The 144,179-nt window shown below is 42.4% G+C and overlaps 4 protein-coding genes and 1 pseudogene across 9 annotated transcripts in view; all 5 read right to left on the bottom strand.

Moving 5' to 3' along the window:
• Positions 1-7,397, bottom strand: part of LOC115148920 (Down syndrome cell adhesion molecule homolog) — a 135,303-nt gene extending 127,906 nt beyond the window's left edge. For all 4 annotated transcript variants that reach the window (XM_029691232.1, XM_029691234.1, XM_029691233.1 and 1 more), the window contains exon 1: positions 6,478-7,397. In XM_029691232.1, the coding sequence (XP_029547092.1) occupies positions 6,478-6,520 (43 nt within the window). In that variant the 5' untranslated portion in view covers positions 6,521-7,397. The remainder of the gene's footprint in view (positions 1-6,477) is intronic.
• A 35,047-nt stretch (positions 7,398-42,444) lies between these two features.
• On the bottom strand, positions 42,445-81,389 carry LOC115148918 (transmembrane protease serine 2). 3 transcript variants are annotated; one of them, XM_029691229.1, is made up of 15 exons: positions 81,133-81,389; positions 65,128-65,293; positions 64,933-64,988; positions 59,646-59,838; positions 57,079-57,171; positions 56,662-56,778; positions 54,849-54,978; positions 54,183-54,296; positions 53,941-53,981; positions 49,301-49,469; positions 43,864-44,036; positions 43,521-43,616; positions 43,262-43,404; positions 42,872-43,024; positions 42,445-42,658 (listed from the first exon to the last, which is right to left on the bottom strand). In XM_029691229.1, exons 3-15 carry the CDS (start codon positions 64,945-64,947, stop codon positions 42,650-42,652), a joined length of 1,446 nt encoding a protein of 481 aa, XP_029547089.1. In that variant the 5' UTR covers positions 64,948-64,988; positions 65,128-65,293; positions 81,133-81,389; the 3' UTR covers positions 42,445-42,649. The 3 variants fall into 3 exon arrangements, with proteins under 3 accessions (XP_029547089.1, XP_029547091.1, XP_029547090.1); XM_029691231.1 differs by having other exon boundaries at positions 65,150-65,293; XM_029691230.1 differs by lacking the exon at positions 81,133-81,389 and adding an exon at positions 67,487-67,591.
• A 12,262-nt stretch (positions 81,390-93,651) lies between these two features.
• mmp30 (matrix metallopeptidase 30) lies at positions 93,652-103,067 on the bottom strand. Its single transcript, XM_029691228.1, has 10 exons — positions 102,798-103,067; positions 102,268-102,527; positions 96,617-96,765; positions 96,380-96,505; positions 96,097-96,258; positions 95,596-95,791; positions 95,003-95,133; positions 94,571-94,730; positions 94,338-94,441; positions 93,652-94,246 (listed from the first exon to the last, which is right to left on the bottom strand). The coding sequence occupies exons 1-10, from the start codon at positions 102,909-102,911 to the stop codon at positions 94,143-94,145; spliced, it is 1,506 nt and encodes a 501-aa protein (XP_029547088.1). The 5' UTR covers positions 102,912-103,067; the 3' UTR covers positions 93,652-94,142.
• A 21,294-nt stretch (positions 103,068-124,361) lies between these two features.
• On the bottom strand, positions 124,362-132,620 carry LOC115148916 (collagenase 3-like). Its single transcript, XM_029691227.1, has 10 exons — positions 132,355-132,620; positions 131,923-132,170; positions 131,397-131,545; positions 126,614-126,742; positions 126,140-126,301; positions 125,829-125,964; positions 125,534-125,667; positions 125,179-125,338; positions 124,957-125,060; positions 124,362-124,743 (listed from the first exon to the last, which is right to left on the bottom strand). The coding sequence occupies exons 1-10, from the start codon at positions 132,454-132,456 to the stop codon at positions 124,643-124,645; spliced, it is 1,425 nt and encodes a 474-aa protein (XP_029547087.1). The 5' UTR covers positions 132,457-132,620; the 3' UTR covers positions 124,362-124,642.
• Positions 132,621-137,387: 4,767 nt separating this feature from the next.
• Positions 137,388-144,179, bottom strand: part of LOC115148236 (protein BTG3-like) — a 6,815-nt pseudogene continuing 23 nt past the window's right edge.

The raw sequence follows: 144,179 nt of genomic DNA, 5'->3' as shown, positions 1-144,179 counted from the left end.
AAAACTTGATTTGATATAGCTCTTTCATTAGAAGCATTTCTGTGGACTGAAGACAATGGAAATATCTGACAAAAATCATTCAAACTGGCTACACATCTTTTTTGCTTTTTCCATAATATTGGTGCAATACGATAACAATGTATAGCATTGTCTTTAATGGGCTGCATTGTATTGCAAAATATTGTATTCAAGGTTATCAACTCTAATGTTATTTACCTACAGAAAAAGAAGAGTGTGATCTGTGTAGATGCATAAGCCCCCTCACCTGCCTCCCACGTCAACTCAGGAGATCAATCACTTTTGCATAGCGGGATACCTGTCCCATGTGTTATAAATGAGCTTGACCTGGTGTGAGCGTGCTTGTGTGTAGAAAACCACAAAGCCTGAGTCTTTCTGTAGAGGTCATTTGGTACTCATTCCATTACCCCTGTGACAGACTTTAAAAATGGTCTCCCAAAAATAGCTCTGCAGTGTGTGTGTATGCACCACATTACATATAGAAACCCACCAGGCAGGACCCCCTCACCTGGCAACCCCTGTCTCCAGATCTGGCTACCTGGACACAGCCCTTATCTCAGGAAGGACTGTTGGCACTGTTGTTCTAATGCTTGTTCAAAATAGCAGATAAGTCTATAGTACAGTACCATGGTGATGTCCCAGAGGGCAAGAGTGAGCATGTGAGAAGAAATCAAGACTTTAGCCGGAAACTTTATATGTCAACTGATGCTCACGCTGCTCAAGTTGGATTATGGATATATGGATTAAATGTCCATGGCCAAGTCTACAGTATACTGTAGGCTATGTGTGTGTTGGCTTCAGCACCAGTCCCTTTTTGACCTGACATGGTATATGACATACCCTCAAAGTCAAAACAACTCATCCTGTATACTCAACTCATCCTAAAATATGTACCTTTCAGGCCTCAATCTATAATGATATTGTAGCTGAAGGTGTATGCTGTATCTCAAAGGAAAAAGAAGGCCTATGAACAAGGAAAGCATTCCCTTTCGCTAGATAAAATCTCATACAACATTGACAAACTGGTAGTTCTGAGAAATACATGCTGCACAGTACAACAATCAAATGTAAGAAAAAAAGTCCAAGCAGGACACTTGTCTTGTGAATATACAGTAGGGCCCACAGTATCCCCACTTGTAGGCTAGCTGTGCCACATTAAGATCAGCTCCTGCCTTCCTGAAGGGTCAGGGCATTAGCCTACTGCCTCACTTTAACATGGAAACACTAGCATGCCAGCTAAGTGGAAAACAAATTACATAGGCTATCTACTAACTACTGTTGTTTTATTCATTCACAGATATAAAACACCACCTACCAGGAAGAACCTGTGAGTGTGCATGTGCGTGCATGTGGGAACCTTGTGTAATAGTTTACTTCCTTACAGTGTGTCAAATACCAGTGTGTAACACATGCTGACTCATTCTCTCTCTCTTTATCTCTCTCTTTGCTTAGTTGCACTCCATCATCTCCTTAAGCATTCTGGCCTGGGTTAAAAGAAACAGTTAACATTTCAATGTGCACACATTACCATATGGTTCAGTCTGTTCTGGATATAACAGCCAACTCCAAGCTCAGGGATATGTTAGGAGATGTCATGACATCCATCTTGCACAATGTTTTAGATATTGCAAATACTTGCCATATGCTGATTTTTATGGGAAGGATGTATTTTGTAAGGCTTTATTTTATAGTGCTGTTGGTATTTATCTATTAGGTCATTTTTAGAGCAAATGTTTTGCTGTTGGAGGAGTATTATCAAATTTCACTTTATTCTTGTGCGTGTGTGTTTGTTGCTGTGGCTCTGTCATGCAGGCGTGGTTCTACGTGAACTGACAGATATATACCAAAGGACACCACCAGCCAGTTTCCCACTGGCCTGAACATGACCTCCAAACAATGTTGTCTTCTGTTTTTACTAGTTAAATAATAATGATAATGCAATAATAACTGTTTATTTACAAACTGTTCAATGTCTTTCATAAGGTGACATTTAGAAAAGAAAAAAGAACCCAAATCAAATCTATGAGTTGCACAGATGGCGTTTGGAGTGCAGGTTTGTTGATCTTTGATATTTGAAACAATGACTGGAAAGTAATACAGTATCTTGAAAAATATTGTATCTGTATCTAGTACAGTAGGATTCAAGACAATGGGGATCTGTGTGGGGATATGTGTGTAGATATTCCTGCATTTTCTGATAAATGACATCCATCATTGGCATGTACACTGAATGTACAAAACATTAAGAACACCTTCCTAATATTGAGCCCCCCCCCAAACTCATTTTTGCCCTCAGAACAGCCTCAATTTGTCGAGGCATGGACTCTACAAGGTGTCGAAAGCGTTCCACAGGGATGCTGGCCCATGCTGACGCCAATGCTTCCCACAGTTGTGTCAAGTTGGCTGGATGTCCTTTGGGTGGTGGACCATTCTTGATACACACGGGAAACTGTTGAGCGTGAAAAAACTCATCAGCGTTGCAGTTCTTGACACAAGCCGGTGTGCCTGGCACCTACTACCATACCCCATTTAAAGGCACTTAAATCTTTTGTCTTGCCAATTCACCCTCTGAATAGCACAAATACACAATCCATGTCTCAATTGTCTCAAGGCAACTGAGACAATCCTTCTTTAACCTGTCTTTTCCCCTTCATCTACACTGATTGAAGTGCATTTAACAAGTGACATCAAAAAGGCATCATAGCTTTCACCTGGATTCACCTGGTCAGTCTAAGTCTATGTCATGGAAAGAGCAGGTGTTCTTAATGTTTTGTATAATTACAGGTACATTTACACTCAAAATATAATTGCCCTTTACTTCCACTCACCTGCCCCCATATACAATGACAAAAACACAGCACCCAATTACTAAGTCAACATGTCTGTTATGATAACACCAAACCTGGGTCTCTCTCTGTGGAGATCTCCCAGATGGGTTGATTAAAATCTCTGTGGTCATGACAGCTTTATCAAGGTTAATCCTGTAGCCTGGTTCCCTAGGCTATTCCTGTTCGAAACGAGCAGTCTAACTGATAGTGACAGCTATTCAGATGCCAGGCCTAGGATAGCTTTAATCTTCTAAATAGGAATCCTCTTGTAGGCCAGCATAGATTAAGGCATTTTCCACATTGGAAGTCTTACTACTGAATGTGTGTTTGAATAAGATGAAAGACACAATTTGGTTATGTTCTGATGGCAAAACACTACTGTCTGCCTGAAAGGTGGTAGGGTGAATCCACACTGAGATGGTTCATGTCTGAATTAGCCGAGGTAGGGGGCAAATCTCACACACACACACACACACACACACACACACACACACACACACACACACACACACACACACACACACACACACACACACACACACACAGTGATACTGAGTGCCAATTGAGGAGCATTGTTGTATATTTGCACTGCTTATTAGTGTCCAATTGAGCATGTGTCATATTTGCCCCCTGGCATTGCTGAGCAAAAACAACATTATGCCATTTCCCCAGTCTGTCTCTCCATGGATAGATCTGTTGTTCCCAGTACATTTAATACTGATGCAACAGCACTGGAAAAGTGTCATTGACATCAACACTACAATGCTTTTTACTCGTTGCAACTGTGAATTGTTTATGATTGCAAATTGTATCCAAAGACAAGATGAGTTTGCACCTCAGTCTTAAAAACGGAAAGCAGCAAATATATGCAACAGAAAGAGCCCTGCAGATTCTGCAGATTTACATTGTCAAATGTCAGGCTGTAGTTAAAAAAAAGAAAACATGATCTAACAACTTGTTAATAAATTGCTCCATACCTTTGCATAACTCAAATACTATAAATACACAATCTAATACAACATCTAAACCAAACAAATAGACCTGAACCAAACTATTACTGATTGCGGTAGTCAGTCCTGGAAAAACAGCAGAAATCTGGGAATAAAGTATCAGAACGACAGACAGCTTACCACCAGAATAACATCTTTAAAACATGCAAAAATAACCTTCACACATCCTTTCTCTGTCTACAAAAATATCATAGAGCTGCAGGAGTGACTGGTCTAATCTGTGGGGAAGCACTTCCGGGGTCACCTGCACAGAGTGCGGCCTTGCTCAGACCCAGCCCACACTGCGCCAACACTCATTATCCACGTTTCCATAGAGACCACCTCAGGAGCATGTGCTGCTAGACCAGAACCCTAAAAGCCGTTATGTCTGGAATCCAATCTCGATCACTCTCCGTCTCTCTCTCTCTCTGCCCAGAAGAGCTAGGCTACACATTGGACTATTCTTATATAGGATAGTGCTGGTGATGTGGACGCTGGTTGGACATTCAAAAAAATACAAATCAGGAAGAAATAGAGCAATATGCAAAGTAGCCTGATATCATAAGAAACACTGCAGTATAAGACCTTTTCAATCTATGACCTATCAGCCATATCTATGATTTATTGATTTAAACACATAATTTTGAAAGAAAAAAGCATGTAAAATGAAATAATATTGTATTGTATATTATTGTGTGCCATTCCTGCCCACAAAACAATAATTTCAATAACCTCAAAGATTGACAACGTGACTCTTTCATAAACTTAATCTGTTAACAAAACACAGATCATCAACATCAGCCATAGACTCTGGATGTATCATATCCACAGTCGTGTTTTCATTCAAAGTTTCCATGCTGAATGCTTCAGGAGCAGCCATTTTACAACGCCGAAGCCTGCATGGTCAAAACACACCATGTGAAGCTGTTCAAAAGCTAAGAGAGAGATAGTGCTCTCAGCTCACACAAGGGTTTATTGTAGCACATAATGGATTGATATTTGAAATGGACATCATACTATGGAACAGGGGCTCTCTCTAGAACCAGTCAGTCCCGCCTCAGTTGTGTTAAAATGCATTTGTACATGTCCCTCACTGCATCACTGTATTTTCTGTGGCAAACCACTACCTCATTCAGCCCTTCAGCATTGCCACAAAATGGTTTTTCTGTCATCTTTGGTTGACGCATCTCTCTCCCCTCAGTTTACATGCATCTGTCCACTTTAATTTTAGCCCCCACTCCATCCATCAATCTTTAAAAAGATCCTCTAAATGTCCAATTTGTCTCAGGATTATTCCCCCCCCCACAAACACCCCCAACCCCTTGTCCTCCTCAACCTCCTTCTCCCCCCACCCCCCTCTCTCTCACACACACCCTTCTTGTATTCGCTAAGCGTTCAGGCAGCCCCAACCCAAAAGCACATTTGCCTCTTATCAAATCCACATTTTTAAGGAATTACAGGCCAATCACCTTTGCATTGTGTAACACAAAAGGATTGTGTTCAACTGTTTCAGGGGGAACACAGGGAAATGGGCGACAAGGGGCTTGCCTCAACTGTTTTTTTAGATCCTGATGCCTCCATGTTTGTACTTCTAATATGGTGGGTGTAGCTCCATAAAAAAAAGACAGCATAAACTGAGTTGTTTCCTTTTTTTCAGTATTATCTCACAGGATACCTTCTGATTTTATGGAAATAAAGAGATTATCTTATGCACATATTAATTCAGTTAATCAATGGAATATTTTAGTAAATTGTATTCTCATATAAAACATTAATTGGCCTATTAAATTTCCCATAGCAAATAAGCATGTTTTTTCCCTTATGAAAACCCTTTTAAAATATCAATATACCCTATGTGCCTAGGGGAAATCATTGCATTTTATTGTCACAATTAAGTGGCACACTATTTAAGTGTAATTCACATGTGATTATGCTGTTATGAATTAATATATATAATTCCTAATTGTATTGATGTTAATATGCAAATGAGCAACGATAATTACTAATTGGAAATAATAAAAATAAAACAACATCTGATATTACTTTAAACATGAAGTTACCCTTCCCCAAAAAGTGTTTAATCAAATTCATTAGATACAAATATGGGGATAAAGTACAATTAGACCAAATTGAAATAAGGTTACTTATTATTGAAGTGTAACCTGCGAAATGTATCAAAACGATACCAGCATTTAGTTCATATTTTCCTATCAAGCCATCGCCATATACTGTAGCCTATGCACTATTACACTATTCTAGAAATGTCTTACTATAAAATATTATGTTAATCGCCCTAAAGAACAAAGTAGAGTCTAGTTTTTATTCAGTGTTTTTAAATCAGTGTTTTCACATAGTTGTATCCAACTATAGGTATTAGGTAGCCAAATTAACCGGGATGTGACTGGCAGGCTCAGCTCAGCCAGCACTGCTTCTGCTGCCCAATCCAACCGCTCTCCAACTGGGCTCTCAGGACATACCAACAACTATTTACTATATCATTTTACCACAAAATAAATCATATTATTCCGCAAATAATTAAGATGGGCTATATCTGGTAAGTTTTGCTCAGAGGAAAATTAACATTAAATTAACATTTCCAGAGCATGTCTTAAATGAAGTTCATTTTAAATAGCACAACTTACCATTCAAGATGCACTGGAAAAAGATGACAGCCAATATCCACATGCCCCGCACCGTTCAATATCCAAGCTATGCTTTTTCTTTTTTTCACTCCACACACTTTCTTCCTTAAGTTTTCTTTATATTTCTTCAATATGCCAATTGCAATGGACGATGGTCTGTACAAATCAGTATCTCTCTCTCTCTTTCTCTCTCTTCGCGTTGGGAAGAGGAGGTATGAGCTTCTGGTGATGGTCTTATGATAAGAGCTTAGATCCAACTGTACGTCTCTCTTGAAGTGGCCACGCCGTGCCTTAGTGCAGCCTTCCCCGCTTCTGGGCGCGATGCTCTGCGGGGTACATGTGGGTCTCGCCTCCTTGAGCTCTGGTCCAGGTGAGTGCGGCTGAGTCAGAGCGGAGACTGGAGGCTGAAGACGCATACGACACGAGGAGGGACAAGCGCAATATGCACAGGTGGAATTCCCAAATTAAATTCTAAGAAAATAAAGAATTAAGTTAAAACAATTCGAATTAGTCTACAAAATAAAGAAAACACTATGAATAAATAATGAGACCAAAAAGTTTCCAGTGAAAAAAAATGCATACATTTGGATTGGATAAAAAAATTACGTATGAATTTGTAAGCAGGAAGCAATAGTTGTTAGCTGTACTGAAAACTCATTCCCTTTTCGCCGCCTCTCTCCATCCAGCAAGCAACAAGCACACGCATCTTCCCGCAGCCGTACAAATCACACTGGTCCCTGCGCTAACCTTCCCTGGCTCAGAGCATTATGGAATAACTCTCGCCTCCTCCTCCGCGGCCGCTTTTCTTCTTCATTGCCTTAAAGGTGCAGCAGTTCGCCACTCCATCCCTTGTGCTGAGCGCTAGATTGCAAACAGGGCTTGCCTCCACTCTTTATGAGAGAGAGGATACCAAGGTGTCCATCATGGGTATATAAGGACATTATTATTGCCTACATTAAAATACTCAAGTTATAATTAGGCCAATGATTGTTGTAGATGCTATGGCTAGGATATGGGGTGATGAGAAAGGCGTGATACACACCTGGCTAGACTGACATTTATTTTAGAAAAAAAATAACGAAATTATCTTAATTGGAGGACATCAAATCATGTCCTTTAATGTGTTAATGTGTTTTTTAATGTGCCCCGCGGGAGTGTTGGGATTCAGCCAGCCTTTGACTGCATTCATCAATTGACCTTGACGAATATGAGCAGAGGCCTCCCTTGCAGTAGGGGCATCGACAGCGGCCATGTCAGGAACCACGTGCATCTAACCGACTAGGGAGACCAAACATAAGATTGGAAATGTATCCTTTTGCCGATAGCTATGATACTACACACTCAAAATGGTCACTGAATAGATGGATAAGAATAGCCTCTACTGCAGCTTGTTAATGTGGAAGTAGGCTATCATAGCCTACTCCCCTCAACCTCTCTCTTACCAGCAAAAAAAAAACGTTTTCTTCTGTCATGTGCTGCACACCTTCTCATGGTTTCCCTCATGTCACGTGAAAATGAGGGTCGTGAATATGTCCTTTCAAGGCTGTGAGGTAACCTATTGAACAAAATGCATTGGTGTTGAAAGAAAAATAGCCACGTGAATGTAATTTCCTATAACTGAAGGGCATCTTTTGATTTGTCAAGAAAATCAAACAGAAATTAAAATAGATATAGCGTAACATACAGTGCCTTCGGAAAGTATTCAGACCCATTGACTTTTCCCACATTTTGTTACCTTACAGCCTTATTCTAAAATGTATAAAACATTGTTTTATCTTCAGCAATCTATAAACAATATCCCATAATGACAAAGCCAAAAACAGGTTGGTGAAAAATAGAAATACCTTATTTACATACTGTACAGTACCAGTCAAAATAATTAGACACACCTACTCATTCAAGGGTTTTTCTTTATTTTTACAATTTTCTACATTGTAGAATAACAGTGAAGACATCAAAACTATGAAATAACACATATGGAATCATGTAGTAACAAAAAAAGTGTTAAACAAATTCAAATATATTTTAGATTCTTCAAAATAGCCACCCTTTGCCTTGATGACAGCTTTGCACACTCTTGGCATTCTCTCAACCAGCTTCACCTAGAGTGTGTTTCCAACAGTCTCGAAGGAGTTCCCACATATGCTGAGCACTTGTTGGGTGCTTTTCCTTTACTCTGCGGTCTAACTCTTCCCAAACCATCTCAATTGGGTTGAGGTCGGGTGATTGTGGAGGCCAGGTTATCTGATGCAGAACTCCATCACTCTCCTTCTGGGTCAAATAGCCCTTACACAGCCTGGAGGTGTCCCACTAAGCGCAAACCAGATGGGATGGCATATCTCTGCAGACTGCTGTGGTAGCCATGCTGGTTAAGTGTGCCTTGAATTCTAAATAAATCACTGACAGTGTCACCAGCAAAGCACCCCCACACCATCGCACCTCCTCCTCCATGCTTCACTGTGGGAACCACACATGCTGAGATCATCCATTCACCTACTCTGCGTCTCACAAAGACACGGCGGTTGGAACCAAAAATCTCAAATTTGGACTCATCAGACAAAAGGACAGATTTCCACCGGTCTAATGTCCATTGCTTATGTTTCTTGGCCCACGCAAGTCTTCTTATTATTGGTGTCCTTTAGTAGTGATTTTTTTGCAGCAATTCGACCATGAAGGCCTGATTCACACAGTCTCCTCTGAACAGTTGATGGTGAGTTGTGTCTGTTACATGAACTCTGTGAAGCATTTATTTGAGCTGCAATTTCTGATGCTGAACTTATCCGCTACAGCAGAGGTAACTCTGGGTCTTCCTTTCCTGTTGCAGTCCTCATGAGAGCTAGTTTCATCATAGGACTTGATGGTTTTTGCAACTGCACTTGAAGAAACTTTCAAAGTTTTTGAAATGTTCCGCATTGACTGACTTTCATGTCTTAAAGTAATGATGGACTGTCATTTCTCTTTGCTTATTTGAGCTGTTCTTGCCATAATATGGACTTGGTCTTTTACCAAGTAGGGCTATCTTCTGTATACCCCCCCCACCTTGTCACAACACAACTGATTGGCTCAAACGCATTAAGAAGGAAAGAAATTCCACAAATTAACTTTTAATTGAAATGTATTCCAGGTGACTACCTCATGAAGCTGTTTGAGAGAATGTCACGAGTGTGTAAAGGTGTCATCAAGGCAAAGTGTGGCTATTTGAAGAATCTCAAATGTAAAATATATTTGATTTAACACTTTTTTGGTTACTACATGATTCCATATATGTTATTTCATTGTTTTGATGTCTTCACTATTATTGTACAATGTAGAAAATAGTAAAAATAAAGAAAAACCCTTGAATGACCCTCTCTCCCTAGGAGAGAGGGTGACCTCGACAATTTATTTTTAAAACGAGAGGCTGCCTGGATCTTTAATTTATAGACCATTGCTCCCTTCGGTCTCAACGTAGACTTTGATCTGAAGCCATTCTTGTGATTATTGTGATTTTGCTATTCATTGTAAATGTTTGTAGGCCTATGTAGCCAAATTGTATCTATTATCGTATGCTATCCATTCATGTTTTTGTATGTTCTTTGACACTTTATAAACTAGTAACCCGCAGTGTTTGTCATTATACCCTGATGAAGACAGCTTGTCTGTCGAAACATTGGTTATTAGGTTATTCAATTATTGCATCTGAGCTCCTAGAGTGTGCGGCTCTCCTTTTCTTTTTCAAGAGCAAAAACCAAACCATGAGGTCGAAGAAATTGTTCGTGGAGCTCCGAGACCAGATTTGTGTCGAGGCATAGATCTGGGGAAGGGCACCAAAACATTTCGGCAGCATTGAAGGTCCCCAAGAACACAGTGGCCTCCATCATTCTTAAATGGAAGATGTTTGGAACCTCCAAGACTCTTCCTAGAGCTGGCCGCCCGGCAAAACTGAGCAGTCAGGGGAGAAGGCCCTTGGTCAGGGCGGTGACCAAGAACCCGAGAGAGTCACTCTTACAGAGCTCTAGCATTCCTCTGTGGAGATGGGAGAACCTTCCAGAAGGACAACCATCTCTGCTGCACTACAACTATCAGGCCTTTATGGTAGACCGGCCAGATGGAAGCCACTCCTCAGTAAAAGGCACATGACAGCCTTGGAGTTTGCCAAAAGGCATCTAAAGACTCTCAGACAATGAGAAACAAGATTCTCTGGTCTGATGAAACCAATATTGAACTCTTTGGCCTGAATGCCAAGCAGCACGTCTGGAGGAAACCTGGCACTATCCCTACGGTGACCATGTTGGTGGCAGCATCATGCTGGGGGATGTTTTTCAGCAGCAGGAACTGGGAGATTAGTCAGGATCGAGGCAAAGATGAACAGAGTAAAGTACATAGAGATCCTTGATAAAAACCTGCTCCAGAGGACTCAGGACCTCAGACTGGGGCGAAGGTTCACCTTCCAACTGGACAACGAACCTAAACACACAGCCAAGACAATGCAGGAGAGGCTTCGGCCAAGTCTTTGAATGTCCTTGAGTGGCCCAGCCAGAGCCCGGACTTGAACCCGATCGAACATCTCTGGAGTGACCTGAAAATAGCTGTTCAGCGACACTCCAGATCCAACCTGACAGGGCTTGAAAGAATCTGTAGAGAAGAATGGGAGAAACTCCCCAAATACAGTTGTGCCAAGCTTGTAGCATCGTACCGAAGAAGACTCGAGGCTGTAATCGCTGCCAATGGTGCTTCAACAAAGTACTGAGTAAAGGGTCTGACTACTTATGTAAATGTGATATTTCAGTTTTTATTTATTTGTAAATTAGCAAAAAATGCCCCCCAAAAATGTTTTTGTCTTAACGGAGTATTGTGTGTAGACTGAACACCTGCTCTTTCCATGACATAGACTGACCAGGTGAATCCAGGTGAAACCTATGATCCCTTATTGATGTCAACTGTTAAATCCACTCCAATCAGTGTAGATGAAGGGGAGGAGACAGGTTAAATAAGGATTTTAAAACCTTGAGACAATTGAGACATGGATTGTGTATGTGTGCAATTCAGAGGGTGAGTCGGCAAGACAAAAAATGTAAGTGCTTTTGAACGGGGTATTGTAGTAGGTGCCGGGTGCACCGGTTTATGTCAATAACTGCAATGCTGCTGGGGTTTTCACGCTCAACTGTTTCCCGTGTGTTTCCAGGGTGGTCAACCACCCAAAGGACACCCGGCCAACTTGACACAACTGTGGAAGCATTGGAGTCAACATGGGACGCTTTCAAAACCTTGTAGAGTCCATGTCCTGACGAATTGAGGCTGTTCTGAGGCCAAGGTTAGGAAGGTGTTCCTAATGTTTGGTATACTTAGTGTACATGCATTATTCTATAATGTGCACCAACATGGATAGATGGCCTCTGTAGTGCCTGGCAAAAGTATTCATCCCCTTGGTGTTTTTCCGATTTTGTTGCATTACAACCTGTAATTTAAATTGATTTTCATTTGGATTTCATGTAATGGACATACACAAAATTGTCCAAATTGGTGAAGTGAAATGAAAAAAATAAGTGGTACTTAAATATTTGTTTCTTTTACTAGGCAAGTCAGTTAAGAACAAATTAATTTTTCAATGATGGCCTTAGGAACAGTGGGTTAACTGCCTTGTTCAGGGGCAGAACTGCAGATTTATACCTTGTCAGCTTGTGGATTTGATCTTACAACCTTTCAGTTACTAGTCGAACTCTCCTACCACTACGGTACCTGCCACCCCCTTTGTATTCACCCACTTTGCTATGAAGCCCCTAAATAAGATCTGGTGCAAGCAACTACCCTCAGAAGTCACATAATTAGTTAAATAAAGTCCACCTATGTGCAATCTAAGTGTCACATGATCTGTCACATGATCTCAGTATATATACACCTGTTATGAAAGGCCCCAGAGTCTGCAACACCACTAAGCAAAGGGCACCACCAAGCAAGCGACACTATGAAGACCAAGGTGCTCTCCAAACAGGTCAGGGACAAAGTTGTGGAGAAGTACAGATGAGGGTTGGGTTATAAAATTACCCAAAACTTTAAACATCCCACGGACCACCATTAAATCCATTATTAAAAAAATGGAAAGAATATGGCACAACAAGAAACCTGCCAAGAGAGGGCCGTCAACCAAAACTCACAGACCAGGCAAGGAGAACATTAATCAGAGAGGCAATAAATAGACCAAAGATAACCCTGAAGAAGCTGCAAAGCTCCACAGCGGAGATGGGAGTATCTGTCCATAGGACCACTTTAAACCGTACACGCCACACAGCTGGGCTTTACGGAAGAGCGGCCAGAAAAGCCATTGCTTAAAGAAAAAAATAAGCAAACACGTTTGGTGTTCGCCAAAAGGCATGTGGGAGACTCCCCAAACATATGGAAGAAGGTACTCTGGTCAGATGAGACAAACATTTTGCTTTTTGGCCATCAAGGAAAACGCTATGTCTGGCGCAAACCCAACACCTCTCATCACCCCGAGAACCCTATCCCCACAGTGAAGCATGGTGGTGGCAGCATCATGCTGTGGGGATGTTTTTCATCGGCAGGGACTGGGAAACTGGTCAGAATTGAAGAAATTATGGATGGTGCTAAATACAGGGAAATTCTTGAGGGAAACCTGTTTCAGTCTTCCAGAGATTTGAGATGAGGACAGAGGTTCAACTTCCAGCAGGACAATGACCCTAAGCATAATGCTAAAGCAACACTCGACTGGTTTAAGGGGAAACATTGAAATGTCTTGGAATGGCCTAGTCAAGCCCAGACCTCAATCCAATTGAGAATCTGTGGTATGACTTAAAGATTGCTGTACACCAGCGGAACCCATCCAACTTGAAGGAGCTGGTGCAGTTTTGCCTTGAAGAATGGGCAAAAATCCCAGTGGCTAGATGTGCCAAGCTTTTGAGACATACCCCAAGAGACATGCAGCTGTAATTGCTGCAAAAGGTGGCCCTACAAAGTATTGACTTTAGGGGGGTGAATAGTTCAAGCTCAAGTTTTCAGTTTTTTTTGTCTTATTTCTTGCTTGTTTCACAATAAAACATATTTTGCATCTTCAAAGTGGTAGTCATGTTGTGTACATCAAATGATACAAACCCTCAAAAAATCGATTTTAATTCCAGGTTGTAAGGCAACAATATAGGAAAAATGCCAAGGCGGGTGAATGCTTTCGCAAGCCACTGTATAGCGATCATAGAACTGTGATCTGGAAAAAGAGGCCTGCATTCTTTGTAATGTAAAAAAAACTTGAAATGCATGGATTTTTGTGTATTTGGGAGGCACAGACAACCACTCAATCTTCACAACAGATCAGCACCCTGAACAATACTTTATAATTGAACCTCTGGGATTGCTTCAAAAAATGATGATACGAAAGGCCAGTACAGAGAGAGTAGACATTCTCACAATCAAGATTACACTCCTTTCCATTACATTAATATTCCTTTGATGTGAAGACTTATTTTACTCTAAACATATCAAAATAAAACAATGTAGTTGAGGCAGTTGGAATTGTTCATCACATGGATATTTGTTATACTCTATTACTCTTTTCCATAATCAAGTGCGATATAGTAAGATAAGGATGACAAGGAGGATGATGATGGTGATGTTGATAACATTAACAGAAGTTTCAAGTTTTAATGTCACATGTACTAGTACAGTGACATTCCTTTCTTGCGAACTCAAAACCAAGCAATGCAGTAATCAATAACAATGTAATTCTAGAAAAAAAGCACGCAAAATAAGAAACTATAAGAGCTATATAATACACTGTTCTATTTAATTATATGTAAACAGTATCAATAGACAACCCTAGAGCAGGGAAACTGTTATTTATTGTCTGTTCAGATTCATCCTGGCCTGCCAGTGTCTTTGTTCATTTTAGTAGGCCAGTTAAACTGCAGCACACTCCACCTCTGTCTCATAGGCTTAGCATCCACATCAGACCGGTACATGCACTGCACCAGGAATTCAAGGCCTGCCTGTCACTGGCCTTGCAGTGTGTGCTGTGCCTGTGGCCACCCAGACCAAAATAAAACATATCATTAACATTAAGCCTGACTTCAATCATCCCAACCAAAATGGCATACAAGGTCTTCAAATCGTCACTCATGCCTACTAGATTGTAATTCTTCTCCTATTTGTGAGCAGTGTTGGTTTTGGTTATTGTTCTCTCTCTCTCTCTCTCTCTCTCTCTCTCCCTCCCTCTCTCTCTCTATATATATCTCTCTCTATATCTCTCTCTCTCTCTCTCTGCAGTGAGGGGTGGGTGTGTGTTGTTCATCCAGTCATGGCATTGTTCTTGGTAATCTGCACAGCTCCAGTCCTTTCTGCCTTTTCCTGGCTGCCGCTCTACAGACACCGGTCTCTCTGCAGCCTGCCGCCTGCCTGCCGTCCATTTTCAACGCCCCAATAGCCTTTCAGATGGATTATTATTAGAAACAGTTTATTGAATGCTGTAGCTCTCAACAGCTCAGCTCACCAAATATGGCAGCTTTCTTCTCAGGCTGTTAGCAATATTAAGCAATTTCTCAGACAATTTAATTAAAGAACTTGACCGCTTAGCATTTATCTTTGTTTATCAGTCTTATTGTTACATTTATAAAGTTTTTGTCTTATTAATTAATAGGCTTTTTATCGTTAAGGTATGTATTTTTTCTCAAATAGTTGTGAATGGTATTACAATTTATTTCTTGTTCTGTTGTAATGATAATGTGAATGAGCAAAAGATTTGACGTGATGACCCACTTGTCTCATAAATATGATGCATATGTTTCATGATGACTAATCATGTATTCATCAAAAGCCATTTGTAACAGTTATGGTTGTTTTACTCATTGGCTTTAATCCCAGTGGTCTGTTTGGGTATAAACTTTATAAATCCCATGGTCAATAATCCTTTGTTTTGCCCCATGATTTTCTATGAAGAGGTTATGATGAAATCAAAGGTATTATGGTTGTATAGCTTATATGGCAATGATCTTGTCAATACAAAATCCCTACTGACAATCAGCATCTGGCTAATTTCAGCACAGAAGATGAAAATATAAAAGCTTGAAAATATGTTAACAGATTAAGGTATCTTTTTACAAATTGTTTGAAACAAGGACACGGTTTTCACTACATACCATTTCATATCATGTCATTCAATCGCACATGGCTTTTGACAGATTTTATTTTAATTCCTGTGATACCAAATCTCCAAGCTTCTCCCAAATCATAAATGTTACAGTATGTGCATTTGTATTGTGTTCCCAATATTCCATGATGTTCTCACAGAACATTTAAAAAAAGACATCTTGTTGTTGGCGTTGCTGTATGTCAGGTGACCATATCCCATACTGCCCTGCAGGGGCGGCTTGTTCTCCTTGAGCCTCCACAGCACCCTGTTCCGAAAGAGAATGGCAGAATCTCTGTTTCACCATCCCTTTGTTGACCAAAATAATGGCTCTGAGAGATACAGATAGATAAAAGAGGATGGTGAAAGAGAGAGAGAGATTTGGGAGGGATGAGGGAGGGAGATAGCTGATTTGAGGCTGGTTGCAATAACCAGTATTATGTCAAATGAAATGTGAGTGCAACAGCAAGCCTGTTCACATAACTCAATATGTAGACACATAAAGGGACTATAAATATCCCAAAGAGCCTACATTGTGACATGCACTCGTCAAGACGCGAGTACCCAGGCTTGACCAAAACACTGGGTAGATGTTTGATCATTTCTGGGCGATGAGGAGAGCCCAAAAGCATGTGAGAAGCGTGAAGGCGATGGAACACTACTCAGTGTAGGCCTCAGTAAACTCACCATCAAAACATACTCTACTGTACAAATTGATCATTTGAGAAAACAACAATTTGGTATTCGTATCCCTCCCTCATAGTAATAGAGAGCTTGCCCCTGGAGTGAAAACTCAAAGGTCACAGAGTATTTTGATAATATTAAAACATCCATTAAACACTAACCTATCTTGCAGGCAGTGATGGAGAATTCATTTAATGGGCTAAATTTGAAGAGTGCTTGGTTGGGTCCCTGGGTCTGGATGTTGAATAATTCAAGCTATATTATGTGGGCGATAGGTAGAAACAGTAGGCTAATGTACATCCAGAGATCCTGATTTTATTGGAACCTCTTAGAATCTCTCTCTGCCCATTATGATTTCTGTGAGAAACGTGAGACAAAGTCCCAGTTAATCTTTAATGAGTGGACATGTCTCGAGAATAAAGAAATGGAGAAACCGTGTTCTCGTTGACAGTAATTCTCCACCATTAAGACAGAAATGAGAAAAAAAACATAATGTCTCAGATTGGAAATAGCTATAGCCTACAGTACAGTGACTTCTCCCACTGGGGTTCATACAAGGAGCATTGGCTTGGCGAAAGCAGAACAACAGAGAGAATGGGACAAATTATGCATATTTTCCTATGAACTATTCCTGTTGCCCATATAAAGTTGACTAAGACTTGTATCCTTTCGTTTGCTGCAAGGTCAGACAACTCTAAATAGATATTTAAAAGACAAATTTAAGTAAATCAATCAATCAAATGTATTTATAAAGCCCTTTTTACATCAGCAGAAGTGTTATACAGAAACCTAGCCTAAAACCCCAAACAGCAAGCAATGCAGATGTAGAAGCACGGTGGCAGAGCACGCTGACACGGTTGCAAGGTGTACAGTGTTTCCTCCAACACATTGGTGCGGCTGGCTTCCGGGTTAAGTGGGCGTTGTGTCAAGAAGCAGTGCGGCTTGGTTGGGTTGTGTTTCGGAGGACGCACTGCTCTCGACCTTCGCCTCTCCCGAGTCCATACGGGAGTTGCAGCGATGAGACAAGACTGTAACTACTAATTGGATACCACGAAATATGGGGAGAAAACAGGGTAAATTATTTTAATAATAATCACCCTTTTCTCAAAAGGTAGTGGGCAATTGACTGGACATAGTCAGAGGTTCTTGATGGCCCTACCTTAGTGGATCCATACATTGATTATATTAATTGACTGCCTCCATCTCACGGCTCAATGCATTTCTGTCTAGTCCTGATTAAGTAGTGGAGATCTCTATAGTCAACCTGTTTCTCCTTTGTACTAAACCTGTTCATTAGTTGACAGTCTGCTAAGGTACAGTCTATCTATTCACTGATTCTGTACTACTTTTAGCATTCCCTGATTCCTTCATAAGTTTTTATGATGGGAGGTGTTGTTCAAACTTTCTAAAAGTCACACACTAAACGCCATAAACTTCCTATCTTTACTAGCATCACAACACTGGTTATATGCCGTGTAAGCACGATTAATGGATTGAGATATTTTCTGGCTCTGTGGCTGATGGTCAACCTGATGATCAATGCCGTGGAACGAGCTGTTGGCATGGTGATCTCTATTGACAAAGCATACATCTGAGTGTGTTGGCATGACCGATAAAGACCTCCATGTTATTGCATGTTATACCAGAGACATGCACAGAGGCTGTCTGATAGCCTGTCATACTCCCAGCTGAAATAAACACATTTGAGTTTGACTTCTCCGATTCGCAACTGTCCAACACGGGGTGGCAGCAGCGTTGCTTAGTAACCACGGCACATGGCTGACCTTATCGGCGTGGTCATAAAAATTTATGAAGTCCTTTTATTCATTTTCCCTTTTTCCTTTTCTGCCTTCAAATCTCTCTTTCTCTCTCAAGAAACCTGGCCAGAGCAGAGGTTACGTTCATTCATTTGAGGCAGTGAGTGTGCGGGCGTGTGTGAGAGGCAGAGGTGGTAATGAAGGGCTACCTGACAAAAGTCACAGACTGTAACAAGTGGCCAGCAGGGTGGGGAACAACATTCAGGGACAGACAGCCATGACAGGCCACACACACACAAGATGCACAGGGAGCATCGGAGCTAGGACCATTTTCATTCTGAATACACTGGAGGATTTTCAGCCGGTTTGGACATCAAGCTTTGGATGGAACTGATTTGTGAAAATAATTATGCTATAGCGTTTCAGAAAACCACTTGCTGTGGGATTGAGAGAGAAGATGACATTTAGATTGGTCACTTATTCCCTGACGTGGAGTGTGATGTTATGTGCTTGTCATGTTAATGACATATGTGGCCCTAAATGTCATCATATTTGTTGTTGGTACAGTCTGGCACCCTTAATAAAGATGATCAAAAAACACTGTATAAAATAAATAATTCAAATACTGAGCTATATTGTATGTTTCGAATGATTCGCACCCCTAATTAGATGCCAGCTCCATGCCAATAGGCTCTTTGGAAGAGTTGCCAGAAAAAAATATTTATTGAGAGCAACCTACAAATGTAAACGTCTTTAGTTTGCTAACCTACATTGGCACTTCGATTGGAACCAGTGCTAAACTCAGATGACACAAAATTAGAGCTCTTTGGCTACGCACACCAGTGGTGGGTTTGGCGTCGAAAGAGGGATGCATATGCAAAAAAGAAGCTACTCTGAAATGTGGCGATGGATCTTTGATGTCAACAGCATCATGAGCTCTACCAAGTACCAGAACATTTTAGCCAACAATCTGGTTGCCTCTGCCAGGAAGCTGAACTTGGCCGCAAGTGGATCTTCCAGCAAGACAATAAACCTAAGCACACACGATAACCCACAAAGAAATGGTTGATTGACCACAAAATCAAGACTTGAACCCCATTGAAAACCTATGGTTTGAATTGAAGATGTCAGTCCATAAGTGCAGACTGAAGTATATTACAGATCTGGAAAGATTCTGTATAAGATCCCTCCCAATGTGTTCTCCAATCTCATAAAACATTTTAGAAAAAGGCTCAGTGCCATTATCCTAGCAAGGGGAGGGTGCTGGAGTATTGAAAACAGGGGTGCCAATAAAAAAAGCTTGTTACTTGTTAACCTGTTTAGGATAGGGGGCAGTATTTTCACGGCCGGATAAAAAATGTACCCGATTTCATCTGGTTATTACTCCTGCCCAGAAACTAGACTATGCATATAATTAGTAGATGTGGATAGAAAACACCCTAAAGTTTCTAAAACTGTTTGAATGGTGTCTGTGAGTATAACAGAACTCATATGGTAGGCCAAAACTGAGAAGATTCCATACAGGAAGTGCCCTCTCTGACCATTTCTTGTCCTTCTATAGCCTCTTTATGGAAAATAGAGGATCTCTGCTGTAACGTGACATTTTCTAAGGCTCCCATAGGCTCTCAGAAGGTGCCAGAATGGGGAATGATGACTCTGCAGTCCCTGGGTGAAAAACAGTAGGGGTTTTGGAAAGTGGTCACTCTGAGAACAATGACATGTGCATGTGAAGACACCATTTTCTATTTTCAGTGTTTGAACGAAAACAAGGTCTCCCGGTCGGAATATTATCGCTATTTTACGAGAAAAATTGCCTAAAAATTGATTTTAAACAGCATTTGACATGCTTCGAAGTACGGTAATGGAATATTTTGGATTTTTTTGTCACGATACGCACCGGCGCGTCACCCTTCGGATAGTGTCTTGAACGCAAGAACAAAACTGAGCTATTTGGATATAACTATGGATTGTTTGGAACCAAAACAACATTGGGTGTTGAAGTAGAAGTCCTGGGAATGCATTCTGATGAAGAACAGCAAAGGTAATCCAATTTTCCTTATAGTAAATCTGAGTTTGGTGAGTGCCAAACTTGGTGGGTGTCAAAATAGCTAGTCATGATGGCCGGGCTATCTACTCAGAATATTGCAAAATGTGCTTTCACCGAAAAGCTATTTTAAAATCGGACACCGCGATTGCATAAAGGAGTTCTGTATCTATAATTCTTAAAATAATTGTTATGTTTTTTGTGAACGTTTATCGTGAGTAATTTAGTAAATTCACCGGAAGTGTTCGGTGGGTATGCTAGTTCTGAACGTCACATGCTAATGTAAAAAGCTGGTTTTTGATATAAATATGAACTTGATTGAACAAAACATGCATGTATTGTATAACATAATGTCCTAGGAGTGTCATCTGATGAAGATCATCAAAGGTTAGTGCTGCATTTAGCTGTGGTTTTGGTTTTTGTGACATTATATGCTAGCTTGAAAAATGGGTGTGTGATTATTTCTGGCTGGGTACTCTCCTGACATAATCTAATGTTTTGCTTTGGTTGTAAAGCCTTTTTGAAATCGGACAATGTGGTTAGATAAAGGAGAGTCTTGTCTTTAAAATGGTGTAAAATAGTCATATGTTTGAAAAATTGAAGTTTTGGGATTTTTGAGGAGTTTGTAATTTGCGCCACTCTCTACCATTGGATATTGGCGAGGCGTTCCGCTAGCGGAACATCTAGATGTAAGAGGTACAAAATCTCTTTCTCTGAGCAATTGTATTAGTATAAAATAATATACTTAAAAAAATTTTTTGTATACAATATAACTCAGTATTTTTATTATTTATTTTGTACTGTCTTTTTTGCTCATCTTTATTAAAGGTGCCAATCATTTTGGACCTGACTGTATATCTTAACTGTGGATCTGACCGTTATGTCTCAGAGAATCAGACCTAGGTCCAAATACTATTTTCTCTCTTTCAAATACTTAGAGCATTCAGTTGAGCTTACCTAGAGTGCCAGCAGGGTTTACGCTTGGGACTATTCCATTTGGTCCTTTATTGTGCCAGGTAAGCTCAATTAAGCACAACTAAAGTATTTGAAAGAAAGCAAATACTATTTGAACCCAGGTCGCAGAGCAGAGAGCAGCACCCTGAACAATTTGTTGTGCTAAGTACTATTCCACCCTGTCTGTCAGTGTCTCAGATTGCGCATTCTTACTGGGGCTCAGGGTATCACACCACCAGGCTGGCTTTTCTGCAAAGTGCTGCTCCGTCGTTCCCACGGGGAACACAGATGTTGGAATGGCTGTCTCTCCCTCACTCCCCCTCAGTTCCTCAATCTGCCTGCTCTGCTGCCCTGTCGCCGGGACAACATCTGCACAGCTGGGTCTGCCGTCACCGCTGCCATATGCAACCGGGCCCTCCCTCTTCTCAGGCTGACAGTCAGTGCCTGGGATGGGCAGGCTAGTGGGCACAGATGGCGCAGGCAAGTGTGACGGGCACCAGGGGACAGGGAAGAAAGTGAAGGCAGACAGGCAGGTACAGTAGGGGCTGGCTGGTGATCCCATCTGGCCCTGGCACTGGCACACTGCCCGTGGGCATCTCTTGTCTTTACCCAGCAGAGAACCTGTCAGAGAGAAAGTCACCTCCTCATACTGTAAAACGCTGTATCCTCTGGGTTATTTCAGTAGAGATGCGCCAGAGGAGAGCAAAGCGGGAAGATCATAGGAGAGTACAGTTAGAGGGATGTGGTTGATTGTAATGTATAGCTGAATAGGCAAGATTGCAGTAGAACAGTGTGAACTTGACCCATACGTGAGCATGAAAAGGATAGTGAATGCTCTACGCTTATTTAGTTCACTAGTTCAAAAACTAAGCATCTACTCATAATACTGGCAGAAACAAGTTGTCAAGGTGACAATCTCCATCAGAATGACTCCCAGAGAGGCTTTCTAGTGGTTTGTTTTTCCACAAAAGCACCAATAGAAATGTCATATAGAAATAGTAATGTGTCAAACATATCAATGACTGGAATCTAAATATCCAGATGAAGATAAGTCTAAGATTATTATCGGAACATTAACTGTAATGTTACCAAAAACAGACTAGATTAACTTTTCCCATATTGGCTGCTAAACATAATTTTAAATCAACAATAACCAGATTCCTTATAAAGCCCATGAATAACTGATGTGGAAATTCATACTGTCATTTCTTCAAACAATCATCTTTATTTAATATCGATTCATTATTGCAATAATGAAACTAGTCAATCCAACACTTTTGACTGTTGGGCCGAGCTGCCTGACATTCAACAAATACAAAGATATTTTATAGCAACGATGCACCCTCTTAGTCTCCATGAAAAAACAGCAGATGTGTGCAATGGGTCACAAGGTGAGACTTGATATATGGGAAAGGAGTGTACCCCAGCTAGATAGCATTTGCTATGAAAACTGTGCTTATTGTAGAGCCCAGAATTTAGCCCCTAAGACAAGGTTCTTCTTATCATTATCCATACCCGAGCCATCTCTCCCTGGTACCTTACATTACACAAACAGCAGCTCATTCTATGAAATGCATGCTGCATGCTGTTATCACCAACTCATTAAATCAATTGTCAGCTCCAGATACTCCTATCTCGAGTAAAACCCATGTCCTTGACCACACACCTGACCAGCTGCAGGGAACTAGAGTATGCACCCTGACAAAACACAGCATTAGTAGAACAGAAATGTCTTACTATTTGTTAAGTATATATAATTGTTAACTATTAATATTAAACAAAGCAGGTGAACATGTTCATTTTTCTCTCACATCCCCCCCATTTTGAGATTTTTCTCAACTTAAAAGAAAATTACAATGTTTAAAAATACATGAATACACATAAAACCACCACTTCTAACTAAAACATATAGGGGAAAAAAACTTCCTTGCATGAGTATACTACTATTGTAAATGACCATCCGTTGGTTCATTGAGCCTTTAACCTTAACATAAAATTATCCTTCCTTGGAAATTATATAAACATTAAAATATTGTTATGAAATTATCAGCAATCTAAATCGGAAAACATTTTTCATTAGTACGAAACACAATCATCATGTTGATACGGATCTCACTCCCATTGGTCAGCATACTGGAAATAACTCAACTCAGCAAAAAAAGAAACGTCCTCTCACTGTCAACTGTGTTTATTTTCAGCAAACTTAACATGTGTAAATATTTGTATGAACATAACAAGATTCAACAACTGAGACATAAACTGAACAAGTTCCACAGACACGTAACTAACTGAAATGGAATAATGTGTACCTGAACAAAGTGGGGGTCAAAATCAAAAGTAACAGTCAGTATCTGGTGTGGCCACCAGCTGAATTAAGTACTGCAGTGCATCTCCTCCTCATGGACTGCACCAGATTTGCCAGTTCTTGCTGTGAGATGTTACCCCACTCTTCCAGCAAGGCACCTGCAAGTTCCCGGACATTTCTGGGGGAATGGCCCTAGCCCTCACCCTCTGATCCAACAGGTCCCAGACGTGCTCAATGGGATTGAGATCCGGGCTCTTCGCTGGCCATGTCGGAAACACTGACATGGCCAGCGGAAGAATGCAGGAAATCACGCACAGAACAAGCAGTATGGCAGCTTTGAGATTGCCTGCAATGACAACAACCTCAGTCCGATGATGCTGTGACACACCGCCCCAGACCATGATGGACCCTCCACCTCCAAATTGATCCCGTTCCAGAGTACAGGCCTCGGTGTAATGCTCATTCCTTTGACGAGAAATGCGAATCCGACCATCACCCCTGGTGAGACAAAACCGTGACTCGTCAGTGAAGAGCACTTTTTGCCAGTCCTGTCAAACCCACCAGCGACGGTGGGTTTGTGCCCATAGGCGACGTTGTTACCGGTAATGTCTGGTAGGCCTGCCTTACAACAGGCCTACAAGCCCTCAGTCCAGCCTCTCTCAGCCTATTGCGGACAGTGTGAGCACTGATGGAAGGATTGTGCGTTCCTGGTGTAACTCGGGCAGTTGTTGTTGCCGTCCTGTTCCTGTCCCGCAGGTGTGATGTCCGGATGTACCGATCCTGTGCAGGTGTTGTTACACGTGGTCTGCCACTGCGAGGAGGATCAGCTGTCCGTCCTGTCTCCCTGTAGCTTTGTCTTAGGCATCTCACAGTACGGACATTGCAATTTATTGCCCTAGCCACATCTGCAGTCCTCATGCCTCCTTGCAGCATGCCTAAGGCACGTTCACGCATATGAGCAGGGACCCTGGACATCTTTCTTTTGGTGTTTTTCAGAGTCAGTAGAAATGCCTCTTTAGTGTCCTAATTCTTCATAACTATGACCTTAATTGCCTACCGTCTGTAAGCTGTTCGTGTCTTAACGACCGTTCCACAGGTGCATGTTCATTAATTGTTTATGATTCATTGAAAAAGCATAGGAAACAGTGTTTAAACCCTTTACAATGAAGATCTGGGAAGTTATTTGGATTTTTACAAATTATCTTTAAAAGACAGGGTCCTGAAAAAGGGCCGTTTCTTTTTTTGCTGAGCTTATAATTGTTAACTATTAATATTAAACAAAGCAGGTAAACATGTTAATTTTCCTCTCACACTGATTTGGAACAATATTTTAGTGTAATCAGAGAAATGTGTCCCTCTCTTCTCTATTCTGTGGCCATCTTTACTCCTCTCTTTCCAAATTTGACACAGAACCTGGAACAGACACAGATATACAACATTTTGATTTGTCATGTCAAAGGGCAATAAAAAAAGCTGAATGTGATCCAAATGTAATTTCTGCCAAACAAAGGAATTGCATAACCATAAAGTGAAATGTGTGTGTCCCATTTACCTAAGATACCCTTTTCTCTCTCAGCAGGAGGTGGAGGCCACCCAAGACGAGGCCGTAAATATAAAGATATGTGAGGTGATTTAGGACAGTCAGAGCAGGGGGGAGACCCAGAGGGAGAGAGAAAACAAAGAGGCGAGACTGTGGTGATGATGACTGCAGGTAGATTGCACCAAAGAGGTTGGAGGATCACCATCAAGGGGGGTCTGACCTGGAATGGCCGTCCGGAGTCCAGCAGAGCAAAGGGCCAGAGGCAATAAATAAGATTTACGGCAGGAGGAGCATGTGGTCAGGTCATCCTTCTCCCCCCTTCCCCTCTCTTCTCCTCCTTAATCCCATCCTGTCCCTCTCCTCCTCCTCTTCCCCTAGCCTGTAATTACTCTGTATCTAATAACACGTGGAAATGCCAACAGATGCCCACTGTCTAAGACAGGCATTATGTGCTTAGTGGATGTCCTGTTAATGCTGGTTTCTACCAGGCCGCTGATTATGACCACATTGTATTGGGGTGTTATGGGGGACAACAGGTTGACAACGTTATGGCTCCATGCTCCCCACGGTTAAAACAAAACATAACAAGGCGGTGGCTACAGCCTGACTTGAACATCTGTGTATTTGTGGGGCCAGAGGAACTGATTGATTAATGCATGTGGAAGAAATATTCAAAAGTCATTTGAGGAAAACATATTTCTCTTCACAGCCAAATTCCTCGTATCCATTCTGTGGTTGAAGGCTGCTGAAACTCTTCTATTGATGGGATATTGAGGGATTTTTTAAAATCATGCTGAGTAGCAACAATGGTCTCCTTTTGTGACATGTATTTTGTGACATGTTACTCATCAAGAATTCAAAACCTGAGAAGCCCAGGACTTCATTTGCCATCAGAGAATATGTCAATCACTGTGACTCTGGGAGAAAGTGGTTTGTCAGGGCCTGAGGGGTCCACACTGACCTAAATACAAAACTGTCGACAGCAACACATTGACCATCTAAAAAAGGGCACATGGGAAATAAAAAGTCAAGAACTAACCAAGTCTCCAAATCAAAATCACCTTTTCAGATACAGTTAATTTATTTAAATCCAATTTGTATAATTCACTATTCTTTTATCTCAATAAAATATCTGAAGTTGTGTGATAAAGGGGAAAGATCTTGATGTGTTTATTTGCTTGGGAAGAGGATAGCCATTAATTAGCTGTCTTACTTCGTGTTTAATTCCTCTGTTGTTGGATATCTTCTTATTGTTTCTGTGGAAATTATGACAGTTGTCTTTGTTGATATTGTTCTTAGAAGGAGTAAACGAGTCATCTAATGCAGTATTGAGGTCATTAAGATTGACTCACTGGCCAAGTAAAGAGAATCTGGAACCACAGAAAATTCTGTCAGCAAAGTCCAAATCAGGACAGTGTGTGTGTGTGTGCTTTCTAATGTAGTCCAGGTTTTCCCAAATTCAAATAATCAAAGCTTGATGATGAGTTGGTTATTTGAATCAGCTGTGTAGAGATAGGGCAAAAAACAAAATGTGGACCCAGAGGGGCCACCAGGACCACATTTGGGAAACCTTGATGTAGATGTCAATACAGAAAAGTGCCCTCCCCTGGTCAGGAGTGGGAGCGCAAAAGAAAATGACATTGTCACTGATTGGAATCCAATGATGGAATCCTTGCTTTATAATTGTTTCTCAAAATGTCTTACAGTGAATACGTTTAAGACTGTAAAAAAAATGTTTTTTCGAACAGCCACTTTAGATACAAAAAAGTCACTGAAAGCAAACATTTGAGACCATAAAAATAATGCAAAATACGACATTTATAAAATACAAAAATGATAAAATGGGAATCTGTTTAAATCGATACCCAGGGGATTCTTGCATGACTACCTTGACCAATACACATGAATAGTGTGACCTTTGATCTATGTACATTGTCTAAAGCCACTGCATACAAGGCTGTGTGGCAGAAGCTGAGCTGCATCCGTAGCTCAATACTGGTTGACCTACAAAATCAGTGAGATTGCTGATGCTCATCACAACCGCAGGACTCTGGTGTGTCGTAAAGACTCATGCTGCTTCAAGACTCTATGAGGCTTGAGGCTTGACATCGACCTCACAAAAGAACAGGATAAAAAATAAACCCATAACTCCCCAGTAACAAGCGCTGTCTCTCCATTGGCTGCGGAGGAATATATGTTGGTTTGATCATACCCATTGGACTTAATGACACACTCAGTTTAATACACACACACACACACACACACACACACACACACACACACACACACACACACACACACACACACACACACACACACACACAGGGCCGGTTCCAGGCATAAGCGAAATAAGCGGTCACTTAGGGCCCCGTCCCAAAATCAATAAACATTATATTTTGTATTTTTAAAAACTATGGACCAAAGTCGGATCAATTATTTGAATTCCATTTCCATTCTGCGAGCTCAATGCCCACATTGCACAGTTTTTCTAGAAATAAATCAGATCAAGCCCGAACTGTGTGATGTAGTAGTTTCCAACAGGCCAATATTCCACATAGTTCAGCGCAGAACATTTGGTAATTAACTACAATGACCATAATCCATTGCACGCCTACTTGTCCGGTCTGTGGTTCTTTCAGTCTGTGGTTATTTTCTTTCACCTAAAAGAGACAGAAAAATGTGCAATCGAGAGTAGTAACTTCGTGTGGTATGTCTACCTGAAAATACATGATCTAAGTGATTGATAGTTGGTATTCAGCATTCATAAAAGTATGCCTTATTTACTTTGAAGAACTACTAAAATAGTGATTTGTCCGACAGCGTAGGCAGCATGCAGCTCTATAGAGAAGAGATGACTTGGAATGAAATAATAAAGTCATCAAATAAAATGTAATATACACAACAACAGAAATATTTTATAGAGTAAAATAATGTGAATAAATGATGGTTAATAAGTGATAATCAGTGATGGGTAGTCACTACCATCATGGGACTTGTATTAATTGTTAAATTCTGTGTTGTTACATTATTCAAAACACATAATGCATAATAAAACCGAAACGACCTCAAAAAGTACCAATCGCTCAGCACTATATGTCAGTCACTGACCGTCACTCAATTAGGCATATCAGCTAACCATTTTTTGATTGGTAGTTAGTCTTGCCAGCCATCTAAACTTCTAGTAATCATGTCTGAATACCGACCGGACACACAGGGCACGTGCCCAGGCCATGACCTCCAGGGCCTCCCCAGATTGATTTTGTTAGTCATTCGTACTCAGATATCATATTAACATGGCATAAGTCTTATTTTTCTGTTGCAGGGAATTGGGTTTGAAACGGCAAACATTTCTCTCCACCCAATGGCAAAATGGGTAGAATTGCAGGAAATTCTGTAAAACTGCAAATGTTTTCTCTCTACCCCATGCCAAAATGTATAGAATTGCAGAAGACTTGCTTTAAAACGGCAACAATTTCTCTCAGCCCCATGCCAAAGTGTGTAGAATTGCGGAATATTTGCTTTAAAACTGCAACATTTTCTCTACCCCCATGGAAAAATGTGTAGAATTGCAGGAAATGAACTTTAAAACAGTCATGAGGGGGCCACTCAAATATTTAGTTGTGAGATGTGAGATCTAGCTTAGGGCCCCCAAAAGGCAATAGCCGGCCCTGCACACACACACTCTCACACACATGCACACTGGTGAAAACTGGGGCAGAATCACGCCGGTGAACATCTTTTTACTTAAATCTCCTCTGAGAATTTAGTGTTTTTCCTCACCCAAGATTAGCACATAGCCCCTGGATAGAAGTGTTGTCATTTTGTTATTACAGATCTTACCCAGGGTGTTTCATACTTAATGTTAACATCAGACTCTTCCTATTGGCGGACTTTCAAAATAGGCTACCATTAACCTCTTTAACTCTATTTATATAACTTTTTGTTATAAAGTGTAGAAAATGAAAATGTGCAACATTGTTGATTTTCTATCGTCACAAAATGTAGTCCGTTTTAGATGATTGTTTGAGAATTGTAATTTAGTGCATAATTAAACATGGTTCATGTAATGAATAATAATATTTAAGTAATACATTTTAATGATAAGAGACATTTAACTGAAACTTTTATTGGCTTAATTTTCATATAATTTTTGGTTTATTCTTAAAATTCATGCACTTTCATTGAAATGTACCTTTACTTTTTCAATGGACACTGTCTGCACCTCCAGCAGGTTAATGAAGATGTTATGTAGTGTGTATTGACTCTGCAGAAGTGTTATCGTCTTCCTACAGATATAGAAGAACATGCACACCATGCTCTACCAACTGAGCCACAGGGAAGACCACCCTGGTCACCCTACACTCTTAGAAAAAGGGTGCTAAGTAGACCCATGTAGGGTTCTTCGGTTTGTCCGGTAGGGGAACCCTTTTTGGTGCTAGGTAGAACCCTTCATAGAAGGTTCTACCTAAAACCCTCAATGTAGTGTGTTACAGGCTTTGGCTTTTCTCTCCATTTTAGCATTTGTAACCTAGCACGTTAGCATGTTGTGGTGCGCACAGATTGGAGTCACCTCCTTAGTCAGGATGGGTTTCACCTGTGCTGGCCCAGTGAGTCATCTCATTAGTCATGATGTGTTTCACCTGTGCAGGTCCAGCTGGTAATTCAGTTGGAGAGATGTTGGCAGAACTCATAGAGCAAGGGTACTCAACTCTTACCCTAAGTGGTACAGGCCCTGTGTGTAGCTAACTGACCCTCTCTGCCCATTCATCGCCATTTACCCGTTGAGGTTGTCTTAGCTGTTTACCCGTTGTTGTCTTACCTGTTGTTGTCTTAGCTATCCCAATCAACACCTGTGATTGCTTTATGCCTCTCTCTAATGTCAATATGCCTTGTATACTGTTGTTTAGGGTAGCTCTCATTGTTTTATTTTACTGCGGAGCCCCTAGTCCCGCTCAACATGCCTTAGACAGCTCCTTTGTCCCACCCCACACACATGCAGAGACCTCACCTAGCTTAACTGGCGCCTCCAGAGATGCAACCTCTCTCATCGTCACTCAATGCCTAGGTTTACCTCCACTGTACTCGCACCCTACCATACCCTTGTCTGTACATTATTCCCTGAATCTATCCTACCACGCCCAGAAATCTGCTCCTTTTATTCTGTTCCCAACAAACTAGATGACCAGTTCTTATAGCCTTTAGCCGTACCCTCATCCTACTCCTCCTCTATTCCTCTGGTGATGTAGAGGTTAACCCAGGCCCTGTGTGTCCCCAGGTGCTCTCATCTGTTGACTTATGTAACCATAAAAGCCTTGGGTTCATGCCTGTTAATCTTACATCTAGACGTTCCGCTAGCGGAACACCACTCCAATATCCAATGATAAGGCGTGGCACGAAATACAAACTCCTCGAAAATCCGAAAACTTCAATTTTTCAAACATATGACTATTTTACACCATTTTAAAGACAAGACTCTCCTTTATCTAACCACACTGTCCGATTTCAAAAAGGCTTTACAACGAAAGCAAAACATTAGATTATGTCAGCAGAGTACCCAGCCAGAAATAATCAGACACCCATTTTTCAAGCTAGCATATAATGTCACAAAAAACAAAACCACAGCTAAATGCAGCACTAACCTTTGATGATCTTCATCAGATGACACTCCTAGGACATTATGTTATACAAATACATGCATGTTTTGTTCAATCAAGTACATATTTATATCAAAAAACAGCTTTTTACATTAGCATGTGACGTTCAGAACTAGCATTCCCACCGAACACTTCCGGTGAATTTATTAAATTACTCACGATAAACGTTCACAAAAAACATAACAATTATTTTAAGAATTATAGATACAGAACTCCTTTATGCAATCGCGGTGTCCTATTTTAAAATAGCTTTTCGGTGAAAGCACATTTTGCAATATTCTGAGTAGATAGCTCGCCATCACGGGCTAGCTATTTTGACACCCACCAAGTTTGGTACTCACCAAACTCAGATTTACTATAAGAAAAATTGGATTACCTTTGCTGTTCTTTGTCAGAATGCACTCCCAGGACTTCTACTTCAACAACAAATGTTGGTTTGGTTCCAAATAATTCATAGTTATATCCAAATAGCGGCGTTTTGTTCGTGCATTCAAGACACTATCCGAAGGGTAACGAAGGGTGACGCGCGGACGCGTATCATGACAAAAAAATTCTAAATATTCCATTACCGTACTTCGAAGCATGACAAACGCTGTTTAAAATCAATTTTTATGCGATTTTTCTCGTAAAATAGCGATAATATTCCGACCGGGAGTCGTTGTTTTCGTTCAAAGACTGAAAAAGTAAAATGGACTCTTCACGTGCATGCGCGCACCCGTCTCATTGTTCTCAGATCGTCCACTTACCAAATGTGCTACTGTTTTTCAGCCAGTAACTGCAGAGTCATCATTCAACGTTCTGGCACCTTCTGAGAGCCTATGGGAGCCTTAGAAAGTGTCACGTTACAGCAGAGATCCTTTGTTTTGGATAGAGATGACAAAGAAGGCCAAGAAATGGTCAGACAGGGTACTTCCTGTACAGAATCTTCTCAGGTTTTGGCCTGCTATTTGAGTTCTGTTATACTCACAGACACCATTCAAACAGTTTTAGAAACTTTGGAGTGTTTTCTATCCAAAGCTACTAATTATATGCATATTCTGGTTTCTGGGCAGGAGTAATAACCAGATTAAATCGGGTACGTTTTTATCCGGCCGTGAAAATACTGTCCCCTATCCATAACAAGTTAAGCTTTAGCCCCATCCATCTCTTTAAGGGTTGATCCGAATGTTCTGTACTAACAGCAGTCAAGCACCAAAGCTAACTTGCTAGCTACTTCCAGACACAATGAGAGAACAGCTCACTGAACATTACTCGCCCTAGCAGAGCTGGTCAGGCTGTTATGTTATCGAGAGCATTGGTGACTGCAACTGTGCTGTCAGATTGTCCGTTCGTAAATTCGGAGCATGGAATTTCGTAAACTTGGAGCATTCAGAGCGCACACTGGACGCTCTGGCCGTTGAGTAGGGTTGATCAGAACATTCTGATCTCACAACGGCAGTCAAGCACCCAAGCTAACTGGCTAACATTGGCTAGCTTGCTAGCTACTTCCAGTCACAAATGAGAGAGCACCCCACTCTGAGCATTTTACTCACCCTAGCAGAGCTGGTTAGGCTGTTTTCATGTTATCCAGATCGTTTGTGACTCTAACTGTACTGCTGGCAACAATTTAATTATTATTTTTTGCCAATGTTTACTGACTCCGGCCATATTCAACGGGTGATGAGCATTCGTAAATGCATGTCATTCTCATTGAAAGCAAGTATAACTCCTCTTTAAATCTGGGTATTCCTCCAGGGCTCCATTGTCCTGAGTCTGCACAACTCTGCCAGGACCTAGGATCAAGGGAGATACTAAAGTGTTTTAGTACTATATCTCTTGACATAATGATGAAAATAATCATGACCTCCAAACCCTCAAGCTGCATACTGGACCCTATTCCAACTAAACTACTGAAAGAGCTGCTTCCTGTGCTTGGCCCTCCTATGTTGAACATAATAAACGGCTCTCTATCCACCGGATGTGTACCAAGCTCACTAAAAGTGGCAGTAATAAAGCCTCTCTTGAAAAAGCCGAATCTTGACCCAGAAATTATAAAAAACTATCGGCCTATATCGAATCTTCCATTCCTCTCAAAAATTTTAGAAAAAGTTGTTGCGCAGCAACTCACTGCCTTCCTGAAGACAAACAATGTATACGAAACGCTTCAGTCTGGTTTTAGACCCCATCATAGCACTGAGACTGCACTTGTGAAGGTGGTAAATGACCTTTTAATGACGTCAGACCGAGGCTCTGCATCTGTCCTCATGCTCCTAGATCTTAGTGCCGCTTTTGATACCATCGATCACCACATTCTTTTGGAGAGATTGGAAACCCAAATTGGTCTACATGGACAAGTTCTGGCCTGGTTTAGATCTTATCTGTCGGAAAGATATCAGTTTGTCTCTGTGAATGGTTCGTCCTCTGACAAATCAATTGTAAATTTCGGTGTTCCTCAAGGTTCCGTTCTAGGACCACTATTGTTTTCACTATATATTTTACCTCTTGGGGATGTCATTCGAAAACATAATGTTAAATTTCACTGCTATGCAGACGACACACAGCTGTACATTTCAATGAAACACGGTGAAGCCCCAAAATTGCCCTCGCTAGAAGCCTGTGTTTCAGACATAAGGAAGTGGATGGCTGCAAATTTTCTACTTTTAAACTCGGACAAAACAGAGATGCTTGTCCTTGTTCCCAAGAAACAAAGAGATCTTCTGTTGAATCTGACAATTAATCTGGATGGTTGTACAGTCGTCTCAAATAAAACTGTGAAGGACCTCGGCGTTACTCTGGACCCTGATCTCTCTTTTGAAGAACATATCAAGACTGCTTCAAGGACAGCTTTTTTCCATCTACGTAACATTGCAAAAATCAGAAACTTTCTGTCCAAAAATGACGCAGAAAAATTAATCCATGCTTTTGTTACTTCTAGGCTGGACTACTGCAATGCTCTACTTTCCGGCTACCCGGATAAAGCACTAAACAAACTTCAGTTAGTGCTAAATATGGCTGCTAGAATCCTGACTAGAACCAAAAAATTTGATCATATTACTCCAGTGCTAGCCTCCCTACACTGGCTTCCTGTTAAGGCAAGGGCTGATTTCAAGGTTTTACTGCTAACCTACAAAGCATTACATGGGCTTGCTCCTACCTATCTTTCCGATTTGGTCCTGCCGTACATACCTACACGTACGCTACGGTCACAAGACGCAGGCCTCCTAATTGTCCCTAGAATTTCTAAGCAAACGGCTGGAGGTAGGGCTTTCTCCTATAGAGCTCCATTTTTATGGAATGGTCTGCCTACCCATGTGAGAGACGCAGACTCAGTCTCAACCTTTAAGTCTTTACTGAAGACTTATCTCTTCAGTAGGTCCTATGATTAAGTGTAGTCTGGCCCAGGAGTGTGAAGGTGAACGGAAAGGCTGGAGCAACGAACCGCCCTTGCTGTCTCTGCCTTGCCGGTTCCCCTCTTCCCACTGGGATTCTCTGCCTCTAACCCTTTTACAGGGGCTGAGTCACTGACTTACTGGTGTTCTTCCATGCCGTCCATGGGAGGGGTGCGTCACTTGAGTAGGTTGAGCCACTGACGTGGTCTTCCTGTCTGGGTTGGCGCCCCCCCCTTGGGTTGTGCCGTGGCGGAGATCTTTGTGGGCTATACTCGGCCTTGTCTTCGGACGGTAAGTTGGTGGTTGTAGATATCCCTCTAGTGGTGTGGGGGCTGTGCTTTGGCAAAGTGGGTGGGGTTATATCCTGCCTGTTTGGCCCTGTCTGGGGGTATCATCGGAAGGGGCCACAGTGTCTTCTGATCCCTCCTGTCCCAGCCTCCAGTATTTATGCTGCAGTAGTTTATGTGTCGGGGGGCTAGGGTCAGTCTGTTACATCTGGAGTATTCTCTTGTCTTATCCGGTGTCCTGTGTGAATGTAAATATGCTCTCTCTAATTCTCTATTTCTCTCTTTCTTTCTTTCTCTCGGAGGACCTGAGCCCTAGGACCATGCCTCAGGACTACCTGGCATGATGACTCCTTGCTGTCCCCAGTCCACCTGGCCATGCTGCTGCTCCAGTTTCAACTGTTCTGCCTGCGGCTACGGAACCCTGACCTGTTCACCGGACGTGCTTGTTGCACCCTCGACAACTACTATGATTATTATTATTTGACCATGCTGGTCATTTACGAACATTTTAACATCTTGACCATGTTCTGTTATAATATCCACCCGGCACAGCCAGAAGAGGACTGGCCACCCCTCATAGCCTGGTTCCTCTCTAGGTTTCTTCCTAGGTTTTTGGCCTTTCTCAGGAGTTTTTCCTAGGGAGTTTTTCCCAGCCACCGTGCTTCTTTCACATGCATTGCTTGCTGTTTGGGGTTTTAGGCTGGGTTTCTGTACAGCACTTTGAGATTTCAGCTGATGTACGAAGGGCTATATAAATAAATTTGATTTGATTTGATTTGATTTGATAAGAAGCAGTAGGTCTGTTCTATGTGCGTTATTTCTATGCTTCCCGTTCTTAAGTTTTGTTTTTGCGTCTTTTACTTTCGGTTTTGTACACCAGCTTCAAACAACTGAAAATACAATATTTTTGGTTATGCAAAATATATTTTACAGCAGTTTAAATGGTACAATGATTCCATGATTCTTTACAGAATGACTGCTAGTTTTGTCACAAACTGAAATTAGGCAAACTATTCGAATTTTAGCAACCAGAAAATGTTGGAGCATTTTCTGCATATTGCACCTTTAAGGGCAAGGTGTGCTGTTCTGTTTTGAGCCAGCTGCAGCTTTGCTAGGTCTTTCTATGCTGCACTTGACCATATTACTGGACAGTAATCAAGATGGTACAAGACCAGAGCTTCAACAACTAGTACATTTGATTTGTGTCAAAAATGCAGAACATCTTTTTATAACAGACATACCCCTCCACATCTTCACAACAACTTTGTCAGTATGACTTGACCATGATAATTGACCATCCAATATTATACCTAGGAGTTTAGCTTCCTCAACTTGCTCAATGGTCACACACCGTTTATACACAACTCCAGCTGAGGTTTAGGTTTTTATTGAATGTTAAGAACCAAATAAAATGTTTTTCGTTTTAGATGTAGGTCATTATTAATCACCCATTGTGATACTGACTGTAACAACAGCAACAAAAATCTGACATGTAGAGTGTGGAATCATCCGCATACATAGTCATTCTAGCTTCGTGTAAGACCAGTGGCAAATCATTTGTAAAAATAGAGAAGAGTAATGGGTCAAGGCAACTGTCCTGAGGGACACCGCATGGTACATCTCTGATGTTAGAGAAGCTTCCATTGAAGAACACTCTGTGGGTTCTATTGGATAAATAACTCTCCAACCATGTGATGGCAGGTGATGTGAGTTTCTTCAATAACAATTTATGACCAATAACATCAAAGGCTGCACTGAAATCTAATACAGCTACAACTATCATCTTATTATCCATTTATTTTGACCAATCATCTGTCATCAGAGTCAGTGCTGTACATGTTGAGTGCCTTTCTTTATATGCATGCTGAAAGTCAGTACTTAACTTGTTCTCAGAAAAATGCCATTGTATTTGGTCAAACAATTCTCTCCATCAGTTTACTAAAAACAGACAGAACACTGATTGGGCGGCTGTTAGAGCCAGCAAAGGGTGCTTTATTACTTTAAGTCAGTGAAATGACTTTAGCTTCCTTCAAATCAAATCACCTGTAGGGACACACTCCTTTAGGATTTAGTTAAAGATATAGGAAATAGGGGTAGCAATACACTATTACAATTCTGAAGAGTTTCTCATCACGATTGTCTATACATGGTAGTTTATCATTTTTGATGAATAACAGTAGTTATTCCACCTCTCCCACACAAACTTAACGGTAATTCAAAACAGCAATCGTTCAATTCTTAGATCTTTTATACAAAAATATTATGGTTCACTGTTAAATGTTGTAATTTCACTTATTTCAGTTTTTCCACTTTACTAGTGAAAAAGTAATTCAAATGATTGGAAATATCGAAATGTTGACGATGGAGGTGAATAGTTTTTTTTCATGACATCATACTCCATAGCCCTCTTCTCATTGTATCTGTTCGGTTGAGGCTTGTCATGGTACAAGGGGGAGGGGTGGTGGAGTTCTTCTTTTGTCTTTCTCGGCTTGATTAAAACAAACTTTATTTAATTTCAAAAAGTGTTTTTAAATTTAATTGAGGGGGAGGGGTTGGGAAGAGGGAATGAACCCGGTTTAGGGTAAGGGGTTTGGGTTGGGGGTAAATAACTTGATAAAAAATAGAAAGTGGGGGGATGGAAAAACGAAGGTTACGTATGTAACCACGGTTATGTGAGCTATATGGATCACTCCAATATATTGGTATCACTCTGCAGCAGAGGGATACATCTGAGGTGAGGATTTATAGATTTACTCCCGTGTACCTGTGTCACGGCTGGGGTCCGCCTCTATATATAGACCCCGTGGCCGCGACACGTTCTCGACATAATTTTTGAGGCGCCTCTAGCACCGTAGAGGATTGCAGTGATCCATATAGCTCACGTAACCGTGGTTACATACGTAACCTTCGTTATGTTTCACTATATTGGATCACTCCAATATATTGGTATACACGTACCAGATTAGTGGGTGCTAGAGGGACCTGGCCAGCCAGCAGCGAAGTCCCAGCGTGAGACCGAGATGCAGGGATGTCAATGTGGAAGGGGGTCCCGGCCCAGTCCCTGGAAGGGGAGGCGACGCCCAGGACCGCTGAACCAACTGCAGAGGGAGGTGCCACATTTACCCGATAGTACCTAGCAAAGGTGCAAGAGGAAGCCCAGCTGGCCGCAGCACAGATCTCACAGATGGTCTCTACTCCTCTCAGTAGAGACCAGGACGTAGCCACACACCTCGTGTTGAACGTGCCACCACAGATCCCAGCACTGGAATGCCAGCCAGGTGGTATGCTGTCGTAATCGTGTCCACGATCCAGTGAGAGCCTCTGCTTTGATAGCCCAGCTCCCAGGACTCTCACCATAGTAGACAAAGAGCTGGTCTGTTGTTTTCACTGACCGTGTCCGCTCCACATAGGCAGCCAGTGCCCTCACAGGGCACAGCATGCCAGAGGGAGGCCCAGACTCCCCCGCCACTGCCAGGGGATTGTAAGCAGGATAGACTTTGTTAGGGGTTAAAAAGAGGTATGCCCATTTCCATTTAAAATGTCTTAAAAACAGCCTTAAGCATAGGAAAGTAAAAATGGTTTAAAAGGGTCACCTCCAGTGCAGTGCACCACACACTATAACATATACAAATAACAGGTGCATTAAAATGTTAGGTGATCTTAAAGTTATTTGGGGGTTATAACCATGTGCTATATAGATTAATTGATGAGACTACCTAACTCACTTAACTGGAACAACCATTTCAGTAAGGGGTGCAACAAGTCCATCTACTAACATATTGGATTAGTTTAGAAAAATGTATATTATGTATCTTTGTGTAGCAAAAGATTAATCAACCAATCAATGTACATGCAAAATACAGCTATTAAAACAAACAATTCTCTGTAGCTCCGTTGGTAGAGCATGGTGTTTGCAACGCCAGGGTTGTGGGTTCGATTCCCACGGGGGGACAGCACAGAAAAATGTAAAACATATGAAATGTATGCATTTGCTACTGTAAGTCGCTCTGGATAAGAGTGTCTGCTAAATGACTAAAATGTAAAGTCAACATGCAATAGAGCATGCTGGGAAATATGATAATGATGGGCATGGTTTTGTGTGTTTTAGCCTACACAGAGTAAAAATGACACAGTCACAATCAACTCTGGTTATTAACACCAGAACTGGGGTTATTTTACACAACTAAGTGTTAAGTTAATTTAATCAACACTAGAAATGTTACACTGAAAAATCAACACTAGGTAAAACTGGCCAATTTGCTGTGTACCTAACAATATACTGCTGGTTCACTCATACTCCCTTCTATTCTCCTACTCTCTGCTCAATCAAATCACAGAAAATACTAATTTCAAAGACAGAAATCATGACAACTATGTCAGTACTGTATATGTGAAATGATTAAGGGAATACCAGGTGCATGCACAAATATTCCCATATACTGTAGATATAGTTTAAAACATTCTCACACCTATATTTTTAAATGTATCAGATTTCTCAAACTCCTGATGTTGAAGTAAAAAAAAATACTGCTCAAGCACTATTTAAAAGAAAGACCGACTACAATAAAAAACCTTATTCAGATTGAGAAGGGTTCTGAATCCCTTCTTGCCTTCCAAATCAGAATCACCTTTATTCGCTACACATTTGCATGTACAGGCATTTGACATGGTGAAATCGTGCTACCACAATAAGTATACAGACAACTGGTAAACTGGATATATAGTAGTGATGAGACATTCAGCTCTTTTTACTGACACTGATCAAGGAGAGGGCACATTTAGCTCATTGCTGAGCGTTTTTTGTTATTGTTGTACATTTTAACCCCTTTCTCCCCAATTTCATGATGTCCAATTGGTAGTTAGTCTTGTGCCATCGCTGCAACTCCCTGTCACGTCCTGACCAGTAAGGGGTTACTTGTTATTGTAGTTTGGTCAGGGCGTGGCAGGGGTGTTTGTTTTGTGTGTTTTGGGGTTTTTGATTTCTGTTCAATATTTTCTATTTCTATGTTTATTCTAGTTTTCTATTTCTATGTTGTGTTTTTCAATGACCACAAATTAGAGGCAGCTGGTTGTCGTTGTCTCTAATTGGAGGCCATATTAATTGTGTTTGTTTTTCACTTGTGTTTGTGGGTGGTTGTTTCCGGTATAGTCTGTGCACCTTACTGGACTGTTTTTGTCGTTTGTTTTGTTTAAGTGTTTTATGTTTAATAAAATAAAGAAGATGATCAATATACCCGCTGCATTTTGGTCCACTCCTTACGACGCCTGTGACACTCCCGTACGGATTCGGGAGAGGCGAAGGTCGAGAGCCACGCGTCCTCCAAAGCACAACCCAGCCAAGCCGCACTGCTTGCTTAACCCAGAAGCCAGACGCACCAATATGTTGGAAGAAACACCATACAACTGGCGACCCAAGTCAGCGTGCATGCACCGGGCCCACCACAAGGAGTCTCTAGAGCACGATGGGGCAAGGACATCCCAGCCCAGCCAAACCCTCCCCTAACCCGGACGACGCTGGGCCAATTGTGCGCCACCTCATGTGTCTCCCGGTCGTGGCCGGCTGTTACACAGCCTGGGATCAAACCAGGGTCTGTAGTGACACCTCTAGCACTGCAGTGCCTTAGACTGCTGCGCCACTCGAGATGCGCCAGGGTTTCCCTTCCCACGGCTCGAGAGAGAGAGAGAGAGAGAGAGAGAGAGAGAGAGAGAGAGAGAGAGAGAGAGAGAGAGAGAGAGAGAGATAATACAGCGCCAATGAGGGCCCTCATGCTAAACGGGCGGCCATTCAAATTAGTGTCTAATTGCAGCATCTGTTAACCCATTGAAGAGGTGTCAGTGCTGTGTCATGGGCCTGTTAATTGGTACAAACAGGTAGCAGATGCAGCCTCTGTGACTGAGCATCTTCCAATTATCAAGCCAGCCTCAATGAGCTGTGATTAGGCAGCCATGCTGATGAGGGAGAGAGGGGAGGAGAGAAAGTAGAGAGGGGAGGAGAGAAAGGAGAGGGATAAAGAAAAGTGGAAGGGAGGAGAGAGTGGAGAGAGAGAGAAAGGGGAGGGGGAGAGAAGAGAAAGACACAGGGAAAAGGGGGAAATATTTAAGTCAACAGAATACATATAGGGCTCGGGGGTTGACTTGGTGGTATGCACTTCAAAATCAAATGTTGTTTCCTGGTGTTGATGTTGGAGCACCACCCTGAGGTGAGATCAGAAAATGTAGGACTATATCTATTGCTATTTTATCCAAAACCCCAGGGCCGTAATTCAGCATAGTTGCTGATCTAGGATCAGTTTTGCCTAATTATAATGAATAAGATTACATGGACAGGGGGGATCTGATCATAGCACTCTCCGTACTGTCCAGTCCCTGGTGTGTGTACTTTATCTTAATTATAAACATACAGTTGAAGTCGGAAGTACATACACCTCCGTTTCCATTCCTGCCATCCTAGTAAAAATTCTCTGTCGTAGGTCAGTTAGGATCACCACTTTATTTTAAGAATGTGAAATGTCAGAATAATAGTAGAGAGAATGCTTTATTTCAGATTTTATTTCTTTCATCACATTCCCAGTCAGAAGTTTACATACACTCAATTAGTATTTGGTAGCATTGCCTTGAAATTGTTTAACTTGGGTCAAACGTTTCGGGCCTTCCACAAGCTTCCCACAATAAGTTGGGTAAATTTTGGCCCATTCCTCCTGACAGAGCTGGTGTAACTGAGTCAGGTTTGTAGGCCTCCTTGCTCGGACACGCTTTTTCAGTTCTGCCCACAAATTTTCTATGGGATTGAGGTCAGGGCTTTGTGATGGCCACTCCAATACCTTGACTTTGTTGTCCTTAAGCCATTTTGCCACAACTTTGGAAGTATGCTTGGGGTCATTGTCAATTTGGAAGTCCCATTTGCAACCAAGCTTTAACTTCCTGACTGATGTCTTGAGATGTTGCTTCAATATATCCACATAATTTTCCTGCCTCGTGATACTATCTATTTTGTAAAGTGCACCAGTCCCTCCTGCAGCAAAGCACCCCCACAACATGATGCTGCCACCCCCGTGCTTCACGGTTGGGATGGTGTTCTTCAGCTTGCAAGAATCCCCCTTTTTCCTCCAAACATAACAATGGTCATTATGGCCAAACAATTCTATTTTTGTTTCATCAGACCAGAGGACATTTCTCCAAAAAGTACGATCTTTGTCCCCAAACCGCAGTCTTGCTTTTTTATGGTGGTTTTGGAGCAGTGGCTTCTTCCTTGCTGAGCGGCCTTTCAGGTTATATTGATATAGGACTCGTTTGACTGTGGATATAGATACTTTTGTACCGGTTTCCTCCAGCATCTTCAGAAGGTCTTTTGCTGTTGTTCTGGGATTGATTTGCACTTTTCGCACCAAAGTACGTTCATCTCTAGGAGACAGGTCTCCTTCCTGAGCGGTATGACGGCTGCATGGTCCCATGCTGTTTAAACTTGCGTACTATTGTTTGTACAGATGAACGTGGTACCTTCAGGCATTTGAGAATTGCTCCCAAGGACGAACCAGACTTGTGGAGGTCTACACATTTATTTCTGAGGTCATGGCTGATTTCGTTTGATTTTCCCATGATGTCAAGCAAAGAGGCACTGAGTTTGAAGGTAGGCCTTGAAATACATCCCCAGGTACGTCTCCAATTGACTCAAATTATGTCAATTAGCCTATCAGAAGCATCTAAGGCCATGACATCATTTTCTGGAATTTTCCAAGCTGTTTAAAGGCACAGTCAACTTAGTGTATGTAAACTTCTGACCCACTGGAATTGTGATACTGTGTATTATAAGTTAAATAATCTGTCTGTAAACAATTTTTGGAAAAATTACTAGTTAGAGGCTGGCTACAGCTATATGTTCACTTTAAGTTTTTCCACGGAAACACATTCAGGACTTTTACCCTTCAGTAGGTGAAAAGAAAACACTTCCAAAACAATAGTCTGAGAGGGAGGTATCACAAACCTAAGCTTAGTCACTCACAGTCCACATCTTGGCACATGAGCACATACGGAAGCAGTCATGTCTTTGTGTCCCATACAGAAACAGCTCCAGGAAATGAATTCACAGAAAACAGCCACTCCCTTATTAATCACAGATATAAACAGTTGCTAGCATTTTTTGTGTATCATATGTACAGTACCAGTCAAAAGTTTGAACACAAATACTCATTCAAGGGTTTTTCTTTATTTTTACTATTTTCTACATTGTACAATAATAGTGAAGACATCAAAACTATGAAATAACACACATAGAATCATGTAGTAACCAAAAAAGTGTTAAACAAATCTAAATATATTTTAGATTCTTCAATGTAGCCACCCTTTGCCAATAAGTCAACAGGCACCAAAAATCATCCCTGAAAGCAGTGTACGTGTCATTTATTCAGAAGCCACATTTCAGACAGGTGAATTTGATTAGCAAAAGAGGCCATCATCATTGGTATCGCCATCAATTTTTCTGCAAGGAAATTCAAAGTGGATAAAACATGTTAAAAGGTAATAATGCTTTACTGGATCCACATAATTTGTATTGCCCCTTGCCCTCTATATTTATGTATGTTTTATGTCCTGTATGGAGTTACGCAAAACAGATGTATGTGAAAAGAGACAATAAAATTCTATATTTTCTTATCTTACAATAAATCAACTGTTAGGTACTGTTAGTACCTACCTGCATTTGTTCATATATCCAGGGGAGGAAGTGGGAGACATTGCCGTAGATTCCTGGCTTGTTCTTCAGAGCACAACCTATACCCCAGCTAGTGTCCCCTACCAGCCACCATAATGAACCCTCCTTGGCCACCATTGGTCCTCCACTATCCCCCTGCAAGACACAAAAGTTACCCCCCAAGTTAGCATTACGTCATGGGATCATAACTTTATACCTTCCAGAGTATGTTAATTTCTTCATTATACCACCATCCGCTCTATCATAACACAATAAGAAAACAGCAAATCAAAAGATGATATCAAATAAGAAAGAATACATGTAACATCAAGTAGGAAGTAAAAAAACTTCCCATGAATATCTATTACAAAATATTTTAAGAGTGAATCTGACCTGACATGAGTCCACTCCTCCTGCCAGTGTCCCAGCACAGATCATAGAGGCGGTGACACGTCCATTGTACACCAACTGTGCGTTACATGTGTGTCTGCTGTACATGGTGATCTGGGCCTGACGCAGGTAATCTGACACCAACCCTGGAGTCATCGCAATGATTGTCAAGCAGAAAGATTTAATACAACAAATAGATTTTATTCTGATGACCTGTGTTTAATAATGACAGTCATTGGTCCTGTAATAAAAGTTGCCTTACCACCACTCCTAATGGACCCCCATCCAGAGATCCAGGCTTCTCGCTGGGGAGTCAGATTCACTCCGAAGTTGGGCAGACACACTGGTCTCACCTTATCTACAACACAAAACATTTAAGACTGGCTTGGAGTGTTGTACTCCAATATGACTTCCGAAACAGTGACACATAAAAAAAATATATAATATTAACCGTGTTAGGGCTCCTTCACAAAATTGAAAAGGTTGAATGCAACTTTACTAAGCATTTGTGACAATTCACATCATAGTGTCGTTTTTCCAAACCCCCAATGTAATTTGCCATTGGAACATATGTTTCAAATGTTTGAAATTGACCAGTGACTTACCTGACATAGTGAGTATTGTGTTGAGTTTCATAAGAGCGATGTCATTATCCTTAGTCTGCTTGTCGTACTTTTCGTGAGAGATGATGCGTCCCACTGAATTGCCGGTGGCACTAGCCATCTGTATCTGGGTTAAATAGCCAGCATACACTGTCCACTGCCTGGGCTGTGATAGCCTACCATGCAAAATGACAGAGGGGTTGATCCATATGATTTCAATCATTTTCTGACTGCACCCCTTTTAATTTGAACGAAACCTTTACCAATGGTAGAAATGGTCAGAAAGTAACTTTTTGGACCTGAACGTCAAATTTTTCAGGAAATAGAAGTGCTCAAAGTTGACCCATTTTGCATACCCCACCCTACCATGAGACATCCATGTGTTCATCAGTGAAAAAAATGTATTGGGTATGATAACATTTGAAAGCTTACAAATAGGGTTGTCAAACTATTTAATGATTTGAATTATTATTATTATTATTTATTTTTTACCTTTTAACCTTACTAGGGTAGGGGGCAGTATTTTCACCTCCAGATGAAAAGCGTGCCCAAAGTAAACTGCCTGCTACTCAGGCCCAGAAGCTAGGATAGACATGCATGTAAAACTGTTAAAATAATGTCTGTGAGTATAACAGAACTGAAATGGCAGGCGAAAACCTGTGGAAAATCAATCCAGGAAGTGGCTGTTTTTCCAATGAAAGCCTATCCACCATTTAAAGGGATAGGACCCAGATTCCGTTCCCTATAGCTTCCACTAGTTGTGAACAGTCTTTAGACATTGTTTCAGGCTTTTATTCTGAAAAATGAGGGAGAATGACAACTTTGAGTGAGTGGATAGTGGGATGTCCCCAGAGCTCTTTACTGCGTGCGACCGAGAGCACGCCTTTCTTGTTTTTCTTTTATATTGACGGCGCTATTGTCCAGTTGAAATATTATAAATTATTTAGGCTAAAACAACCTGAGGATTGATTATAAACATCGTTTGACATGTTTCTACAAACTTTACGGATACTATTTGGAATTTTCGTCTGCCTCTTGTGACCGCATTTGAGTCATTGGATTACTGACCAAAACGCGCCAACAAAATGGAGGTTTTTGGATATAAAGAGGAACTTTATTGAACAAAACAAACATTTATTGTGTAACTGGGAGTCTTGTGAGTGCAACCATACAAAGATCATCAAAGGTAAGTGATTAACCTCTCTTGGGTAGGGGGCAGTATTTTCACGGCCGGATGAAAAACATACCCAAATTAAACGGCCTACTACTCAGGCCCAGGAACTAGAATATGCATATATTAGTAGATTTCGATAGGAACTGTTTGAATGATGTCTGTGAGTATAACAGAACTCATACGGCAGGCAAAAACCTGAGAAAAATCTAACCAGGAAGTGGGAAATCTGGAGCTTGTAGTCTTTTCAAGTCATTGCCTATCCAACACACAGTGACTTAGGGTTCATTTTGCACTTCCTAAGGCTTCCACTAGATGTCAACAGTCTTTAGAACCTAGTTTCAGGCTTTTGCAGTGAACAAAGAGCGAACAAGAAGGCCGGGGAGTTGGTGACTCAGGGAAGGACATGAGTTCATTGGCACGCACTCACGTGATGAGGTACAGTAGCTGTGTTCCAAAACATGTTTCAAGAAATTGGAATCGTCCGGTTGGAATATTATTGAAGTTCTAAGTTAAAAAGGCCCTAAAGATTGATGCTATACAACGTTTGACATGTTTCAACGAACGCAAATATAACTTTTTTTAAACTTTTTGTCGTGAAATTGTGGGCGCGCTTCCTACATTTGGAGTAGCTTACTGAACGCGCAAACAACAAGGAGGTATTTGGACATAAATTATGGACTTTATCGAACAAAACAACATTTATTGTGGACCTGGGATCCCTGGAAGTGCCTTCTGATGAAGATCATCAAAGGTAAGGGAATATTTCGAATGCTATTTATGATTTTAGATGACTCCAAAATGGCGGGTATCTGTATTGCCTAGTGTATGTTTCTGAGGGCCGTACTCAGATTATTGCAAAGTATGCTTTCCCCGTGAGGCTTTTTTGAAATCTGTCACAGCGGTTGCATTAAGGAGATGGTTATCTAAAATTCTTTGAATAACAGTTGAATATTTTATCAACGTTTATGATGAGTATTTTTGTAAATTGTTGTGTTGATTCACCGGCAGTATTGGAGGCAAAGTATTTTCTGAACATCACGCGCCAATGTAAAATGCTGTTTTTAAATATAAATATGAACTTTATCGAACAAAACATACATGTATTGTCTAACATTGAGTCCTAGGAGTGTCATCTGATGAAGATCGTCAAAGGTTAGTGCTTAATTTTAGCTGAATTTCTTGTATTTGTGACCCCTCTCCTGCTTGGAAAATGGCTGTGTGGTTTTTCTTGTGTTGTACCTGTCCTAACATAATCTAATTTTATGCTTTCGCCGTAAAGCCTTTTTGAAATCGGACAATGTGGTTACATTAAGGAGAAGTGAACCTTTAAAATGATTTAAATAGTCGTATATTTGAGAACTTTGAATTATGACATTTTGTTGATTTGAATTTGAATTTGGCGCTCTGATTTTTCACTGGCTGTTGAATAGTGTGAACCTAGCGTCCCACCTGCCCAAGAGAGGTTAATTATATTGCTATTTCTGACTTTCGTGACTAATCTACTTGGCTGGTAACTAACTGTATGTAATGTTTTGTGTGCTGAGCGCTGTCCTCAAATAATCGCATGGTTTGCTTTCGCCCTAAAGCCTTTTTGAAGTCTGACACGGCGGCTGTATTAACAAGTTAAGCTTTATTTTTATGTATTACACTTGTGATTTCATGAAAGTTAAATATTTATAGTAATTTAATTTGAATTTGGCGCTCTGCAATTTCACCGGATGTTGGCCAGATGGGACGCTACCGTCCCACACCCCCTAGAGAGGTTTTAATATTATCTAAAAACTCGTAAACTCCCACCCTGTATTCAAGAGTATGCTATGTCTCAACCGATGATGGGCACAACACGAACAACTCAGTTTATGTAAAATAGGGTCTAAGCTACAGCATTTGTGAAAATGTGTATTTAACTTAGACGTATTTAAATAATTGACGTTAAAGGCTAGACATTTATATTTGACTTTTTTCAAGAAATCAGAATAGTTGGACAACCCTGTTTGTAAGTTAAATTCTATATATTTTTTCTTCACATTTTCAAACAATACATTTATATTGTCAAACGGGGCTATACATTTGGGTGAGTTTTTTTCCACTCGCCTGAATAGCCTCGTTTCACTGCCAAAAATAAAATGAAACCATCTGGTGTTCAGCGAAATAACAACACAATGTCAAATATAGGTAGCCTTGTCAAATAATTAACATCCAATCACATTAACCGTTACTCTCTGGTGGGAAACCTTCACTCTTGCTCAGACATTTAGAAACGAAACATGACAATTTAAAAAATAAGCCACAGGAGTTTTTTGAGTGAGAATAAAGACGACTTCCAAGTAGTAAGACGTGTAAAAGCAACAGATACCATTTAATAAGAAGGGGCTAGACGGTCTTATTTTGTGAGCTACCGAGTGGCTAGGACAGGCAAGCCCCATACTATTGTGGAGGACTTAATTATTCCTGCTGCCTTGGATATGGCTGGGAGAATGCTGGAGAAAAAGGCCCAAAAAAGTATTCAGACAATGCCTTTATCAAACAACACTGTTTCAGGACGCATCAGTGATATGGCAGGAGATGTTTTGAAAAAATTCCTGCGTCGCATACAAGCCAGTAAATTATATGCATTACAGCTGGATGAGTCAACAGACGTGGCAGGCCTGGCACAGCTCCTGGTATATGTGCGTTACGTTTATGGGGGGTCAATTAAGGAAGACATCCTCTTCTGCAAACCACTGGAAACCAGGACAACATGAAGATATTTTTGAAGTACTGGACGGCTTTGTGACAACAAATGGACTTTGGTGGTCAAGATGTGTTGGTATCTGTACAGATGGCGCAAAAGCCATGACAGGGAGACATAGTGGAGTGCTAACGCGCCTGCAAGCAGTTGCTCCCGACGCCACTTGGATACACTGCAGCATCCACCGAGAGGCTCTTGCTGCCAAGGGAATGCCTGACAGCTTGAAAGACATTTTGGACACTACAGTGAAAATGGTTAACTTTGTTAAAGCAAGGTCCTGAACTCTCGTGTATTTTCTGCATTATGTAATGATATGGGCAGCGACCATGTAACGCTTTTACAACATCCAGAAGTGGACTGGTTATCAAGTGGCAAAGCAACTGAGTGAGCTGGGTGCGCAATTACGCAGGTACTTTCCTGAAACGGACGACACAAACAACTGGATTCTTTATCCCTATATTGCCTCCCGTCCACTTACTGATATCTGAACGAGAGCCTCATCGAAATTGCAACAAGCGGTTCTGTGAAAATTGAATTTAATCAGAAGTCACTGCCAGGTTAGGGCTGCGCTCAGAGTTTTTTACTTTAGCAAATCACGCTGTTAAGATATTGATGCCCTTTGCAACCACGTACCTATGTGAGAGTGGATTCTCAGCCCTCACTAGCATGAAAACTAAATACAAGCACAGACTGTGTGTGGAAAATGATTTAAGAGTGAGACTCTCTCTCCAATACAACCTAACATTGCAGAGTTTTGTGCATCCTTTCAAGCACACCCTTCTCATTAATCTGTGGTAAGTTATTCACAATTTTTGATGAGCAAATAAGGTTTTATGTAAGATGGCTAAATAAAGAGCAAAACTATTGATTATTAGTATTTGTGCCTTGGTCCTATAAGAGCTCTTTGTCACTTCCCACGAGCCGGGTTGTGACAAACACACTCATTCTTATGTTAAATAAATGTATCGTATAGTGTGTGTGTGTGGCAGGCTTACAATGCTGGCAAAAAACAACATTTGAGAGTACGCTGACCCTGGTGCTAGAGAGGATACACAGCTGGAGGTTGAATGTTTGAAGGGGTACAGGACTATTAAAACGTTTGGGAACCACTGTTTTAGGCAATACGGTCCAAAAAATAGCTTTCTGACCACTTCTACCATAGGCAAACATGCATGGATAGTTTTGTTTAAATGAAATGTGTTCAGTCCGAAAATAATTGAATTCATATAGAAGGACCCAGAGGAAACAGACAATAGTAAGTCCTGAGGCGATCTCTCTGCTGGTTTCATTGTTGTAGTGCTCCCACCACAAAATCATGCTGTAGTTTAATTTACAAGGATTTTTTAAAATAGTTTTTATTTTGTATGTTTTTTCATAAAAATGTTGAGGAGTATAATATTCCTCTTCCTCCCTTGAGGAATCTCCTCTGAGAGGAACAAATGATTGAGTCTAGTCTCGTCCACCACCCGGCTCTCTGTCTTTAGTAGTAAGTATTAAATTAGCTTTGGTACGAGGTCAGATTGAGTCACACTCACGTTTCTACACAGTGGGCTGCTGTGATGATCCACTCAGGGCTGATGATGGAGCCTCCACACTGGTGCTGGTAGTTGGAGTGCAGACTGACTTGCCAGGGCCAAGCCCCGCTCACCGCTTTGTCGCCTCCTACAATACGGCTCCTAGATGGCGCGAAACTCACACCACAGTCTGGAAGCCAGACAACAACACACAGAGAAACATTACAGAATCTAACCCAATTTTCTAATTTCCAAGATTAACTGTAAAGTAATCTGGGCACCCAGAACCAAATCTCAGCTAGTCTTTCAGGCTGTCACAAGCTATTGTAGGGCAAAGAGGGGTAGCCAGTCTGGTTCAAACTGAACAAAACAGGGATCACTTCTCTGGTGGATAAGAGGGTTTTAACCCTAAAAGCGACAACATATTTATAATCCTAAATCGACAACGGCAGTCATTTTTTAAATTAGTAAAGATTGCAAAGAGACTGTCTGTCAAGCAGTAACACAAAAAATTGTTATGTTTTGAAGTTATTTTGATCAATTTTATCCATAGCAATTTATCATGAAAATGTTTCTGTTATTCTTTCAAGGTGTTGTGTTTCTGTGATACTTAGAGGTTGAGAAGTTGGCGATTTAAGCTATGACAAACCTTTAGGACCTAAGATGGCCACCGATATGGGTGACATGGGCTATATGGGCGCCGGTGCCATCACACATTTTGCTCGAACTTTGGAATACTTTAGGCTATCAACTCAGTTCCAATTGCTTTTTTTTGTTATTGTTGCTGCAATCCTATAAGTTTGTTGTCACATCAAAATGAGGGGCATTGCACAAAACCAATCAGCGTTTAGATCGTCTCTAACCAATTAGAGTATCAAAGCCAATGATGGCTCTGGCCCCAGCTCTGGTCCAACCCATCTGTATCTGGGACCAATCAGAATGGTCAGAATTTGTTTGCATTCAATAAGATGTCAGGGAGGAAAGCAAACCCAGTGTCATCGTGAAGAAGAAACGCTAGTGGGCGTGTTCGGCCGGAGCGATGTGGATGGGTAGACAGGCTACAAGTCTGTGCAAAATTTTGTGCTTTTATCACAAAATGCATGATTGAGTCAACATTTTCAGTTTAGCCTCCCCACTAGAATTCAAAAGAGTATTTTTCTTTTCTACATATTGACACAGAAATCGAACATGTTTTATTTTGTCTTTAACTAGTTGTTTGACAGAGTCCTACAATTTCAGAATGATCAAAAAGAGGGTTTCGAGGGGGTCAACATTTCCACCAGGTGGCACTTTTAGGCTTAGTGTTTTTAATTCAGTTTTGTTGTCTACTTAAGAGAAACCATATCATCTTCATGTTTCCATAGCCAACCCAAAGTACCTGGTCAAGATATAGACCAGAGTAGTAAACCAGCTACATGTAACAATGATAATCTAAATGTCAAGGTTGTCAATCTCCTGTCAATAATGAGGATGCGACCCACCCAAATCATTTGGGTTCCTGGATCCTTTCACAGCATTATAAGGCTGTATTGAGACAACGACTTATCAATGACCCAAGCCCAGCTCATTTAATCCCTACCATTGTGTCGCTGAGTTGTCATAATGTTTCAGCAAATGTACATTTTTCCGGGGGCGTTGGAAGACACAATGTAAGTAACTTATTTCTGTTCCTCACTGCCCTGGATGCCTCTGCTGATCCTACAGCTATTGTATGCAGTAATCATATGCCTATGTACCAGAGTTTAACTGTTAGCACTGAGGTGGTGTGCCCAAGCAGGAATCTCCACTGTGTGGAGTTCACCCTGCACTAACATACTGTAAATAACCCAAGCATGTCTACCTCTGCTATGCTTCCAGTAAAGCAAGAAAAACATTAAAGCGTCCCAGAAAAGTGTTAAAAATAGCCCACATTAACAGCTTAAAAACAAGGTTCATGAAATCAATAATTTGCTAGTAACAGATGACATTCATATTCTGACAATTTCTAAAACTCAGATAATACATTTGATGATGCAGTGATAGCAATACATGATTAGAAGATCTACAGAAAATACAGAAATGCCAAAAGTGGAGGTGTGGCTGTTTTATATTCAGAACCACATTCCTGTAAGGCTTAGAGAAGATCTCATGTTAAATACTGTTGAAGTAATATGGCTACAGGTTCATCTGCCTCACCTAAAGCCCATTCTTATGGGAAGCTGCCAAGTGCTAACAGTCAGTATCTGGATGACGTGTGAAATGCATGTGATATCAATTGAGCGGTATATTTTCTGGGTGATTTAAATATTGACTGGCTTTCATCAGACTGCCCACTCAAGAGAAAGCTTCAAACTGTAACTTGCGCCTGCAACCTGGTTCAGGTTATCAATCAACCTACCGGTGTAGTTACAAACAGCACAGGAATGTTGTGGCTGTTGGACTTACTGAGCCAGAGATCACAGCGGGTCAAAGTAGGCCAACACAGGCTCTCCTCGGGGATGTGTTTTGTCCCCACTCCTCTACATCTTGTACACTAATAGTTGTACTAGTTCCCATCCTGACAGACACCTCGTTAAGGTTGCGGATGAAATTGCCTTGATCAGCCTGTTGCATGGTGATGAGGAACACCATGGCCCGGTCCTAAATTACTTTGTAAAGTGGTGTGACGAATCACACTTGGTCCTCAATACCAACAAGACCAAAGAGATGTGCATAGACTTCAGGAAGTGTACAGCACCTACCTCTGCAACATCTATCAGTGGTCAGAACATAGAGATTGTAGAGGAAAACAAATATCTGGGTATCCTCTTGGACAATACGTTTCAGTGGAGTAACTGTACACACCTGATCTACAAAAAGAGTCAACAGAAACTGTACTTTCTCATAATGCTGGGCTGATAAAAATATTTTGATTGTACTGTACGGACTCTGATTTACAAATCTTTCATTGAGAGTGTTTTAACTTTTTGTATTTGTTGGTTTGGCAATGCCACCATCAGCCAGAGAAATATGCTGAGAAGGATTATCACCACAGCAAGCAAGGTACTTGGAGTCAAACAGACAGGCCTGGATGAGATCTTTAAGGTCAGGGCCCTCCACAAGGCTCCAAAAATAATTTTAGACCCAAGCCACCCCCTGTACCCAGACTTTGAACTACTCCCCTCTGGGCGCAGGTGTAGGGCACCCCTCAGCAGGAAAAACAGAACTAGACAATAATTTGTGCAAGGTGAGATATCACTCTAAATAGCTCAAGCTAATGTTCCTACCGACCCAGTAAGGCCAGCAGGCTTGTCTCTTTTTATTGGTATGTAACTTGTGAAAGTTGTATTGTCAATTTGTTTTGTATTTAAACGCCTCTTTAAACGTGTACATGGCACTGCAACACAATTTCCTCATGGGGACAATAAAGTCAGTAAAGTAACAAAATCCAGGTAGAATCAGGAATTCCCAAGGGCAGCTGTATAGGCCCCTTACTTTTTTCAATCTTTACTAACGACATGCCACTGGCTTTGAGTAAAGCGTCTATGTATGCAGATGACTCAACACTATACATGTCAGCTACCACATCGACTGAAATGACGGCAACACTTAACAAAAGCTGCAGTCAGTTTCATAATGGGTGGCAAGGAATAAGTTAGTCTTAAATATTAAAAAAACTAAAAGCATTGTATTTGCTAAAAATCATTCACTAAACCTCAACTAAATGTTTTTATGAATAATGTGGTAATTGATCAAGTTGAAGCCACTAAACTGCTTGGAGTAACCCTGGATTGCAAACTGTCATGGTCAAAACATATTGATACAACAGTAACTAAGATGGGGAGAAGTCTGTCCATAATAAAGCGTTGCTCTGCATTCTTAACAGCACTATCAACAAGGCAGGTCCTATGGGCCCTAGTTTTGGACTACTGTTCAGTCCTGTGGTCAGGTGCCACAAAGAGGGACTTAGGAAAATTGCAATTGGCTCAGAACAGGGCAGCACAGCTGGCCCTTGGATGGACACGGAGAGCTAACATTAATAATATGCATGTCAATCTCTCCTGGCTCAAAGTGGAGGAGAGATTGACTTCATCACTACTTGTATTTGTGAGAGGTATTGACATGTTGAATGCATGGAGCTGTCTGTTTGAACTACTGGCACACAGCTCGGACACCCATGCATGCCCCACAAGACATGCCACCAGAGGTCTCTTCACAGTCCCCAAGTCCAGAACAGACTATGGGAGGCGCACAGTACTACATAGAGCCATGACTACATGGAACTCTATTCCACATCAAGTAACTCATGCAAGCAGTAAAATTATATTAGAAAAACATAAAAATACACCTTGTGGAACAGCGGGGACTGTGAAGCAACACCAACAGGCACAGACGCATGCATACAAACACACAATAACATACGCTCTATACACACACGTACACATGGATTTTGTGTTGTAGATATGTGGTAGTAGGGGCCTGAGGGCAAACGCTTAATATGTTGTGAAATCTGTTGTAAATGTATTGTAATGTTTTACAAAATGTAAAATTGCCTTAATTTTGCTGAACCCCTGGAAGAGTAGCTGCTGCCTATAATACAAATAACTCCTTCTGTTGAGTTCCCCTTCCTGACTGAGTTTCTACAAGCTTTGTCTTAACCTGAAGGTCAGCTGTGTCTGTGCAGAGAATCAGTAATGACTTACCAATACACTGCAGGGAGACTGCTTGTAATGAGCAGTAGGGACTGCAGGAGGAAATTACATCATGAGAGTCATATAAAGGTTTACAGAAGCAATACTGTATAAAAAAAAGAAAATTCAATACATGAAGACTATTTTTATTTATTCCCCACCACTCAAAAAAGGTATTTTGTATTTTTAAATGTTGGTATATTTACTCCGTAAAAAAGGTTGGATTGAATGAGATGTATTCATGTTCTCGTCACCTGCTGGTTAGCTGCCCCTGTAGAAGGGAATGAGGGTCAAAGCCTGACAGCTTCATATAGCCATCAAAGGCCAAGGAGCTTGGGTTTCTTTGTGAGAACCGAACATAGGACCCACTTGGAAACAGAGATAGGTATGGTCAGCCCCGCAAATATTATTTATGTTATGTACAAAATGTTCAACACAGAATATAATATACTCTTCTGTACAAGTGATCAGACTGCTAAACAGCAATCACTAACACAGAGAGGCTGCTGTCCACATGGAGACAAAATCACTGGCCACTTTAAACACTGCCACTTTAAATAATGTCACTTTAATAATGTTTACATATATTACATTATTCATATCATATGCATATACGGTATTTTATACCATCTATTGCACCTTGCCTATGCCGCTCGGCCATTGCTCATCCATATATTTATGTACATATTCTCATTCACCCCTTTTAGATTTGTGTGTATTAGGTAGTTGTTGGGGAATTGTTAGATTACTTGTTAGATATTACCGCACTGTCGGAAACAAGACGCACAAGCATTTCATTACACTTGCATTAACATCTGCTAACCATGTGTATGTGACCAATAAGATTTGATTTGAAAGTGATCACAGTTGATACTCTATGACATGTACAGTATGTGATCCTATTTCTCCTGGTGACCCACCTGCTGTATCCAATCTGCTGACAGGTGGCCCTGCCAATGTTGTCATTCCAGTTATCAGCACACACTGGCTTCCACATCTGACTGTCTGATGAGTAACTCTGCAGCACAGAACCAGACCCATGAAGGCGTACTGGAAAGTAGAGACTGATGTTAAAACAACGTTCAGTTCAGGGAGAAAAGCATGAAGACAAAAATCATACAATTAACCATAGCAAAGTGTGAACAACCCCATATCTACATTCATTTTAACAGTGGGTTCCTGAACACAGCGTCGGTCAACAGCACACTGTAAGTATACTCAGCAAAAAAAGAAACGTCCTCTCACTGTCAACTGCGTTTATTTTCAGCAAACTTAACGTGTAAATATTTGTATGAACATAACAAGATTCAACAACTGAGACATAAACGGAACAAGTTCCACAGACATGTAACGAACAGAAATGGAAAAATGTGTCCCTGAACAAAGGGGGGGTCAAAATCAAAAGTAACAGCCAGTTTCTGGTGTGGCCACCAGCTGCATTAAGTACTGCAGAGCATCTCCTCCTCATGGACTGCACCAGATTTGGCAGTTCTTGCTGTGAGATGTTACCCCACTCTTCCACCAAGGCACCTGCAAGTTCCCAGACATTTCTGGGGGGAATGGCCCATGCTCTCACCCTCCGATCCAACAGGTCCCAGATGTGCTCATGAGATCTGGGCTCGTCGCTGGCCATGGCAGAACACTGACATTCCTGTCTTGCAAGAAATCATGCACAGAACAAGCGGTATGGCTGGTGGCATTGTCATGCTGGAGAGTCATGTCAGGATGAGCCTGCAGGAAGGGTACCACATGAGGGAGGAGGATGTCTTCCCTGTAACGCACAGCGTTGAGTATGCCTGCAATGACAACCTTCTCAGTCTGATGACGCTGTGACATACCGCCCCAGACCATGACAGACCCTCCACCTCCAAATTGATCTCGCTCCAGAGTACAGGCCTTGGTGTAATGCTCATTCCTTCGACGACAAACACGAATCCGACCATCACCCCTGGTGAGACAAAACCGCAACTCGTCAGTGAAGAGCACTATTTACCAGTCCTGTCTGGTCCAGTGACGGTGGGTTTATGCCCATAGGCGACGTTGTTGCCGGTGATGTCTGGTGAGGACCTGCCTTACAACAGGCCTACAAGCCCTCAGTCCAGTATCTCTCAGCTTATTGCGGACAGTCTGAGCACAGATGGAGGGATTGTGCGTTCCTGGTGTAACTCGGGCAGTTGTTGTTGCCATCCTGTACCTGTCCCGCAGGTGTGATATTCGGATGTACCGATCCTGTGCAGGTGTTGTTACACGTGGTCTACCACTGCGAGGACGATCAGCTGTCCGTCCTGTCTCCCTGTAGCGCTGTCTTAGGCGTCTCACAGTACGGACATTGCAATTTACTGCCCTGGCCACATCTGCAGTCCTCATGCCTCCTTGCAGCATGCCTAAGGCACGTTCACGCAGATGAGCAGGGACCCTGGCCATTTTTCTTTTGGTGTTTTCCAGAGTCAGTAGAAGGCATCTTTAGTGTCCTAATTCTTCATAACTGGGACCTTAATTGCCTACCGTCTGTAAGCTGTTCGTGTCTTAACGACCGTTCCACAGGTGCATGTTCATTAATTGTTTATGGTTCATTGAACAAGCATGGGAAACAGTGTTTAAACCCTTTACAATGAAGGTCTGTGGAGTTATTTGGATTTTTACAAATTATCTTTGAAAGACAGGGTCCTGAAAAAGGGACATTTCTTTTTTTGCTGAGTTTATAATGATAAACATGATTGAGTGGAGACATACGGCACTGTGACTCATCTTCTCCTCCTGGACAGTCTCTGATGCCATCACACCACTGAGAGGCATTCAGACACACACCTCCCTCGCTACAGGACCTCCCCAACACACACTGGTAGGACACTGTGGACACACACACACACAAGACAGGGCATCACAGCTCTGACCATGACTATAAGGTTACTCTTCTTGGCCTTTTCAATGATTAAGAACTACTTGGTCGTTTTTCCTTTGCTTCCAGATACACCTATAAACTACATAGACAACTGTGTATTTGGATAGCAAGATGAATTCGCAAGTTGAATTTGCTTATGTCATCTAGTCTTTTCATAAAAAGCATATAAATAATGTCAACATTATTAATATGTCAGCTTATGTCAACAGCATCAATGGAGATACGGTATGAGAGGAGACTGTACGTACAGAAATACCAAACCAACGCTCCGGCTGCCCCAAGGAGAACTAAGACACTTAGGATTAAGGCCACAATACATTTACAGCGACTTTTCTTCACCACTGAAAGAGATTAGAAACAAAACAACACTTAAAATACACTTAAAATAAAAACAACTAGAGGCTCTCTTGTTCTACATTTTAACATAGAACTCTCAACCCAAGACCAAGATATTTACATATCATTTGACCATTGGTTACTTTTGACACCCTGGAAACATGGAAAGGCTTGTTTTTGCATTTGTGTGGATTCAGATGTTGACTGCTACTAAGTGAAACAGTACTACTTAACACGCTATACAGTGCCTTCAGAAAGTATTCACACCCCTTGACTTATTCAACATTTTGTTGTGTTACAGCCTGAATTACAAATGGATTAAATTGTTTTTGTTTTCTCACCCATCTACACACAATATCCCATAATGAGAGTGAAAACATGTTTTTAGACATTTTTACAAATGTATTGAAAATGAAATACAGTAATATATAAATTACATACGTATTCGCACCCCTTTGTCAATACATGTTATAATCACCTTTGGCTGCGATTACAGCTGAGTCTTTCCGGTTAAGTCTCGAGGACAGGGTTTCCCAAATTCGGTCCTCTTGACCACAAGGGGTGAATATTTTGGTTTTTGCTCTAGCACTACACAGCTGACTGAAAAAAATCAACTAATCATCAAACTTTGCTGTGTAGTTTTAGGGCAAAAACCAAAACGTGCTTACCTTTGGGAAACACTGCTCTAAGAGCTTTGCACACCTGGATTGTACAATGTTTGCACAATATTATTACAAAAATATGTCAAGCTCTGTCAAGTTGGTTATTGATCATTGCTAGACAGCCATTTTCAAGTCTTGCCATAGATTTTCAAGCTGTTTTAAGTCAAAACTGTAACTAGGCCACTCAGGAACATTCAATGTCATCTTGGTAAGCAATTTGTGTTTTCATTATTGTCCTGCTGAAAGGTGAATTTGCCCACCAGTGTCTGCTGGAAAGCTGACTGAACCAGGTTTATTTACATTTTAGTCATTTAGCAGATGCTCTTATCCAGAGCAACTTACAGTAGTGAATGCATACATTTCATACATTTATTTTCTTCCTTTCCATACTGGTCCCCCGTGGGAATCAAACCCACAACCCTGGCATTGCAAACACCATGCTCTACCAACTGAGCCACACGGGACCGTTTATCTGTATTATTTTGTGCTTAGCTCTGTTCCGTTTCTTTTTATCCTTAAAAAAAACTCCCTCGTCATTGCCGATGACAAGCATACCCACCACCATGCTTGAAAATATGAACAATGGTACTCAGAAATGTGTTGTGTTGGATTTGCCCCAAACATAACATTTTGTATTTAGGACATAAAGTTAATTTCTTTGCACATATTTTGCTTTTTTACTTTAGTACCTTATTGCAAACAGGATCCATGTTTTTGGAATATTTTTATTCTGTACAGGCTTCTTTCTTTTCACTCTGTCATTTATGTTAGTATTGTAGAGTAACTACAATGTTGATCCATCCTTAATTTTCTCCTATCACAGCCATTCAATTCTGTAACTGCTTTAAAGTCACCACTTTCCTAATGGTGAAGTGCCTGAGCGGTTTCCTTCCTCTCCGGCAACGGAGTTAGGAAGGATGCCTGTATCTTTGCAGTGACTGATACACCATCCAAAAAGTAATTAATAACTTCACCATGCTCAAAGTGATAATCAATGTTTGCTTTTTTTGTGTACCCTATACCAACAGGTGCCCTTCTTTGCAAGGCATTGGAAAACCTGTATGGTCTTTGTGTTTGAAATTCACTGCTCGACTGACTGGCTGTCCCCATAGGATAACCTTTTTGGTTCCAGGTAGAACTCTTTTGGGTTCTATGTAGAACCCTCTGTGAAAAGTGTTCTACATGGAAACCAAAATAGTAACCAAAAAGGGTTCTTCAAAGGGTTCTCCTATGGGGACAGCCAAATAACCCTTATTGGTTCCAGAGTGTAAACCTAATTGCATGTGTGAGGCACAGATATGAGGTAGTCATTCAAAAGTCCATGCAACTTAGTATGTGACTTGTTAAGCAAATGATTACTCCTGAAATTATTTAGGCTTGCCATAACAAAGGGGTTGAATATGTTTTGACTCAAGACATTTCAGCTTTCTATTTTAATGAATTTTAAAACATTTCTAAAAACATAATTCCAATCTGACATTATGGGGTTTTGTGTGTAGGCCAGTGCCACAAGATCTCATGTAATACATTTTAAATTCAGGCTGCAACACAACAAAATGTAGAAAAAGTCAATGGGTGTGAATACTTTCTGAAGGCACTGTAAACCTTATAATAGCATATGACAAAACAGAGATTAAGACAAGACATCTCATGGCAAAACAGATATGAAGACCAAATGGAACACCTCAAAGCTGCTCAGACAATGTTTTATAATAAACAATAGAATGCAAAAAACGACAGTGTATGAAACGTATACTGCAGATATATTGGCATTGTTTATCAACTGAGGAATATCAGCAGAAGGGTAAATACTGTACCTTTTCGTACTGGGACAGGATGTGGAAATCCAGTGGTGAGCGTGTGGTGGGTGTTGATGGTCTGAGGGGTGTTCTGAGGGTAAATAGAGAGGGGGACGTTGGGCATCTGCGGGTCAGAAGTGTTTGCAGGGGGTCTTCCCTCAGCTCCCTCACCCTCTTGAAATCCATAGTTCACATACTGGGGACCTGGTGTCTGGGGAAAGCGGAGAGGAGAATTTAATTACAATGAGAGAAATCCATGCATTATTTGATACATTGGAGCAATTTGACTTGGTAACATACAGTACACATTAGAACAGAAGTGTCATGTTTATCATGTAATTACCAATAAACTTCAATGATTGGTATTTCAATGTACTGTATGTAGCTGTCCATTTCCCATAGGTAATACAAAATTAGAATCCGACAGATCTACACAGCATTCGGGAAAGCATCCCCTTCCCTTTTTCCACACTTTGTTACGTTACAGCCATATTAAAAAATATGTTAAATAAAAAATGTCCCTCATCAATTTACACGCTACCCTATAATGACAAAGCAGGTTTTTAGACACATTTGCACACAAAATAAAAAATAAAAAATAAAAAAACACAAATACCTTATTTACATAAGCATTCAGACCCTTTGCTATGAGACTCAAAATTGTGCTCAGGTGCATCCTGTTTCCATTGAACATCCTTGAGATGTGTCTACAACTTGACTGGAGTCCACCTATGGTAAATCCAATTGATTGGACATGATTTGGAAAGGCACACACCTGTCTATGTAAGGTCCCACAGTTGACAGCGCATGTCATTTTAAAAACTAAGCCATGAGGTTGAAGGAATTGTCCATAGAGCTCCGAAACTGGATTGTGTCAAGTCACAGATCAGGAATGGTACAAAAAAATGTCTGCAGCATTGAAGGTCCCCAAGAACACAGTGCCCTACATCATTCTTAAATGTAAGAAGTTTGGAACCACCAAGACGCTCCTAGAGCTGGCCGACTGGCCAAAGTGAGCAATCAGGGGAAAAAGACCTTGGTCAGGGAGGTGACCAAGAACCCAATGGTCACTTTGACAGAGCTCCATAGTTTCTCTGTGGAGATGGTTGTCCTTCTGGAAGGTTTTCCCATCTCTGCAGCACTCCACCAATCAAGCCTTTTATGGTAGAGTGACCAGCCAGAAGCCACACCTAGCAAAAGACACATGACAGCCCACTTGGAGTTTGCTAAGAGGCACCTAAAGGACTCTTAGACCATGAGAAACAAGATTCTCTGGTCTGATGAAACCAAGATTGAACTCTTTGGCCTGAATGCCAAGCAGAACATCTGGAGGAAACCTGGTACCATCCCTATGGTGAAGCATGGTGGTGACAGCATGCTGTGGGGATGATTTTCAGTGGCAGGGACTGGGAGACTAGACAGGATCGAGGGAAAGATATCCTTGATGAAAACCTGCTCCAGAGTGCTCAGAACCTCAGGCTGGGGCAAAGGTTCACCTTCAAACAAGATAATGACCCAAAGCACACAGCCAAGACAATGCAGGAGTTGCTTCGGGACAAGTCTCTGAATGTCCTTGAGTGGCCCAGCCAGAGCCCGGACTTCAACCCAATCGAAAATCTCTGGAGAGACCTGAAAATAGCTGTGCAGCAACGCTCCCAATCCAACCTGACAGAGCTTGAGAAGATCAACAGCATCCTCCCAGAAACCCTAGACCCACTCCAATTCTAATAACGTCCCAACAGATCCACAGAATACGCAATCTCAATCGCAGTCCACAGCGCCCTTTCCCACCTGGACAAAAGGAACACTTATGTGAGAACGATAGTCATTGACTACAGCTCAGCGTTCAACACCATAGTACTCACAAAGCTCATCACTAAGCTAAGGACCCTGAAGGGCCGCCCCCAGGTGGTAAGGGTAGGCAACAACACGTCTGCCATGCTGATCCTCAACACTGGGGCCCCTCAGGGATGTGTACTTAGTCCCCTACTGTACTCCCTGTTCACCCACGACTGCGTGGCCAATCACGACTCCAACACTATCATTTAAGTTTGCTGACGACAGAAGTGGGAGGCCTGATCACCGACAATGATGAGATGGCCTATAGGGAGGAGGTCAGAGGACAACAACCTCTCCCTCAATGTGAGCAAGACAAAGGAGCTGATCATGGACTACAGGAAAAGGCGGGCCGAACAGGCCCTCATTAACATCAGCAGGGCTGTAGTGGAGCGGGTAGAGTTTCAAGTTACTTGGTGTCCACATCACCAACAAACTATCATGGTCCAAACACACCAAGATAGTCATGAAGAGGGCACAACAAAACCTATTCCCTCTCAGGAGACTGAAAAGATTTGGCATGGGTCCCCAGATCCTCAAAAAGTTTTATAGCTGCACCATTGAGAGCATCCTGACCGGTTGCATCACCGCCTGGTATGCAACTGCTCGGCATCTGACCGTAAGGCGCTACAGAAGGTACATCACTGGGGCCAAGCTTCCTGCCATACAGGACCTATATAATATGCGGTGTAAGAGGAAAACCCATAAAATTGTCTACGACTCCAATCACCCAAGTCATAGACTGTTTTCTCTGCTATCGCACGGCAAGCGGTGCCGGAGCGCCAATTCTAGGACCAAAAGGCTCCTTAACAGATTCTACCCCCAAGCTATAAGACTGCTGAACAATTAATCAAATGACCATTTGACTATTACATTGACCCCCCTCCATTTGTTTTGTACATTGCTGCTATTCGCTGTTTATTACCTATGCATAGTCCCTTCACACCTACCTACATGTACAAATTACCTCAACTAACCTGTACCCCAGCACAGTGACTTGGTACCAGTACCCCTTGTGCAGTTGAAGTCAGAAGTTTATATACACTTAGGTTGGAGTCATTAAAACTTGTTTTCAACCTCTCCACAAATTTCTTGTTAACAAACTATAGTTTGGAAAGTTGGTTAGGATATCTACTTTGTGCATGACACAAGTAATTTTTCCAACAATTGTTTACAGACAGATTATTTCATTTATAATTCACTGTATCACAATTCCAGTGGGTCAGAAGTTTACATACACTAAGTTGACTGTGCCTTTAAACCGCATGGAATATTCCAGAAAATGATGTCATGAAACCCTGTATAAAGTCTGTTGACATTTAGTGGAAGCCATAGGTATTGCAATCTGGGATGAATTTTTATACCCAAAGACTTGCATTGGAAAGGCCTGTGATCTCCACCAAAAATGATTTCCGGATGGATTTTCCTCGGGTTGTTGCCTGCCATATCAATTCTGTTATACTCACAGACATTATTTTAACAGTTTTAGAAACTTCAAAGTATTTTCTATCTAATTATACTAGTTAGCTAGCTTCTGGGCCTGAGTAAGAGGCAGTTTATTTTGGGCACATCAGTCAGGCAGAAATTCAATATACTGCCCCCTAGCCCTAAGAAGATAGGCTAATTGACATCATTTGAGTCAATTGAAGGTGTACCTGGGGATATATTTCAAGCCTACCTTCAAACTCAGTGCCTCTTTTTCATGGGAAAATCAAAGAAATCAGCCAAGACCTCAGAAAAAAATTGTAGACCTCCACAAGTCTGGTTCATCCTTGGGAGCAATTTCCAAACACCTGAAGGTAACATGTTCATCTGTACAAACAATAGTACGCAAGTATAAACACCATGAGTCCACGCAGCCGTCATACCGCTCAAGAAGGAGAGACGTTCTGTCTCCTAGAGATTAACGTACTTTGGTGCGAAAAGTGCAAATCAATCCCAGAACAACAGCAAAGGACCCTGTGAAGATGCTGGAGGAAACAGCTACAAAAGTATCTATATCCACAGTAAAACGAGACCTATATTGACATAACCTGAAATGCCGCTCAGCAAGGAAGAAGCCACTGCTCCAAAACCACCATAAAAAAGCCAGACTACGGTTTGCAACTGCACATGGGGACAAAGATTATACTTTTTGGAGAAATGTCCTCTGGTCTGATGAAACAAAAATAGAACTGTTTGGCCATAATGACCATCGTTATGTTTGGAGGAAAAAGGGAGACGCTTGCAAGCCGAAGAACACCATCCCAACCGTGAAGCACGGGGGTGGCAGCATCATGTTGTGGGGGTGCTTTGCTGCAGGAGGGACTGGTGCACTTCACAAAATAGATGACATCATGAGGCAGGAAAATTATGTGGATATATTGAAGCAACATCTCAAGACATCAGTCAGGAAGTTAAAACTTGGTCGCAAATGGATCTTCCAAATGGACAATGACCCCAGGTATACTTCCAAAGTTGTGGCAAAATGGCTTAAGGACAACAAAGTCAAGGTATTGGAGTGGTCATCACAAAGCCCTGAGCTCAATCCCATAGAAAATTTGTGGGCAGAATTGAAAAAGCGTGTGCAAGCAAGGAGGCCTACAAACCTGACCCAGTTACACCAGCTCTGTCAGGAGGAATGGGCCAAAATTCACCCAAGTTATTGTGGGATGCTTGTGGAAGGCTTCCCGAAACATTTGACCCAAGTTAAACAATTTAACGGCAATGTTACCAAATACTAATTGAGTGTATGTAAACTTCTGACCCACTGGGAATGTGATGAAAGAAATTTAAGCTGAACTCAGTAATTCTCTTTAATATTATTCTGACATTTCACATTATTAAATAAAGTGGTGATCCTAACTGACTTAAGACAGGGCATTTTTACTCTGATTAAATGTCAGGAATTGTGAAAAACTGAGTTTAAATGTATTTGGCTAAGTTGTATGTAAATTTCCAACTTCAACTGTATACAGCCTCGTTATGGCCACTTAAAGATTTTTTTTTTACTTTAGCTTATTTGGTAAATATTTTCTTAAAATCTTCTTGAACTGCACTGTTGGTTAAGGGCTTGTAAGTAAGCATTTCACGGTAAGGTCTACACTTGTTGTATTTGGCACATGTGACAAATAAAGTTTGATTTGATCTGCAGAGAAGAATGGGAGAAACTCCCAAACACAGGTGTGCCAAGCTTGTAGCGTCATACCCAAGAAGTCTTGAGGCTGTTATCGCTGCCAAATGTGCTTCAACAAAGTACTGAGTAAAGGGTCTGAATACTTATTTAAATTTGATATTTCCTATTTTTATATAAATTTGCAAAAACTTCTAAACCTGTTTTTGCTTTGTCATTATGGGGTATTGTGTGTAGATTGATTGATTGGAAAAAAATATATTTAATACATTTTACAATAAGGCTGGAAACTAACAAAATGTGGAAAAAGTCAAAGGGTCTGAAAACTTTCCCAATGCACTGTATAACTGAAGTTACCTGGTTATTGTTCATGTCGACACCACTTTCAATATTCCGATGAGATATTATCAAATCTGAAAAAGGTTGAAGAAACTTTTTAGCCACAGTAAAACATTTTTTTATCAAGTTAATACAACAACAACGTCATATAAATGTACAGCAAAGCTTTGTAAAACAGTTTTTTTATATAGTAGATTCAATTTGAGTTTTTACCTTTTTCCTTTACCAGATTTACCTTGGATTAGTTCAACTGTTGCTTTTGAACACTGATTTGACGTCCTTTCTTCTTATTCTCTCTTCCTCTAACTCAGTCCATTCTCTCTTTACTCCTTGCAATAAACAGCCATGACCACACCTTAGCTTGTGTGAACAGTCTGACCTGTAGGGCGGTACAAGTTTTAAAGCTGTAACAACAAATCAAATCAAATCAAAATGTATTGGTCACATACACATGGTTAGCATATGTTAATGTGAGTGTAGCGAAATGCTTGTGCTTCTAGTTCCAACAGTGCAGTAATATCTAACAAGTAATCTAACAATTCCCAACCACTACCTAATACACACAAATCTAAAGGGGTGCATGAGAATATGTACATATAAATATATGGATGAGTGATCGCCGAGCGGCATAGGCAAGGTGCAGTAGATGGTATAAAATACAGTATATACATGTCATATGAGTAATGTAAGATATGTAAACATTATTACCAAGTGGCATTATTTAGAGTGGCATTGTTTAAAGTGACTAATGATCCATTTATTAAAGTGTCCAATGATTTGGGTCTCAATGTAGGCAGCAGCCTCTCTGAGTTAGTGATTGCTGTTTAGCAGTCTGATGGCCTTAAGATACAAGCTGTTTTTCAGTCTCTCGGTCCCAGCTTTGATGCACCTGTATTGACCTCGCCTTCTGCATGATAGCGGGGTGAATCGGCAGTGGCTTGGGTGGTTGTTGTCCTTGATGATCTTTATGGCCTTCCTGTGACATCAGGTGCTGTAGGTGACATGGAGGGCAGGTAATTTGCCCCCGGTGATGCGTTGTGCAGACCGCACCACCCTCTGGAGAGTCTTGCGGTTGAGGGTGGTGCAGTTGCCGTACCAGGCTGTGATACAGCCCGACAGGATGCTCTCGATTGTGCATCTGTAAGAGTTTGTCAGGGTTTTGGGTGACAAGCCAAACTTCTTCAGCCTCCTGAGGTTGAAGAGGCGCTATTGTGTCTTCTTCACAACACTGTCTGTGTAGATGGACCATTTCAGTTTGTCTGTGATGTGTACGCCCAGGAACTTAAAACTTTCCACCTTCTCCGCTGCTGTCCCTTTGATGTGGATAGGGGGTGCTCCCTCTGCTGTTTCCTGAAGTCCACGATCATCTCCTTTGTTTTGTTGACATTGAGAGGTTGTTTTCCTGACACCACACTCCGAGGGCCCTCACCTCCTCCCTGTAGGTTGTCTCGTTGTTGTTGGTGATCAAGCCCACTACTGTAGTGTCATCTGCAAACTTGATGATTGAGTTGGAGGCGTGCATGGCCACACAGTCGTGAGTGAACAGGGAGTACAGGAGAGGGCTGAGCACACATCCTTGTGGGGCCCCAGTGTTGAGGGTCAGCGAAGTGGAGATGCTGTTTCCTACCTTCACCACCTGGGGGCAGCCCGTCAAAGTCCAGGACCCAGTTGCACTAGGAGGGGTTGAGACCCAGGGCCTCCAGCTTGATGATGAGCTTGGAGGGTACTATGGTGTAGAATGCTGAGCTGTATTCACTGAACAGCATTCTTACATAGGTATTCTTTTTGTCCAGATGGGATAGGGCAGTGTGCAGTGCGATGGCGATTTCATCATCTGTGGACCTGTTGGGGCGGTATGCAAACTGAAGTGGGTCTAGGGTGGCCGGTAAGGTGGCGGTGATATGTTCCTTGACTAGCCTCTCAAAGCACTTCATGATGACAAGTGAGTGCTACAGGGCGGTAGTCATTTAGTTCAGTTATCTTTGCCTTCTTGGGTACAGGAACAATGGTATCCATCTTGAAGCATATGGGGACAACAGACTGGGATAGGGTGATTAAATATGTTCGTAAACACCAGCCAGCTGGTCTGCGCATGCTCTGAGGATGCGGCTAGGGATGCCGTCTGGGCCAGCAGGGTTAACATGTTTAAATGTTTTACTCACGTCAGCCACTGAGAAGGAAAGGGGGGGCCGCAGTATTTGTAGCGGGCGAAGAAGGTGTTTAGTTTGTCTGGAAGTGTGACGTCGGTATCAGTGACATTGCTGTTTTTGTTTTTGTAGTCCGTGATTTCCTGTAGACCCTGCCACATACGTCTCGTGTCTGAGCCTTTGAATTGAGACTCCACCTTGTCCCTCTACCGGCATTTCGCTTGTTTGATTTCCTTGCGGAGGAAATAACTACACTGTTAATATTCAGCCATATCACCAGACCTCTTTCCATGGTTAAATGCGGTTGATCGCGCTATCAGTATTTCACGAATGCCACCACCCATCCACAGTTTCTGGTTAGGGTAGGTTTTAATAGTCACAGTGGGTACGACATTTTCAATGTACTTATTTATAAACATACTCACCGAGTCAGCGTATAGATCAATGTCATTCTCTGAGGTTGACCGGAACATATTCCAGTCCGCGTGATCAAAACAATCTTGGAGTGTGGCTTCCGATTGGTCAGACCAGCTGTGAATGGTTCTCGTCACTGGTACATCCTGTTTGAGTTTCTTATTTGAAAGAAACGCACATCACAATTTAATAAGCGCTGTGTGACTAGCAATGCATCCCCATAAGAATTACCTCTGCAGCCACTTGTCCTCTTTACAAAGGACTTGACCATTCATATTTTATTATTTTCTGTAGTTCGATAGCTCATAGATTATGGCAGCATCCCAAATGGTACCCTATTCCCTATATAGTGCACTACCCTATGGGTCTACCCTAAGCCGGGACGAGCAAGATGGCATCATGGTCAGATTTGCCAAAGAGAGGGTGGGGGAGGGCTTTGTATGCATCAGGGAAGTTAGAGTAGCAGTGACCGAGAGTATTAGCCCTACTAGTTGTGCAATCAATATGCTGACAAAATTTAGGTAACGTTGATCTGAAATTAGCTTTGTTAAAATCCCCAGCTACAATAAATGCAGCCTCCGGGTATATAGTCTCCAGTTTACATAGAGTACAGTGAAGCTCCTTGAGGGCCGTCTTGTTATTCGCTTGGGGGGGGGGGGGGGGGGGGATGTACACAGCTGTGACTATAACTGACAAGAATTCTCTTGGTAGGTAGAATGGCCGACATTTGATTGTAAGGAATTCTAGTTCGGGTGAGCAGAAGGACTTGAGTTCCTGTTTGTTGTTATGATCACACCATGAGTTGTTAATCATAAAGCATGCACCCCCGCCCTTCCTCTTCCCAGAGAGGTGTTTATCTCTGTCGGCGCGATGCATGGAGAAGGACCGATTCTAACAACAAAGCCCAAGAGAGCCATGTTTCCGTGAAACAGACAATGTTACAATCTCTGTCTCTCTGGAAGGCAACCCTTGCTCAAATTTCATCTACCTTGTAGTCAAGAAACTGGATATTGGCGAGTAGTATGCTCGGGACCGGTGAGCGACGTGCCCGTTTACAAAGCCTGAGCAAAAGCCCACTCCGTCTGCCCCTTCTGCGTCGCTGTTGTTTTTGGTCAGCTGCTGGGATTAGATCCATTGTCCTGGGTCATGGTCCGAAGAGAGGATCTGCTTTGGGAAAGTCGTTGTTCTGGTCGTAATGTTGGTAAGTTGACGTTGCTCTGATATCCAATAGTTCTTTCCAGCTGTATGTAATAAGACTTAAGATTTCCTGGGGTAACAATGTAACAAATAATACATAAAAAAAAGAAATTCTGCATAGTTTCCTATGACCTAGACTGCCATCATCTGTAGGCCATACTACTCTTAAGGAAAGAGAGTATTTTTATAGTATTTTTTTAATAGTATTTTATACATTGTAGAATAATAGTGAAGACATCAAAACTATGAAATAGCACGTATGTAGTAACCAAAAAAGTGTTAAACAAATAAAAAAATATTTTATATTTGAGATTCTTCAAAGTAGCCACTTTGCCTCGATGACAGCTTTCCACAGTCTTGGCATTCTCTCAACCAGCTTCACGAGGGAGTCACCTGGAATGCATTTAAATTAACAGGTGTGCCTTGTTAAAAGTTCATTTGTGTAATTTCTTTCCTTCTTAATGCGTTTCAGCCAATCAGTTGTGTTGTGACAAGGTAGAGGGGTACACAGAAGATAAACCTATTTGGTAAAAGACCAAGTCCATATTATGGCAAGAACAACTCAAATAAGCAAAGAGAAACAACAGTCCATCATTACTTTAAGCCATGAAGGTTAGTCAACCTGGAGAATTTCAACAACTTTGAAAGTTTCTTCAAGTGCAGTTGCAAAAACCATCAAGCGCTTTGATTAAACTGGCTCTCATGAGGACTGCCACAGGAAGGAAGACCCAGAGCTACCTCTGCTGCTGAGCATATATTCATTAGAGTTAATTGCACCTCAGATTGCAACCCAAATAAATGCTTAAGAGTTCAAGTAACAGACACATCTCAACATCAATTGTTCAGAGAAGACTGCGTGAATCAGGCCTTCATGGTTGAATTGCTGCAAAGAAACCACTACAAAAGGACACCAATAAGAAAACTTGCTTGGGCCAAGAAACAATAGCAAAGGACATTAGACTGGTGGAAATCTGTCCTTTGGTCTGACAAGTCCAAATTTGAGATTTTTAGTTCCAACCGCTGTATCTTTGTGAGAGTAGGTGAATGGATTATCTCCACATGTGTGGTTCCCACCATGAATCATGGAGGGTGAGGTGGTGGTGTGGGGGTGCTTTGCTGGTGACACTGTCTGTGATTTATTTAAAATTCAAGACGCACATAACCAGCATGGCTAACAGCATTCTGCAGCGATATGCCGTCCTATTTGGTTTGCACATAGTGGGACTAGCATTTGTTTTTCAACAGAACAATGGCCAAAAACACCTCCAGGCTGTATAAGGGCTGTTTGACCAAGAAGGAGAGTGACGCTGCATCAGATGTGCTGGCCTCCACAATCACCCGACCTCAAACCATTTGAGATGGTTTGGGATGAGTTGGACCACAGAGTGAAGGAAAAGCAGCCAACAAGTGCTCAGCATATGTGGGAACTCCTTCAAGACTTTTGGAAAAGCATTCATCATGAATGCCAAGAGTGTGCAAAGCTGTTATCAAGGCAAAGGGTGGCTACTTTGTTTAACACTTTTTGTTACTACATGATTCCATATGTGTTATTTCATAGTTTTGATGTCTTCACAATTATTCTACAATGTAGAAAATGGTCAAAATTATGAAAAAACGGTACTGGTGCTGTATATTTTGTTATAGTATTTCCTTTAACATTTTTAATGATATCACAAAGTAACAATCAAACTGACAACAGTGTTATTTTAGGTCACTTCTGCTCATTCCCCACGTTCTATGTTGGAAATATTGTTCCATTATTTGCTTTAGAACGTGTTAGTTTCGGCGGGAAAATGTCTGTGTAGACAAAGGCATATTCCTTGGGTGAATTTGAAGAGGGAGACCCCTGACCAGTTCCCTTCTTCACCCTCTGTGGGTGAGATAGGGTCTGGTTGAAGTTATTTATTGCAAAGCTGATCTGACCTATTTGGATTCTTACAGGACAGTCATGACACACATCTGTTTTTAGGGGTAGGTTGTGCATTATGATCACTTCTGTGAGATTGAAACATACAGTATACGGTATTGTGGCTAACTCTGAGAAGGGTGTATAAAATGTCTCTATGAGAACAGAATCACTTCATAACCATGTTGTTCCTCTCTTTATAGGACGTTTGGATTCATATTGCATGGCAATCTCCCCTAACAATCTAGTTGTCATCTCTGCCAGGTCATGTGGGAATAATAACTAGACAACCATTCAAAACACCTGTGAAACCTGCATACTTATTTTTTTATTTAACCAGGCAAGTCAGTAAAAAACAAATTCTTATTTACAATGACAGCCTAGTGGGTTAACCTCCTTGTTCAGGGGCAGAACGACAGACTTTTACCTTGTCAGCTCAGGGATTCGATCTAGCAACCTTGCGGTTACTGGCCCAACACTCTAACCACTAGGGTACCTGCTGCCCTAAAGACCAACCTTCAAAATGAAAAAACATTGTGATAATAATGCATACAAAAAGATTTAACTGGGCAGTAGCCTAGAGTATATTTGTGTGCTTTTGAAGATTTTGTAGGATAAATTGCCAGAATCTTCAACCCTCACACCTGCTCCAATTCATTTACATTACCGTATATTACAAACTCTACAAGTAAGTTCATTACATTGTATGTTAAATTAATCAAATTTATTGGAAAGACTCCATGGTGGCCAAAGAAAATGACAAGACCACAAAGCTTCTGACCAATGAAAACAATAGCACTAGCACACTGTTGTCTAGGACCGGAAGTAGGCGGTCATCTGTCTCCCCAATGACCATACATTGGCCTTTTCTTAATTGCACACTCCTCGCATCCTCTCTCCTCGTCTCCTTCTCAAAACACATTGGATGAGGTCCCTCTCTGACCTTCCCCTCCAATGGGTTTTGAGAAGGAGATGAGGAGAGTGGACGCGAGGACGTGAGGAGTATGTCATTGAGAAAAGACCAGTTGAATGTAAAAATCACGTGCAATATATTGTTTACACTGTGACAGAAAAAAATACAAAAGCTACAAAAAATATATATATTATACAATTATTGTATACCTAAAAACCTCTCCTTCTTAGACTACATTTTAGTCATTTAGCAGATGTTCTTATCCAGAGTGTGCATACATTTTTCACACTTTTGTTTTCATACTGATCCCCATGGGAATCAAATTCACAGCACTGGCTTTACAAGTGACATGCTTTAGCAACTGAGCCACATAGGACCGCAATTACCTAAGTACATTCCCACATTCCCTAAATTAATTCAATAGAATGACGTGAAAAGATGGTGAAATAGTTGTTCATACTGTGTATACAAAGGCCCCGGGTTCTCTGGACATGTTAAGCCTTTCTTCTTGGCTGTTAATCAATAACCAGGCAAGGCATTATGACCAAGTTCTTGAGAGGATAGCTACACACAACAGGCCCTTGAAATGTCTACACACTGAAACTCTATGGCCTCAGGACTTTGATACACTACCTAAGTACTCAGTCAATATTTAACATGCCGTATGACTAAGTTCTCTGCCTGGAAAGAAGGGGAAACAATATATAGGCCTAATGGGACAGAACAATTTCAAATATCTTTGTCACTGGTGGGATGAACTTTTGCTTTCTTCTTTCAGTTAAATCAACTGGTTGTTTTATTTAATTAAACCATGGATGAGAGGTGACTGAGGTAATTAAATAAACGTTTTTACTGACAGCAAGTCAGTCCTAAGTTCCCTATGGCATGATGACCACGCATGAAACCTCAAAAAGACACACTGGCTACTTATCTCGCTTCCATCCTTCCAAAACGTGTCTCATTGACTCAACTATTGGAACGTGAGAAGCCTGGACTTTTGAGGCAATCTTGATAACAACAGACAGATTTTCTTTAGATCATTTGGAGGGAAGTGGTGGCCAAATGTTACAGTAGTTGTCATCCAGTGGAGGCTCCTCAGAGTAGGAAGAGGAGGACCATTCTCCTTCATTCTCCTTCCTCCTTTAAACAGTTACATTCTTTAGATAAAACTATATTAAATATATTCACGTCACAAAATTGAATAAAACACACTGTTTTGCAATGACGGTCTACGGCGCCTCAACAGCACTCCTATAAGGTAGTGCCATTGTGTAGCCGGAGAACAGCTAGCTTCCATCCTCCTCTGGGTACATTGACTTCATTACAAAACCTAGGAGGCTCATGGTTCTTACCCCCTTCTATAGACTTACACAGTAATTATGACAACTTCCAGAGGACGTCCTCCAAACTATCAGAGCTCTTGCAGCATGAACTGACATGTTGTCCACCCAATCAAAGGATCAGAGAATGAATCTAGTACTAAAAGCATAAGCTATAGCTAGCTAGTATTGCAGTGCATAAAATACACTGCTCAAAAAAAAGGGAACACTTAAACAACACAATGTAACTCCAAGTCAATCACACTTCTGTGAAATCAAACTGTCCACTTAGGAAGCAACACTGATTGACAATAAATTTCACATGCTGTTGTGCAAATGGAATAGACAACAGGTGGAAATTATAGGCAATTAGCAAGACACCCCCAATAAAGGAGTGGTTCTGCAGGTGGAGACCACAGACCACTTCTCAGTTCCTATGCTTCCTGGCTGATGTTTTGGTCACTTTTGAATGCTGGCGGTGCTTTCACTCTAGTGGTAGCATGAGACGGAGTCTACAACCCACACAAGTGGCTCAGGTAGTGCAGCTCATCCAGGATGGCACATCAATGCGAGCTGTGGCAAGAAGGTTTGCTGTGTCTGTCAGCGTAGTGTCCAGAGCATGGAGGCGCTACCAGGAGACAGGCCAGTACATCAGGAGACGTGGAGGAGGCCGTAGGAGGGCAACAACCCAGCAGCAGGACCGCTACCTCCGCCTTTGTGCAAGGAGGAGCAGGAGGAGCACTGCCAGAGCCCTGCAAAATGACCTCCAGCAGGCCACAAATGTGCATGTGTCTGCTCAAACGGTCAGAAACAGACTCCATGAGGGTGGTATGAGGGCCCGACGTCCACAGGTGGGGGTTGTGCTTACAGCCCAACACCGTGCGGGACGTTTGGCATTTGCCAGAGAACACCAAGATTGGCAAATTCGCCACTGGCGCCCTGTGCTCTTCACAGATGAAAGCAGGTTCACACTGAGCACGTGACAGACGTGACAGAGTCTGGAGACGCCGTGGAGAACGTTCTTCTGCCTGCAACATCCTCCAGCATGACCGGTTTGGCGGTGGGTCAGTCATGGTGTGGGGTGGCATTTCTTTGGGGGGCCGCACAGCCCTCCATGTGCTCGCCAGAGGTAGCCTGACTGCCATTAGGTACCGAGATGAGATCCTCAGACCCCTTGTGAGACCATATGCTGGTGCGGTTGGCCCTGGGTTCCTCCTAATGCAAGACAATGCTAGACCTCATGTGGCTGGAGTGTGTCAGCAGTTCCTGCAAGAGGAAGGCATTGATGCTATGGACTGGCCCGCCCGTTCCCCAGACCTGAATCCAATTGAGCACATCTGGGACATCATGTCTCGCTCCATCCACCAACGCTACGTTGCACCACAGACTATCCAGGAGTTGGCGGACGCTTGAGTCCAGGTCTGGGAGGAGATCCCTCAGGAGACCATCCGCCACCTCATCAGGAGCATGCCCAGGCGTTGTAGGGAGGTCATACAGGCACGTGGAGGCCACACACACTACTGAGCCTCATTTTGACTTGTTTTAAGGACATTACATCAAAGTTGGATCAGCCTGTAGTGTGGTTTTCCACTTTAATTTTGAGTGTGACTCCAAATCCAGACCTCCATGGGTTGATAAATTGGATTTCCATTGATTATTTTTGTGTGATTTTGTTGTCAGCACATTCAACTATGTAAAGAAAAAAGTATTTAATAAGATGATTTCATTCATTCAGATCTAGGATGTGTTGTTTAGGTGTTCCGTTTATTTTTTTGAGCAGTGTATGATGAGTAGTGGACTCAAAAAGAGAGACAATAGTTTAACAGTTTTGAACAAGATAGAGATGGAGTTGTTCATTTTTTTTCACTTTCACTTCCTTAGTTAGCAAATGCAGCTAGCTTGTTTAGCCTACTCGAACACCCTGCTCAGAGGGATGCTATGTTTTTTTCATGTTTTTTTTATTTATTATTTATTACAAAAAACACAAGGAAGGGGTAGCATTAAAATATTAGAACATGAAGGACAAACAATACAGCATCAAACATGTATCAGTCTTCCTGCAACAGAGCCATCCTTTTGTGTGAGGGTGTGTGTGCATGATAGTGATATAAAATATATGTCATAGTTTTCTTTTTCATGATCACAATCTTGTGAAACCCCAAACCTCCAAGGTCCCACCACAGTTCCACAATAGCTGTCCCTCAACCATTCGAGACCCCTCCCACAGTCCCCCCCGGGAGAAAAAAAACAAAGAAATACAATGAATTCCATTCCCCACCCCCAAGAACCCCCCAATGCACCAAAAACCAAGAGAATGAACTAAAGAGAAAAAAGGAAAAGACAGAAGAAAACAGCAAACAACAATGCAAAAAAAAAATACAAAAAAATAACAATAGGACATCAAGGACAACTGAAATCATAACAGCAATGCCTACTGTATATGTTTGTGTGCATGTCTGGCTCTATTACTTGTATGTGTGTGTTCTTGTATGTGTTTATTTGAATGAGAGTGTGTGTATATGCATGTGTACAAACACCTGCACGGCATCAGCCTCAGGCAAACCGGCATTAGTTGTAAGAACACTGCCACTTAGTGTCATTCAAATGTACTTTTATTATGTTTTATTTTGACTTTTTTCCCTTTATCTTTTGACCATCATTCTCTCTCTCACATAGCAACTCCACTCCCACTTGTCCCCAAGTGAGATATGACTAAGGAGTTAATCAGGGCAATTTTTCCATAAATAGACAGGTATTTACCTCTCCATGGTTGCAGGATCTTGTCGATTTTTACAAGTTTTCTTTTGAAATTCATTGTGGAGAGCTTATTTATATCTTGTGTGATATGAATACTGAGTATGTCTACTTCACCATCAGCCCATTTTATAGGTAAGCTGCAGGGTAATGTAAAAGTTGTATTTTTTAAGGATCCAATATGTAATATTGTACACTTATCACAATTAGGTTTTAGTCCAGAGAGTACAGAAACGTTATCGAGATCTTTAATGAGACATTGCAGGGATCTAGCTTGCGGACTTAACATAACACTTAAGTCATCGTCATACATGGACACCTTTGTTTTTAAGCCTTGGATTTCTAATCCTCTAATGTTGTCATTGGATCTGATTTTTATAGCTAGCATGTCGATGGCCATAACGAATAGATATGGTGACAGCAGACACCCTTGTTTAACTCCTCTTGACAATTCAAAACTCTCTGAGAAGTATCCGTTATTTACTATTTTACACCTGGGGTTGCTATACATTATTTTTACCCATTTTATAAGAGAGTTACCGAAATTGAAAAAATCCATGCATTTATAAATAAAATCCAGTCTTACTTTATCAAATGCCTTTTCAAAATCCACTATAAATACCATTCCTGGCTTCTTATATGTTTCATGATGTTCTGTTATTTCTAGTAGTTGTCGTATATTATCTCCAATGTATCGTCCATGTAAAAAACCTGTGTGATCAGGATGAACAATACCTGGAAAAACCCTTTAAATTCTGAGTGCTATGCATTTTGCTAGTATTTTTGCATCACAACATCACAACAGTGTAAGGGGCCTCCAGTTTTTTAGATAGACCGGGTCTTTATATTTGCCATCTGGGTCTTGTTTAAATAATAGAGAAATCAGACCTTCCTGCTGAGTACCTGACAGACTACCATTTCTATAGGAGTAGTTAAAACAATCTAACAATGGAGCTTTTAGTATATCAAAAAATACTTGATATACCTATACCGGTATGCCATCAAGCCCTGATGTTTTTCCAGACTGAAAGGATTTAATAGACTTAAAAAGTTCTTCCTCTGTAATTTGGCCTTCACACTGATCTTTCTGGACATTTGTTAATTTTCCATTTTTTACATTATTTGGAAAGAATTCCTTACCGTAATGAAAGTAATTTTTCTTCAAAAGTCTCAGTGTAAAATGTTCCCTGTAGTTGGATGAGATGGAAAAGAGAACATCTGCCTAAAATAATTAGCTTCCTCTTTTAAAATATCATTTGGAGAATCATAGATGACTCCGTCTTCAGTAACGAGTTTCTGCAAATTATTTTTGTTAGCGTTCCTGTATTGGAGATTCAGGAAGAATTTTGTGCATTTTTCTCCATATTTCATCCAGTTTTTGTATTTTTGTAATATATTACATTAGAATAAGTTCCTCAAGTTATTTTTGTTTTTCCTCTAACTTATTTTGTATCTCTGTAGTATCGTTTTTTGCTATCTACCTGTACTATTAGTTCATGGATTTCCCTTGTTAGTCTTGTTTCTTAAGCCAGAAACTGCTTTTTTATTATTGATGATGTCACGTCCTGACCATAGTAAGTTGTTATTTTCTATGGTAGAGTAGGTCAGGGCGTGACAGGGGGTGTTTGTCTGTTTTTGTATTTCTATGTTCAGTTTCTAGTTTTGTATTTCTATGTTGGTTTTTGTTTGGCATGACCTCCAATTAGAGGCAGCCGGTTGTCGTTGTCTCTAATTGGAGGTCATATTTAAGTTGATGTTTGTCCTACCTGTTTTGTGCGTGATTATTATTTTGTGAGTAGTGTTTGTTCCTCCTGCGTCACGGTTTGTTGTTTTGTCCTTCAGTTTATTTTGGTATTGCATTAAGTTTCACAGTCTAATAAATATGTGGAACAAAACAGACGCTGCATTTTGGTCCGATCATTTAGACAACCGTGACAGAATCACCCACCGCCAAAGGACCAAGCAGCGTGGAATGGAGCAGCGGGACAAATGGACTTGGGAGGAGATATTGGATGGGAAAGGACCCTGGAGGCAGGCTGGGGAATATCGCTGTCCGAAGGAGGAGATCGAGGCAGCAAGAGCGGAGCGACGATACTATGAGGCACTATATCCACCAAGAGGCAAGGACAAGAGGCAGCACCCAAAAACATTTTTTTGGGGGAACACGGACAGATTGGCTAAGGCGGTTTTAAGACCTGAGCCAACTCCCCGTGCTTACCGTGGGGAGCGAGTGACCGAGCAAGCACCGTGTTATGCGATGATGCGCACTGTATCGCAGTGCGCACTCACAGCCCGGTGTGCTCGGTGCAAGCTCCTCACCGTTGCTGTGCTAGAGTTGGCCGTCAGCCAGGAAGAAGTGCGCTGGCTCAGCGTATCTGGTCTCCAGTGCGTCTCTTCGGTCCAGGTTATCCTGCGCCTGCTCTACGCACAGTACCCCCCGTTCACCAGCACAGCCCAGTTCGTCCTGTGCCAGTGCTCCGCCCTTACTTGGCTCAAATAACCATCCAGCCAGGACGGGGTGTGCCAGCTCTAAGCTCCAGAGCTCCGGTGCGCCTCCGGAGCCCAGTACGTCCTGTGCCTCCTCCTCGCACTCGCCCTGAGGTGCGTGTTACTAGTCTGGCGCCTCCTATGCCAGCTCCACACATCAGGCCTCCAGTGCGCCTGCCCAGTCCGGGGTGTCCTGTTCCTGCTCCCCGCACTCGCCCTGAGGTGCGTGTTACTTGTCTGCCGCCTCCTATGCCAGTCCCACGCATCAGGCCTCCAGCGACGCTCCCCAGTCCGGAGCCTCCAGCGACGCTCCCCAGTCCGGAGCCTCCAGCGATGCTCTTCAGCCCGGAGCCTCCAGCGACGCTTCCCAACCCGGAGCCTCCAGTGACCGGAGCCTTCAGCGGTGGTCCGCGGCCCGGAGTCTTCAGCGGAGGTCTGCGGCCCGGAGTCTTCAGCGGAGGTCCGCGGCCCGGAGTCTTCAGCGGAGGTCTGCGGCCCGGAGTCTTCAGCGGCGGTCAGCGGCCCGGAGCCTTCACCGGCGGTCCGCGGCCCGGAGCCTTAAGTGGCGGTCCGCGGCCCGGAGTCTTCAGCGGCGGTCCGCGGCCCGGAGTCTTCAGCGGAGGTCTGCGGCCCGGAGTCTTCAACGGAGGTCTGCGGCACGGAGTCTTCAGCGGCGGTCGGCGGCCCAGAGTCTTCAGCGGCGGTCAGCGGCCCAGAGTCTTCAGCGGCGGTTGGCGGTCCAAAGCCTCCGGCGATTATCCATGGTCTGGTTCCTCCAGACACACAGAAGCGGGGGGATCAGCGGGCGGGGGGTACTACGCCCGGAACCAGAGCCGCCGCCATCGACATTAGTCACCCACCCTACCCTCCCTTTGTGTTTTTTTGGGGGGGGGTTGTTGTTTGGTGGGGTTCTGTTGTTGTTTTTGTAGGTGCGGTCGGAGTCTGCACCTTTGGGGGGGTACTGTCACGTCCTGACCATAGTAAGTTTTTATTTTCTATGGTAGAGTAGGTCAGGGTGTGACAGGGGTGTTTGTCTGTTTTTGTATTTCTATGTTCAGTTTCTAGTTTTGTATTTCTATGTTGGTTTTTGTTTGGCATGACCTCCAATTAGAGGCAGCCAGTTGTCGTTGTCTCTAATTGGAGGTCATATTTAAGTTGATGTTTGTCCCACCTGTTTTTGTGGGTGATTATTATTTTGTGAGTAGTGTTTGTTCCTCCTGCGTCATGGTTTGTTGTTTTGTCCTTCAGTTTATTTTGGTATTGCATTAAGTTTCACAGTCTAATAAATATGTGGAATGAAACAGACGCTGCATTTTGGTCCGATCATTTAGACAACCGTGACAGATGAATATTGAATTGAATGACCCCTAAAGTACATTTAAAGGTATCCCAAACAATAAGGGGATTTGCTGAACCTATATTATACTGGAAAAATTCAGTTATAAATTATTTTGTCTTAGTTAAAAATAAGTTGTCCTCCAGTAAACTTTGATTAAATTTCCAATATCTCCGTCCACGTGGAAAATCTATAAGAGTTATGTGAATGCCAATTAGGTGATGATCCGATCGCATTCTGTCTCCTATTAAACTTTTTTCTCTCTTTGATGAAAGAGAGAAAGAGACAAGAAAGTCGTCAAGACTAGCTTGATTAAGTCTCTTCCATGTATATCTCACTAGGTCAGGGTTTTTTAGTCTCCAAATATCCACTATTTATAATGTGTCCATAATATTTGTGATTTCCTTAAGGGCACGGTGATGATAGTTTGTAGAGTGATTACCTTTACGGTCCATTGAGGTACTTAACACTGTGTTATAGTCTCCTACTATAATGATTAGATCATGTGTTGCCTGTAAGTTCAATAAATTGGTATAAATGTTTTCGAAGAAGTGTGGATAATCCTGATTTGGACAATATAGATTAATGAGCCAAATCTCTTTTTCGTCCACTTTCACATTCAAAAGGATCCACCTTCCTTGCGAATGATTCATGATTATTTGCACATTCAGATCAACATTTTTGTTAATTAATATCATCACACCCTTTGAGTTCCTTTGTCCATGACAGAAAATTATTTCACCACCCCATTCCTTTTTCCACGCAACTTCATCTAAGGATGTAGAGTGAGTTTCCTGTAAACAGTATATGTTATATTCCTTTTCTTTTAGCCATGTAAAGACTGCTCTTCTTTTTTTATAATCTCTCAACTCGTTTCAATTATAACTAGTTATACTTATTTCACCCCTTACCATAACTAGATACTATTCTCAGGTTAAATTGACCATAATTAGTGCTTGTAAAGTTACTGCCATCAGAGGTATTATGAAGGTCAAAACTAGAGCTTTCAAATGTCTGATATTTAGAATTCAAGAAATAGGTTCTAGCAATATTTTTTTATACCCTTGCCTGTTTGCCTGTGAGCCAATGCCACAGATGTTAGAAAATTGAGACAAATGATGTGTGTTACAAATCTGAGTAGGTTGATGTGTATGAGAGTGTGTATGATGTCTGTATAAGAGTAAGACTATAATGTGATGTCCAAATAAATAATAACTGCCAATTAGCATGTTTGAGTGTCTATGTGTGTAACATGTAGTGCGTGTAGCCTTAATATTCATAATTGTAATCCATATTGTATCACCATCATAGTTGCATCATAGTTACCTTAAACATAATTGAAAAACACATCCCAGCATTTGCATAGCAATTGACGTTTCACATGATCATGAAAGAGACCTTGCATTACTCTAGAGACGGCTTCACTACAGTACAAATGTATTCCGTACAATATGTTATTATTCCCCAATGCCCCTATTTTGATATCTTCCCCTTGCTTGTTGGAAACATATAGAAACTTGTAGACAAATACATAAAAAAGATAGACAAACAATAAACACATTAAATTATAAAACAGTTCTCAACAATAGAGAGAGAGGGAGAGAAGAGAAGAGAAAAGAGAGAAAGAGAGAGTGAGATCAGGTGTGTGTATGTATAAGTCCGTATGTGTAAGCAAGCATGTAGTTGAGTACGTGTGTGTTCATATCCACTTCATAATGTTCAGATATTTTAAACAGTTCCCATACCTTCTTTTTTTTCATAACCTGAAGTCCCTGTAGAATTTAGTACAGCCACGGTGTTATGGAGCTGTCTCGGAATAGCTGTCCATCTATAAAGAGTTTGTCCACAATGATAAAGGTACGCCTACCATCCATCCTTTGTTGTCGTTGTACCGGATACAGTCTCTTACGACGTTCATTTATCTCCTTTGGAAATTGGTCATTGAGACCAAATTTGGTCCCTTTAAGCTCCCTTCCTCTGCTTTTGATCAGCTCCTTTTGTTGGTAGTGTTCAAATGTTGCGATGATCGGTCGGGGACCCTTGGTCCTGTCGCTCCGAGCTCCAAGTCTGTGTACTCGGTGGAAAGCCACCTTGTTTACAGTCTCTATAGGAAGTTTCAATCCGGATTTCATGAATTCTTGAGAGGTTATTGAGAGGATAGCTACACACAACAGGCCCTTGAAATGTCTACACACTGAAACTGTATGGCCTCAGGACTTTGATACACTACCTAAGTACTCAGTCAATATTTAACATTCCGTATGACTAAGTTCTCTGCCTGGAAAGAAGGGGAAACAATATGGGACAGAACAACTTGACATATCTTTGGCATTGGTGAGATGAACTTTTGCTTTCTTCTTTCAGTTAAATCAACAGGTTGTTTTATTTAATTAAACTATGGATGAGAGGTGACTGAGGTAATGAAATAAATGTTTTTACTGACAGCAAGTCAGTCCTAAGTTCCCTATGGCATGATGACCACGCATGAAACCTCAAAAAGAAACACTGGGCTACTTATCTCGCTTCCATCCTTCCAAAACTTGTCTCATTGACTCAACTATTGGAACGTGAGAAGCCTGGACTTTTGAGGCAATCTTGATAACAACAGACAGATTTTCTTTAGATCATTTGGAGGGAAGTGGTGGCCAAATGTTACAGTAGTTGTCATCCAGTGGAGGCTCCTCAGAGGAGGAAGAGGAGGACCATTCTCCTTCATGAATTTCATAAAAATAAAATTTTTAAAACATTTAAAAAGTTATATTCTTTAGATAAAACTATATTAAATATATTCACGTCACAAAATAATTGAATAAAACACACTGTTTTGCAATGAAGGTCTACAGGAGCCTCAACAGCACTCCTATAGGGTAGCGCTATTGTGTAGCCAGAGGACAGCTAGCTTACGTCCTCCTCTGGGTACATTGACTTCAATACAACACCTAGGAGGCTCATGGTTCTTACCCCCTTCCATAGACTTACACAGTAATTATGACAACTTCCAGAGGATGTCCTCCAACCTATCAGAGCTCTTGTAGCATGAACTGACATGTTGTCAACCCAATCAAAGGATCAGAGAATGAATCTAGTTCCAAAAGCGTAAGTGTTACGTTCCCCAGTTTCTGTGTTGTGGTTTTGTATGTTTGTATTTCAGGATGGCTTCCTGAAATTCCCCCAAGCTGCTGATTGGTCGGCCCCATTTGATGATTGGAGCTGACCCCGCCCTCTCGTCAGAAACAGCTGTCTTCAATTACCGACTCCTTTTCCAGCTATATAAGCCAGTGTTCTGCTGCTGAGAGGGAGATGATGAGTGTGTCCTGTCTTGGTTGTGGCTGAGAGACAGGTTTTGTTAAGTATTTTTGTAGCTGCTGATTTGAGGTATGTGTGTGCCAATAGAACTGTGTTTTTGATTCTTGAAATTGTTTAATTACGTTTGGATTATTCTGTTTCATTTGTTCCCGGGGGGAAGGGGAAGGCACCTAGGGAGTGCTTAGGCAAGAGGCCTGCGGGCATACATAACCCGTAGTATTCACTGTCTATGCACACTAGGTAAGACCTGGGCGGACCACCCCCTGTGTTTTGGTTAGCGCACCAGGTGGCGCTAAGTAGTGGGTAGGCAGGTAAGGTAGGAGAGGGGGCTTTGATATTTACTTTCTTTGCTTTGGTTCCGTCAAGCCCTTTTTCCCCAAAAATACCGTGTGATGGAATAAATTCCTAGTAAATGGTAAATTCTCTGCCTTTTGTCATCCTTACTCGCACCTACAGTCTCATACGTCTTTCACTCCACGGGAAGTTGAGTTGTAGCAGGGTGTTGCATTCCCTCTTCCTAGAGGTGTGCGTAACAATAAGCTACAGCTAGCTAGCACTGCAGTGCATAAAATGTGATGAGTAGTTGACTCAAAGAGAGAGACAATAGTTTAACAGTTTTGAACACGATTGAGATAGAGTTGGTCCCTTTTTTTCACTTCACTTAGCTAGCAAATGCAGCTAGCTAGTTCAGCCTACTCAAACACCCTGCTCAGAGGGATGCTATGTTAGCTAGCTGGCTATGACTATCCAACACAACACTGGAACTCTTCCAAGTCAAGGTAAGCTTTTGATTTTACTAATTTATTGCCACCGGGGTCCGCTGGTGTAACTGCTAAACTGCTTACTGACTCTACACTGTATTGTTACTGCATTACTGTAGCGGGTTTACTAACGCTTTAGTTCTATTAGCTGTGTTGACTATGACGTTACTTTAGCTAATATGGTGACAACGATGTATCCTGTGTGTAGCGGTTATATGGTTTGACTTGGAAAGTTTTTTTCGCCTGGTCACATAGAGCTGATGTGTTGTGCATTGAAGTCCACAAACGAGAAGATGTGAGAAGGAATACAATGTTGCTGCTATAAAAGTGAACTGTGTTTACGCATAATCATGGGTCTATTCATTCCACCGATTCTATTAAAATGGTTATTAAACGGGGATAAACATACCTGTCTGTCCATGTGCCACTGTTTGTCACCTAAATAATTTCTCTCAACCTGTGTGCGCCTATGTTGTAAACGTTCATGCATAGGCTAGGTTGTAGCAACCTCATGATGGGTATACTGTAGGGAAAATGTTAGTATCATGTAGTATCCTAAACCTATCGATGTTACATTGAATTGGGTGAATGGAATATGAATGACAGTCATCCAATATCCTGTAATAGAAATAAGGTCATGCTTATGATAAACAGCACTATTGTCATTGAGATGTCTGAGATGCAATCATCTTTACCACAATAAACCATATAATACTGACAATAGAAATGTACATTGAACTGCACATCTAAAAAGCCAAAGGCATATAACCTTGCCAATCACTGCCTTAGTGTTCAGAAGGCTAAGCCAAATATAATTAATTACATTATGCATTTAAAAACTGTGGCTAAGCGCTCTGTGACTATTGAAGAGGCAGACAGACCACTACGTCATCCCTTTGTGGACAAACACCCAACAACAGCAGGACAAACATCCCAACAACAGCAGGACAAACATCCCAACAACAGCAGGACAAACACCCAACAACAGCAGGACAAACATCCCAACAACAGCAGGACAAACATCCCAACAACAGCAGGACAAACATTTTACATTCTAAAATAAATCTGAAATGTAACATACTATTTTTGCCATAATTTTGATTTCTTCAAGGTTCTCTGAAGGCCACGGCTTAGAAATACCTCCAATGGCTTAGTAATGCTTCTTACCTTATCATAATAAAAAAATATGTTGCAAGGATATGAAGTTTTGCGTTTATATTGCTTTTATTATTGTCAACCTCGTGAATGAGACCCAATCGTAATATACGAAGTTGTATACACAACAGCCGGACCGGTTAATCACAGTAAAAAATCATTAGCAGCACCACGCGACATTCTAAGAACTATGTTTTACTCTCGTTGATTTCTATGTAATGGTATGTAATTGACATGTTAAATAAAGGTTCGATAAAAATATGGGTCTAGTTGCAGGCAGAAATATTACGTGTATAACATTTAAAACTATACTGAACAAAAATATTTAAGCAACATGTAAATTGTTGATCCCATGTTTCATGAGCAGAAATAAAATATCACAGAAATTTCCCATATGCACAAAAAGCTAATCTCAAATTTGGTCCACAAATTGCTTACAATTGTGTTAGTGAGCATTTCTCCTTTGCCAAGATAATCCATCCACCTGACAGGTGTGGCATATTAAGAAGCTGATTAAACAGCATGATCATTACACAGGTGTACCGTGTGCTGGGGACAATAAAAGGCCACTCTAAAATGTGCAGTTTTGTCACACAGCACAATGCCACAGATTTCTCAAGTTGAGGGAACATGCAATTGGCATGCTGACTGCAGGAATGTCCGCCAGAGCTGTTGCTAGAGAATTTAATGTTCATTTCTCTACCATAAGCCACCTCCAACGTCGTTTTAAGAGAACTGGCCTCACAACCGCAGCCCACGTATAACCAACCACGCCAGCCCAGGACCTCCAAATCCGGCATCTTTACCTGCGGGGTCGTCTGAGTCCAGCCAACCAGACAGCTGATGAAACTAAGGAGTATTTCTGTCTGTAATAAAGCCATTTTGTGGGGAAGAACTCATTCTGATTGGCTCCCCAGTGGGTGGGCCTACGCACTCCCAGGCTCACCCATGGCTGTGCCCCTGCCTAGTCATGTGAAATCAATAGATTATGGCCTAATTTATTTATTTCAATTGGCTGATTTCCTTATATGAACTGTAACTCAGAAATTGTTGCACGGTGCATTTATATTTTTGTTCAGTATATATCAAAACTGTCCTGCAAGTCAGCAACCTACAGTGGGGGAAAAAAGTATTTGATCCCCTGCTGATTTTGTACGTTTGCCCACTGATAAAGAAAGGATCAGTCTATAATTTTAATGGTAGGTTTATTTGAACAGTGAGAGACAGAATAACAACAAAAATATCCAGAAAAACACATGTCAAACATGTTATAAATTGATTTGCATTTTAATGAGGGAAATAAGTATTTGACCCCCTCTCAATCAGAAAGGGAACACTAAAATAACACATCCTAGATCTGAATTAAATACTTTATGCTTTACATAGTTGAATGTGCTGACAACAAAATCACACAAAAATAATCAATGGAAATCCAATTTATCAACCCAGGGAGGTCTGGATTTGGAGTCACACTCAAAATTAAAGTGGAAAACCACACTGCAGGCTGATCCAACTTTGATGTAATGTCCTTAAAACAAGTCAAAATGAGGCTCAGGAGAGTGTGTGGCCTCCACGTGCCTGTATGACCTCCCTGCAATGCCTGGGCATGCTGCTGATGAGGTGACGGATGGTTTCCTGAGGGATCTCCTCCCAGACCTGGACTAAAGCATCCGCCAACTCCTGGACAGTCTGTGGTGCAACGTGGCGTTGGTGGATGGAGCGAGACATGATGTCCCAGATGTGCTCAATTGGATTCAGGTCTGGGGAACAGGCGGGCCAGTCCATAGCATCAATGCCTTCCTCTTGCAGGAACTGCTGACACACTCCAGCCACATGAGGTCTAGCATTGTCTTGCATTAGGAGGAACCCAGGGCCAACCGCACCAGCATATGGTCTCACAAGGGGTCTGAGGATCTCATCTCGGAACCTAATGGCAGTCAGGCTACCTCTGGCGAGCACATGGAGGGCTGTGCGGCCCCCCCAAAGAAATGCCACCCCACACCATGACTGACCCACCGCCAAACCGGTCATGCTGGAGGATGTTGCAGGCAGCAGAACGTTCTCCACGGCGTCTCCAGACTCTGTCACGTCTGTCACATGTGCTCAGTGTGAACCTGCTTTCATCTGTGAAGAGCACAGGGCGCCAGTGGCGAATTTGCCTATCTTGGTGTTCTCTGGCAAATGCCAAACGTCCTGCACGGTGTTGGGCTGTAAGCACAAACCCCACCTGTGGACGTTGGGCCCTCATACCACCCTCATGGAGTCTGTTTCTGACCGTTTGAGCAGACACATGCACATTTGTGGCCTGCTGGAGGTCATTTTGCAGGGCTCTGGCAGTGCTCCTCCTGCTCCTCCTTGCACAAAGGCGGAGGTAGCGGTCCTGCTGCTGGGTTGTTGCCCTCCTACGGCCTCCTCCACGTCTCCTGATGTACTGGCCTGTCTCCTGGTAGCGCCTCCATGCTCTGGACACTACGCTGACAGACACAGCAAACCTTCTTGCCACAGCTCGCATTGATGTGCCATCCTGGATGAGCTGCACTACCTGAGCCACTTGTGTGGGTTGTAGACTCCGTCTCATGCTACCACTATATTGAAAGCTCCGCCAGCATTCAAAAGTGACCAAAATATCAGCCAGGAAGCATAGGAACTGAGAAGTGGTCTGTGGTCACCACCTGCAGAACCACTCCTTTATTGAGGGTGTCTTGCTAATTGCCTATAATTTCCACCTGTTGTCTATTCCATTTGCACAACAGCATGTGAAATTTATTGTCAATCAGTGTTGCTTCCTAAGTGGACAGTTTGATTTCACAGAAGTGTGATTGACTTGGAGTTACATTGTGTTGTTTAAGTGTTCCCTTTATTTTTTTGAGCAGTATATATCAAATGGTCTATGATAATGCAGGTTGTTGACATGAAAGAAAACAATATGTTTTGACTTGGTTACTTCGTACGCATGGACATGTTCTTGAAAAGCTAGAGTAATTAAAGGCACAGTGAGCAGCAACACTTTGCCATTTCATTATCAAAACAGAATCAATTTGATAAAACAGGCATTTCAGATTCAATTTTACCACAGATAACCAGGCCTAGGCGGTAAACAAAGCCATGGTATTTAACCCAGTGCACTTTCATAAATCAAATCAAACTATATTTGCCAGAAGCGCCAAATACAACAAGTGTAGACTTTACCGTGAAATGCTTACTTACAAGCCCTTAACCAACAGTGCAGTTCAAGAAGAAGAAAATATTTACCAAGTAGGCTACATTAAAAAGTAATAATAAAAAGTAACACAATAAGAATAACAATAATGAGGCTATATACAGGGGGCGCCGGTACCGAGTCAGTGTGCAGGGGTAAAGGCTAGTTGAGGTAATCTGTACATGTACTAAGTGGGGGTGAAGTTACTATGCGTAGGTAACAAAACAAAAGTAGCAGCAATGTACGAGGGGGAGGTGCGTGTGTCAATGTAAATTGTCCGGTGGTGATTTTTATGAATTGTTCAGCAGTCTAATGGCTTGGGGGTAGAAGCTGTTGAGGAGCCTTTTGGTCCTAGACTTGGCGCTCCGGTACCGCTTGCCGTGCGGTAGCAGAGAAAACAGTGGGTGACTGGAGTCTCTGACAATTTTATGGGCTATCCTCTGGCACTGCCTGGTGTAGAGGTCCTGGATGGCAGGAAGCTTGGCCCCAGTGATGTACTGGGCCATTCGCACTTCCCTCTGTAGCTCCTTACGGTCAGATGCCGAGCAGTTGCCATACCAGGCAGTGATGCAAATGGTCAGAATGCTTTCCATGGTGGAGCTGTAGAACCTTTTGAGGATCTGGGGACTATGCCAAATCTTTTCAGTCTCCTGAGGGGAATAGGTTTTGTCGTGCCCTCTTCACGACTGTCTTGGTATGTTTGGACCATGATCATTCGTTGGTGATGTGGACACCAAGGAACTTGAAACTCTTGACCCGTTCCACTACAGCCCCGTCGATGTTAATGGGGGCCTGTTCGGCACCCATTGTCCTGGAACCACATTGCCAATTCTCTGACCTCCTCCCTACAGGCCATCTCATCGTTGTAGGTGATCAGGCCTACCACTGTTGTGTTGTCAGCAAACTTAATGATGGTGTTGGAGTCGTGTTTGGCCACACAGTCGTGGGTGAACAGGGAATACAGGAGGGGACTAAGTACACAACCCTGAGGGGCCCAAGTGTTAAGGATCAGCGTGGCAGACGTGTTGTTGCCTACTCTTACCATCTGGGGGCAGCCCGTCAGGAAGTCCAGGATCCAGTTGCAGAGGGAAGTGTTTAGTCCCAGAGTCCTTAGCTTAGTGATGAGCTTCAGCTGTTATTGACAAAAAGACACACACCTCCACCCCTCATCTTACCAGAGACAGCATCTCTGTTCTTTCGGGGAATGGAAAATCCCGCCAGCTCTATTGTCCGTTTCTTCGTTCAGCCACGTCTCGGTGAAACATAAGATGTTACAGTTTTCAATGTCCCATTGGTAGGATAATCTTAATAGTAGATCATCAATTTTATTTTCCAACGATTGCACGTTAGCAAGGAGAATGGAAGGAATTGGGAGTTTTCCGGGGATGCAAATCCCAGATCTGGATCTGGGCCTGTTCCAGTGAAAGCAGGATATCCTTCTCATCGGACTCTGTATACATCAATGATGTCGCTCTTGCTGCTGGTGAGTCTCTGATCCACCTCTACGCAGACGACACCATTCTGTATACTTCTGGCCCTTCTTTGGACACTGTGTTAACAACCCTCCAGACGAGCTTCAATGCCATACAATTCTCCTTCCGTGGCCTCCAACTGCTCTTAAATACAAGTGAAACTAAATGCATCCAATTTGTTGAGTAGAGTGTTGGAGGCTATTTTGCAAATGACATCGCCGAAGTCAAGGATCGGTAGGAAGGTCAGTTTTACAAGGGTATGTTTGGCAGCATGAGTGAAGGATGCTTTGTTGTGAAATAGGAAGCCAATTCTAGATTTCATTTTGGATTGGAGATGCTTAATGTGAGTCTGGAAGGGGAGTTTACAGTCTAACCAGACACCTAGGTATTTGTAGTTGTCCACATATTCTAAGTCAGAACCGTCCAGAGTAGTGATGCTGGACGGGCAGGCAGGTGCGGGCAGCAATCGGTTGAAGAGCATGCATTTAGTTTTACTTGCATTTAAGAGCAGTTGGAGGCAACGGAAGGAGAGTTGTATGGCATTGAAGCTCGTCTGGAGGTTAGTTAACACAGTGTCCAAAGAAGGGCCAGAAGTATACAGAATGGTGTCGTCTGCGTAGAGGTGGATCAGAGACTCACCAGCAGCAAGAGCGACATCATTGATGTATACAGAGAGGACAGTCGGCCCAATAATTAAACACTGTTGCACCACCATAGAGACTGCCAGAGGTCCAGACAACAGGCCCTCCGATTTGACACACTGAACTCTATCAGAGTAGTTGTTGGTGAACCAGGCGAGGCAGTCATTTGAGAAACCAAGGCTGTTGAGTCTGCCGATAAGAATGTGGTGATTGACAGAGTCAAAAGCCTTGGCCATGTCGATGAAAACGGCTGCACAGTAATGTCTCTTATCGATGGCGGTTATGATATCATTTAGGACCTTGAGCGTGGCTGAGATGCACCCATGACCAGCTCTGAAACCATATTGCATAGCAGAGAATGTACGGTGGGATTAGAGCTAAAACACTAATATTTGTGTAAACTCTACATAGTTGTGTTCTGTGGGTGTCACTGAGTAGGCTGATACCCCATTTCATGGGTGCACAATCCATAGGTCAGGCTGTAAATTGCAATATGAATGTCCAGTATACACAATAGACTGACTGGAAAGGTGGTTTCCCACAGTCAAGTCCTGCAATAAGAGCTAAGACTCTAATATGTGTGTAAACTCTACGTAGTTATGTTCTGTGGGTGTCATTGAGTGGGCTGATACAACATTTCATGGGTGCAGGTTAGGCTGTTAGGCTGTAGTGCATATAAGTATGCCTCCAATACAATTCTGAATTCAAATACATCCAAAGTGTGTTCTACAGATTTGTCAAATTAACTAATAATTGTCTTCTGTTTAATTTATATAACAACATTCCAACCTTGTTTAGCATTATCTAGTCCAATTGTGGCATGTTTTCGAAAATGTTATTCTTTTGCATCAGTTTCGATAGGGCCTTTTCTTTTAAAGGCAAACCGCCAATTCCACTGTTGTTGCTCACGACACACCGGTAAGGGACTCGACCAAGCACAGAGCCAATCCAATGGACCAATCAGGGCGAGAGGTGTGTGTGGAAAATGTGTTATGTCAATGTGCATTGTGGTCATTGTAGTCAGTGATGTTGTAGACAAAATATGATTGTAGACTTGTAGTTCTAGAAACGTTCCATCTTAAGAAAAGCGCTCTCTTTTAGACATTCGAAGTAAACAAGAATGGACAGGATTCATGAACATTATTCCTTTGCCATTCATTCAATGCAAAGTCTCTCCTGACTTTTACTTAAATAATATTATATTAATGATATCTGTGCCATTGGCAATTTTAGGATGTAAATCTTGGTGGGGCAAACAAACAAAAGTTTTAAATGCATGCCAGCGAAGCCACAACACAACACTAAACAATACATGAATTGCACTATAACGGTGACAAAAGGTGCCCACAAACTGTTAGGGCCTACACAAAGCTGTGCCAACAGCAGAGCTTTCTTTTCAGCACCATGGAGTGAATCCATACAACTGCTACACCTGGCTATCACCGTAGCCTTGTCTGGCAGCAAAACAGTTCATTCAGCCTCATTTACTGCCTTTTAAAAAACAGCTGATATGGCTGACTTGCTTAAACAAATGTGGTTTCTACTGACAATTGAGATGTACAAACTATGGCATAAGGGGACGGCGGATAAGAGGCAATCCATAATTTAAATTAAGATATTAACGAGCGAGCTAGGACGGACGTAGTCAATTTAACTATTTGTTCAGCACTTTTCAAATGTACAGCAACAGAATTCAGGACATGGGCCGTTCTTACAGTATTCTCCCTGTACACCAAGTCAGGTGGATAAAGAAAGGGAGCATTTAAGCAAACAATGAAAGCTCTTACAATATTCGATGATGACATTTCTCTAAAACAGGCTATAGGCTACATGTGCACCACCAAGTCAGAACAGTAGGCTAAGTTATGAGGGGGAAAGGGACCAAATTATTAGGGTGAGGCACATGGGCTACTAACAGCTTACTGCACAACATACACTTTGTATTACTTTCTTAGTGGGTGAGGCACATGGTCCACTAACAGCTTACTGCACAACATACACTTTGTATTACTTTCTTAGTTACAGTATACATATCTGGCATATTGCATAAGTTATGCAGCAGCATACAATAGATGTTTGCATTCATCTTGTTGTGCTGTGCTCACTTGAACAGGAAGGTGACTCGGCGGTCATTCTTGTGGGCACATTTTGTCATCAAACTTTGTCATCAAAGTCTGACATTCTCTTGATTTATAGTTTTTTCATGACAACTGACTTTAGGCTCAACTCGAAAAATAACAAGGTTGAATCATGACGTCAGTGATCTTCATGTCGGAGCTCAGAAAGAGGCCCAAGTTCCCGACTTGGAATTCCGAGTTGGATGACCATTCAAAATGTAGTGTCCCCATGAGTGACAGAACACTGAGCCAATTACGGCGCAGCTAGAGAATATTACCAACCCCTACACTCTGTATTTTCCGCTGGCTGCCCCACCACCACAGAGAGCACTAAGCTAGGCTGAAACACCTGCATTTTGGAGCTGCCTTACTCAAGAAAGCAAAACAGAGACCATGTTTGTATGCGGCTTTATTGTTTGCAAACTGATGTGTGACACACGTATTAATGCAAAAATAACATGCAAAACAGGCAACAACAAAAACTATTATTATAATTTGTATTTTTTTAGCTAACCAGGTGGGGATCAAAACAGGTGCCCTGAATGATCCGTGCAGAGTTATGGACAAGTCACAGCTCCTTGGCCCCCGAGAGAGATGATCTGGAACCTGCCACTCTGCTCAAAGAGTTACAACCCTCATCAGAATGTTTATCAAAACCTATCAAAAGTTCTTCCCAACCATAGACAGCAGTGAAGAAAATTCAGCAACTCGAAGACAGTGGAAGTAGGGCCTAGATAAAATAGTTTTCTTCATTGTTAGGCTATCAACACCTTTGGGCCCCCATCAGGGTTTACAACAGACACATGAAGGATGTTACAAAAATATGGGCAATGGGTTTTTGAACTGACCAATAGATTAGCAATATTGCGATTGGGCCCATTTTGAAAACATAAAATTCTCCTTCATAGGTCAGTCTGTAAAGACCCTTAGGAAGGCCAAGGGCCGGTTGCACTAAACTTGCTGGTTTAACAACAACAAAGAAGCAATGAAGAGATGCTAAATGTTCTGTTCATGTCAGTTTGCTCCACAAGTCAAGCACATGTATTATATTTCCATGGGTTGGAGAGTGAGGAAGCGCCACAGACAGAAATTCTAGTTTGAATGCGTCCACCATTTTACTTAGGACCAGTGCTAATAAAGTAGCTCAAACTTTCTAGTTTCAAACTGGTGTAGATTCCCTGCCTGAAGGCCTAGAAGAAAACAACTAAAAACCTCTACTTGTTTACAACAGTATCTTTAAGTAAAAAATACATGATAGTTTTAATGACGTAGTGACATAGTTTTAATTCATGTGAAAAGTGGGGTGTTCTATATCTAGGCTTCCATCACCCATTCAAATCCTCCGTAAAGAAGGACAGTAATTTCCCATAATTTCCTATAACAATTGTTCATAGCAAATGCACTATGAATATATGAAATAGACTGTTTGTGTGTGCAACATCAGGTCTGTCACATATTCCTCAATAAACTCCATGCACTCCCAAGTTGTAGAAAAATATTTTCAACATATTTCAATAAATTCAGACATGTTGTCACACCCTGATTAGTTTCACCTGTCCTCGTTGTCTCCACCCCCTCCAGGTGTCGCTTGTTTTCCCCAATGTATTTATCCCTGTGTTTTCTGTGCTAGTTCGTCTTGTATGTTCCAAGTCAACCAGTGTTTTTTTCCCCATATGCCTGCCTTTGCGATTCTCTTTTTTCTAGTCCTCCTGGTTTTGACCCTTGCCTGTTCTAGACTCTGTATCTGCCTACCGGACCATTCTGCCTGCCTTGACCACGAGCCTTTCTGCCACTCTGTGCCTCCTGGACTCCTGGTTTTGACCTTTTGCCTGTCCATGACCATTCTCTTGCCTACACCTTTTGGATTATTAAACATTGTAAGACTCCAACCATCTGCCTCCTGTTTCTGCATCTGGGTCTCGCCTTGTGTCATGATAATGTTCTCTGATCAAATTGAACACTTGTTCCAAAACTGGTATCAGTAAAGTCATCTTTGAAAATGCATATATCTAGAAAAATACTATATTGCCAATTGGGTATAGTCGCAACTCTTGATGACAACATAAACACTTTGTACAGCTGAAAATTATTAAAGATTCTCTTTTTAGTAGCAGTCCAGCCATCCATAGTTCAACAAGACACGGTTCACCCTCTTTGATGGATAGTGGTATTCTGTTTGCCTGGGGCCATCTGAAAAGTACAGGTAACCTGAAGGAACAAACACAGAAGATGTATTAGCAACATGTCAAGACTTGAGGTAGGTTGATTGTATTGTGTCTTCAGTGTCACCACCACCTACCATGGTTTTCAAAAGCAGCATCAACTTTCCTGCCAATACCATGGAAATCCTGGGAAATGCTTCTGGGGTAGCCACGGTCCATTGTGCTCATCCTTTCATTGAAGCTGTGGTATAGATCAGAACACATTTAGGATACTGCAATACATTTGGTTTCAATATATGAGTTTGAATACAACAGGAGACCATTAGTTAATAAGATATTTAGCCACATTTAGTGTCTGACTGTCACGCACCTCCAGTATTTGTTTCTCACAAAGAATAGGGTTTTCCCTGTGGATGCCACATGAACTGCAGAGTCTATCTTGGTTACGTATGAGGGGAAGCCAAAGTTGTAGATGGATTTGGGATAACCTGATAGGACAGTAAGGCCTCTGGTGCCCCAGTACCTTCTTCCTGTGAGAGGAAATGTTGGAGAAAAGATTAGGATCGTTACACACTGAGTATGCAACTCAATATTAGGAATGTTTGGTATACTCAGTGTGTACTCCAGATATGGGAGAGAGCAGGTTCTCTATCCTTCCCACTCAAACCAGTGCCAGAAAATTGAGTACCTAGGCTATCTAAGCACTGCTATTACTAAAGCAAGAGAATTCACTGTGTACTTGTCGGATTACTGGGTTGGGCAACTTGGGCTAGGCTTAGCCTAGCATAGGCTAATACTGTACCTTCAAATAGTAAGGCGATGTCTCGTCCCTTGTATTCATATGCAGCATCAACATGGCTAATGCTAGGCCAGGTTCCCTTCACTGTCTTCGTCATTACTCCATTCCAATAGCCACTCTTCTTCCAGTAATACCTGATAGACAAACCGAAAATGTGTTTCATGATTTTGACAATACTTTGCTTGCTTGCATTGCAACAATAGGAAGATTCCTTGCACATTTTGTGATATATATACAACAGCACTTTCTATGAAGCATCTACATTTGAAAAGAAATTGTGCTTACAGCATGATGAAAATAAATTGATTCAACTTATTATAAAACTATATAAAAAAACATGTTCTACTTGTAATAAATAAGCTTTTTTATTTAATTCCATTGTCCTCCAAGTGTTCCTGAATCTCCTCCTTACCTCAGGTTTAAATTTGTGGATATCGTACAATGCCATTAAATTAATCAAGAATGACACAAAAGTTTTAATACGTATTTCCATTGTGGTCCTCAATTCATGCACCTTGGTTGGAAAGCAAGGTAGCAGCAGTGTACCCTTCCCTTTGAAAACGTATTGAAAGAATGTTAGTGTGTGCTCGTCTCACCCATCTTTGAAGAAGTACAGCTCACTCCGAATGGTACTGGCAGCATCAAAGACAAGGTTCCTGTTACATCTTTCTGGAGGGTTTGGTCTGGGTTCTGGTCTAGGCTTGGGTTTAGGATCAGGCTTAGGTTCTGGTTTGGGCTTTGGTTTAGGCTTGGGCCTTGTTGGTTCCGGTCGACCTGGTGTTGTCCGGACACCTTACAAATTGAAGAGTAATGTTTCAATAACTACATGAAATATTAGGTTATGAAAATAGATATTCTGTTAATACCCAGTACCATTTTCCCTAGTACTGTGAGGATCAGGGCCAATATTCACGAAGTGTCTCAGAGTAGAAGAGCTGATAAAGGATCAGTTTTCTCTTTAAGAATGAATAAGAGGGGGGGACCAGATTCTAGATCAGCACTCCTACTCTGAGACAATTTATGAATACGGGCCCCGATGTAGCCGTTTAATGTTTAATTGTCGCCACCTTCTCACAGTGGGCTGAACACTCACTCACCGTACAAGGCCTGTACTCCCCGCCTGTCGTCTGCAGGTAGCCTGTATCCTTTTGTGTTCACGAAGTGATATGTGGGGTACATCAGAGCTGAGCTGTCTCGTGAGTGGTCCAATCCAAGAGCATGGCCAAACTCATGGGCCGCCACCAGAAGCAGGTTTATCCCTGTTGTAGAGTCAGAGAGAAATGCTTAGGTAAAAACTATGACCGTACTGTCAGAATTGATTTTAAGTATTTTAGTACAGCAACTGTAGGGTTTATTGGTGTTGTTTCTTTGATCCTGTACCTCTCTGGCTCAGAGTCCAAGACTCATCTTCATCAAAGTGTGTGTCACCACCTTCGCCTTCTCCTGGTGAGTTTGCATGGGCCAAGACACCATTCGGCCCATCGAAGGGGTAGAAGTCACCGTGGTCTGGTTTAAAAAGGGAATAATCAGTATTCTTAATACAATTGCTCTTAAATGAACAAATATAAAACATGCTTGTGGTTCAACATATCAACTCTGTGACTGAACAGAACTCACATTTAGCTCCAAACAGGATCATGATGTCAGCGGTGTCACTGTAGATCTGCTTGAAGTCCAGTGGGATGACGTCGCTGTAGAGCTTGAAGGCCTGGGCGATGGTGGAGTCCACCTCACGCCGACTCAGGTCATGCGTGTACTCAGTAATTCTGGGAAAATAAATAGGAGAAACTATCGTATTATGTATTGGTTACCCGAATGCCCATCATGTACTTGTTGTGGCTTTTCATCATCCTGTTTGTTTGCCATGTGTCATGACTTGCAAATCCAATTATGTTCGCTATGTTTTGAAAATCTTAACACACTTCTGTTTAGTATTGTAGGAATATACCCATCCCCATTTTCAAGACCAATATCTTTAGGTGGATTTGGTGTAACCGCGTGGAAACAGTTTTTTTCTAATTCCACCGGTGCTCATATGTCTACTGAACAAAAACAAAACAAAACATTTTAACGCAACATGTAAAGTGTTGCTCCTATGTTTCATGAGCTGAAAAAAATAAAAATCCATATGCACAAAAATATTATTTCTCTCAAATTTTGTGAACAAATTTGTTTACATCCCTGGTCGTGAGCATTTCTCCTTTGCCAAGATAATCCATCCACCTGAAAATTGTGGCATATCAAGAAGCTGACTAAAAAGCATGATCATTACACAGGTGCACCTTGTGCTGGGGACAATAAATGGCCACTAAAATGTGACCCGATTCAGGAAACTAGGCGTATGTCGAAAGGATAATATAATGGCTCCGCAGGGGATGGCTGCCGTCTTATCGGCTCTTAACCAACCATGCTATTTTGTTAGTTTTTTTGCGTTGTTGGTAACTTGTTTTGTACATAATGTTGCTGCTACCATCTCTTATGACCGAAAAGAGCTTCTGGACATCAAAACTGCAATTACTCACCTCAGATTAGACAAATAGTTTTTTCTCAATGAGTCGGACGGTAGGGATATATCACAGACACCCGACCAGGCCCAGATCCCCGTCATTCGCTGGAGAAGGAAATGGAGATTTCGCAGAAAAATCTGCTTTTGCCTTCCGACCTGCTAGCTAAGGTTCAATCGCTGGAAATTAAATGGGAGGAAGTGAAAGCACGTATATCCTACCAACAGGACATTTAAAAACTCTAATATCTTATGGTTCACCGAGCCGTGGCTGAACAGCAACATTGAGAACATACAGCTGGCAGGTTATACACTCTATCGGCAGGATAGAACAGCAGCCTCTGGTAAGACATGGGGCAGGGACCTATGCATATATGTAAACAACAGCTGGTTCATGATATCTAAGGCAGTCTCGGGGTTTTGCTCGCCTGAGGTAGAGTATCTCATGATAAGCTGTAGACCACACTATGTACCTAGAGAGTTTTCATCTGTATTTTTCATAGCAGACCGATGCTGGCACTAAAACTGTACTCAATGAGCTGTATACCGCCATAAGCAAACAGGAAAACACTCATCCAGAGGCGGTGCTCCTAGTGGTTGGGGACTTTAATGCAGGGAAACTTAAATCAGTTTTATCTCATTTCTATCAGCATGTTAAATGTGCAACCAGAGAGAAAAAAATTCTAGACCACCTTTACTCCACACAATGAGACGCATACAAAGCTCTCCCTCGCCCTCCATTTGGAAAATCTGACCAAATTAAGCAGGGAGCACCAGTGACTCGGTCTATAAAAAAGAGGTCAGATAAAGCAGATGCTAAACTATAGGACTGTTTTGCTAGCACAGACTGGAATATGTTCCGAGGTTCTTCCGATGGCATTGAGGAGTACACCACATCAGTCACTGGCTTTATCAATAAGTGCATTGAGGACGTCGTCCCCACAGTGACTGTATGTACATACCCCAACCAGAAACCATGGATTACAGGCAACATTCGCACTGACCTAAAGGGCTGAGCTGCCGCTTTCAAGGAGTGGGACTCTAACCCAGAAGCTTATAAGAAATCCCGCTATGCCCTCCGACGAACCATCAAACAGGCAAAGCATCAGTACAGGACTAAGATCAAATCGTACTACACCGGCTACGACACTCATCGGATGTGGCAGGGCTTGCAAACTATTACAGCCGAGAGCTTCCCAGTGACACAAGCCTACCAGACGAGCTAAATAACTTCTATGCTTGCTTCAAGGCAAGTAACACTGAAACATGCATGAGAGCATTAGCTGTTCCAGATGACTGTGTGATCACACTCGCCCAGCCGATATGAGTAAGACCTTAACCTCTCTAGGGTATGTGGGACGAAAATCGTCCCACCTACTCAACAGCCAGTGGAATCCCGTGGCGAGTTATTCAAATACCTTAGAAATGCTATTACTTCAATTTCTCAAACATATGACTATTTTACACCATTTTAAAGACAAGACTCTCGTTAATCTAACCACACTGTCCGATTTCAAAAAGGCTTTACAACGAAAGCAAAACATTAGATTATGTCAGCAGAGTACCCAGCCAGAAATAATCAGACACCCATTTTTCAAGCTAGCATATAATGTCACATAAACCCAAACCACAGCTAAATGCAGCACTAACCTTTGATGATCTTCATCAGATGACACTCCTAGGACATTATGTTATACAATACATGCATGTTTTGTTCAATCAAGTTCATATTTATATAAAAAAACAGCTTTTTACATTAGCATGTGACGTTCAGAACTAGCATACCCACCGCAAACTTCTGGTGAATTTACTAAATTACTCACGATAAACGTTCACAAAAAAAATAACAATTATTTTAAGAATTATAGATACAGAACTCCTTTATGCAATCGCTATGTCCGATTTTAAAATAGCTTTTTGGCAAAAGCACATTTTGCAATATTCTGAGTAGATAGCCCAGCCATCACGGGCTAGCTATTCAGACACCCACCAAGTTTGGCCCTCAACAAACTCCGATTTACTATTAGAAAAATTTGATTACCTTTGCTGTTCTTTGTCAGAATGCACTCCCAGGACTTCTACTTCAATAACAAATGTTGGTTTGGTTCAAAATAATCCATAGTTATGTTCAAATATCCTCTGTTTTGTTCGTGCGTTCAAGACACTATCCGAAGGGTGACGAAAGGTGACGCGCCCGACGCGTTTCGTGACAAAAAATGTCAAAATATTCCATTACCGTACTTCGAAGCATGTCAACCGCTGTTTAAAATCAATTTTTATGCGATTTTTCTCATAAAAAAGCGATAATATTCCGACCGGGAAACCCTGTTTTGGTTCAAAGACGAAAAATAAAAACATGGTGTCGCCTCGTGCACGCGCCTCAGTCTCATTGTTCTCTGATCGACCATTATCCAAATGCGCTAGTGTTTTTCAGCCAGGGCCTGCAAAGACATCATTCACCGGTTTGCCGCCTTCTGAGAGCCTATGGGAGCCAGTGTCACGTTACAGCAGAGATCCTCAGTTTTCAATAAAGAGAGTGTGGAAGCCCAAGAAATGGTCAGACAGGCCACTTCCTGTAAGGAATCTTCTCAGGTGGTTTTTGCCTGCCATATGAGTTCTGTTATACTCACAGACACCATTCAAACAGTTTTAGAAACTTTAGGGTGTTTTCTATCCAAAGCCAATAATTATATGCATATTCTAGTTTCTGGGCAGTAGTAATAACCAGATTAAATCGGGTACGTTTTTTATCCGGCCGTGCAAATACTGCCCTCTACCCTAGAGAGGTTAAACTTCTTTGGGATCGGTGTCCCTTCCACGGGACGGTTGAGCTAACGTAGGCTAATGTGATTAGCATGAGGTTGTAAGTAACAAGAAAAATTCCCAGGACATAGATATATCTTATATTGGCAGAAAGCTTAAATTCTTGTTAATCTAACGGCACTGTCCAATTTACAGTAGCTATTACAGTGAAAGAATACCATGCTATTGTTTGAGGAGAGTGCACAGTTTTGAACAAGAAAGTTATAAATAAACAAATTAGGCATATTTGGGCAGTCCTGATACAAAATTTTGAACACAAATACAATGGTTCATTGGATCAGTCTAAAGCTTTGCACATACACTGCTGCCATCTAGTGGCCAATATCAAAATTGCAGCTGGGCTGGAATAATACATCATGGCCTTTCTCTTGCATTTCAAAGATGATGGTACAAGAAAAAAAAATATATATATATATATATATATATATATTTTTGTACCATCTTTTAACCGGATCTATTGTGTTATATTCTCCTACATTCCTTTAACATTTCCACAAACTTCAAAGTGTTTCCTTTTGGATAACCAGGACTGCGAGCTTGCGCTGACAACCTGGCAAGTGTCTTCACTGACATTTTCAACCTGTCCCTGACTGAGTCTGTAATACCAACATGTTTCAAGCAGACCACTATAGTCCCTATGCCCAAGAACACTAAGGTAGCCTGCCTAAATGACTATCGACCCGTAGAACTTGTGTCTGTAGCCATAAAGTGCTTTCAAAGGCTGGTTATGGCTCACATCAACACCATTATCCCAGAAACCCTAGACCCACTCCAATTTGCATACCACCCAAACAGATCCACAGATGATGCAATCTCTATTGCATTCCACACTCCCCTTTCCCATCTGGACAAATGGATCACCTACATTAGAATGCTATTCATTGACTACAGCTCAGCGTTCAACACCATAGTGCCAACAAAGTTCATCACTAAGCTAAGGACCCTGGAATTTAACACCTCCCTCTGCAACTGGACACGCCCACAAATGGTAAGGGTAGGTAACAACACATCTGCAATGCTAATCCTCAACACGGGGCCCCTCAGGGGTGCGTGCTCAGTCCCCTCCTGTACTCCCTGTTCACCCATGACTGCATGGCCAAGCATGACTCCAGCACCATCGTTAAGTTTGCCGACGACACAACAGTGGTAGGACTGATCACCGACAAAGATGAGACAGCCTATAGGGAGGAGGTCAGAGATCTGGCCATGTGGTGCCAGGATACAACCTCTCCCTCAACATGATCAAGACGAAGGAGATGATTGTGGACTACAAAAAAAGGAGGACCGAGCACGCCCCTATTCTCATCGACAGGGCTGTAGTGGAGCAGGTTGAGAACTTCAAGTTCCTTGGTGTCCACATCACCAACAAACTATCATGGTCCAAGCACACCAAGACAGTCATGAAGAGGGTAGGACAAAACCTATTCCCCCTCAGGTGACTGAAAAGATTTGGCATGCGTCCTCAGATCCTCAAAAAGTTTCCAGGTTTTCAGCATCCTAACCGGTTGAATCAGCGCCTGGTATGGCAACTGCTCGGCCTCCGACCTCAAGGCACTACAGAGGGTAGTGTGTATTTCATTTTTTTTAGATATCTATTTTTCTTAAATTCATTGTTGGTTAAGGGCTTGTAAGTAAGCATTTCACTGTAAGGTCTACACCTGGCGCATGTGACAAATACAATTTGATTTGATTTGAAATCAACAACATTTGAACCATGTAGGATTTAGGTTAAAGGTTAGGTGAAAAAATAAAATAATTCCAGAAATGTCTTTACATTGCTGACTTTTAAAAAATCCATTCAGATTTCCATGTTGATTCAACATCATCACGAACACATCGATTAAAAAAACATTACGTTTTTTATGCTGTGGAAACAAAGTTGATTCAAGTAGTTTGTACTCAGTTGGTAATGTCTGGTGTCTCTGTCCGGTATCTAGGCTACCTGTAAGTGACGATGCTCTGCTTCCAGCGGGGCTTGCCCTGGAAGTGTCCGTAGTGGGCCACGTCTGTGACCCCACAGCGGGGCTTGGCCATCACCTCCAGGGTGTTGGAGTCCAGCCTGCCTGTCACCTCCAGCCCAAAGAAGTTCTGCATGCTCCTCAGGTCTCTCTCAAATGAGTCCACTGGGGTGTCCATCATCACTCGCCTGGACATGATGGAGTTGTTGGAGCCAGCAACCGAGTAAAACTGGGATAGATAGGCCTGTACAGAGAGCTAACTGTCAATCTTGTATAAATGGACAGTTCGTGGTCCGAGGTCAAGTACAGTTTAACAGTTTGGTTGACGCACAATTGTCCATCAACCAAACCGTGGGTAGTTTATCTCTGTACTGTTTGTTTGTTTGTTTCAATTGGTACATTCCATTGTGTTATCAAAGAAACAACGTAACATTTAATGATGAATATGTACACTATACGTAAATATTAAATAATACACACACATATAAAACGACAGTAATTAGCAATACTTTACCTTAGCTCTGGCCTCATCTGAAGACAGAGTGACATCTTGACTTGTAGTAGGGGCTGCTCTACAAATTGCCAAAGCAGCCACTGTCTGTAACACGGTAAACAATGATCTTCCCATGAATGTAACCTTCTACTGCAGAGGAGAAAGTCTGGCTGCCCTAAGCCCTCTGCACCTCTCCTTATATAGCCCAGATCCCAGGCACCACACATTAGAATGGGTGTGATGATAGATTGTTTGTCATTTCCCAAAAATTGCGTACGGTATCCGAAGGGCCCTGGCACTGCATGCATGATTGAGCACTACAGCATTCCAGACTCTGTCTGAGCAGGTCCTATTCAGGAAACGAGGGATTGTTATCAATGACGTGGGAGGAGAAGGAGGGGGAGGACAGGGCAGGTGCTGTAGATTTGGGGGAAGATTTGGATGGGCTTTGTCAATGCAAGGAAGAGAAAGTTTGCAAACATGGGGCTTCTCCTTGTGAGGCTGTCATATCTGGTTTGTGATGCCTCACTCATTGTCAGGCCACAAACGGCACATCAGCTACTTTATTGAAACACACATAAAAAATATGTACTCTGATTAACTGCATCCTAAATAAATATGGCATCTGAAAAGATAGTTTTTTAACTGAACACAATTCTTTGTTTTGTGAAAGAGATGATTTGCAATGATCACAATATGCATATTATGCAGAACTCTTATTTTAGTGATAACACCCGAGAAGCCGGAGTTTGGAGGATATATTGGCATAGGTGTTTTTCGTTTCAGGCCGGCAAACCGTGCCAATAAATCCTCCAAACGCTGGCTTTGAGGACATTATCACTTTATACAACATATTACCAACATACTCAAACAATGATTGACATATTTTCATTAAAAACGTTACTTTGATAAATGTATTAATACTATTTCATCATTCCACGAAATATACACTACATGGCCAAAAGTATGTGGACCATTCAAATGAGTGGATTTGGCTATTTCAGTCAAACCCGTTGCTGACAGGTGTATAAAATCGAGCACACAGCCATACAATCTCCATAGATAAACATTGGCAGTAGAATGGCCCGTACTGTAGAGCTCAGTGACTGTCAACATGGCACTGTCGTAGGATGCCAACTTTCCACAAGTCAGTTCATCAAATTTATGCTCTGCTAGAACTGCCCTGTTGAACTGTAAGTGCTGTTATTGTGAAGTGGAAACGTCTAGGAGCAATAATGGCTCAGCCACGAAGTGGTAGGCCACACAAACTCAAAGAGCGGGACCACCAAGTGCTGAAGCCTGTAGTGCGTAAAAATCGTCTGTCCTTAGTTGTAACACTCACTACCGAGTTCAAAACTGCCACTGGAAGCAACATCAGCACAAGAACTGTTTGTCGGGAGCTTCATGAAATGGGTTTCCATGGCCTAGCAACCGCACACAAGCCTAAGATCACAATGCGCAATGCCAAGCGTCGGCTAGACTGGTGAAAAGCTCGCCGCCATTGGACCCTGGTGCAGTGGAAATGTATTTTCTGTAGCAATGAATCACGCTTCACCATCTGGCAGTCCGATGGACTAATCTGGGTTTAGCGGATGCCAGGATGGCGCTAACCTGCCCAAATACATAGTGCCAACTGTAAAGTGTGGTGGTTAAGGAGGAATAATGGTCTGGGGCTGTTTTTCATGGTTCGGGCAAAGCCTCTGAGTTCCAGTGAAGGGAAATATTAATGCTACAGCATACAATGACGTTCTAGATGATTCTGTGCTTCCAACTTTGTGGCAAAAGTTTGGGGAAGGCCCTTTACTGTTTTCACATGACAATGACCCCGTGCACAAAGTGAGGTCCATACAGAAATGGTTTGTCGAGATCAGTGTGGAAGAACTTGATTGGCCTGCACAGACCCTGACCTCAACCCCATCGAACACTTTTGGGATTAATTGGAACTGCGAGCCAGGCCTAATCACCCAATATCAGTTCTCGACCTCACTAATACTCTTGTGGCTGAATGGAGTCCCCGCAGCCCAACATCTAATGGAAAGCCTTCCCAGAAGAGTGGAGGCTGTTAAAGCCACAAAGTGGCGACCACCTCCATGTTAATGCCCATGATTTTGAAATGACGAGCACCTGTCCACATACTTTTGGCCATGTAGTGTAGTCCTGACACAAATCTAGGGTTGCTACTATGGACGTCACCAGGACCTGGCTTTCGGAGCTTTAGCCCCGAATGCTTTTTGGTCAGCCCCAAATCTTTTGCGCTGCTGCAATGGTGTAAAACAAATTGTAGTCAACTGAATCCGACACTTACTTCATAGAGCATTGGTGAAACTCCTGAAGTCATCCAACCCTCATAATCAGTGGTGTACTGCTGCGGGTGCACAGCAGAGCAACGCTCCACCACTTCTCAGAATGGTGCTATGCAGTGGCGACCTGATTAGCTTAAAATATATGTATATATATGTATATATATATATTTTACGTTATTTTGGCATTAATTAATTAATACATATCAGTTTGCAAACAATGTAAAAAATATATACAGTGGGGGGAAAAAAGTATTTGATCCCCTGCTGATTTTGTACGTTTGCCCACTGATAAAGAAAGGATCAGCCTATAATTTTTATGGTAGGTTTATTTGAACAGTGAGAGACAGAATAACAACAACAAAAAATCCTGAAAAACGCATGTCAAAAATGTTATAAATTGATTTGCATTTTAATGAGGGAAACAAGTAGTTGACCCCCTCTCAATCAGAAAGATTTCTGGCTCCCAGGTGTCTTTTATACAGGTAACGAGCTGAGATTAGGAGCACACTCTTAAAGGGAGTGCTCCTAACCGCAGCTTGTTACCTGTAAAAAAGACACATGTCCACAGAAGCTATCAATCAATCAGATTCCAAACTCTCCACCATGGCCAAGACCAAATAGCTCTCCAAGGATGTCAGGGACAAGATTGTAGACCTACACAAGGCTGGAATGGGCTACAAGACCATCGCCAAGCAGCTTGGTGAGAAGGTGACAACATTTGGTGTGATTATTCGCAAATGGAAGAAACACAAAAGAACTGTCAATATCCCTCGGCCTGGGGCTCCATGCAAGATCTCACCTCGTGGGATTGCAATGATCATGAGAACGGTGAGGAATCAGCCCAGAACTACACGAGAGGATCTTGTCAATGATCTCAAGGCAGCTGGGACCATTGTCACCAAGAAAACAATTGGTAACACTCCGCCGTGAAGGACTGAAATCCTGCAGCGCCCGCAAGGTCCCCCTGCTCAAGAATACATATACATGCCCGTCTGAAGTTTGCCAATGAACATCTGAATGATTCAGAGGACAACTGGTGAAAGTGTTGTGGTTAGATGAGACCAAAATGGAGCTGTTTGGCATCAACTCAACTCGCCGTGTTTGGAGGAGGAGGAATGCTGCCTATGACCCCAAGAACACCATCTCCACCGTCAAACATGGAGGTGGAAACATTATGCTTTGGGGATTTTTATTCTGCTAAGGGGACAGAACAACTTCACTGCATCATTTGACGGGGCCATGTACTGTCAAATTTTGGGTGAGAACCTCCTTCCCTCAGCCAGGGCATTGAAAATGGGTCGTGGATGGATATTCCAGCATGACAATGACCCAAAACACACGGCCAAGGCAACAAAGGAGTAGCTCAAGAAGAAGCACATTAAGGTCCTGGAGTGGCCTAGCCAGTCTCCAGACCTTAATCCCATAGAAAATCTGTGGAGGGAGCTGAAGGTTTGAGTTGCCAAACGTCAGCCTCGAAACCTTAATGACTTGGAGAAGATCTGCAAAGAGGAGTGGGACAAAATCCCTCCTGAGATCTGTGCAAACCTGGTGGCCAACTACAAGAAACGTCTGACCTCTGTGATTGCCAACAAGGGTTTTGCCACCAAGTACTAAGTCATGTTTTGCAGAGGGGTCAAATACTTATTTCCCTCATTAAAATGGAAATCATTTTATAACATTTTTGACATACGTTTTTCTGGATTTTTTTGTTGTTATTCTGTCTCTCACTGTTCAAATAAACCTACCATTAAAATTATAGACTGATCATTTCTTTGTAAGTGGGCAAACGTACAAAATCAGCAGGGGATCAAATACTTTTCTCCCCCACTGTATAATCTTTGAGTTAATAAAGCCGCATACAAACATGGTAGTATTCTCCTAGCTCATCATTAAGCGAGAGGCCCTGGGTCTCAACCCTGCCCTGTGCAGTTGGGTCCTGGACTTCCTGACAGGTAGGAAACAACATCTCCACTTCGCTGATCCTCAACACTGGGACCCCACAAGGGTGCGTGCTCAGCCCACTCCTGTACTCCCTGTTCCCCCATGACTGCGTGACCATGCATGCCTCCAACTCAATCCTCAAGGTTGCAGATGACACAACCGTAGTAGGCTTGATTACCAACAATGTTGAGACAGTTTACAGGGAAGAGATGAGGGCACTCAGAGTGTGGTGTCAGCAAAACAACCTCTCAACGTCAACAAAACAAAGGAGATGAACGTGGACTTCAGAAAACAGCAGAGGGAGCAGCCCCCTATCCACATCGACGGGACAGCAGAAAGCAGTGGAGAAGGTGGAAAGCCTCAAGTTCCTCTGCTTTCACATCACAGACAAACTGAAATGGTCCACCCACACAGACAGTGTGGTGAAGAAGGTGCAACAGCGCCTCTTCAACTGCAGGAGGCTGAAGAAATGTGGCTTGTCACGTAAAACCCTCACAAACTTTTACAGACGCACAATCGAGAGCATCCTGTTGGGCTGCATCACCGCCTGGTACGGCAACTGCACCGCCCACAACCGCAAGGCTCTCCAGGGGCACATAACGCATCACCAGGGGCAAACTAACTGCCCTCCAGGACACCTACAGCACCCGATGTCACAGGAAGGCCAAAAAGATTAGCAAGGACAACAACCACCCGAGCCACTGCCTATTCACCCCGCTGCCATCCAGAAGGTGAGGTCAGTACAGGCACATCAAAGCTGGGACCGAGAGCAAAAAACAGCTTCTATCTCAAGGCCATCAGACTGTTAAACTGCCATCACTAACACAGAGAGGCTGCTGGCTACATACAGACTTGAAATCATTGGCCACTTTAATAAATGGATCACCAGTCACTTTAATAATGCCACTTTAATAATGTTTACATATCTTGCATTTCTCATCTCAAGTGTATGTATTGCATTTTATACCATCTATTGCATCTTGCCTATGCCGCTCTCTCATTGCTCATTCATATATTAATATGTATATATTCGTATTTTGATTGGACTGATCATGTCAACATCAACTTTCAAAATCTTAGCTAGCAAGCTAGCAGTCATCATCATGAATTAAGTTGACAATCTACTAATCCTTTTCAACCCTTGTCAATTGAAGAGAAATCATAGATAAAACGTATTGGTGCTCATCGTCCATTGGACATAAACGTTACACAAGTTGGAAATCACAAATTCAACAATTAGTGGTTTGGAAGGAATCAGTGGCTAACTGCAAGCATTGCAAAGTAATCACTAGCCTGCTATTCAGTGGAGTGGATGTGTGGTCCAAGTCTGGGTTCAAGTGTCTCTTTTCCAAGCTTAAAATGATAAACATTCAACATTGGCCATGCTGTCAATTCAGCATAACATTTGCCGTGCTCAAAACATATAGAAACTCGGGAACTGGGAAATCTCAGACTTCAGTGAATTAAAGACAACTGGGAACTGGAAAAAAATAGCTCCAACTGGGAAAATACCTTTTGAATGGTCATCCAAATCGGTATTCCAAGTCGGGAACTCGGGCCTCTTTCTAGAGCTCCAACCTGAAGATCACTAACGTCATGATTCAATCTTGTTTTTCTGAGTTCTCAGTTCTCTTGAAAGCTCCATAAATCCAGAAAATGCTGGACTTTGATGACAAAGTTTGATGACAAAATTTGCCCACAAAGGACCGCCTCGCCACCTTCCTGTTCAGGTGAGCACAGCACAACAAGTTCAAAAAAGTGTTGTATGCTGCTGCATAAATGATGTACTATGCTAGGGAGATATGTATACCGTAGCTAAGAAAGTAATTCTAAGTGTATGATGTGTAGTAAGCTGTTAGTAGCCCATGTGCCTCACCCTAATAATTTGGTCCCTTTTCCCCTCATAATTTTGCATACTTTTCTGACTTGGTGGTGCACATGTAGCCTGTAGCCTGATTTAGAGAAATGTCATCATTGAATATTGTAAGAGCTTTCATTGTCTGCTTATATGTCCCCTTTATTAATCCAATGTTCTGACTTGGTGTACAGGGAGAATAATGTAAGAACGGCCCATGTTCTGAATTCTGTCACTGTACATTTCAAAAGTGCTGAATAAATAGTTATATTCACTACGTCCGTCCTTGCTCGCTCATAGTCTTAATCGAAATTATAGATTGCCTCTTACCCGCTTGTCTTCCCTTTATGCCATAGTTTGTAGATCTCAATTGCCAGTAGAAACCACATGTTTAAGTAAGTCAGCCATATCAGCTGTTTTTTTAAAAGGCAGTAAATGAGGCTGAATGAACTGTTTCGCTGCCAGACAAGGCTCCGCTGATAGCCAGGTGTAGCAGTGGTAAGGTGTTGGGACTGCTGTTGGGTCAGCTTTATGTAGGCCATAACAGTTTGTGGGCACCATTTGTCACCTTTATAGTGCAATTAATGTATTGTTTAGTGTTGTGTTGTGTAGTGACTTTGCTGTCATGCATCTAAAAAAAAATGTTTTGTTTGCCTCACCAAGATTTACATGTTAAAATTGCCACTGGTGCTATGTCTCACAAAATCACTTTCGTATTCTACATAAGAAACCGAATAGAATAGCATGATAATGTCAGGCTACTGTTATACCAAAAACACCATGTCATTTCTTATGACAATTTAGGATGATTGTGCTGAAATGTTGATTTGTTTCTCGTACGGTGGCTGTGTCTCACTCCATCTGCTCTAAAATTAGATTAGCTGGTTCGCCACCCTTACATCTTTCAAGAAAACCGAAATGCATATTCTCATGAAACTGATTGGGATCAAATGGTTGGCAAGCATGGACGTTTCACCTGTAAAACGTGAAGAATTATTACTATTCACGATTGACAGTGATGATGGCCTAATTTATAATAAGGTTGGCCTAATTTGTTGTTTTAGGATAAAAAAATAGAAAGAAAATTCCACTTACAGTAGTCATAGGCTATCATGCAATTTGGATGATGTATTGCATGTATATTCGATCTTAGTCATGTGTTGACGCTTTGCCTGTTTGATGGTTCATCGTGGGGCATAGCGGGATTTCTTATAAACTTCCGGGTTAGAGTCCCGCTCTTTGAAAGCGGCAGCTCTACCCTTTAGCTCAATGCGAATGTTGCCTGTAATCCATGGCTTCTGGTTGGGGTATGAACGAACAGTCACTTTGCGAACGACGTCCTCAATGCACTTATTGATAAAGTCAGTGACTGATGTGGTGTACTCCTCAATGCCATCGGAAGAATCCCAGAACATATTCCAGTCTGTGCTACAGTAGCAAAGCAGTCCTGTAGTTTAGCATCTGCTTCATCTGACCACTTTTTTATAGACCGAGTCACTGGTGCTTCCTGCTTTAAATGTTGCTTGTAAGCAGGAATGAGGAGGATAGAATTATGGTCAGATTTGCCAAATGGTGGACGAGCTTTGTATGCGTCTCTGTGTGTGGAGTAAAGGTGGTCTAGAAATGTTTTCCTCTGGTTGCACATTTAACATGCTGATAGAAATGAGGTAAAACTGATTTAAGTTTCCCTGTATTAAAGTCCCCAGCCGGCCACTACGAGTGCCATCTCTGGATGAGCGTTTTCCTGTTTGCTTATGGCAGTAATAGTCCAGATTCGTTATAGTTGTAAATACCATGCAGTTGCACCAAGGTAATTTAAACAAAACAGATTTTTTTGCAGGTCTTCTGTTTCCCCACATTTATTGATGAATTAATTTCCCATCATGAAAATGTATCCCCATTCCCCAATCAAATACCTTCATCGATACCACAAAAAAAAGACAAATCAGCTTTGTACTCCAATCTGGCAATCCTCATAAAATCCGACATAGCACCAGTATCCCAATGTATTAAGCGAAAACAAGCATAGAAAACAGCATTTGCATGAATAAAATACAAATTTAAAATGTAAGGCTACTATTATATTATAAGTACTTCGGTGACAACCGGGTTGATTTTATATAATAAATGTGGGACATAAAAAAGGCAGTGTAAAACGCCATTGTCCAAAATGCATTGCTCAAATAACTTTCAAAAAATTGTTCCGAAGTTTTTCCCCAACAAATGTATTTTCCGATAAATGAAGTCGCACAAACATGTGTGTATTTTCACATGAATTAAGCCACACAAAAACACATGAAATCTGCCGAAATACTTTTTGTACATATATGCACGAATTGAGTGTGAAGCCATACAAAAACGCAGAAAAACGTATAAAATCTGATGAAATACTTTTTGTACATATTTGCACGAATAGATTGTGTGTCACGAATGCTAGGTGTGGTGGTAGGAGTCAGGCGCAGAGAGCAGAGGTAAGAAAAAATGAGATTTATTTTCTCTGGTACGACACGGTCGACGCCAACACAACAGGCGTGTGAACTAAATGACCAACCCATACACAAAGGGCACACAGTCCGGAAAGAAAATAAACCAGGCAGATCGCCAGCACATCTAAAAAGCACACTGACATAAAATAATCCCGCACAAACCTGGGCGGGCTAAACAGGCTTAAATAACCACAAATCAAGACACACAAATAAGGAACAGGTGCAAACAATAAGACATACCAACAGAAAAGGACAAAGGGATCAGCGGCGGCTAGTAGGCCGGCGACGACGACCGCCGAGCGCCGCCCGAGCAGGCAGGGGAGCCACCTTCGGTGGGATTCGTGACAGTACCCCCCTCCTGATGCGCGGCTCCCACAGCGCGCCGCCACCGGCCTCGAGGGCGACCCGGAGGACGAGGCGCAGGGCGATCCCCATGAAGGCGGTGGAAATCCCTCAGTAGTGAGGGGTCCAAAATGTCCTTCCTTGGTACCCAGCACCTCTCCTCCGCGCCGTACCCCTCCCAGTCGATGAGGTACTGTAGGCCCACACCTGACGTCTGGAGTCCAGAATGGCGCGTATCGTATACGCCGGGGCTCCCAATGTCCAGAGGGGGTGGGAGGACCTCCGGCACCTCACCTTCCTGCAGGGGACCAGCCACCACCGGCCTGAGGAGAGACACATGAAACGAGGGGTTAATATGGTAGTAGGATGGAAGTTGTAACCGGTAACACACTTCGTTTATCCTCTTCAGGACTTTAAACAGCCCTACACACTGCGGGCCCAGCTTCCGGCAGGGCAAGCGGAGGGGTATGTTTCGAGCCGAGAGCCAGACTCGATCCCCTGGTGCAAACACAGGGGTCTCACTGCGGTGCTGGTCAGCGCTCTTCTTCTGCCGTCCACTCGCCTTAGTGAGTGCGTCTTGGACGGCTCTCCAAGTGTCCTTCGAGCGCTGCAGCCACTCCTCCACCGTAGGAGCCTCGGTCTGGCTCTGGTGCCATGGAGCCAGGACCGGCTGGTAGCCCAACACGCACTGAAACGGTGACATATTGGTTGATGAGTGACGGAGGAAGTTTTGGGCTACCTCTGCCCATGGGACGTATCTCGCCCACTCCCTGGGCCGGTCCCGGCAAAACGTCCTTAGAAACCTACCCACCTCTTGGTTCACTCTCTCCACCTGCCCATTACTCTCGGGGTGGAAACCCGAGGTCAGGCTGACCGAGACCCCCAACCGCTCCATGAACGCCCTCCAAACTCTGGACGTGAACTGGGGACCCCGATCAGAAACGATGTCCTCGGGCACCCCGTAGTGCCAGAAGACATGGGTAAACAGGGCCTCCGCAGTCTGCAGAGCCGTAGGGAGACCGGGCAACGGGAAGAGACGGCAGGACTTTGAGAACCGATCCACAATGACCATGATTGTGGTGTTCCCCTGAGATAAGGGAAGGTCGGTGAGAAAGTCCACTGACAAGTGCGACCACGGCGCTGTGGAACGGGGAGGGGCTGTAATTTCCCTCTAGGCAGGTGTCGAGGAGCCTTGCTCTGAGCGCACACCGAGCAGGAGGAAACATAAAACCGCACATCCTTTACCAAGGTGGGCCACCAGTACTTTCCCCTCAGGTTCCGCACTGTCCTCTCGATCCCAGGGTGACCCGAAGAGGGGAGATTATGGGCCCATCAAATCAATCGATCACGGACACCAAGCGGCACGTACTGAACACCTGCTGGACACTGAGATGGCGCAGGTTCCAACCGTAACGCCCGCTTGATCTCCGCGTCCACCTCCCATACCACCGGTGCTACCAAGCACGACGCTGGGAGGATGGGAGTTGGATCGATGGCCCTCTCCTCAGTGTCATATAGGCGGGACAGTGCGTCGGCCTTCGTATTAAGTGAACCTGGCCGATAGGAGATTGTGAACCGGAAACGGGTAAAGAACATGGCCCATCTGGCCTGACGTGGATTCAGTCTCCTAGCTGCCCGGATGTACTCGAGATACCACAGGGCTAGTGCGAGGAGCAGGAACAGGACGTACTGGACTGGGCAGGCGCATTAAAGGCCTGGTGCATGGGGCTGGCTTTGGAGGTGCCAGACTAGGGACGCGCACCACAGGGCTAGTGCGAGGAGCAGGAACAGGGTAAACTGGACCCTGGAGATGCACTGGAGGTCTGGAGCATATGGCCTGCACAACCCTTTCTGGCTGAGTGCTGGCCATACTGAGGAGCTTTCACCGATTGCACCGGCCTTTGAATGCGTCTGGGCAATACAGTATGCATTTCCGCATAACTCGGTGCTTTCTCGATCCGTCGCTCCCCATAATAAGCACGAGGAGTTGGTTCAGGCCTATTGCCTGACTTACTCCAACTCCCCGTGTGCCCCCCAAAAATGTTTGGGGGGGGCGTGCCTCCTCACCTCCACCTGCTTCCCCGGCAGGCTGTTGCAATAGTCCAATAGCTGTTCCCAAGTCCAGTCAATTCTTGCCTCCAATTCCTCCAGCGACCAGGATGCCATCACCTCCCGAGCACACCGCTTACTCCACTCCTGGTGCTGCTCTCTTCCACGCTGCTTGGTCCATTGGTGGTGAGTGATTCTGTCATAATCGTCGTAATGATGGGACCAAAACGCAGCGGGTGCAGTGCTCATCTTCTTCTTTTATTTTAATAAACGTGAACACTTAACAAAAATAACCAACAACGATGAAAACAGTCCTGTAAGGCTACACAGCTATACATAGAAACAACCACCCACAAAAACACAAGACAAAAACCCCTACTTAAATATGGCCTCTAATCAGAGGCAACGAGATACAGCTGCCTCCAATTAGAGCCCAATCCCAAACAATACCACATAGAAATAGAAATACTAGAAAATCAAACATAGAAATACATAACATAGAACTAACCCAAAAAAAACAACAACACAAAACAAACACACCCCTGCCACGTCCTGACCAACTACAATAACAAAATGACCCCTTTACTGGTCAGGACGTGATAGTAACAAAATGTGGAAAAGTCCAGGGGTCTGAATTCTCTCCAGAATGCACTGTATATTGTACAATTTGTGTCATGTCTACTCCCGCTTCTCCCCTCCGGTGTTCGACGTCGCCGATATACTTACCACCAGTCTTGGGATTCATTATTATGCTCACCTGGCATAAATCGTTACGCTCCCCTGCACATCATCATGATACTCACCTGGTCCTGATTACCTCCCCTATGTCTGTCACTCCCTTTGGTTCTTTCCTCAGTCAGCATTGTTCCTGTGTTTATACGTTGATGCTACTGTTATGTTGTCTTGGTTCATGTTTGTTGTTTTATTAAACGTTTCACTTGCAACTGGTTGTTGATTCTCAGCGTCTGGAACATCTCCTGGCTAACCACCTGTTCGTCAAAGCTGAGAAGTGCCAATTTCATCAGAGGGCTGTCTCCTTAGGCTACCAAATCAGCCCGCAGGGAGTGAGGATGGACAACAAGAAGGTAGAGGCGGTCAGGTCATGGCAAGGCCCAACCACCATAAAGGGGTGAAAACAGTTTTGGGGGTTTGCCAACATCTACTGCCATTTCATCAGGAATTTCAGCTCCGCCACCGCTCCTCTCAACTCTCTCCTTAAGGATGGTCCCCGTAGGTTGGTGTGAAGCCCAGCAGCCGACGAGGCCTTCTGTCTACTCAAGGTACGTTTCACCTCCGCCCCATTGTTCAAACACCCAGATCCCACGATATCCTTTGTGGTGGAGGTGGATGCTTCAGAGGTGGGCGTGGGGGCAGTTCTGTCTCAAAGACAGGGTTATCCACAGAAATTGTACCCGTGTACATATTACTTTAAGAAACTGTCCTCTGCAGAGAGGAATTACGACGTCGGTGATCGAGAGCTCCTGGCGGTGAAGTTGGCATTAGAGGAGTGGAGACACTGACTGGAGGGTTCCAAGGAACCATTCGTCATCCTCACCGACCATCGGAACCTGGAGTACATACGGACAGCGAGGAGGCTGAATCTGCGCCAAGCTGATTCTACGATTCGGGAGAGGGTCCTGTCCATAATGCTCCTATAATCCCATCCTCCCGAGTTGTAGCTGCTGTGGTCTGGGATGTAGATGTGGACATCCGCCAGGCTCTGGAGAGGGAGCCCGCACCCACTAACTGTCCTCCCGAGCGCATCAACGTTCCAACGGGGATAAGGGACCGGCTGCTGATCTGGGCACACACAGCTGTCGTCTCTGGACATCCAGGTATTTCTCGCACTACCCAATCCATCTCTGAGAAATACTGGTGGCCCACCTTGGCTCAGGATGTCACTTGTTACATCAACTCCTGTTCCGAATGTGCACAAACCAAATCCCCCCGGAACGCTCCAGCAGGGAAAATCTTTCCCCTTCCCGTGCCTCAGCTTCTCTGGTCCGATCTATCCGTTGACTTTGTTACTGATCTCCGCTCCTCTCGGTTCCTTAGGAACTGAGTGGGCTCGATTCCTTCCATGGGCAGAGTACGCCCAGAACTAGCTACGTCACTCCTCCACTGGGTTAACCCCCTTCCAGTGTGTTATGCATTTTCAGCCAGATCGGCTCCGTGGATCCCGGGCCAGACCGAAGCTCCTGCGGTTGATGAGTGGTTCAGGTGCACAGAAGAAGTGTTGAGCGATGCTCACGTGAGACTCCAGCGCGCCATCCACCGTCAAAAGGAGCAGGCAGACTGCCACCGCGGTACGACCCCTGCGTTTCACCCTGGGGATCGTGTCTGGCTCTCTACCAGGAACCTCCCACTCCACCTGCCCTGCAAGAAACCGAGCCCACAGTTTGTTGGGCTGTTCAAGGTTCTCCGGAGGGTCAACGAGGTAACATATAGGTTACAACTTCCCAAGGACTACCGTATCTCTCCTTCTTTTCATGTCTCCCTTCTCAAGCCGGTGGTTCCTGGTCCCCTAGCTAATGATGTACCCCACAAAACTCTTCCACCCCCCCTGGATATCGAGGGGAGTCCGGCCTATTCCGTCAGATCTCTACTGGACTCCCGATGTCGTGGGTGTCGGCGGCAGTATCTGGTGGACTGGGAGGGGTATGGCCCAGAGGAGCAGTATTGGGTTCCAGTGGAGGACATTCTGGATCCCAACATCATCCATGATTTCCACCTTCGCCGCCAGGACCGGCCCGCTCCTTGTCATCAGGGTCGTCCCTCTGGTCGGTGTCGTCCTGAGGCTGGAGCCGCTCGTTAGAGGGGGGGTACTGTTAACTTCTATGGGCAAGGTGGGACGTCACCGTCCCACTCTATTCAACAGCCAGTGGAAGAGCGTGGCGCGAAATACATAACCTCAAAAATGCTATAATTTCAATTTTTCAAACATACAACTATTTTACACCATTTTAAAGACAAGACTCTTGTTAATCTAACCACATTCTCCGATTTCAAAAAGGCTTTACAGCGAAAGCAAAACATTAGATTATGTTAGGAGAAAACATAGCCACACATAATCACAAAGCCATTTTCCAAGCAAGCATATATGTTACATAAACCCAAAACACAGCTAAATGAAGCACTAACCTTTGATGATCTTCATCAGATGACACTCCTAGGACATTATGTTATACAATACATGCATGTTTTGTTCAATCAAGTTCATATTTATATCCAAAAACAGCTTTTTACATTAGCATGTGACGTTCAGAACATGCATTCCCACCCATAACTTCCGATGAATTTACTAAATTACTCAGCATAAACGTTGACAAAATACATAACAATTATTTTAATAATTATAGATACAGAACTCCTTTATGCAATCGTGGTGTCAGATTTTAAAATAGCTTTTCGGCAAAAGCACATTTTGAAATATTCTGAGTACATAGCTTAGCCATCACGGCTATCTATTTTGACACCTGCCAAGTTCGGGGCTCACTAAACTCAGAATTAGTATTAGAAAAATTGTATTACCTTTGCTGATCTTCGTCAGAATGCACTCCCAGGACTGCCTCTTCCATAAGAAATGTTGTTTTTGTTCCAAATAATCCATAGTTATGTCCAAATACCTCCGTTTTGTTCGTGCGTTCAGGTCACTATGCACAGGGTAACGCACGAGCGCGTTTCGAGACAAAAAAATCTAAATGTTCCTTTACCGTACTTCAAAGCATGTCAAACTCTGTTTAAATCAATTTTAATGGTATTTTTCTCGTAAAATAGCGATAATATTCCAACCGGACAATAGTGGATTCATTCAAAAAGGAAAAGAAAAAACAGCATATCCAATCTCTTAGTCACCAGGCAGACCACTGACAAACTGAGCTACCATACTCTGCCCAGAGACTGGAGACGCCTCAATCCGCTTTCTGAAGGCTTTAGAGAGCCAATGGTAGCCTTAAAAAGTGCAACGTAACCCCAGGGATACTGTAGTTTCGAAAGGGACGAGAAAGAAGAACTACAAATTCTCAAACAGGCCACTTCCTGCTTGGAATTTTCTCCAGGTTTTTGCCTGCCATATGAGTTCTGTTATACTCAGACACCATTCAAACAGTTTTAGAAACTTCAGAGTGTTTTCTATCCAAATCTACTAATAATATGCATATTCTCGTTTCTGGGAAAGAGTAGTAACCAGTTTAAATCGGGTACGTTTTTTATCCGGCCGTGAAAATACTGCCCCCTAGCCCAGACAGGTTAAGTCTACTCCCGCTCCTCCACTCCGGCGTTCGACGTCACCGGTATACTTACCACCGGTCCTGGGATTCATCATTACGCAGACCTTGCATCAATCATTGCGCGTACCTGCACGTCATCATGATACTCACTTGGACTCCATCTCATTCCTGATTATCTCCGCTATATCTGTTCCTCCCTTTGGTTCTTTCCTCAGTCAGTATTGTTCCTGTGTTTATGCGTAGACGCTATTGTTATGTTGTCTCTTTTCATGTTTGTTGTTTTATTATATGTTTCATCTGCACCTGATTCTCGACTCTCAGCGTCTCTGTTACAATTTGCTTCTCACCTTTTCATGGTCATGGCTAGAAGGGACCCAGCTTTTGTCAAATTAACATAATATCCTAAGGTTAGGATAGTTAGGTTAAGGTTATAAAAAAAGTTTGATTTTTGTATTTTAGCTAACCCTAACATTTTACATTAATTTGACAAAAACCGGATTCCTTTTAGCCAGGACACGTTTTTGGACTAGATTACATGGTTGCTTTCAAGACTCTATAATTTTTTTATTGATATGTTGTCAGTGTCAGTAGAGTAGGCCTATCCTACCATCGTATTAAAATTCTACTACAATTCTACCACAGTCATATAAAGTGTAGTAGAATTGCAATAAATGTTTAGCAAAGGCCACATCTCTGACATAGCCTAAAAACCTATGCCACTACTCGCTTATTAATAGCCTAAATTATCACTATCGAATCTACTCATCACATTAATAATAGTAGGCTTACATTAGTCTGCAAATGTGATGCTAGAGGCAAGCAATCCTTTGTTATAAAGGGGCATTTTTAAGGTGAAAAAAATTGCTTCCCCAAAACGTGAAACTCAAGCAACACATGCTAATAGCTAGACTACAAGCTATCGAGCTAACTTAGTGTTGTTTTTAACACCTGGTTAGCATAACAGGAAAACTAAACTCGAAATTGATCAGACTTGACTTAACCATTGATGAAATGATTTTAGCAAACCATGTATTGACAGCTGTCTGGGTTCAGGTCTTGACAGGCAAAAAGGTTTCTTAGCTTTTCTGACTTCTTGAGTCTTATGTATTTCTTTTCAACAAAGGTGTTTCATGATTGTGGGGAATCTGTAAAAAAAATAATCAAAATCCTGTTGTCTTTCCTGCCTTGTTAGAGCAGCCACATTCTCCACAGAAAATGACCGTGGTGATGAATCAACTAGTTTTAGGCACTGTTGTCATGCAGTTTTGGGTAGCCACTCGGTTGTTGTTGTCAGAAGAATTACTGCGGTGGTCTTCCAACATGGCCACCAGGAGGCGTTTTATATCAACTGCAAGCCCTCTATGGACGCGGCCCAGTCGTTTGTTCTAAATGTTCCATTACCAATGATGACTAGCAATGTTCTTATCCCTTGCTTGCTAGCTAGCCAACAGTACAGCCAGAATAACAGCAAAGTAGCTGCATTTGCGTTTGTTTATGCTGTTTTCTAGTGATTTTTTGGGGAGAATACATCCATAACAATGGTGTGCGATTTCGCCTGGTATAGGAAATGTGCTTTCTTGCCAGGCCGCTGTTCTGAAGAGAGAGCCAACTACACAGCTAAACTTAATTAAGCTGGAATGACATTTTGTGTTTTTCTATTGACATTTCTTTGTATATATCAAAATATATCAATAAAAATTATACTAATTCATGATTTCGGCTGGAGATCGAATTTCAATATTGAAACAATGTTGCAAATGTCAGAGAGACAGACAGCAAGGTTAATCCAAATCTCATTCCACAAAACAATTTCACAAGCATCTTTGAAGCTTTGGCTGGAACACTGATGACATCTCTGCATTCATGTATTTGGCAATTGCTACTTGGTGCTTTATGCACATGAAGCATCATTCTTGGCTCACTGATATACAGTTATTATGACTGATGTGTAGCCTATAGACTCATCGCTTATAATTATCTAATTGCTTACCTTGCGTAATCAACCATTTCACTTCATAATACACAGGTTACAACTGTGATATAACTGCTATTATATGTTTTATGCGTTGCCTCTTGTTGGCTCTTCTTGAACTGCACTGTCTCTTCTTGAACTGCACTGTTGGTTAAGGGCTTGTAAGTAAGCATTTCACGGTAGTCTACACTTGTTGTATTCGGTGCATGTGACAAAGTTTGATTTGATTTGTCATTATTTTATCTGTGAACAATTAAAAGCTATATCACTCTTGGTCAGCCAATGGTGTAATGGAGCCTATGAGAATTAACTGTTTGCCAATAACCTAGACCAGACATGAATGGAACATGACGGAAGGCGAGCGTGTGTTGTGTAGCCTACCTCCATCACATTTTAATAAAAAATTGTGTCATATTAGCTTAGATGTGATGGTAAGACGATGTGATGGTAAGAAGATTTTAATTTAATATTTAGCATTGATCAATGTCTACTTACAGCACAAACCAAAACGACGAATGCAAATGTTGTATACCAAAGTCGGATGCATACCAAATTTGGTTGGGGTTAAAAACGTCAAATCAAGTATGAAGAACTTTACTTCTCTCTGTGATCAAACAAATAAAAGCAAGTTAGGTTGGTGTGTTTTAGCTGGCTATTGCCATTAGGGAAGTACAGTATTGCTGTTAGAGAGGGGGTGGGGGGTGCTGGACAACAACATTGGCCAGGGAATACGTGAGTCAGCTGTTAGATCTGGATTGGAAAACTGGGGAAAATCTTGAATCCCCCAAATGATGTGTAGCTAATCTGACACCCACTCCTACACCAAGAGCCCTGTGATATGCACAACTGTCAATCTAAAGTACTTTAAGTAGGCTTTGAAGGACATGTTAAAGTACAATAATAGCCAGAGGGGAGAGAGGTTTCCCTGCAAATGTTTGCTCATGCCCAGACAGGCAAGACTAAGGATGCGTTACCATTATACTGTATGGCTGGCTTCTGACGTCCTGATGCGGAATACAGCAAATTTGCATACAGCCTCTAACATACAGGATACACACTGAAATTTACACAACATATAAAAACATTAGAAAAGGATTGAGAAGAAAATAATTATATTGCTTGCTTATTATTTAAAGTTTCAGGTTAATTAAATCTGTCACGCCCTGACCTGAGAGAGCCTTTTTTATGTCTCTATTTAGGTTTGGTCAGGGTGTGATTTGGGTGGGCATTCTATGTCCGTTTTTCTATGCTTTGTATTTCTTTGTTTTGGCCTGGTATGGCTCTCAATCAGGGACAGCTGTACATCGTTGTCGCTGATTGGGAGTCATACTTTGGCAGCCTGTTTTCCTTTGGGGTTTGTGGGTAGTTAATTTCGGTTTAATGTTTTGCACCTGACAGAACTGTTTGGCTCTCGGTTTCTTGTTTTTTGGTTTAAAGTGTTCTATCTTTAACAAATTCATGATGAGCACTAACCACGCTGCGCCATGGTCTACTCTCTTCAACGACGGCCGTTACAAAATCCAAGCAAGCATTTAGAAGTATTCCAAATTCTGGATAAATCACAGTGGAATATTTTCTTGTGGGAGAAACTTGTTCAATCAATCAATCAAGGTTATTTATTAAGCCCTTTTGACATCAGCAGATGTCACAAAGTGCTATACAGAAACCCAGCCTAAAACTTCAAACAGCAAGCAATGCAGATGTAGAAGCACGGTGGCTAGGAGAAACTCCCTAGAAAGGCCAGAACATAGGAAGAAACCTAGAGAGGAACCAGGCTCTGAGGGGTGGCCAGTCCTCTTCTGGCTGTGCTGGGTGGAGATTTTAAGAGTACATGGCCAGATTGTTCTTCAAGATGTTCAAACGTTCATAGATTACCAGCATGGTCAAATAATAATCACAGTGATTGTAGAGGGTGCAACAGGTCAGTACCTCAGGTGTAAATGTCAGTTGGCTTTTCATAGCCGAGCATTCAGAGATCGAGACAACAGGTGCGGTAGAGCGAGAGTCTAAAATAGCAGGTCTGAGACATGGTAGCACGTCCGGTGAACAGGTCAGGATTCCCTAGCTGCAGGCAGAACAGGAGCAGCAGCACAACCAGGTGGTCTGGGGACAGCCAGGTGTCATCAGGCCAAGTAGTCCTGAGGCATGATCCTAGAGCTCAGGTCCTCCAGGAGGGGAGGTAGAGAATTAGAGGGAGCATACTTAAATTCACACAGGACACCAGATAAGACAGGAGAATTACACCAGATATAACAGACTGACCCCCCCCCCCCCCTCATTGGCAGTCCCCCGGACAGGGCCAACGAGGCAGGTTATAACCCTACCCACTTTGCCAAAGCACAGCCCCCACGACTGAACAACCATCAAGATTAATTGTCAGATCCAACAGCAGATCTCTTTGTTTCTTGGGACCTAGAACTAGCCTCTCTGTTTTGTCCGAGTTTAAAAGTAAAACATTTGCCGCCATCCACTTCCTAATGTCTGACACACAGGCTTCCAGGGTAGGCAATATTGAGGCTTCACTTAACCTACTATAAGTAACTGCCCAGATTAGTGCAGTGTGTTTATTTTGAGTTCAAAGAGCGGAAACAGGGAATTAGGCAATTCTAAAAACTTAATTGACAAGAGGATTTCTCTTTTAAGGCAGGATCATTGCCCCAATGCCTTGCACCTGCTTCGTCAGAATGCCTCATACTGATGTGATAACTAATAACCTGTTTCTAACGTTCCGTAACATATAATTGTTATCAGTGCAACACTTACCTCTGATTTTGTCCTGTGTCACTGGACTATAATGGGGGTTTGACCAAGCAAAGCAGTACATGGACTTGGAGATTCATACCTCATTTTCTCTAGCCTGGGGACTGCCACACAAGTTCATGGTTTCTTTCCACTGCTCATACTCATTGGTCTGTGAAAATAATCAAAGACATAGCAGTCTAGGCTGACCAGATCAAAGCCACACACCATATAATGTACTTCAATAAGTTGTGGTATACTAAATCAGTGTGCTGCATGAATGAAATTGAAATGGGTGTGCCACAGTGTTTCTTCATTGTTATTCTCTAGCTATCTTATTATATTATCCATTCCATTTGTTATGCTTTCATGTACCCTAATATAGATACATTACACGGCCAAAAGTATGTGGACACCTACTCCTTAAACATCTTGTTTCAAAACCATGGGCATTAATATGGAGTTGGTCCCCCCTTTGCTGCTACAACAGCATCCACTCTTCTGGGAAGGCTTTCCACTAGATGTTGGAACATTGCTGTGGAGACTTGCTTCCATTCAGCCACAAGACCATTAGTGAGGTCGGGCACTGATGTTGGGTGATTATGCCTGGCTCACAGTCGGCGTTCCAATTCATCCCAAAGGTGTTTGATGGGGTTGAGGTCAGGGCTCTGTGCAGGCCAGTCAAGTTCTTTCACACCGATCATTTGTGTATGGACTTAGCTTTGTGCCTGGGGGCATTGTCATGCTGAAACAGGATAGGGCCTTCCCCAAACTGTTGCCACTAAGTTGGAAGCACAGAATAATCTAGAATGTCATTGATGCTGTAGCGATTCGATTTCTCTTCACTGGAACTAAGGTGCCTAGCCCGAAAGTTGAAAAACAGCCCCAGACCATTATTCCTCCTCCACCAAACTTTACAGTTGACACTATGCATTCGGGCAGGTAGCGTTCTCCTGGCATCCACTAATCCCAGAATCGTCTTTCGGACTGCCAGATGGTGAAGCGTGATGCATCACTCCAGAGAATGCGTTTTCACTGCTCCAGAGTCCGACGCTTGGCATTGCGCATGGTGATCTTTGGCTTGTGTGCGGCTGCTCGACCATGGAAACCCATTTCATGAAGCTCCCGACGAACAGTTATAGTGCTGACATTGCTTCCAGTGGCATTTTGGAACTCGGTAGTGAGTGTTGCAACCGAGGACAGGCAATTTTTATGCGCTTCAGCGGTCCCATTCTGTGAGCTTGTGTGGCCTACCACGTTGCGGCTGAGCTGTTGTTGCTCCAAGACGTATCCACTTCACAATAACATTACTTACAGTTGACCGTGGCAGCTCTAACAGGGCAGAAATTTGACGAATTGACTTGTTGGAAAGGTGGCATCAAATGACGGTGCCATGTTGAAAGTCACTGAACTCTTCAGTATGGGCCAATCTTCTGCAAATGTTTGTCTATGGAGATTGTATAGCTGTGTGCTCAATTGTATACACTTGTCAGCAACGGGTCTAGCTGAAATAGCCAAATCCACTCATTTGAAGGGATGTCCACATGTTGGTTGTATATTTGTTTAAGTTAATTGTTTGTTAATGTTGTCTGAGGTTTCATCAGAAAAGGGTTCAAATTAACATCTATGCTTTATAATGTTTCCACCATAAGTCCACCATAGTAAAAGCTAAAAACAAAGAAATTTATTTGAATATGCAACATGTACAAATATGTTTGGCCTACATTCAATACATTCATGTTTTCAGATTATTTAGTCAAGAAAAATATAAAATAATTTAGATACATAAATATTTATTTAAATAGATATATGGCAATAATATTTCCTAGAAAACAAATCTGTAAAATCTCCCAAAAATACAACAACTTCATGTTTGAAACAACTTTGTCCTTTGGCTAAATTCATCATTGTTCACGGCTGCTTCTTAAGCGTTTCATTATGGTCGATGGTCTAACAAGGCAGGAAGTAGTTGTTTCCTAGCACACGGAACTGTCTTCTGGTCCTCATGCTGTATTCAAACACGTAGGGGCCACTATAGAGGTAGGTGAAGCCTGAAAACCATATAGGGTAAAGAGGTTAGCGACATGCCACACTGACAAACTATCAATGCTCAAGAAACTCTAAAATATGACTTAAAAGGACTATTCAGGGGATTTTCTTATATTCATTGAAAACTTTAGAAGGTAGGAAATAATATTTTGTATATTTAAGTCTCCTTGGCTTGTAATGCACAGTTGTGTGCTTAGATGCTGTATCACACTCACCTCGAACTTGGAAGGCTGCAGTCACTTTGCTTGTCATGCCTGGGAACTGTTCATCCACACGCTTGGGGAAACCTCTGTCCATGCTTTTCATTTCCTCATCGTAACTACGGTAACAGAAATATTAGTGAGATTGTGATACTCTTGACATCAATATATATTGGCAACATACAGTACATAGAAAAATTGACCAAAGCTTGTAATGATAATCTAGACTCCACTAACCTGTAGTAGTTGTCGCCAACAAAGAACAAGGTCTTGCGAGAATGTTCATCGTACAGGGCGGCGTCAACTTTCTTCACGGTCCTGGGCAGACCCAAGCTCTTCAGGTTTCTGGGATAGCCGGGGGCGATGTCATAGCCATAGAGAGCCCAGACCTGACGATCTGCAGGGACAGAGACAGAGTATTACTGAGATATGACTCCAATTAAACAGGTTAATGTATTCACACAGTATTCATTACAGGCATATAGTGAGGCTAGCACTGATATGGCTGTAGCCTCCATAGTTGTTGTCTAGACACCATGTGGAGACTACAGCCATACAAGGGCTAATTTGAGGCAATTGGTGACTGCAATACCTTTAAAGAGGAACACTCTGTCAGATAGCTGGCTCTCATAAGCAGCATTGATGTTGTCGGGGAGTTCAGGCCAGAAAGTCTTGATGAGGTTCTGATGTGGTTTGCTGCTCTGAGGGTAAATACGCCAGAAGAACCTGAAGATGGAGGGAGGTCATCAGGACGTTAGAGCTCTGGATTACAGATTAAAAGGCAAGCATGTTGTTTCTCTGGGAAACAGTGTCATTCATTGACTGTCTGAGCTGTAGGTTACCATAAGTCACTGAACATCTGATCTAGGCTACATGATGTGCTGTACCTGCCCTTGAAGAACATCTTCTCCCCACGCAGAGTGGTGACAGCATCCAGGACCAGGGTGGGGTCACATGCGTCAGGGGTGGAAGCAGGTGTAGGGTCGGGCTTATCTGGGTTGGGGTTAACATCTGGGTTTGGGCCTGGAGGAAACAGATACTCATTAGTTCCGGTTCCAATATTGGAAAGTCTCATAAAATAGTTACTTGGAGATTTTTAGCATGAGCCTTTTTGTTAGTCAGTCAAAAGAAGTGGAATACAGCAATATAAATGTAAATCAAACAGGTCAGAAAGAGAAAAGATAATTGAAATACTGACCGTATATGTACTGGATACCGGTGACATCATCACGTGGCAGAGAGAAGGTGCTGGGCTCTGTGTAGCTGTACACTGGGAACATCAGCGCTCCAGGGTCGTTGGAGTGGCTGAGACCCAGGGAATGGCCAAACTCATGGGCAGCCACCAAGAACAGGTTGTACCCTATATGATAAAAATATATCATTCTTCTACTCTGTTGTGGACATTTTCATGACATTTACATTTTAGCAGATGCTTTTAACCAGGGCGACTTACAAAAGCTATTAGGATTAAGTGCCTTGTTCAAGGGCACATTGATATATTTTTCACCTAGTCGACTTGGGTATTCAAATCAGCAACCTTTCTGTTACTGGCCCAATGCTCTTAACCGCTAGGCTACCTGACACTTCACCCAGGATTGTCCTACAATTGAAACAGCGTAATGTAGTAAATTAAGTAATGTTCCACATTTATTGTTGTGATAGAGGTTCTCACCTCTGGTTGAGCTGAAGGTGAAGTACTCGTCATCATCAAAATGAGCATCTCCTCCAATGTCAGCGCCGGGGGAGAAGGCATGGGCCAGGGTACCATCAGGGCCATCGAAGGGGTAGAAATCACCATGATCTACACAGACAGGAGAAATAATAGTATAAGCCATCAGAGATGAGGACAAATGCATATGTATAATTTTTTTTAAATTACTTATGTTAGTTTCTCAAATCGATGCACTTATAGGGGCCCAATGTAATAAGGCAAAGTGACTCTAATAACACTCTTTCAACTCATCAAACTGTAGACAGATTACAGTGAGGGGGACAAGCAGTGATATGATACTGATGTCATGTGTTTTTTTACGAGTGGTGGTGATGTTGGTTATGTAAGTGGGATGGGGCGTAGGGTGTCCCTCTGTTTCAAGGCTTTTAGCCAGGGAACACTGTCATAATGTCTGAATATACCTGCACTGTGCTCTGACAGGAGGAATGTAAAGAGTGGATCCTCCACAGGTATCTCCCGCTCTCCCTTTCTAACCCTGCTACTCAAACATCCTGAGAGCCTTTTAAGTGTCTGTCTGTCTTTCATATTTCAGTTTTGAAGACCCACTTCAGCCTCCCTAGCACCTCAGTTATCACCTGATTTACCTCACAAAAGGTGCATTTTAGTAGATAGTGCAGGGCTCCTAATTAAATGGCACAAGTTGGTGGGTTGGCCTTTCCTCTTTTGTCCACTATTGCTCCTCTGTTGTTGCCATAAGCAAGGGGGAGGCCACTGATATCAGAGTGCACCCACCAGACCAACTGAATTTAGCAATAGTGTCAACAAAAAAAGTTTTTTCACCCTTAAGTGTGTGTACTTTACTCAGTGGTGTAAAGTACTGAAGTAAAATTACTTTAAAGTACTATTTAAGTCATTTTTTGGGGTACCTGTACTTTACTTTTTATATTTTATATTTACTTTTACTTCACTACATTCCTAAAGAAAATGTACTTTTTACTCCATAGATTTTCCCTGACACCCAAAAGTACTCATTACATTTTGAATGACTAGCAGGACAGGAAAATGGCCAAATTCACACACTTATCAACAGAACATCCCTGGTCATCCCTTTTGCCTCTGATCTGGTGGACTCACTAAACACTGCTTCTTTTGTCCGAGTGTTGGAATGTGCCCCTGGTTATCCGTGAATAAAAAAACATGAAAATGATGCCATCTAGTTTGTTTAATATAGAGAATTTTAAATTATTTATACTTTTACTTTCAATACTTAAGTATATTTTAGCAATGACATATACTTTTGATACTTAAGTATATTCAAAACCAAATACTTTTAGACTTTTACTTAAGTAATATTTTACTTGATGACTTTCACTTTTACTTGAGTAATTTTCTCTTAAGGTATCTTAACTTTTACCACGACTGATTTTACTTTACTTTTTATACTTGGAATTATGTTTTTCAACAAAGAAATTGAAATATGTATATATAAACTCAGCAAAGAAAGAAACATTCCTTTTTCAGGGCCCTGTCTTTCAAAGATAATGTGTAAAAATCCAAATAACTTCACAGATCTTCATTGTAAAATGTTTAAACACTGTTTCCTATGCTTGTTCAATGAACCATAAACAATTAATGAACATGCACCTGTGGAGTGGTCGTTAAGTCACTAACAGCTTTAAGGTCACAGTTATGAAAACCTAGGACACTAAAGAGGCCTTTCTACTGACTCTGAAAAACACCAAAAGAAAGATGCCCAGGGTCCCTGCTCATCTGCGTGAATGTGCCTTAGGCATGCTGCAAAGAGGCATGAGGACTGCAGATGTGGCCAGGGCAATAAATTGCAATGTCCGTACTGTGAGATGCCTAAGACAGCGCTACAGGGAGACAGGACGGACAGCTGATCGTCCTCGCAGTGGCAGACCACGTGTAACAACACCTGCACAGGATCGGTACATCCGAACATCACACCTGTGGGACAGGTACAGGATGGCAACAACAACTGCCCGAGTTACAACAAGAACGCACAATCTCTCCATCAGTGCTCAGACTGTCCGCAATAGGCTGAGAGAGGCTGGACTGAGGGCTTGTAGGCCTGTTGTAAGGCAGGTCCTCACCAGACATCACCGGCAACAATGTCGCCTATGGGCACAAACCCACCGTTGCTGGACCAGATAGGACTGGCAAAAAGTGCTCTTCACTAACAACTCGCGGTTTTGTCTCCCCAGGGGTGTTGTTCAGATTCACGCTTATCGTCGAAGGAATGAGCATTACACCGAGGCCTGTACTCTGGAGCGGGATCGATTTGGAGGTGGAGTGTCCGTCATGGTCTGGGTCTGTGTGTCACAGCATCATCGGACTGAGCTTGTTGTCATTGCAGGCAATCTCAACACTGTGCGTTACAGGGAAGACATCCTCCTCCCTCATGTGGTACCCTTCCTGCAGGCTCATGACCCTCCAGCATGACAATGCCACCAGCCATACTGCTCGTTCTGTGCGTAATTTCCTGGAAGACAGGAATGTCAGTGTTCTGCCATGGCCAGCAAAGAGCCCGGATTTCAATCCCATTGAGCACATCTGGGACCTGTTGGATCGGAAGGTGAGGGCTAGGGCCATTCCCCCCAGAAATATCCGGGAACTTGCAGGTGCCTTGGTGGAAGAGTGGGGTAACATCTCACAGCAAGAACTGACAAATCTGGTGCAGTCCATGAGGAGGAGATGCACTGCAGTACTTAATGCAGTGGGTGGCCACACCAGCCACTGACTGTTACTTTTGATTTTGACCCCCCTTTGTTCAGGGACACATTATTCCATGTCTGTGGAACTTGTCCAGTTTATGTCTCAGTTGTTGAATCTTGTTATGTTCATACAAATATTTACACATGATAAGTTTGCTGAAAATAAACACAGTTGACAGTGAAAGTTTCTTTTTTTGCTGAGTTTATATACACTACGGTTCAAAAGTATGGGGTCACTTAGAGATGTGAAATGAGTTGCATGAAAGGAGTTGCAAAATGAATAAGAAATATAGTATAGGCGTTGACAAGGTTATAAATAATGATTTTTAATTTAAATAATAATTGTGTCCTTCAAACTTTGCTTTCGTCAAGGAATCCTCCATTTGCAGCAATTACAGCCTTGCAGACCTTTGGCATTCTAGTTGTCAATTTGTTGAGGTAATCTGAAGATATTTCACCCCATCCTTCCTGAAGCACCTCCCACAACTTGGATTGGCTTGATGTGCACTTCTTACGTATCATACGGTCAAGCTGCTCCCACAACAGCTCAATAGGGTTGAGATCCGGTGACTGTGCTGGCCACTCCATTATAGACAGAATACCAGCTGACTGCTTCTTCCCTAAATAGTTCTTGCATATTTTGGCGCTGTGCTTTGGGTCATTGTCCTGTTGTAGGAGGAAATTGGCTCCAATTAAGCACCGTCCACAGGGTATGGCATGGCGTTGCAAAATGGAGTGATAACCTTCCTTCTTCATGATCCCTTTTACCCTGTACAATCTCCCACTTTACCACCAACAAAACACCCCCATACCATCACATTGCCTCCATCATGCTTGACAGATGGCGTTAGGCACTCCTCCAGCAGCTTTTCCTTTTTTCTGCCTCTCACTAATGTTCTTCTTTGTGATCCGAACACCTCAAACTTAGATTTGTCTGTCAGTAACACTTTTTCCAACCTTCCTCTGTCCAGTGTTTGTGTTGTTTTGTCCATCTTAATCTTTTCTTTTTATTGGCCAGTCCGAGATATGTCTTTTTCTTTGTAACTCTGCCTAGAAGGCCAGCATCCTGGAGTCGCCTCTTCACTGTTGGCATTGAGACTGGTGTTATGCGGGTACTATTTAACGAAGCTGCCAGTTGAGGACTTGTGAGGCGTCTGTTTCTCAAACTAGACACTCTAATGTACTTGTCCTCTTGCTCAGTTGTGCACCGGGGCCTCCCATTCCTCTTTCTATTCTGGTTAGAGACAGTTTGCGCTGTTCTGTGAAGGGAGTAGTACACAGCGTTGTACAAGATCTTCAGTTTCTTGGCAATTTCTCACATGGAATAGCCTTCATTTCTCAGAACAAGAATAGACTGACGAGTTTCAGAAGAAAGTTCTTTGTTTCTGGCCATATTGAGCCTGTAATCGAACCCAGAAATCCTGATGCTCCAGACACTCAACTAGTCTAAAGAAGGCCAGTTTATTGCTTCTTTAATCACCACAACAGTTTTCAGCTGTGCTAACATAATTGCAAAAGGGTTTTCTAATGATCAATTAGCCTTTTAAAATGATTAACTTGGATTAGCTAACACAACGTGACATTGGAACACAGGAGTGATGGTTGCTGATAATGGGCCTCTGGACGCCTATGTAGATATTCCATAAAAAAATCTGCCGTTTCCAGCTACAATAGTCATTTACAACATTTACAATGTCTACACTGTATTTCTGATCAATTTGATGTTATTTTAATGGACAAAAAATGTGCTTTTCTTTCAAAAACAAGGACATTTGTAAGTGACCCCAAACTTTTGAACGGTAGTATGTATATATGGAGTGGATCTTTAAATGTATACATTCTTAGTGTACATGTAGAGTATGACATGTTGGTGCATCAGACCTATGGTCTTTTACCAATATTATTGTTCTAATATGTTATTAGTAGCTTTGACAAACATATTCAGAATCCCATCCAAGTAATTCCAGGTTACACTTACTAAATATTTAATGAATTCTGTTTCAGTTGGTCACATTAACATTGTGTTAGGTAAGATAAAAGTTTCTTACTTCTGTTGCCGAAGGAGATCATGATATCAGCAGTGCCGCGGTAGATACGGGTGAACCTTAGGGGGGAGACCTTAGCCCACACCTGTAGTGCTCTCTCTATGGAGTTGTCCACCTCAGCCACAGACATGTCAGGAGTGTAGTTCTCAATTCTGAAAAAGACAATACACCAACAGTCAACATTAGAAAAATATTTCTCAATGCTGAATTTTTTCGGGGTTTGTTCAGCAAACCCTGACTTTGGCCTATCACTCACAGTGGCTCTGTGTATAATTTGATGTTTGCAAATACAAAACCTTTATGATTGACACATTTAAATTTTTTACATTTTAGTCATTTAGCAGACGTTCTTATCCAGAGCGACTTACCGTGGTGAGTGCAACAAACAGTTTGGTGTAGTTTAGTGTTTTTCTCAAAGTTTAAAGACAACCTAATTGGTATTGCAACTAACTAAATGTTAACATTACAAACCCTATTTTTGCTTAGTATCAATTCACCATGGTCAACTTGTTTGTCTCACTCCTCTCACCTGTAGGTAAGCTGGTTTGTCGGCCACTTATTAAGGTTATCGAAGGTGGTGAATCGGCTGAGTTGGACGTCAGGTAACCCGCAGCGTGGCTTCTTCATCATCTTTACGGTCTCAGCGTCCAAGGTTCCTGTCACCTTGAGGCCAAAGAACCTCTGCATCTCGCTGACTTTCCTGCTCCGCTGGCTGGGCCCCCGTCTGAACATTGGACCCGTCTCCTCCGTCAGGTTAAAGAACTTCTTCAGGTACGTCTACAGAAAACACAGCAAGCATGATGTTATAATGATAGTACCATTTACTACAGTGTTATGAATATAACACATTCAACCTGACTGAGCCATATGAAGTTACATGAACACATCTGTTCCATCATAATATTTTCAGTTGTAAAACCCATAAAGACCTTCCTTCCAAAATATTTGACAAAAAGCATACCTCTGCAAGGGCTTCATCTTCTTCAGTAGGTGGCGATATTGGCAAAGCGTAAACCACTATTGCCAGGTTGACTAGTAGTAAGCACAGATTGAAAGTCTTCATGATGCTTCTTCCTTGAGAGCTTCTTGTTTGTGTGGTGTGTGGCCAGGGGTTGTCTTATATACGCTTAAAGCATGGGAAGTTGAGCAATGTCTCAGGTGAGTAATCACTGTCAAAACCCTCTCCATCAAACAAGAGGAAGGAAATCAAGGTGATGACAGATCACCAAATACATTTTCCACAACAAAGGAATTATGACAAAGAATGACAAAAACCCTGCCTTCATCTACTGTATTTACACATTGTCATATTTTTTATTTGTCATTGATCGTTATGGTAATCATTTTATATCCCAATGAAGTGTGTACTTTTTATCAATACATCTAACTGTTCATTATGTACTATCATTTGGAAGAAAAAATAACCTTAAAAATTGATTCAGACACAAAAATTAAATCAATAGTCAAATCAGCTAAATTATCAGTATCACGTCCTGGCCAGTATAAGGGTTAATTGGTATTGTAGTTTGGTCAGGACGTGGCAGAGGGTATTTGTTTTGTGGTTCAGGGTGGTGTTTTTGTTGTAAGGGCATTTGATTTAGTATTCCGGGGTTTTTGGGGACTGTTTGAGTTTCACGTATTTCTATGTTGATCTAATTAGTTGTATGTCTATGTTTGGTTAATTGGGGTGGACTTCCAATTGAAGGCAGCTGTGTGGTGTTGCCTTTGATTGGACGTCCTATATTAGTTGGGTGTGTTTGTCTATTTATTGTGGGAGATTGTTCTGAGTTTAGCCTTGTGCCTTGCCAGACTGTCTGTAATTCGTTGTTTGTTTCGTTTTGTTGTTTTGGAGTGTTCTTTTTTGATTTAATAAATATTCAAAATGAACAACCCCAGCTATAGTCAATGAACAGCATTCTTACATAGGTATTCCTCTTGTCTAGATGGGATAGGTCAGTGTGCAGTGCAATGGCGATTGCATCATCTGTGGCTCTGTTGGGGCAGTATGTAAATTTAAGTGGGTCTAGGGTGTCAGGTAAGGTGGGTCCTTGGCAGCAGGCCACATTGGTGGCACTGTGTTATCCTCAAAGCGGGTGAAGAAGATGTTTAGCTTGTCCCGGAGCAAGACGTCGGTGGCCGGGACGTGGCTGGTTTTCCCTTTGTAATCCGTGATTGTCTGTAGACCCTGCCACATACGTCTTGTGTCATTGAATTGCGACTCCACTTTGTCTCTGTACTGACGTTTTACGTGTTTGATTGCCTTACGGAGGGAATAATTGTATTTTACCATATTCCCAGTCACCTAGCCATGGTTAAATGCGGTGGTTTGCACTTTCAGTTTTGCGTGAATGCTGTCATCTATCCACAGTTTTTGGTTTGGATAGGTTTTAATAGTCACAGTGGGAACAACATCCCCTATACACTTCCTGATAAACTCAGTCACCGTGTCCGTGTATACGTCAGTGTTATTCTCTGAGGCAACCCAGAACATATCCCAGTCCGTGTGATCAAAACAATATTGAAGCATGCATTCTGATTGGTCAGACCAGCGTTGAATAGCCCTTCGCGCGGGTACTCCCTGTTTGAGTTTCTGCCTATAAGAAGAGAGGTGCAAAATGGAGGGAAAACGGGGGAGTGCCCTGTAGCTATCCCGGAAGGGGGAGTAATCATGGTCAATAGTTTTTGTAGCGTGAGTACTACAGACATTGTGTTGATAGAACTTCGGTAGCATTTTCCTCAAATTAGCTTTTTTAAATCCCCAGCTACAATAAATGCGGCCTCAGGATATGTGGTTTCCAGATTTCACAAAGTCCAGTGTAGTTCCTTTAGGGCCGTCATGGTATCGGCTTGAGGGTGAATATACACGGCTGTTACTATAATTAAAAATAATTGTCTTGGGAGGTAATACGGTCGGCATTTTATTGTGAGACATTCTAGGTCGGGTGAACAAAAGGATTTAACGTACAGGAAGTCATCACAATCACACCATGAGTAGTTAATCATGAAACATACACCACCGCCAGTTCTTTATTCATGTCTGCACGATATACAGTATACAGTATATCCGGAGAGTGCCATGATTCCGTGAAACAGAGTATGTTACAGTCCCAGATGTCTCTCTAGAAGGAGATCCTCGCCCTGAGCTCATCTACTATTGTCCAAGGACTGAACGTTAGCGGGTTTAATACTCGGAAGCAGTGGATAGTATGCACGCCTCAGACTAGAAGTCCACTCTGAATACTTCTTCTCCGCCGACTGTGTCTTGGAGCAGCCTCTGGGATAAATTCAATTGCCCTGGTGGGTACGAACAAAGGATCCAATTCGGGAAAGTTGTATTTCTGTGCATAATGCTGGTGAGTTACAGCCTCTCTGATATCCAAAAGTTATTTCCGGCTATACAGTTGAAGTCAGAAGTTTACATACACTTAGGTTGGAGTCATTAAAACTCGTTTTTCAACCACTCCACACATCTCTTGTTAACAAACTATAGTTTTGGCAAGTTGGTTAGGACATCTACTTTGTGCATGACACAAGTCATTTTTACAACAATTGTTTACAATAGTTCACAACAATAATTCACTGTATCACAATTCCAATGGGTCAGAAGTTTAAAAACACTAAGTTGACTGTGCCTTTAAACAGCCTGGAAAATTACCAGAAAATGATGTCATGGCTGTAGAAACTCTTGATAGGCTAATTGACATCATTTGAGTCAATTGGAGGTGTACCTGTGGATGTATTTCAAGGTCTACCTTCAAACTCAGTGCCTCCTTGCTGACATCATGGGAAAATCAAAAGAAATCAGCCAAGACCTCAATTGTAGACCTCCACAAATCTGGATCATCCTTGGGAGCAATTTCCAAATGCCTGAATGTTCCACGTTCATCTGTAAAAACAATAGTACGCAAGTATAATCACCATGAGACCACCCAGCCGTCATACCGCTCAGGAAGGAGACGCGTTCTGTCTCCTAGAGATTAACGTACCAATCCCAGAACAACAGCAAAGGACCTTGTGAAGATGCTGGAGTAAACAGCTACAAAAGTATCTATATCCACAGTAAAACGAGTCCTATATTGACAAAACCTGAAAGGCCGCTCAGCAAGGAAGAAGCCACTGCTCCAAAACCGCCATAAAAAAGCCAGACTACGGTTTGCAACTGTACATGGGGACAAAGGTCGTACTTTTTGGAGTAATGTCCTCTGGTCTGATGAAACAAAAATAGAACTGTTTGGCCATAATGACCATTGTTATGTTTGGAGGAAAAAGGGGGAGGCTTGCAAGCCGAAGAACACCATCCCAACCGTGAAGCACGGGGGTGGCAGCATCATGTTGTGGGTGTGCTTTGCTGCAGGAGGGACTGGTGCACTTCGCAATATAGATGGCATCATGAGGCAGGAGAATGATGTGGATATATTGAAGCAACATCTCAAGACATCAGTCAGGAAGTTAAAGCTTGGTCGCAAATGGGTCATCCAAATGGACAATGACCCCAAGCATACTTCCAAAGTTGTTGCAAAATGGCTTAAGGACAACGAAGTCAAGGTATTGGAGTGGCCATCACAAAGCCCTGACCTCAATCTTATAGAACATTTGTGGGCAGAACTGAAAAAGCTTGTGTGAGCAAGGAGGCCTACAAACCTGACTCAGTTACACCAGCTCTGTCAGGAGGAAGGGGCCAAATTTCACCCAACCTATTGTGGGAAACTTGTGGAAGGCTACCCGAAATGTTTGACCCAAGTTAAACAATTTAAAGGCAATGCTACTAAGTACTTATTGAGCGTATGTAAACTTCTGGGAATGTGACGAAAGAAATAAAAGATGAAATATATAATTCTCTCTACTATTATTCTGACATTTCACATTCTTAAAATAAGCTGGTGATCCTAACTGACCTAACACAGGGACTTTTTACTCGGATTAATTGTCAGGAATTTTGAATAACTGAGTGTAAATGTAATTGGCTAAGGTGTATGTAAACTTCCGACTTCAACGGTATTTAATAACACATAAAACGTTCTGGGCTAATAATGTAAGAAATACCACGCAAAAAAACGTTGTTCGGATCTAGAAGCAGAGCCGCCATGTCTGTCGGCGCCATCTTCTTTGTCTTTTGGCAATGCTAGGGACACCCAACAAAAAACACTCCCTGTTGCTTTTCTTTGGTGTAGCGTTGTTCTGTAACCTTTACACTGGGAGTCGGGAAGCAAGTTCAGGTAGTGTATTTAGTAAATACATTTACATAGAACAAAACAAGAATCACGGGTAGTGTACAGACATGGACTCTGGAATAGAAACAATAACACCTAGGAAAAGAACCTAAGGGAGTGACATATATAGGGAAGGTAATCAGGCAGGTGATGGAGTCCAGGTGAGTCTGATGAGGCGCTGGTGCACTTAACAATGGTGACAGGTGTGCGTAATAATGAGCAGCCCTGTGACTTCAAGTGCCGGAGAGCGAGTATACGTGACAATCATTAACATGGTAAACATGCCATCATTATCAAGTAGTGTCACATCACATAATCATGCAACATCTTTCATCAGAAGATCCTGTCAATTCAACCCAGGATTTCCAGGATTTCAAAACAAGCATTTAATCGCTGACAGCTGAGGGATTCTGTAAAAATACATTTCCCAGTCTATTTTATGAAAACCTGTGAATGTCGTAAGTTTCCTGTGATGTAAACCAATTTGTTGTGGTTTTCACCACAACAGAATGACACATCTATTTCATGCATATGACTATGTTCCTCTATTGAGTCCTCCCTAATTTGGACAACCGTCTCTGGGGTGAAGCCAGGTAGAGTGTAAGGCTTTGAGCAGAAGATAGATCAGCCTCTTTAGCGTGTTGTTGTCGTTAATTTATCCTGTACAGTCCAGCAACTCATATGCAGGCCCCGTGGCAGTGACATGTTTGCATTTGGGGTCATTTTTATACTCAACATGCCCCTTGAAGAAGTAGATGAATTCTTTTGGAAATAAAAAAAAGGTAGTTTAGTATGTGGAGTGTGATGACATTCAAATCAGTCATAAGTCAAGTTCTATGGTTCTATGTTGTGTCTTTATTGGACATAACCACATTACCCACATTTGTTGAATCATTATATGTGACAATGTTAATGGGCAGATAAAGAGGAAGTCTCATGTGAGTCAAAGTGAAGTCAGTCTAAAGGGAGCCAGTCTTAAAGGAGTCAGTCTATGGCAGAGTCTTAGATAAGTCTAAGGAGTACCTCCAGCACTCATGCCCGGTGAAGAACACTGTGAGGCAGGCAATGCGAAAGTGAAGTACAGCATCTATAGCCTTCATCCTGGAGGGGAAGCCAAAGTCTGAGATGTTTATGGGGTAGACCTCGAGGAGATCTTGCTGATTCACTTTCCAGTACTGGGAGCATGAAACCATTCACTACGAAAAACAAACATGTCATGTGTTAATTCATCATATTATGCAGTACCAACATTCAACGCTCTTGTCAATTACTGTCACTCTCCTATTATTGAGTTGCAGCAGCAGGATATTTATTGACACATCAAAGAATTTGTTATCGACCAGTTAATTTGATGCAAATTATTCCTGTGCAGTGCTTCAGTACCTTTGAAAACAGCATGTTGTTCATCTCAATGTTTTCATAGGCACCGTCCATGTAAGGAGGTACTGTATATCTGACCACAGGCTGGTGATCAGGGTGATGGCTGTCTCGTCAAAGTGAGGATACCTACGCCACATAAATTTGACATGACATCGCTTTGAGTTGTTATGGGGTGTCTGCCAGCACGGCAGTATCTATCAGCACCACAGTTAATTCTATCTCTGGGATGTCAACCAACATGTTATTTAGATTTACGCAATCTCCTCTGTCTTGCAATACTCATAAACATACCTGACCTTTTCTGAAGACAAGGTTTGGGAAGGTAACTTGTACCAAATTTGTGCATGTTGTGCAAATTCAAAAGAACTTTAGTTTGCAAGTTTTGTGCTTTATTTTTTAGTAATCTCTATGACAAATTAAACTAAATTCTACTGCAGAATTTGGAGTTGGTGAATTAGAACCTTGCTTCAGATCAGTTATGGTAATTTATGAATGGTCTGGCAGTTTGACTGTAAGTCTGTAGTTGTGGTGGCTTTCAGTAAGTTCAGTTACAATAACTGTACACAGCTTCTCATTGTAGCCAAAGAAAAACATACTGAGGCAAAAATAGCCTTGTTTTATGCTCAAATAAAAGTTAAATGGCAACTCCCCCACTTTTCAACCTCATATTCATTATCTCCAGTATCAAACCAGTGTCTATGTGAAAACAGTTCATTTCTACATTTTGTAGAAAGAAATATAACATTAAAAAGTTATACCTGATGACGTCATCAAAAGTTAAAACATTTTAAAAACAATGATTTTCAAACACTATGATATTTGCGGTGAGCAAGAAAATATCCTCCCTGGTTTTGAAAATCCCAGTTTTTCTTCCTTTTAATCTTAACCAGTGATGTCACAGAAAAGCATTTTTTAGAACCTTCTTCTTATCTTTTTAACCACAGATCATAGAAACACGCTGTTTCCACATATGTACACTGGTTTGGTGCTGGAGATAATGAATACGAGGTTGAAAAGTGGCAGAGTTACCCTTTAAGTAGAAGTCAAGTAGAGCAAGATGTAAAATAAGAAAATTGCAGCCATATGCTGTCTATACAAGACAATACTTGCTTTATTGGGCCATTTGCATAGATATTCTTTATGCTGCCGAGCAGTGCCCCTTGATCACTAAGGTGTAAAGTGCTTTGCTGAAGAGCACAACAGCGGTAGGTAGGTAGTTTACAGGATATACAAGCCCTTTCGCTAACTCCCTGCACTTGAGGTAGTATCTAGTGCCTAAGCACTCAGTGTGACATTCCAAACCAATATAAAATGGGACATGCAACCATCTTCACATGCAACCCACCCTCTGACAGTCAACATCTGCTTAGTCTGTCCAGCGCTTGATTATGCAGCTCCGGTGTGGCACCCAGATCTCACAGCCCACAACGACTTGAAAAGATCAAAAGGCATTCAACCAAAATCATCATGGCCTCCACCAACACCTCCTACGAATCTGCATACAATGACCTGGGCTTGCAGTCCTTGGAGTCCCACCTCTGCAGATCCTTGCCCAGAAACTTGCGAAATCCCAGGATTAAAGCAATGGCTGCCTCCTCAGATGAGAGGCCATGTCAGTGGCAGATCCACACGATCCAGTCACAAACCTTCCCCCTACTCAGACTGACAGATATTACAACAACCGTATGCCTTACTTTGTGAGACTGCTTAATGCTGCTTAACTGTAATATTGAATACCTTATTTCAAATGCCAGTAACTTCAAAAACAACAAAAAACATATTTACTTACGTAGGCCTACACTGTAAAGCCATGACATGTTTATTTAACTAGGCAAGTCAGTTAACAACAAATTCTTATTTTACAATGACGGCCTACCCCGGCCAAACCCTAACAACGCTGGGCCAATGGTGCGCCGCCCTATGGGACTCCCAATCACGGCCGGTTGTGATACAGCCTGGAATCGAACCAGCATCTGTAATGACACCCCTAACACTGACATGCAGTGCCTTAGACCGCTGCACCACTCGGGAGAAAGAATAACCAGGCATCCTCTACTGACGGGATGAGGTCAATATCCTTCCAGGATACCTGGGCCAGGTCGATAAGAAAGGCCTCCTCGCTGAAGAGTTTTAGGGAGCGTTTGACTGTGATGAGGGGTGGTCATTTGATCGCGGACCCATTACGGACGCAGTCAATGAGGCAGTGATCGCTGAGATCCTGGTTGAAGACAGCAGAGGTGTATTTAGAGGGCAGGTTGGTCAGGATGATATCTATGAGGGTGCCCGAGTTTACGGATTTGGGGTTGTACCTGGTAGGTTCCATGATAATTTGGGTGAGATTGAGGGCATCTTGCTTAGATTGTAGAACGGCTGGGGTGTTAAGCATATCGCAGTTTAGGTCACCTAACAGTACAAACTCTGAAGATAAATGGGGGGCAATTAATTCACATATGGTGTCCAGGGTGCAGCTGGGGGCTGAGGGGGGTCTGTAACAAGCGGCAACAGTGAGAGACTTATTTCTGGAAAGGTGGATTTTTAAAAGTAGAAGCTCAAACTGTTTGGGCACAGACCTGGATAGCATGACAGAACTCTGCAGGCTGTCTCTGCAGTAGAATGCAACTCCACTCCCTTTGGCAGTTCTTTCTTGGCGGAAAATGTTATAGTTGGGGATGGAAATTTCAGAATTTTTGGTGGCCTTCCTAAGCCAGGATTCAGACACGGCTAGGACATCAGGGTTGGCGGAGTGTGCTAAAGCAGTGAAAAAAACAAAGTTAGGGAGGAGGCTTCTGATATTAACATGCATGAAACCAAGGCTTTTACGGTTACAGAAGTCAACAAATGACTGCGCCTGGGGAATAGGAGTGGAACTGGGGGCTACAGGGCCAGGGTTAACCTCTACATCACCAGAGGAGGAGTAGGTTAAGGGTACGGCTAAAGGCTATAAGAACTGGTCATCTAGTGCGTTGGGGACAGAGAATAAAAGGAGCAGATTTCTGCGTGTGGCAAGATAGATTCAAGAGAAAATTTACAGACAAGGGCATGGTAGGATGTGAGTACAGTGGAGATAAACCTATGCGTCGCGTGATGATAAGAGAGGTTTCGTCTCTGGAGGCATCAATTAACATAGGTGAGGTCTCCTCGTGTGTGGGGTGGGACGAAAGAGCTATCGAAGGCAATTTGAGCGGGACTGAGGGCTCTACAGTGAAATAAAGCAATCAAAACTAGCCAAGACAGCAGTAGACAAGGCATATTGACATTAGAGAGAGGCATAAAGCAATCACAGGTGTTGAGCAGGAGAGCTAAGACAACAATGGGTAAATGGCGAAGAAAGGGCAGAGCAGGTCAGTTCGATACATACAGGACCTGAGTTCGAGGCTGGGGCCGACAGGATAACAAAATGAGGTACCGTGTTATTGAAACAGTCCAGGAGGCATCAGCTGTGTAGTCAAGTGATCATAGGGTCAAAAGAGTAGCAATAGGTTAGACAGGGTGCTATACGGTATTCACTACTACACTGGGCGAGCATTCAGAAAAGCTAACAGGCCGGGGCTAGTGGATGGTTCTGCGGCGATATCATAACAGAATAGCCTGTTGAGACCACATCAGGCGATCACGTCGGCAATCCAGTCATGATGGATCGGCGGGGCTCCATGCTGACATTAAAGTGTCCATGCCCATTGGCAAAGGAGGTAATTATAGCCCTAGAATTAGTTGGTATATGGGCCTAGCTCGAGGCTAGCTGGTGCTTACTTCAGGACAGAGGCATTAGCTAACAGTAGCCACTAATTTGCAGCTAGCTAGCAGCTAGCTAGGAGTAATGATCCAGTGTAATGATCCAGAGCGGCAGGAATCCGGTGATATGGTAGAGAGAAGCAGTCCGATATGCTCTGGGTTGATATCGCGCTGTGCAGACTGGCAGGTGATTGTCCGAGCTAAGGCTGGCTGATTCCGGGGAAAAATGGCGAGGACAGCTAGCTGTGGCTAACAAAGACTAGGAGCTAGTTAGCTGGCTAGCTCCTGATGGAAGTTCCCGTTATAAGGAATAAAAATAGCAGATCCATACCACATTGGGTGAGGCAGGTTGCAGGAAAGTATATTTACTTCGTAGATAGAAGTGAGATTAAGATATATACGAAAAAGACCGGCTATTTACAAGGGATAAGACAAAGACTGATATACACGTCCTACTGCGTCGCCATCTTGGAAACTATCATTAACTACACTATATATACAAAAGTATGGGACACCCCTTCAAATAAGTGGTTTCAGCTATTTCAGCCACACCCGTTGCTGAGAAGTGTATAAAATCAGGCACACAGCCATGCAATCTCCATAGACAAACATTGATAGTAGAATGACCTTACTGAAGAGCACAGTGACTTTCAACGTGGCACCTTCATAGGATGCCACCTTTTCAACAAGTCAGTTCGTCAAATTTCTGCCCTTCTACAGTACAGCTGCCCCAGTCAACTGTAAGTGCTGTTATTGTGAAGTGGAAACGTCTAGGAGCAACAACAGCTCAGACACGAAGTGGAAGTTAACACAAGCTCACAGAACTGGACCACCGAGTGGAGAAGCACGTAGCGTGTAAAAATTGACTGTCCCCGGTTGCAACACTCACAACCGAGTTCCAAACTGCCTATGAAAGCACAAGAACTGTTTGTCGGGATCTTCATGAAATTGGTTTCCATGGCCGAGTAGCCGCACATAACCGTAAGATCACCATGCACAATGCCAGGCGCCAGCTGGAGTAGTGTAATGCTTGCCGCCATTGGAATCTGGAACAGTGGAAACGCATTCTCTGGAGTGATGAATCACGCTTCACCATCTGCCAGGAGAACGCTACCTGCTCGAATGCATAGTGTCAACTGTAAAGTTTGGTGGAGGAGGAATAATTGTCTGGGGCTGTACAATTCTGTGCTTCCAACTTTGGGGAAGGCCCTTTCCTGTTTCAGCATGACAATGTCCCCGTGCACATAGCGAGGTCCATACAGAAATGGTTTGTCGAGATCGTGTGGCATAACTTGACTGGCCTGCACAGAGCCCTGACCTCAACCCAGTCAAACACCTTTGGGTGGAACTGGAACACCGACTGCGAGCCAGGCCTAATCGCCCAACATCAGTGTCCGACCTCACTAATGCTCTTGTGGCTGAATGGAAGCAAGTCCCCATAGCAATGTTCCAACAACTAGAGGAAAGCCTTCCCAGAAGAGTGGAGGCTGTTATAGCAGCAAAGGATGGCCACCTCCATATTAATGCCCATGGTTTTGGAATGAGATGTTCAACGAGCAGGTGTCCACATACTTTTGGTAATATAGTGTATTTGAACAACCTATGAATCTTGGTATTCCAGACATGACTCAGTTCCTAATTGTTAAGCTCTCATTAAGTGACTCATACCTGTCTCACCCACGCTGCCCTATTTATATTTGAGTCATTTAGCAGACGCTCTTATCCAGAGCAACTTACGGTTAGATGAATTTCTCAAGGGCACATCGACAGATTTTTCACCTGGAACAGGCTAATACTAATGTCAACACTTGCTACAGTGGTCACTAACAGTAAGCCAGGCCTGGAGTTCCACCCTAGTACCCGTGCCCCCCTCTCTGGCCAGCAAAGCCCAGCCATTTTGTCTGTGAAGGGCTGGGTGTGTCTGCCTTGGGGTCTGAAGCCATAGTGAGGTGGATGTGGAGGGCCGTTGTATCCTTTACCGGGCACCATCTTCTTCTGCTTGGGCACTGGAGGACGCCACAAAGGAGCAGCTGGGTAGATATCTGATATGTGTGGAGATTTTAGGGGAAGGTAGGGGGAGGACGGGTTTCCCTGAGGCCATTATACTCATCTGAGGAGGAACCGGAGTGGTAGTCAGAAGTCACCCTCCAGCGCTGGTCACCTTCTTAGTCACATCCTCATCACCAAAGAAACTGGCCACCTTGAAAGCATGGTTCTTCTCTCCATACATACAACACACTTCCCCTGAGCAGGCCATGGTTCTTGTACTGAACCCCACTCTCCTGGCAGGCCCGCAGCAGCTCTGGATCCTCCCTCTGCAACCTGTTCAGCCGAATACACCTGAAGTCCTTTGCTGGGGTTGTCAGGGTACCAATGCACCCTGAATTCTCATGCAGGGCAACAGTCAACTGCTCCACAAACATGTCCACTTTCCACCTTGATCAGTCTTTTCAGGAAAAACACC

This window comes from Salmo trutta, chromosome 15, assembly GCF_901001165.1.
Source record: "Salmo trutta chromosome 15, fSalTru1.1, whole genome shotgun sequence".
Lineage (NCBI taxonomy): Eukaryota > Metazoa > Chordata > Actinopteri > Salmoniformes > Salmonidae > Salmo > Salmo trutta.
This window is presented reverse-complemented; position numbering and strand designations above follow the sequence as displayed.

Coding starts and splice junctions, on each gene's coding strand:
- mmp30 (XM_029691228.1), bottom strand. CDS start 102,911: ATGGGAAGATCATTGTTTACCGTGTTACAGACAGTGGCTGCTTTGGCA. Junction 96,259..96,379: donor TTGGACTCTGAGCCAGAGAG/GTACAGGATCAA, acceptor ACTCTACAACAG/GGATAAACCTGCTTCTGGTG. Junction 95,792..96,096: donor GGGAGTACAGGCCTTGTACG/GTGAGTGAGTGT, acceptor TCAATTTGTAAG/GTGTCCGGACAACACCAGGT.
- LOC115148916 (XM_029691227.1), bottom strand. CDS start 132,456: ATGAAGACTTTCAATCTGTGCTTACTACTAGTCAACCTGGCAATAGTG. Junction 132,171..132,354: donor AAGATGAAGCCCTTGCAGAG/GTATGCTTTTTG, acceptor TGTTTTCTGTAG/ACGTACCTGAAGAAGTTCTT. Junction 124,744..124,956: donor TGCAGCCTTCCAAGTTCGAG/GTGAGTGTGATA, acceptor TATGGTTTTCAG/GCTTCACCTACCTCTATAGT.
- LOC115148918 (XM_029691229.1), bottom strand. Junction 43,617..43,863: donor CACAATACTCACTATGTCAG/GTAAGTCACTGG, acceptor TTTGTGTTGTAG/ATAAGGTGAGACCAGTGTGT. Junction 43,025..43,261: donor GAGGAGTGGACTCATGTCAG/GTCAGATTCACT, acceptor TGTGTCTTGCAG/GGGGATAGTGGAGGACCAAT.